Source organism: Anastrepha ludens, chromosome 5, assembly GCF_028408465.1.
Source record: "Anastrepha ludens isolate Willacy chromosome 5, idAnaLude1.1, whole genome shotgun sequence".
NCBI classification, from domain to species: domain Eukaryota; kingdom Metazoa; phylum Arthropoda; class Insecta; order Diptera; family Tephritidae; genus Anastrepha; species Anastrepha ludens.
Window position 1 is genome coordinate 111,249,031 of NC_071501.1, and position 120,541 is coordinate 111,369,571.

Below are 120,541 nucleotides of genomic sequence, written 5' to 3' on the forward strand. Positions count from 1 at the left end.
ATTCCACCAGAATGTAAACGAACCAACAAGGTAACTACGAAGCACAAGATCACTTTGGCATTCAAAGTACCAAAATTGAAAAAAAAAATCAGCTACTCAACCACACTCACCTTGTGTACATTTACCTTAATGAAAACTAGCTTGGATGTTAGGCAAATTCATATAAGGTGGTAGCAGTAGTACAAAAACAAAATTTACATGAATTTGCATGAAATATATTTTTGTTGTTTCGAATGTCAAAATCAGCCACGAATTTGAATCAGAATGGAAACAAAAGAGATCTCTTTGGCAGTTATGGTAGATCAACTGTCAATTTGGATGAAAGATGTAAGTTATATAGAAATTTTAATCCAAATATTACTTTTAAATCAATTCCTTTGTAGCCCTTACTACTACTTATCGCCTAGCCTTATGGAGATGCATCGTAGCGAATGTGTAATCGCTATTGGCTAATGGAGACAGCAAGTATGATAAATATATAATATTACTATATTTTGAACAGAAAAAAGCATTTATATAAAATTAAAGCAAGTGTCTTGCGAATGTTTTTAACTTACAAAAACCAAAATTTCCAGACAATACTTATCAAGATATTTAACATGCGGTCATGTGCTGCAACTCCTTTTCGCATGAAATTGTCACCGAAAACCAACTGTACACGAAACAAAGCCGTCACAAAAATGATGCCGTACGCAAATGTTGAGACAGCTTTGTATATACAATTTACATAGACTCTGGGAATATCCAAATGCCTAGTACCTCTCCAAACAACCGTTATCTGCACTAGTGCATACCGGTATACCAAATAAATCACCAAATTTTACCCGACATTGTGAAACAACAAAGCAGGTTATTATTTTATTTACATACATACAGATATACTTGAACTTGGTTAATATTTATATATCCACATACATACAACACATAGCATGTAAAGGGTGGTTAAATTTCAAGGCCCGATGTTAAATGTGAACCACCCCTAAACGTCAACGACATCGTTGGACTTCTTTCTTTGGGGTTATTTGAAAGAAAAGGTGTACGTCGATAACCCAGTAACAATTCGGAGCTGAAGGACGAGATAATTCGGCCCATTAACGGCATAAAACATCAATTATGCCTCAGAGTCATCGAAAATTTGGACCATCGAATGGAGGAGTGCCGCCGAGGCCGCGGCGATCATTTGGCCGATATTTTGTTCCATACGTAATTGAGCCCTACCAATATTATCATAATAAAGAGAAATAACAATAATTTCCTAAAAAAATTATATTTTATTCAAAATCAACACCGGCCCTTGAAACTTAACCACCCTTTAGATAAGGAACTATTTGCATTTGGAGGTGTGCAGCCGAGGCCGCGGCGGCCATTTGGCCGATATTTTGTTCCATACGTAATTGAGCCCTACCAGTATTATCATAATAAAGAGATATGAGAATAATTTCTTAAAAAAAATTGTATTTTATTCAAAACCAACACCGGCCCTTAAAACTTAACCACCCTTTACTTAGTACACTACTTATACTTATCCGAATACATGGCACCAACAAAATATCTTATCATCAACGCCACTTAAGTTGTATGCTTAGTTTTCAAATGCACCACACAACATTATTGATTATATGTATATCTTTAAACACTGGCTGGTCATCGTGACTATTTCAGTTTGTTTTGTAGAATCAACGGAAGATGAAGTGTTATTGTTATACGATGGCTGATCGTTCGAAATTGATCGTTGTCGCGTTAATGGCTTTAATTGCCATTACGACGAGTTTACAACCAGTGCATAGTGCCAATATATTGGGTGTTTTCCTCAGTCCGAGTCCCTCTCACTTAATTGTGCACATGTCATGAATCCAAATTTAATTTGGTCATATTGGGTTACTTTGTTCACAACTTTAAATTTATTGTACCGGCAAAACTGAATTGTCCGGTGATAATCAGTTGGACGGGTCCACCGATGGAGATGGATATGCAATGCGTTTACTTGTCGCGATCATGGATATCAGCTTGAATTCATATTATAAGTACGTCAAATATAGGTTGTCCCATTAAGATCGACTTGTTTGCAATTTGAAAGAAAGAGCTATAATGTTTTTATTGCAGCAAAAAAGTGTTACGAGTATTTGGTGCGCAATAGGCACATAATAATATTTTGTTTCTTTTTTTTCTATTGTACTCTTAAATATTTTTTATGACCTACTAAAGTCATTTCACATTCGACATTTTTATCATGAAGAAGTTCATGGACGAACAGCGTTTGGAAATACAAAGCCAGTGGTTGCATTTTCAAGTCGGTCCAAATAACCGATCCACCAGACAGGCTGTGCGAGCTATAGTGGACGACTGAATGCTCAAATCATGGGGAAAAGATTTTTAATAATCTATCATCCTTCTGCTCAAATGTGTCAGTGAGGCAACGAAAAGCTGACTAAATGCTCAGATGGGGTAGTAAGGCAACGCGAAGGTCAAAGCATTGAAAATATCACAGTTCAAAATGAGCCGAATCAGTGGATTTTACGCCGTTCATAGGAAATGAGAATTCGCAACAAAGTGAATTTTACGTACAAATCTTTCGCGAAGGTTGTGAGGTTGACAAGATCAACATAACGCAGGAAGTGAAGCCTCTTGATAATTTGAAGCACCTAACTTCACCGATTAGATTCTGAAAAAATTGAATAACACAACTTTTTTATTTTTCACTTGTTTTTTTATTTGCTTTTTTTTTTTTGTTTTAATTCAAAAACCTCTAAAAGATAAATGATCGTCTTGTGACGTCAGTTCGTTTGAAGAAAATTCGCTATGACATTTTTGCTCAATTTCATCAATAGCTAATGAAATGTCGCCTTTCAGCTCAATACTCGTTCTTCGTTTATTGGCATGCTATTCTCCTTCCATAAAACAAACCCACTCAGAGAAAGAAATCGACGGCGTCAAAGCGCTTAATTGCGGCCATATCGGCGCGACGTGCGATAACGACATTTTCGAATTTTACAATTTCTCTGCAAGTCTGGATGACTTTCCATTTATACCTACATAATATTATATGTATGCATGCATGTATTTATGTATTTACAGTACAACTTTCATCAAAATATAGAACATTGGCTGGAGGATGGTTCGATGTGTAGAAGTCCACGCAAGTGGGGAAAGTTACTGATCGCCATTCACTTGGGAGTGGCCAGGACGATTCTTCTACATATGGTTCAAGCAGCTCACAACGGCCGGGATTAGCCCACGTATCCTCTGGGTAGCTTCCGAACACCCGTTCGGGAGAGAGCTAATGTGAGAAGGCGAAGCATTCCAGGATATCTGGTTGTGCGCTGGATTTGGGGCCCGCCACTTAAAAATCCCCCCCAATGAAAAGAACTGCAAAGTCTCGGATGAGAACTGCCTTTACTGATAACGACCCCTGCAAACGAAATAAGGAATATGATTTGAGAGCATGCACCTGGAATGTCCGGTCCCTTAATGGGGAAGGTGCCTAGGCCGGGTGGTTGATGTCCTCGTGAGAGTAAAGGCTGACATCACTGCCATCCAAGAGATGCGATAGACGGGGCAAGGTAAGAAAACCATAGGACTTTGCGACGTCTACTACAGCTGCCATGTAAAGGAGCGCGAATTCGGTGTCGGATTTGTTGTAGGAGAGAGACTTCGTCGCCGAGTACTGTCGTTCACTCCGGTGGACGAGCGTCTCGCAATAATCCGCATCAAAGCGCGATTTTTTAACATCTCGCTAATTTGCGCCCACGCTCCGACGGAAGAGAAGGACGATGCGACCAAAGATTCCTTCTATGAGCGCTTGGAACGTTCCTATGAGCGCTGCCCCCGCCACGACATAAAAATCGTGCTTGGCGACTTCAACGCCAGGGTGGGCAAGGAGGGCATTTTTGGTCCCACAGTCGGAAAATTCAGCCTGCACAACGAAACATCCGGTAACGGACAGAGGCTTATCGACTTCGCCAGGGCCCGAAACATGGTAGTGTGCAGCACCAGATTCCAACATAAAAAGATACACCAAGCTACCTGGCTGTCTCCTGATCGAAAAACGCGAAACCAGATCGATCATGTTGTGATAGATGGAAGACACGCTTCTAGTGTATTAGATGTACGTACGATCCGAGGACCCAACATCGACCCAGAAGATTCGCCACTCGACTCTCACTCCTGCTCTCGGAGAGCACTGCCCAACAAACCGGCATGCGCGAGCATTGGAGCAACATTTCTCGTTCCCTACGTACCGCCGCCGAAGAAGAAATCGGATTCCGGCGAGCCCGAAAAAACAATTGGTGCGACGAGGAATGTCATGCTGCCGCAGAAAGAAAGGATGCCGCCTATAGAGTCACGCTGCGATCGGGCGCAACGCGAGCCATGTGGAATCGCTACAGAGAGCTGAAAAAGGAAGAGAGACGTATTATCCGACAGAAGAAACGAGAGGCCGAAATACGTGAGTGCGAGGAGCTTGAGATGCTGGCCAATAGGAACAACGCCCGAATTGAATTTGGTATAATTCTTGCTGTTTAAAAACTCAAATAAAATGAATGAAAACTCAAATAAAATGAACAGCAAATCCAATCTCTAGTAAGGCTACAGCAGAGTGACCGTTAATATCATGTATGCATGTATTTCCTTTAGTTTTTCATATCGAACGATTGGCATAAACTTTTTTGTTTCCTTATTCGCTCCGGCAGTTCCGCATGTTCCGAATACACGCATCTGTTCTGAATGCTTTGAATATCAGCAAGCTTTCTAATCTGCCTTGGTCGCGGAATACACGCTTTTCATTCAGTCCAGGTACGTTCATATGTGCACATACATGTTTTTGTACGAAAATAGTGACGCTACCTGATGGTATCGTTGCATAATACTAATTCCAGTGTCCAACGCTGAACTGTTGGATGGAAAGCTGCGATTGCGATTAGTTAAAACTTAACTTAAATTAAGAAGCTGTCGATTTTGGGTACTTGAATTTGTGAATTGAGAGAAGTAGACTTGCCGTATCTTCGATTTTATATTTAATTCTAAGAAGTAACATTTTATTGGGAGTCTACGCACAAGCATATGCGGACGATGTTGCTTGTTTGGTAACAGGCTCTTCGCTTATGAACATCTGCAGGAAAGTGCAGAAAACTCTAAATCGGATTGACACTTGGTGCTGTGCGAACGGGCTGTCGGCAAATCCCGCCAAGACTGGTATTGTCCTCTTTACCAGAAGGAGGAAGCTTGATGGACTCGTTCTGCCAAAGCTAAAAGGAGTCACAATCAAGCTATCCAAGGAAATTAAATATCTTGGAGTAATCCTCGATAGTAAGCAAGGCATCCAAAGCGCTGACAGCTTTCTGGCAGTGCAAAGGCGTCTTTGGGAAAACGTGGGGTCTCTCTCCTAGCAAGGTCCTATGGACCTACACGGCTATGATAAGACCCATTATCACCTATGCATCAGTGGTCTGGATGAGCAGACTTTCCCTAGTGGGAGTCAGGAGGACCTTATCGAGACTACAACGCACTGTGACCATCTGTTGCACCGGAGCTTTTCCGACTACTTTAGGCCCGGCACTAGATGCTCTGATTGGTTTACCACCACTTGATGCTTTGATCCGAGGAGAGGCCTTGAAGGCCATCTGCAGACTGAAACACAGTGGGAACTGGTACGGCCCTTGTCCGGCATTGGAACACAGAGAAGGCATGGACATCGATCCAACGATTCTCTCCATGCCCCTTGACTCCATGCCATCAAGGGTCGTACTTGAAAAGAGATACAGTGTAGTGCTACCAGAGGCTCAGTTGTGGGGAGACTCAGAATATGAGCCCGGCAAACACTGTTTTCGCATTTTTACGGATGGCTCCAGGACCGACCTTGGCTCCGGCTCTGGGGTCTACGTGGAATCCAGCGGGACAAAACTGCCCTTGCATCTGTGTTTCAAGCGGAGGTGTATGCAGTTCAAGAAGCGATGAACTTTGTTGTGGAAAAACGATGGAGAGGCAGATCTATATGTGTCTGCAGCGACAGCCAAGCAGCGCTTATGGCCTTAGACAGCCCTCAAACTACATCAGGGGTAGTGAAGTCCTGTAAATCCAGGCTGAACTATGTCGGCAGACATAATAGCCTGATGCTAACATGGATCCCGGGACACGTGGGTATCGCGGGTTACGAGACCTCTGACTCCTTAGCAAAGATGGGCTCTGAGGCCAACTTCTTTGGCCCAGAGCCCGCTTTGCCACTCCCCTCTGCGGCCATCACGGCCACGGTTAGCAAATGGGTAACTACTACCCACAAGCGAGCTTGGCAGGCTGAGAGAGGCTGCAGATGGACGAAACTGATGTTACCTGTCATGTCCGATCGACTGTCGCCAACCCTTCTGTCATTAAGCAGAGGGGAGTGCAGACGGCTGGTTGGACTGATGACGGGCCACTTTCTGTGGGCAAAGCACATGGAAAGGTTGGGCATCTCAGACAGTGTATTCTGCCCAGCTTGTGAAGAGGAGGATGAGACGGCGGACCACTTCTTGTGTGTCTGCCCCGCCTTCGCTCGAATCAGGTTTGAGGTCTTTGGCACTGATGTGTTAAGAAGCGACCATCTTGGCTCCTTGGCACCACAACATCTACTCAGATTTCTTCGGAGATCGAGTAGATTTAAAGAAAATTAAAAGGGAATCCAAGTGTAGTACAATGGACTCAATTAATGTCTGAGTGCTGCACTTGCTAGTTGTCCCGACAAAAAAAAAAAAAAAACATTTTATTGAGAAATTATTTTTGAAAATAATTAATTTTAGTTGGCATTATAAAAGGCGAACTGTTAAAAAGATACAAAAAAGTAGCATTCAAGTGTTGAGTAATCGTTGTCAATTTCTTAAGTCAAGTTAAGTCGTAACCAACCTAACCTAACCTAACCTAAGTCGTGACCATTGTACTGATCCATAACTCAAAACACTATCAGCTGGTCGTCAAAAAATACCCACAGCTGAGGTCACCTCATTCCGAAACGCTCTTTTAAGTAACATGGTTGCATACAAAATTATTAAATTTCATAAAAAATCGTATCAAAAAGTCTAAAAAATTACGTCAAAATTCAGATTTTATGAATAAAAAGCTAAGAAATAAAAAGAAAAAAAAATTATAGCTAAGAAATATATTAAAAATATTTGTTATTGTTAATTTTTAAAATGGAAGATATTATTTCCTTTTTCTGCTTTTCTCGATTTCTGTTGTGTTTAATGTTGCCGTAAAAATATTAATTTGGCGTAGCAATCTCTCCAATACGCTTAAGCAAAAAAACTAAGCACTCACACCATCATGAAAAGAATAATGAGATGGCGCCTATCGTTGTACCATAATTAAAATGTAATGCTTATAATTTTGGAAAATATACATTTTTTAAAAATTATTTCAATAACTCACTCAGTTTTATTTAGCTATACTTTTTTTAACATCAGGTCGCATCGCCCGCAATTGCTGTTATTGTTGATGTTCTTCGCCTTTTAGCAGTAAAATCTCTCTCTCGATACTGCAGTGTTGCCTAGCTTTAGATGTAAAAACGCACTAAAATGCCCATTTAAAGAAAATAAAATAGCAAATTTTTATTGAATTACTTAAAGTATTTTGTATGCGTGACAAAATGTCTTTAAAATGTGCGTGTTTTTAAATAAATGTGTTATGGTTATGTACAATTCTTTGCTAAGGAGGAACTGTTTTGTTAAGAGAACGCGTTTTTTGCTATATTTGAGGTTATGTCACAAGATAAGGTACTCTTTTTGTAAAAATGTCAGTATGGTCTCTTTAGTATTTTCTGGTATTTTGTTGCTTACAATGCTTTTACAATGAATACACCTCTTGATGCCCTATGTCCCACTAAGGATTGATGGCCGGAAGAAACGATTACACCACTATTGTTTTAATTCGCATTCAATAAATTCAAAGGTTTTTTAAAATGTGTGAAAAGGTTTTCAATCTTAAGAAGAGTTGAGAGAAGATTATTTAATATTCTTGCATAACCTTAAATGGAGCCAAAAATTAAATTTGCAGTTTCAAATTATCAAATTTTATAAGAGTAAAAATATTTTTATTAGCACTAAAATCTTCTCAGAGTGACCTTTTTTAAGCTTTTTTTGTTTAATAATATAGTTGGTTTTTTAACTTAAAGTTTCGGTAGCTTTAAATTTAAAAAAAAAACAAACACGAAACTTCAAAATTTTCGCATTTTGGGTATAAAAAAGAACTAAATTTATTGCGAAGAGCAAATGGTTGGCAATACTGCACAACTCAGCAAACGTGACGTCACGTACTCTCTGAAGGGCGCAATCTTCTTTCTATCATTCTTGCTTTTGTACCTATCGTTGGTAGTGCTGCAAAGTGCTCAACCTAATTCCTGAGCGCTCTCATATGAAATGAGTCATCTATGCCGCTATTTCGCTCTCAGTGAGTTTGACAGAATTGCAGGTGGAATTACTGTGTGTATGATAGCATTCGAGCAACAACAACATTTTTTATATTAGAACTGTCAAGGGAAAGAGAATAGAATAGAATGAATGACAAATAAAAGATAAAATTAGTTCTCTGCACATTTCTCTCATGTACATATGTATGTATGCATGCACATAACTTGTTTATAAAAATTCTGCCGAAATAAATAACACTAACAATTCTGTTCAGTTTTATTTTAACGAAATCATGTTCACATATTCTAAGCATAAATTTAAACGCAAGCTAAATCCAAGCAGCCGTTTATAAGTTTTCTAATTTGCGCCGTAGCCGAATGGTTTGGTGCGTGACTACCATTCGCAATTCACAGAGAGCACGTAGGTTCGAATCTCGGTGAAACACCAAAATTAAGAAAAACATTTTTCTAATAGCGGTCGCCCCTCGGCAGGCAACATCAAGACGCACACTACAAATAGGAGGAGGAGCTCGGCCAATTATATATATAATATATATACATATAATTTGCGCTTCCGTCAAAATTCCCCGGAGCTTTTCCTACATATTGCGTTTTTCCAACTCTACCTATGCTAAATTTCGTTCGAGCGCATTTTTCTCATAAAGATGACGTTGTTGTGCGTATTGCAACCGCTGCTGAAGTGTAAGGTTCGCTTGCCTTAATGTGTACACATGTGACTGCAAATACATACCTATATGTACATATGTACATGTATGTATGTATGCAATACCTTTACAAGTGGATGTAATAAAAATATTCACATGATTAATTGGAGCTCATTTAAAATATGTAAATATTTCAAGCTTACATTTGTATTTGCAACAAAGTTAATTGTACAGCTTCGCCGTTCACTTCGCCTTCAAAGCTATCAATTAAAATATATTCGCCATTGCTGGGATGCTGGTACGATAGTTTGACCGCAGAATCAATGGTAAATGAATAGGCGCTTGCTTTTGTTATGTCGTTCATTGTGGTCGGTATAGACGCGTTCGGTACTCTATTTGTCGCTTGATTTTACACGTGGGAGCGTATTTTCCCTTCAGCGTTTGTTATTGCTTCTGCACTTCTGGCGTCAATTTTTCGTTGATACACGGCACGTCACATGGCCGCAACAGATGTTTTCCATTTCAATTCAACCGGGCTATTCGGGACATGTTTTTCGAATTCGATATAACTCACCTTGTGCAAAATAAAAAAATGTCAACTACTTTTTTGCTATTGTTTGTACATGAAGTCGCTCATGCAAATAATGATGATCATTTTGAACTCAGAATCTTTAAAATCGGTTCATTTTTGACTAAGTTATGAGCAATTAATTCTTATAAAGGGTGGTTAAGTTTCAAGGGCCGGTGTTGATTTTAAATAAAATTCAATTTTTTTAGGAAATTGTTGTCATTTCTCTTTATCATGATAATACTGGTAGGGCTCAATTACGTATGGGATAAAATATCGGCCATGTGGAAGCCGAGGCCTCGGCGGCACACCTCCATCCGATGGTCCAAATTTTCGATGACGCTGAGACGTAATTGAGGTTCTATGCCGTTAATGAGCCGAATTATCTCATCCTTTAGCTCCTGAATTATTGCTGACTTATCGACGCACACCTTTTCTTTCAAATAATCTCAAAGAAAGAAGTCCAACGGTGTCGTAGAAGTTTAGGTGTGGTTCACATTCAACATCGAAAAACAAAATTGTCCATAAGTCTTGAAAAAATTCTTTTCGGGCGAACAAAAAAATACGTGTCTCATTATTTTGACCAAAGAGCAACATACAAATTAAAGTTACATCGAAATCGAAGAACATGTCCCGAATAGCCCGGTTGAATTGAAATGGAAAGCATCAACAGCCTTTTCGTTTTTAATCCTTAATAACATTTGAAAGCTAAAATTGCTACCCTTATCATCATTATCCATTTCAAAAACCAATCCTCCTACGATGTCTTCTGGTTTAAAATGTTCCATACAAATTCTCCATGTTTTTGGTTTTAAGGTAGCAGATCGCCAACAAAATTGCAACCACTTTTTTGCGTTCGTTCTTAGCTGTTGGAAAGAGAAAAAAACTAATATAAGGTGTTTTATAGCGGCTATCATTTATTTATCAATTCCACACAGCGCACATCATTCAATTTTATTACAATATTTATTTATAGCAATTTTCACTCACATAAATGCGTAAATTCAACGTAGAGCAAATTGGCTTGCTCCCAAATATTGGCACACTCACACCGCGTGACAAAAAAAAAACGCAAATGCAAATAACAATTCAATATTCAATACAATTATAAAGAGCTCGGAAAATCGGAATTTGTCACATTTTGACGGGACACTGAAATATCGCAGGTTTTAACAGAAATTGGCTATTTCAAATTGGTACCTGATTAGTATTTTATTGAGCATCCATTATTTTTTAAAACTGCTTCGCACGCGCGAGTTAAACTTTCTATTAACTTTTGGCATCTCTCCATAGGAATGGAGTTCCGCGCTTACGGTACTTCTTCAGTTCATTGGCATTTTTAAATGTATTTTGCCCAACCTTGACCTAAATGTATTCAATAAGGCCTTGGATTTGTGATGGCTTGGTTTTTTCATGATGAACAAAAGTTTTCACATCAGGACAAATCTTATTAGTTTTAGTTCCGTCCGGAAAAAGTATTTTTTCCCAGAAACGTATGTCTTTTATTTTAATGAATCTATGGGTATTTGCGAAAGACAATCGTGTCTTGATATTTTTTTCGACAGTAGCGGATTTTTCTGCTTACAAACAATAACGATTTTAGAAAACCATTATATTTGCAATTACAACAATTAAAAATGTATCAAAAAAATTAGCTTGAAAAATTACCTATGAATATTAGTTAATATAGGTATACAAATATAATTGGCGCGTACACCCTTTTTGGGTGTTTGGCCGAGGTCCTCCTCGTATTTGTGGTGTGCGCCAGTTTCAAGCCGACTCCGAACGGCAGATATTTTTATGAGGAGCTCTTTCATGGCAGAAATACACTCGGAGGTTTTGCCATTGCCTGCCGAGGGGCGACCGCTATTAGAAAAATGTTTTTCTTATTCTGCTGTTTTCACTGAGATTCGAACCGACGTTCTCTCTGTGAATTCCGAATGGTAGTCGCGCACCAACCCATTCGGCTACGGCGGTCGTAGTTAAACTTCTGAAAAATAACCATTCATATGGAGGGCACTATAAGTGCGCTATTTTTCTATCTATAGCTACAAGAGGGTCGTTTGAAAAGTCTGTGCAAAAATAAAACCACTTAATTGTTTGGCGTAAACTTTTTTAATTTCTCGACATAGTCTCCTTTTAGGCTTATATATCATACTTGGTCCTAAGCTATCTTATTTTGATCATTTTATTTCGATCGCTTCCGAATAATGGGTTTTGTCTAATTATGAAAGGGCTAGTTTCTGCAATCACCTTCGCGTTTGAATAAAATCTTTCTCTCGACAACCATTTCTTCACAATGGTGAACAAATAGTAGTCCGGGGGATCTTACGGAGCCAAGTCTAGAGAATAGGGGGGATGTGAAACGAGCTGGAACCCTATTTCCATTAAATTTGCTACCACAACTACTGAGACGTGAGTCGATGCGTTATCGTGATGGAAAAGAAATATTATATCACTCGACTTCCTCGATTGAAACGAGTACCAAACACAAATAAATATACTGATTTGACTGAAACCTTGTATGAGATTCTACTAAATAAAAATGACCTCGATACGCGCCAATAGTGCCATCTCTCTGAATTTGCAGGTACTTTTCAAACGAACCTCGTTTGTATGCATGAGATTCCCATTTACGATTTCCTCTGATAATATCGCCGCTCAAACATAAACGCACCCTAATACTTCTGCTCCATGCAGTATGCAAGTTAAGCAGTATGTACTTGTAAAGGGTGATCAAGTTAGAGGTATCAGATTTAAATTGAAATAAAACAATGAAAATTTAAACTGATTGGGCAATATTTATTATTTTTGTGTAGAAGCAATCATGACATTTACTTTTGAAGATAATCCCTTTCAAATATTGAACGCAACTGCGCCGTAATTCAGTCATCATAACACCAATTTTGAATTACTCGCTGGAGGACTTCGGTCGGTATCTCGAGAATAACTTTTGTAATGTACAAAGGTGTAATATCACACGATCTTGGGGGTCAATCAACTACTCCGAGAGGAGAGATTAATTGCTCACCGAAACGACAATGCACTAAATCCATTGTTTCACAGGCTGTATGGCAAAGGCTTGTTGGAACCAAATATTGTGCAGATCAAGGGCTTCAATTCCCGGCACCAAAAAGTCGTTTATCATTACGCGATAGCGTTCGCCATTCACTATTACATTGGCGCCATTGTAATGGATGTTCTTGAATGGCTGCTCTTCGGCCTAATTATGGCAATTTCGCTTATTGACATAGCCATTAAGCCAAAAATGGGCCGCATTGCTCATCATCATAAGTTGGCCTTAGCGCGCGAGAAACACTTTTTACAGAGCGTCGATTTTCGTAACGCAATTTTACGATTTGTAAACGTTGTTGAGGCGTAAGTAACCCTTTCCATGATGAAATGTCAATGGATACTGAAAAAACGTATGTATTTAGTACACGTGATCTGTCAAAAGAACCCTATTGGAAAAAGTACCTCCAATCTGATCACCCTCTATATACGTTGTCACGCGCAAAATCATCTATATTACTTTTATTTAATTTCTTTGTTAATAAATAAATGTAAAATATGTAAAATCAAACCAGACTGTATGTCAGCAAAAATTAAACAAAGTATGTCGGATGCATTTAGCAATAAGTTCAACGAGTTCAATAAATTACATTAGAAGCTTTATTTGCTACATTAGCAGTTAAAGTAAGTTTACTTATAAGTAAAATAAATTGTAAGGTTCAGTTCTATTTTGATAATAATGAAAGGAAGAGTTAAGCTTAGAGCTTATTTTTTTTAATAAAATTAAAATAATAATTTATTAACTTATACATACACACATACAGTATTGGCCAAAATTAAAGCACCCCCCTAATGGCATTTCAAATAATGTCAAATAACTCAATAAAACAACATCGCATATTACTTACTTTTACACCTTGTTTCTTCTTATTATCTTGGTGATTAATAAACATGACAAAAAATGTTCAACATTTCTTATATTAAAAATTAAATTAAAAAATATTAATATTATTCAAAACTTGTCTGGACAAAACTAAAGCACCCCCCATTAAAAGCGAAAATAATTGTTTTTATTCTTCAGCATTTTGTACTAAACCCATTATTTTTGATAACTCCAGAACATCTTTTTGGCATAGAAGATTTTGGTTTACTAATAATTTCCGGAGAAATGTTGTACCAGGCTTCTTTAACCGCTTCAAACAGGGCTTCCTTTGTGCTGCAATTTTCCCTATTAATTTTCGTATTTACAATCTCCCACAAATTCTCAATGGGATTGAGATCGGGAGATTGAGCTGGCCAGTCTAAAACATCTATAGCTGTAACCACGTTTTACAGTGCCTAGAGTTATGCTTCGGATCATTATCCTGATGGAACCTCCATCTCAGTGGCATTTCCTCCTCAGCGTCTGGTAGCATTACATCTTTAAGGATGTTTGTGTACATGAAGCGGTCCATAATTCCCTCTATTCGATAGGCCCGATACCCTGGCCGGAGAAATAACCCCAGACCAAAATGTTCCCCCCACCATACTTGGTAGTTCCGATACAATACTTCGGATTTAGTCGCTGTTGCTTTGGCCTTCTTACTCGCCTTATTCCATCTGAATGTTTCAAATTATATTTGGATTCATCAGAGAATAATACAGTTTTCCATTTTTGAACTGTTCAATTAATATGCAATTTCGCAAACTCGAGTCTCGCTTTTTTGTTTTTGGCGGAAATAAATAGCTTTCTAGCAGGTCGTCGACTGAAAAGTCCGGCCTCCACTGCTCGTCTTCTGATCGTTCTAGAACTTACCGGCAAACTTAAATCAATTTTTATTTGTTCAGAAGAGACTATGGGGTCACTCTGAATTTTTCTTTTAATCGAGGAGTCGTCTTGCGTGTAGTCTTTCGTGGCCTTCCTCCACTATGGATTGCAGAAATAGAACTCGTTTGTTCAAATTTTTTTATAAGTCGCGATATTACACTTCTATTTATTGAATATTTCTCATTAATTTTGTGCCGCGATAAACCACTTTGCCAATCACTTATTATTTTATTTTTAAATTTATTTGAATACGCATTTCTGGCCATATTTGCTGATTTCCCGTATGAAATGTTTTGTCCTACTAAATCCGCACGTGTTTTGCACAAATTATTCTAACGAACTTTGACTCAGCTTTAAATACCGTTAGGAAGAGAAATTAACTTAAAAACAACAAAACAAAGCCGTAGTTAAGAAAAAAAAAATGTGGGGTGCTTTAGTTTTGACCATTCAGTTTTTAAATAATATGAACATTTCAATTTTTTTTCAGTATAACCAAAAAGCTGTATATTTGGTATTATATTTTATAAATACTTAAGTAACAAGGAAACACATGACATATGTATATGCCATATTTCAAGATGTTTGATTGAGAGATTTAGCATTATTTGAAATGCCATTAGGGGGGTGCTTTAGTTTTGGCCAATACTATATGTACATATCACCGCCTACATTGAAAATTATCATTTTTTATTTATATTTCCACTATTGGTTTAAACTGTTTTAAAAAATGTATTCATAAATATAATTTCTATTTCTTTTTCTAAATACAAATAAAAATATAACTCACAAATTCATCATAATCTTCTTCCTTCAATACAAATGGTTTGTTACTCGTATCTTCACTGTTTGCTATCAAACTTTAACAGTTTACTCTCTGCGCTCTTTCAATATTTTGCAAAAGCAGCATTATTTTTTTTTGGGTGAGTTTTAGCCAGCTCTGCACTTGCATATCAGTGTTGTTCTCGAGCAAGAGTCTTGGTCTCAGTTGGCATATGCACAGGTATACGAAAATAAATCACCAAATTTTACTCGATATTGTGTGACTGCAAAGCAGTTTATTATCTTATTTACATACATACATACAGATATTCTTGAACTTGATTGATAAGTTAAGTTACTATCCGTATACCCACATACATACATAGCATGAACTTAGTACACTACTTATACTTATCCGAATACATGGCACCAACAAAATATCTTATCTTCAAGGCCACTTAAGTTTTATGCTTAGTTATGCTTAGCTTAAAACACTGGCTGGTCATCGTGACTATTTCAGTTAGTTTTGTAGAATCAACGGAAGATGAAGTGTTATTGTTATACGATGGGTGATCCTTCGAAATTGATCGTTATCGCATTAATGGCTTTAATTGCCATTACGACGAGTGTGCAACCAGTGCATAGTGCAAATATATTGGGTGTTTTCCTCAGTCCCAGTCCCTCTCACTTAATTGTGGACATGTCAATTATGAAAACATTGGCGGAGAAAGGCCACAATGTGACAGTTGTTTCCGTACAAAAGCCAAAAGTAACTCATGAAAAAATACACAATATAATTATTGAACCATCAGAGGAGCATCAACGCGAAATGGAACAGGAATTATCCGCTATGGGTGCGAAAAAACAAAATGTGGTTGTAATGCTGATGAAATCTCTAATGGCCAATGATGTTTTTACCCAAATACAATATGATGCACTCAGAAATGAACGTTTCCAGTCGATCTATGAATCCAAATTTGATTTGGTCATACTGGGTTACTTTGCTAACAACTTTAACTTTATTGTACCGGCTAAACTGAATTGTCCGGTGATAATCAGTTGGACGGGTGCACCGATGGAGACGGTTAATGGGTTCGTGGGCGTGCCGCACGAAATGACTTACGTACCGTCTACATTTACGCCTCACAAAAATGGCGAATTGTTGAGCTTTGGCTTGCGTATGTTTAATGCGATCATGAGCTATACACTACGTTTTTTTGACGCGATCATGGACATCAACTTTCATTCATATTATAAGTACGTCAAATACGGGGTGTCCCATTAAGAACGACTTGTTTGCAATTTGAAAGAGAGAACTATAATGTTTTTAATGCAGCAAAAAGGTTATATTTGGTGCGCAATAAGCACATAATAATATTTTGTTTCTTTTTTTCTATTGTACTCTTAAATATTTTTTATGACCTACCAAAGTCATTTCACATTCGACATTTTTATCATGACGAAGTTCATGGACAAACAGCGTTTGGAAATACAAAGCCGGTGGTAGCATTTTCAAGTTGGTCCAAGTAACCGATCCACCAGACAGGCTGCGCGAGCTATAGTGGACGACTGAATGCTCAAATCATGGTGAAAAGTTTTTTATTAATAATTTTAAAGTAACCTATCATCCTTCTGCTCAAATGTGTCAGTGAGGCAACGCCAAGGTTAAATTAGCCGAATCAGTGGATTTTACGCCATTCATGGGCAATGAGAATTCGCAACAAAGTGAATTTCACGTACAAATCTTTCGCGAACAACCTCACAAGATCAACATAACGCGGGAAGTGAAGCCTCTTGATAATTTGAAGCACCTAACTTCACCGATTTGATTCTGAAAAAATTGAACAACACAACTTTTTTATTTTTCACTTGTTTTTTTTATTTGTTTTTTAAAAGATAAATGATCGTCTTGTGATGTCAGTTCGTTTGAAGAAAATTTGCTATGACATTTTTGCTCAATTTCATCAATAGCTAATGAAATGTCGCCTTTCAGCTCAATACTCGTTCTTCGTTTATTGGCGTGCTATTCTCCTTCCATAAAACAAACCCACTCAGAGAAAAAAATCCATGGCGTCAAAATACTTAATTGCGGCCATATCGCCGCGACGCGCATTAACGACATTTTCGAATTTTACAATTTATCTGCAAGTCTACTTGACTAAACCTCAAAGTTCACACAAGGCGCGGTCTTAATGGGATGCACTTTCCATTTATACATAATATTATATGTATGCATGCATGTATTTATGTATTTATATAACAACTTTGATCAAAATATAGAACATTGGCTGAGGGCGACCCGACAATCCGTTCATATTCCCAGATGTTGGCAAATGTTTCGCTTGTATTTTGCAACAGTCATTTTAGTGAAGGACCTATACGGCCATTGGTACCAGGATTGGTAGAGATCGGTGGCATACAAATCAAGGAGAAGCCCGATCCTTTGCCAAAGGTAAGAAATATCACTTTCAATTCTTTATTCATTACCGATTACTTTATTTTCTAGACATGTTTTAATATGGCCACTTGCAATGTGTGCGCTGTATTTGTTTCAATTGTATTGAGTGATTTTTAGATAGTTCGCCCATTTGCGGTCAATCAGTCAATCGAATAGGAGTCTCTAATATTTTTATAAAAAATTTGCAAAATTGCGAAAAAGTCAAACGGAATGGGGTACGAAAGATCGATCGATAATCGTCGACACCGTTGGCTCAGATACCAATGACGAGGGTCGTAGCAAGGCAAGTTAGATTAGATTAGGTTTAGGTGGCTATACCAAGCAGTGATATGCCTAAAAACTAGTCCATCCCCTTACCACCGGTTTGGATAATAGAGAAAAAATATACTGAAGGTTGAAAGAAAATGAAACAAATGTGTGCAACTCCGCAAGAAGCTGATAACCTCTTCAGATAAAGGCCGAAAGAAAGCGAATTTTCCAGAATTCTTTCTGAGAAAACTTTTAAATTTATTGATCTAAAAATATGTACACATATTATCTTATCTTTTAACTGTATGTTGTGACTTAGTATTAGTAAAAATATTTATGTGGAAAGGAGATACAGCTGATCTCCGGGAGCTCCTCTCAAAAAAGATGTTTTGGGGTGACTACGATATCTCTGATCTGGATCCTCTAAAATTAAAAACCCAAACAGATTTCGTTAAAATAATGTTAAATCTAGTAATTAATCGAAGGAATAAGCAAAAAAAGTTTTTTTGACAAAATGACGGTTTCTAAAAAAAATCGATTTTTGACCAAATTTTCGGCCTTAAATTGTTTATAAAAAATATTTATCGATGAGAAAAAATTTGGGATGAATTACTGAAAGATATATTTAAGAAGCTCGTGTTAAAATTCGAGACTAATCGGCTAAGCCATTTTCGAGTAATGTTGGTCACCGACTTTGAAAACACCATTTTGAAAAAAACGCGATTAAAGTTTGAAAAGCACTTTACATAGGATACAATTTTTTTCTTTAACTTACATGGAGTTATCTATTTCAAGACCCTATAATACACCCTCCGCCGCTTCGGCAGCTTCTAATAACTCGAGCTGATGTTGTCTGACTTCTTCCTTTAAAGACAAAGATTATTGCATCTCTATTTTTATTTTAAATATCTAATTTTGGTTGACACTTATAAAAATTTCATAAAATGGAAATTTCAATTTAATACAAATTTCTTCTTTCCATCCGCAATTATTTTCCAGGAGCTTGAGAAGTTTTTGAACGCCTCCAACAAGAATGGCGCCATACTCTTCAGCTTGGGTTCGAATATGAAAAGTTCCAACATACAACCAGCCACGATTCAGATACTTTACAAAGTACTCTCCTCACTTGAACAAAATGTGATTTGGAAATGGCAAGATTTGGCAAAAACCCCAGGTAATGCCTCGAATATATTCTATCAAAAATGGTTGCCACAAGACGACATACTCCCCCATCCCAATCTCAAATTATTCATCACGCACGCCGGTAAGGGCGGCATGGTGGAGGCCACTTACCATGGTGTACCAATGGTTGCCATGCCAATATTTGCTGACCAACCCGTAAATGCGGCCAAAATAGTCTCTTCCGGTTATGGAACACAGGTGGATATTATGAATTTGAAAGAAGATGATTTTAAGGCTGCCATCTTGGAGGTGCTGAACAATCCAGTGTATCGGTATAATGTACGAAAATTTGCGAAACTTTACCGCGATCGCCCGTTGAGTGCTCGAGAGAGCGTTGTTTACTGGGTGGAGTACGTGCTGCGTCATCATGGTGCTGCTCACATGCAAAGTCCACTGGTGCGCATGAATTTTATACAATCCAGTGGTTTGGATGTCTTGTTTGCTTATTTTGCGATATTATATGCGCTTTGGCGATTGGCGAAGTTGGCGCTTGCGCATTTATGTGAATTAATTCGCAAAGTGAGGGGAATTTTTAAGTCAAAGCGGGAAAAATCGAAAAAGCAATAATTTACCCAAGGCTGCGCCTTGGAGTGAGTAAAAAAGAACTATTGTTTTTGAACTATATTCCGAATAAAATTCAACGTTTTTCGGGTTTTTTTTAATTTTTATATATGTACATATTTGTATTTTTATCAGAATTCCTTAAAATTTGAATATGTTTTCAGTTATAAAGCATATAGAAATGTTTTAATACACAATTTTTGTCTCATTTCTAGTTAACCATTAAAAAATGTTTATATATTAGAAAACAAAATGTATTTAATTAATGTAATAAAATTTTAAAACACTCGCTAGCTCCTCAAGCTTTCATGCACCTTATTGGACTTTTCCCTTATTTTCGTGTAAAATTCAATTTTGTAGAAATTTCAAATAAAACAATTGCTGGTCGGTTAGTAGTCGAAGAGGACAAAACGAAGTATCTGCTCTCATGAAACAGACATTTCAACGTGATTCTGATTAAAATTTTGACATTCAAAATTTCAAATTACAAAAACAAAACATATTTAAACATAGCTGTTGCTCTATTATATATTCGCCTTGAAACATTCGGTACGCTCGCGTTTTGTCTGTAATTTGTTGAAGTTGAAAGTTAAAATTGCAAGGGTAGAAGATTACAAGGTTTGCTATTTAGCTATGGAGAAAAAGAAAATTGTGAGAGGAACTTTGGCAGCCACGTCATTTGTGGATTCGCTAGCCGGAATCTGCACGACAATTTCACATATATTCACACACTCGTCCAATCAGTCTTCGTTCAGATGGCAACGAAGTGGCATCGGTTAATTTTTGACATGATAACGTCTTATAATTCGATTTAGCCGGCTGCACGCACGAAAAAATGTGTCGTTACCTTGCTCATTAATCGTTACCTTGCTCATGGTCGTTACCTTGAATGAACTGCAAGCGAAAGCGCGAAACAAACGGCAACGTTCGACATCTTGCTCTCTCCTACTTAAGTGTGCGTATATGTGTATGTATATGCGCATATGTACATATATAAATTCACATATTTGTAATTGCATATCCCTTCTTATTGATTATTATTAATTTGATTTACTTGAAGAGCTTAAAATAAAACCAAGTGTATCATCATCATCCTTACCGAATTTATAATTATTATTAATTTTATTATTATTAATTTTTTTATTATATATGAATGAAAAAAATGTATGGTAATATTTACCACATACCTTATAAGATATGTTTTATACTAATATATGTATATAAACATGCATATACATATACAATTTCGCGCAATTTTCAAAAAGATCAAATCTATATGTAAAGAGGCATACAAATCATATGGACATATCAAATGTACGAATCTATTCCGTACGCAAGCAAATGTAAGCTAATGTGCTTGAACTGCAAGCGAGAGCGCGGAACGAACGACAAAGAGCACAATCGGCCTCCGCGATCGGCAACGTTCGACATCTGGCTCTCTCCTACTTGAGTGAGCATATATATGTATGTATACGCGCATTTGTATATAAATTCACATACTTGTATTTGCATATGCCTTCTTCCTGTGTGCATGGTAATGAACCATTTCTCTGTTGAGAATAGGACGATGATAGAAAAAGTAGGAAATGAAAGAGAGTGTTTCGAGTGTAAAGTGTCTTGAAAAATGCAAATTCATGATTTTGCCTCTTAGTGTTGTTGACTTATTGACGTCTGATGCACAATCGAAATTGAACATATCTTTCATGAATTTGATAAATGTTTCGTAATTTTCCACGTTTGTGTTGAAAATTGTAACCATTACATCAGTATTGTTTTATGACGTTGTCACGTTAAACTATCGTCAGTAAACCGACTATACAGACAACCTCTTTTTATCGTATAACATTTTTCCTATATATTTTCGTACCAATCTTAGTTTTTCGTGAACAAACTGCTTCGTGACCACAAGTGACGTCAGCGCTTTAGCTGGTTCTGTCAAATTCGCTCAGAGCCGCAAACCGTCTGCTAAGTAGCTCAGCTTTGAAATCTTTCCACCATCATAATTTTTAAATGAGAGAAGAATTTGCCTATCTCGGAGCCATCCCTTAAAATGCAATGGAAAAGAGCACTTGCTAACAAGCTCATCTTTAAATACATATGCAATTGCACAACAAAGCCCGCTCTCGACCATGACAATATCGGGTCAGACGGCCCGTTGAGAGTTCGAAGTAAAAAAAGGGGTCTTTAAGGGTATTTTCTTGGTTTAAATTGTCATGTTATTATTCTTGTTGACAACAATGTTTAAAAAAAATTTAAATTTTGTTCAGTATACTGTGAAGGGAAAACCAAGGCAAATTTATACAAGGTGATGGCAATGGAACAACAACAAGATCACTTTGGCATTTAAAGTACCAAAATTCAAGAAAAAAACAAATCAGCTACTCAACCGAAGTCACCTTGTGTACGTTTGCCTTAATAATAACTAGCGTGGATATTAAGCAAATTCATATAAGGTGGTAGCAGTAGTACAAAAACAAAATTTACATGAATTTGCACGAAATATATTTTTGTTGTTTCGAATGTCAAAATCAGCCACGAATTTGAATCAGAATGTAAACAAAAGAGATCTCTTTGGCAGTTATGGTAGATCAGCTGTCAATTTGGATGAAAGATGTAAGTTATATAGAAATTTTAATCCAAATATTACTTTTAAATCAATTCCTTTGTAGCCCTTACTACTACTTATCGCCTAGCCTTATGGAGATGCATCGTAGCGAATGTGTAATCGCTATTGGCTAATGGAGACAGCAAGTATGATAAATATATAATATTACTATATTTTGAACAGAAAAAAGCATTTATATAAAATTAAAGCAAGTGTCTTGCGAATGTTTTTAACTTACAAAAACATTTTAAACAAGATGCCGCAAAACAAAATTTCCAGACAATACTTATCAAGATATTTAACATCTGGTCATATGTTGCAACTCCTTTTCGCATGAAATTGTCACCGAAAACCAACTGTAGGCGAAACAAAGCCGTCGCAAAAACAATGCCGTACGCAAATGTTGAGACAGCTTTGTATATACAATTTACATAGCCTCTGGGAATATCCAAATGCCTAGTACCTCTCCAAACAACCGTTAGCTACACTAGTGCGCACCGGTATACCAAATAAATCACCAAATTTTACTCGACATTGTGAAACAGCAAAGCAGTTTATTATCTTATTTACATACATATAGAGTTGGGTTTCGGGAATTTCCCGACGGGAATTCTCGGGAAATTCTCGATATTTTTCCATCCCGAATCTCGAGAATTGAAATTTTTAGCATTTCGGGAAATCCCGAATCTCGAGAATGTTTCAAGATTTCTCGAGAAATCCATTTTTTTTTTTTAATTTTTGTTGTCAAATATTAAGAGAAAAAACAATTCTTTCAAAAGTAAAAGAATACACATACATGTGATTAATACCTGGAAACACCAAACTGTAACGGCCATTATGTTACAAGGAATCGCACACTACATACTGTTTCGCAGAATCACATACAATTCACACCATAGTTTAAATTGCTATGCGAAAAGCCACAACAGTATAACTGTTCCATTTGTTTGTTTGTTTGTTTTTTTTTGTTTTAGGGTGACTACAGAGTAAATGCTAGATGCGATGCTATGCTATGTCGAGGGAAAGCACTGTAACATCAAGCTAATGAAGTTTAGTTGTATGTGTTTCTTATATGTAGCAGCAGTTAAGCAATTAGGAATGCTTTGAAAATAGTCAAGCACTTTCAATTTGTTCGCAGACTGCACAGACGACGTTTGTAAATTTATTTTTTGTAGTGAGCGGGTGCATTTCATTTTGTGGTACCTGATTAAGTATAAATTATACACCGTATAATAAAATATTTTGTGGTCCAAATATTACATATTTTTAAGTTTTGAATCGACGTATCGTTGACTGTGAGTACCGGTTAGTTACTTCCTTTAAAAAACAAAATTTAAAACAAATTTTGAATTTTTAGCATTAAAAATCATGAGTTCAGAATACGAATACGACCAAGTGTGGCAGCTTTTCAAGCGATTTGACGACGAAGCAACATGTTTGAAATGCAATAAAATCATTAAATGTAAGTCATCGTCAACATCTGGACTTCACCGTCACATGGAGAGGATACACAACATGAAGCGAAGGGAACCAGAGAACTGCAGCGGTGTACTGCTACTGCTTGCACACCGCTTCAATACTCTGTTTTTCTGTAACTGAAACGCAAAAATTCCACAAATAAAATTTCAAGACCACTACTCATACTCAAACGGCAAGTGATTTGAGCTGAAGCATTCATTTCCATGACGGTCAAATGCAAAAACTGCTCTCTTTTTGTTCGATCTTCACAGTACATTTTCAGAAAAACTTCACGCATTTGAGCGGAAAGCAAAAGAGCGGTGTGTGTGCTGATCAATACCGCTATTACCGCGATTGCTGAGTGTATGAATATCTCGTATACTCGGGTGTTGGATTTGAAAGCAATCGTATATTCAACTTCGGCTAAGCGGTGTGACGTGTGAACTCTGTCAAATGAGGAAAACACCGCAAACACCGCGTCGTCATCCCTTGCAAATAGTGAGATTGTCTGCAGTATAATTCATAGCAGCGCACGGAAAAAAAGGATTTTTATAAATACATATGTAGCAGTATTTTTAAATGAAAAGTTTTTTCTTTATTGAAGAAGTGATATTATTTTATTATATTATTGTATATTACTATTAATTATGACAGAAAATAAAATGAACTTTAAAATAAAAATTGAAAACCAAATTCATTCTTTTACAAATTACTTATCGTACAAAAACAAATAATAATTTTTCTTTTAACTTACTTCTAAAGATACTTATATATAAAGATATAAAGAAATTTGCTCAGCAATAAAATTTGAATTCTCCGCCATTATAAATCTTTTAAAAATAAACATATAATCACATGCACATTTATATATACATACATATCTGCAAGTAGAGTGATAATGCACTGCCGACGAAAACAAAGATAAAAAAACATAAATAAGAAAGTGGACTCTTTCGAGTGCTAATCATTTATGTATTGGGTGAACGCGCGATGGCATAGATATTTTTTAGCGGTACTCTTTTGCTTGTGTGTTATGATCTATTTGTGCAGGCGGTGTTTTCAGTACTTTTGTCATTCGGTAGCGGTCATATGCAGCACCGCATAGCCGAAGTGATCACACAAGCGGTAGTTATAAACGAAGCAAAGACTGAACAAAGAAAGACTCGGATGTACAAACGATATACATAGAACATTTACTCCTCTGTTGCGGTTCTGCTCAGCGCAAACACCGCTTAGTTTGCGTTGGTCGTACATATTGATACCGCTTTTTTTGTGAGTGGATCGCAAGTCAGAAAAATACCACCGCTTGCAGTTCTCTGAAGGGAACATGAGGCTCCAAAAGAACAGCCACCAGCCAAGAAGACCCGAACTCTTCACAACTTTTTCAATACTTCTTCCTCGCCTGAATCGCTTGAACAAATTGTTGCAAAATTGGCTGCAAAAAATGGAGTTCCAATAAACGCGATAACAAAAAGTGAGTTCATTCGTAATAGTATCAGCCGCTTAGGATTTCATCTTCCAAAGTGTCACAAAGCTGTTCTGGGTTTGGTTATGAAGTACTGCACGAAAATGAAAAGCGATTTGAAGATCAAAATTGAAAATTTTAAATCTGTACAGCGTAAGTTCAGCTTGAGCATCGACGAGTGGACAAGCGTGCGAAACCGACGTTACATGAACATCCATATATATTATGACGATGGACAATCTGACAACCTCGGCCTGGTTCGCATTCAGGAATCATGTCCCGCTGAAAAAGTATATGAGCTCGTAAATGCAAAGCTTTCAGCTGGCAACCAACAACGTCGATGAAGAATATATGGCGAAACAGCTTGAAAAATACGTTCAGCAATGCTCAAAACCGAAAGCAGACATTGCGCAACATGCGGCGAACCAGATGTTTTCGTCGCTTAGAAACGAGCTAAAACTATATGAAAAAACTGGAGAGAAAACACAAAATGTTGAAAGACTGATCGGGGCTTTTAACACTGTTAAGCCAACATCGACTCAAAATGAGAGGAATTTTTCTACAGCGGGTCCAAAAAGCGTACGCGATTGTCAGACGAAGCCATTGACAGTCTGTGTTTTTTAAAACACCATTTTGGGAAATAATGTTTACAATCACTTTTTCCCCCTATTTTAATAAGTATAATCTTGAATTATTTTTGTTTTGAATTTTTTTGTAATTATTTTTGTTTCACTTTTTTGTTTGCAATAATTGAAATAGTAATATTTTCAAATATTTTTTTATGTAGTTTATACTTTAATAAAAATAAATAAAAATAATATTTTATGAAATTCATTGCTCTTACACTGGTTTTAGATTTTTTTTTTTAATTTTTTGGAATTTTTCCCGAATTTTCGAGAATTCTCGAGAAATCTCAAAAATTATTTTCGGGAAATCCCGCATCTCGAGAATTGAAATTTTCGTTATTTCGGGAAATCCCGATTCTCGAGATTGGGATTTTCTCGGGAAATACCCAACTCTACATACATACAGATATTCTTGAACTTGGTTGATAAATTAAGTTATTATCTGTATATCCACATACATACAATACATAGCATGTAAAGGGTGGTTAAATGTCAAGGGCCGATGTTAAATGTGACAACACCTAAACGTCAACGACACCATTGGACTTCTTTCTTTGGGGTTATTGGAAAGAAAAGGTGTACGTCGATAAGCCAGCAACAATTCAGGAGCTAAAGGATGAGATAATTCGGCCCTAATTTCCTAAAAAAATTCTAATTTATTTAAAATCCACACCGGCCCATGAAACTTAACCACCCTTTAGATAAGGAACTATTTGCATTTGGTGGTCTTTGGAGGTGTGCCGCCGAGGCCGCGGCGGCCATTTGGCCGATATTTTGTTCCATACGTGATTGAGCCCTACCAGTATTATCATAATAAAGAGATGTGAGAATAATTTCTTAAAAAAATTGTACTTTATTCAAAATCAACACCGGTCCTTGAAACTTAACCACCCTTTACTTAGTACACTACTTATACTTATCCGAATACATTGCACCAACAAGATACCTTATCATCAACGCCACTTAAGTTGTGTGCTTAGTTTTCAAATGCACCACACAACATTATTGATTATACAGTGAGTCAATAAAGTTTAAGTACACACATCAGTCAGATAAAAAAATGCATATGTTTCATTCAATTTACATAAAAATTTATTAGAGCTTGTATATTTCACATTGTAAATAAAGTAAGGAACATAAAATCATTCTTTTCAATTCATTACATACTAGCCTTAAAAAATAATAAACAAAAAACTTTGCACTATCGTGATTTCACATAAAAAAAGTTTAAGTACACTTTATAAGTAATATGAAAAAAAGAACAAAAACAAAAAACGTGAAATAAATTAATATTTTGTTGGTCCTCCACCTGCATCGATAACAGCTTGTAAGCGTCTACGCATGCTTCTCACTAACCTTTTAGTGTCATTTTCTGCGATTTTGCCCCACTCCTCTGATAAGGCATTTTTAAGCGATCCCTTTGAGGTTATATTATGTTTCCGAATTCTTTTTTCTAACAAATCCCAGACATGTTCAATGGGATTTAGGTCCGGTGATTGTGGGGGAGTATGCAGTTGTTTGCAGTTGTAAAGGAGCCATTCCTTAACTAAATATGACGTGTGCTTGGGGTCGTTATCCTGCTGAAAAAGAAATGTATTTTCATCGAACCCCAATTGCGTTGCACTTTGCTTAAGGTTGCTGCGTAAAATGCTTAGATATGAATGCTTATCCATAGTAGTTTCAATAAAGACCATTTTACCCACACCAGCTGCCGCCATACACCCCCAAATCATTATGTTACCGCCACCGTGTTTGACAGTCGGTATTAAATTTTTCATCTGCATCTCCTCATTAGGCTTTCTCCATATTTTTGTCGCTCCATCCGGTCAATAAATATTATATTTAGATTCATCGCTAAATAATACGTTATCCCAAAACGAATCTGGCTTTTCTAAGTGCTCCTTTGCAAAATCCAAACGTTTTTTTTTATTAATAGGTGATATTAGAGGTTTTCTACGTGGAACTCTTCCATTGTAACCAGCTTTATGAAGTACATTTCTAATGGTCTGAGGATTGACGCTTGTTGCAGTTCCTTGTAGCAATTCACCACGTATTTTTGGAGCAGATTTTTTGGGATCAGCTTTGATGGCATTCAAAATATATCTCTCTTCCCGTTCGGAAATTTTTTTTGACGACCAGAACGTGGTTTCTTTTGCACATTTCCATTGCTGTTGTGAAAGTTAATAATATTTTGTACGCTAGAATGTGTTTTTCTAACAATTCTTCCAATTTCACGCAATGATTTTTTTTCCAAATACAATTTGATGATCAGTTTTCTTATTTCCATCGATATTTCTTTACCTTTTCCCATTTCGTCCACTTAGAACTAGCGCCTGTATACAAATGTACAAATTATCAATAATAAAATGCTTCAAACGCATTTCTACACTTGTTTGCTAAAACCCAAACAAATTTAAATCCATTATTTAAAAAAAAAAACAACAACGCAACAATACATATTTGCGTGTTGTACTTAAACTTTTTTTGCGTAATTTTAGCGCTCATTGAGGGTTATTTTACGTATGCATCTAAAATGTATAACGGGAACAACAAAAAAAACGGTTTTCATGACAACAATGTACTCTTTTAATGATACAAAGATATTGCATGAAGTTTTTTTTAACATAACTATGATAATTCTTAGTGTTTGTAAGAAATAACAAGGTGTACTTAAACTTTATTGACTCACTGTATGTATAGCTTTAAACACTGGCTGGTCATCGTGACTATTTCAGTTAGTTTTGTAGAATCAACGGAAGATGAAGTGTTATTGTTATACGATGGGTGATCCTTCGAAATTGATCGTTATCGCATTAATGGCTTTAATTGCCATTACGACGAGTGTGCAACCAGTGCATAGTGCAAATATATTGGGTGTTTTCCTCAGCCCCAGCCCCTCTCACTTAATTGTGCACATGTCAATTATGAAGACATTGGCGGAGCAAGGCCACAATGTGACAGTTGTTTCCGGACAAAAGCCAAAAGTAACTCATGAAAAAATACACAATATAATTATTGAACCATCAGAGGAGCATCAACGCGAAATGGAACAGGAATTATCCGCTATGGGTGTGAAAAAACAAAATGTGGTTGTAATGCTGATGAAATTTCTAATGGCAAATAATGTTTTAACCCAAATGCAATATGATGCACTCAGAAATGAACGTTTCCAGTCGATCTATGAATCCAAATTTGATTTGGTCATATTGGGTTACTTTGTTAACAACTTTAAATTTATTGTACCGGCTAAACTGAATTGTCCGGTGATAATCAGTTGGACGGGTCCACCGATGGAGATGGTTAATGGGTTCGTGGGCGTGCCGCCCGAAATGACTTACGTACCGTCTACATTTACGCCTCACAAAAATGGCGAATTGTTGAGCTTTGGCTTGCGTATGTTTAATACGTTCACAAGCTATGCAATGCGTTTACTTGTCGTGATCATGGATATCAGCTTGAATTCATATTATAAGTGCGTCAAATACGGGGTGTCCCATTAAGAACGACTTGTTTGCAATTTGAAAAAGAAAATTTGAAAATTATACAATAATATTTTTTTTGCAGCAAACAGGTTATATTTGGTGCGCGCTAGGCACATAATAATTTTTTTCTCTTTTTTTCTATTGTACTCTTAAATATTTTTTACGATCCAGCAAAGTCAATCCACATTCGACATTTTTATCATGAAGAAGTTCACAAAGTTCACAAAGCCGGTGGTAGCATTTTCAAGTCGGTCCAAATAACCGATCCACCAGACAGGCTGTGCGAGCTATAGTGGACGACGAATGCTCAAATCATGGGGAAAAGATTTTTGATAATCTATCATCATTCTGATCAAATGTGTCAGTAAGGCAACGCCAAGGTTAAATTACAGAACTATGGTATTTTCTGAATAAGCCAAAGCAGTGGATTTTACGCCATTCATAGGCAATGAGAATTCGCAACCAAGTGAATTTCACGTACAAATCTTTCGCGAACAACCTCACAAGATCAACATAACGCAGGAAGTGAAGCCTCTTGATAATTTGAAGCACCTAACTTCACCGATTAGATTAGATAAATGATCGTATTGTGATGTCAGTTCGTTTGAAGAAAATTCGCTATGACATTTTTGCTCAATTTCATCAATAGCTAATGAAATGTCGCCTTTCAGCTCAATACTCGTTCTTCGTTTATTGGCGTGCTATTCTCCTTCCATAAAACAAACCCACTCAGAGAAAGAAATCGACGGCGTCAAAGCGCTTAATTGCGGCCATATCGGCGCGACGCGCGATAACGACATTTTCGAATTTTACAATTTCTCTGCAAGTCTGCATGACTAAACCTCAAAGTTCACACAAGGCGCGGTCTTAATGGGATGCACTTTCCATTTATACATAATATTATATGTATGCATGCATGTATTTATGTATTTATATTACAACTTTCATCAAAATATAGAACATTGGCTGAGGGCGACCCGACAATCCGTTCATATTCCCAGATGTTGGCAAATGTTTCGCTTGTATTTTGCAACAGTCATTTTAGTGAAGGGCCTATACGGCCATTGGTACCAGGATTGGTAGAGATCGGTGGCATACAAATCAAGGAGAAGCCCGATCCTTTGCCAAAGGTAAGAAATATTACTTTCAATTCTTTATTCATTATCGATTTCTTTATTTTCTAGACATGTTTTAATATGGCCACTTGCAATGTGTGCGCTGTATTTGTTTCAATTGTATTGAGTGATTTTTAGATAGTTCGCCCATTTGCGGTCAAGCAGTCAATCGAATAGGAATCTCTAATATTTTTATAAAAAATTTGCAAAATTGCGAAAAAGTCTAACGGAATGGGGTACGAAAGATCGATCGATAATCGTCGACACCGTTGGCTCAAATACCAATGACGAGAGTCGTAGCAAGCCAAGTTAGATTAGATTAGGCTTAGGTGGTTATACGAAAAAGTGATATGCATAAAAACTAGTACATCCTCTTACAACCGGTTTGGATAATAGAGAGAAAGTATACTGAAGTTTGAAAGAAAATGAAACAAATTTGTGCAACTCCGCAAGAAGCTGATAACCTCCTCAGATAAATACTCAAGAGAGTTAGCATCATAGTCTCGCAAAAGAAGGGTAGCTAAGGAGGTAATTACTATAAATAATTCCACCTCATCTCCCTACAGATAGCTATCATGAAATGAATTTAAATTTTATTGAGTCTGTCCGCATCGACCACAGACTCACGGCAGTGATAACTAGCTTCTGGTCCATAGGAGAGCAGACAGCCAAAATGGGCATAAATAAATAAATAATTAGCGCATACACCCTTTTTGGGTCTTTCCTCCTTTTATTTGTGGTGTACGTCTTGATGTTGTTCTACAAATGGAGAGAGTTTTCAGCCGAGTCTTAACGGCAAATAGTCTTTATGAGGAGCTTTTTCATGGCCGAAATACACTCGGAGGTTTGCCATTGCCTGCGAGGGGCGAAAAAACGTTTTCTATTATTAGATGTACATGCAGGAGATTCGAACCTATGCACTTCCACATGGCAGTCGCGCAGCAATCCATTCAGCAACCGCGACCACATCTCTTACAAAATATACTGCGATAGTTGTAATCAACCGGAGAAAACAGAAACTATCTTCCACTTCCTCCGACTCTGTTCTATGGAAGGCAAGGATGTTAGGCTTTGGCAAACCGCTTTTTGAAATCCTCGAAGAGCTGGTCGGTATAGACGTAACCAACCTTATAAGGTTTCCCAAGCGCACAGACTGGATATATTCGTGATGAAACCAAAAAACCTGTCCGCATCGATTATCAGCAACCATTGTCTGGTCAAGGGTTGTGGTGTTGTTAGCCTAAGAAATTCCTTCAACCACCAACGATCTACCGCTACCTAAAAGGATCTTGCGACGTTAAATGTCCAGGTTATCACATTGCGCTTGGTGATACAACTTCCAGAATGCTCTAGATAGACAAAACAAACTTCCTATAACTTCTAGCACAAACTTGCATACAGCAAACCCAGTGGAAGTCTCATTCCCGCCAGAATAAACGCACCATCTGGGCAACTGACATTTGACCTTTGCAACGCTGAGGAGACTTTTTCCTTCCGCAGAAACCACCGAAGCGATGCTTTCAAATACTTTTAGTGCCGGTACATTTGTATCTTAGCCAGCGAACCCGCTGGATCTTTACTCACTGCATTGGGTCTATGCTGCTGAATAACACTTACAGCTGATCTTCTGCGTTATGCACCAACGCGTAAAGTTCATACATCTTCTATATAATCTTTCTCTCGCTCACTCCAAGGGCCATTTCGTTGGTCACCATAAAATATTTCCGGTGTACAAGAAGCCGGCGTACTTAGAAACTTGATAAGCGTGAAAGCGTTTATTGATCGATTTCCTACTCTCTCCAAATTGTACTTGCTGGCGAAAGAGATTCTATGATGATTTTCAAAGCTAACATTATTATTGGAGTTAATGCTGAACCCTCTTCTTTTTATTGGCGCGATACCCGCTTAAGCGATTTAGCCGAGTTTAACACACCGCGCCAGTCGTTTATTTCCTGCTACCACCAGCTGGTACCGCATCGATTACTCTCAGAGCCGGGGCGTTCGTATCCATTCGGACGACCTGGCCCAGTCAACGAAGCCGCGAATCTTTATTCACTGTGCTATGTCTACGACGTCGTAAAGCTCATACAGTTCATTGTTCCATCGCCTGCGATACACTCCGTCGCCAAAACGCCACCGAATATTTAAGCGATTATTGTGCCACTGTGCAATAAAGAATAAAGAACATGCGTGAGACGGGGAAACGGAAGCTTGCAATCATAAGGAGCAGTCCAGAATTTTCCTACTCGATTTTCAATCCTATTTATGAAATTTATACTAATGCTGAAAATAGTGAAGCCCATAAACGCAATTCCGACTCAGCTGTTTCGATCAAACTAATGAGAACCCCATGTAACCGAAAAGTTCCTTCCTTCCGTATCGTAGTACCGTAGATTTTATTTCACGATTATTAAAAAAATTCCGTAATTCCGACCCAGCTGATTGCTCTCTCACCACACAGTGTTGCCAAGCAGTACATTTCGAAATCATTTACAAAATAAACTTAGAAAAATGATAATTTTTGTTAAAATAGCTTAAAAATGCTGTTGAATAATGTTAATTATAGATAAGTTAACTATTTGCATTTGTTGCTTTTTGGCTTTGGTTTATTAAACAATGAAAAATTGTAACTGATAACGCGGATGTGTGAAAAAGTGTGTAAGCAAAAATATCAATGGCAACATTGTGTAGATACAACCAAACACATCCACACACAAACCGATGTATTGTGTAAATATGTAATTAAAAGAACGCAGCGGTGAGTTTTTGTGCACGGTAAGGCATGCGGTAAAGGATTCCGTGCGGTCTTCACTGTTTTCAGCATAATGAATAATTTTTGGAATGAAGAATAATAATACGAATGAAAAATACTACTTTAATATCGCAGCTGTCAGTAGTGACATGGAGTTCAAAGTCCGAATGCTCTCACTGTTTGTGTGATGATGGGAGGTACTTTATTTTGTTCCCTTTTATCTCCAAACCCATTCACTTAGTTTCTTTATCCAGTTTAAGAACAGCAGAACTAACGCAATGGTTGTTGAGACGAATAGAACCAAATTGCAATGAAACATTTTTGAAATTCATTACAAATTATTGCAATACTTTATTTTACTTTTTTTATTCTGAATAATTAGTAGATATTTGGGAACCATATCCTTATAAAAGCTCTTCTAAATTATATCTTACTTCTTCCTTTAAAAGGTTATATACAGTTAGAAGGCCGAAAGAAAGCGAATTTTCCAGAATTATTTCTTTTAAATTTATTGATCTAAAAATTTGTACACATATTATCTTATCTTTTAACTGTATTTTAAGACTTAGTATTAGTAAAAATATTTATTTGGAAAGGAGATACAGCTGATCTCCGGGAGCTCCTCTCAAAAAAGATGTTTTGGGGTGACTACTATATCTCTGATCTGGATCCTCTGAAATTAAAAACCAAACAGATTTCGTTAGAATAATGTTAAATCTAGTAATTAATCGAAGGAATAAGCAAAATACATTTTTTTGGCAAAATGGCGGTTTCTCAGAAAAAATCGATTTTTGACCAAAATTTCGGCCTTAAATTGTTTATAAAAAATATTTATCGGTGAGAAAAAATTTGCGATTAATTACTGAAAGATATATTTAAGAAGTTCGTTTTAAAATTTGAGATTAATCGGCTTAGCCGTTTTCGAGTAATGTTGGTCACCGACTTTGAAAACACCATTTTGAGAAAAACGCGGTTAAAGTTTGAAATGAACTTTCCATAGGATACAATTTTTTCGTTTAACTTACATGGAGTTATCTATTTCACTACCCTATAATACACCCTCTACCGCTTCGGCAGCTTCTAATAACTCGAGCTGATGTTGTCTGACTTCTTCCTTTAAAGACAAACATTATTACATCTCTATTTTGTATTTTAAATATCTAATTTTATGCTTGATATATTCGGGCGCCGAATACAGTGCGGCCGATTCCCAAAAAGCTGGCCAAAAGTCGAAAAAAAAAGTTTCTAGATAGAGTTTTTTTGTCTTTGGGTTGGCTACAGTAATGCCTTGAGTAGTGAAAACCGTTCATAGCAACGTCCTGTACCCTAAGTATCCTCTGTATTTTCAGTCGCAACGTGGCCTTCGTTTGAGCATCGTATTACTGTCGATAAATAGTGAAAGTTGTACACATTTGAAAGATTTTGTAATGGAGTAAATTAAACAAAACCAAATGGAATCATCTTCGGAAGGTTAGTAAAATACGAGAAATCTTTAGTACATATCAATACCTCGACACAAAATTTTTAGCTGCAGCAATACGTAGATACATTTTTTGCAATTTTTTTTATAAAATTTGAGTTTTCAAACTGTATAGTAATACAACGCCGTCTATGCTACTTTCAAACCTATTAAAGGTTACTCAAAAAAGTAATGGTTACTGAATAAAACAAGATTCAGCTGCTACCACTTGCTACCTTGCGACCCCGAAAACATATAAATTTACATGCATCTTGATTATGTTCTTGAATATACGCTATTTCAGGTGAGGGGGTGGCCAATAGGGGTGGAACGGGGTGGATTTTCAAAATTTTAAGATCAAATTCGTAATCAGCGACCCCGACAACCCCCGAGTAAGAAATTTTGAATCAATTACTTAATTTTTTGAGTTTTGGCCAGCTTTTCGGGAATCGGCCGCACTGTGCGCCGTTGCCGAATGGGTTGGTGCGTGACTACCATTCGGAATTCAGAGAGAGAACGTCGGTTCGAATCTCGGTGAAAGATGAAAAATTAAGAAAAAGTTGTTTCTAATAGCGTTCGCCCCTCGGCAGGCAATGGCAAACCTCCGAGTGCCTCTGCCATGAAAAAGCTCCTCATAAAAAGATATCTGCCGCTCGGAGTAGACTTGAAACTGTGGGTCCCTCCATTTGTAGAACAACTTCAAGACGCACATCACAAATAGGAGGAGGAGGTCGGCCAAACACCCAAAAACGGTGTACGCGCCAATTATATATTTATGCTTAACACTTATACTACATATTAATATAAATTTCTTCTTTCCATCCGCAATTATTTTCCAGAAACTTGAGAAGTTTTTGAACGCCTCCAACAAGAATGGCGCCATACTCTTCAGCTTGGGTTCAAATATGAAAGGTTCCAACATACAACCAGCCACGGTTCAGATACTTTTCAAAGTACTCTCCTCACTTGAACAAAATGTGATTTGGAAATGGGAAGATTTGGCAAAAACCCCAGGTAATGCCTCGAATATATTCTATCAAAAATGGTTGCCACAAGACGACATACTCGCCCATCCCAATCTCAAATTATTCATCACGCACGCCGGTAAGGGCGGCATGGTGGAGGCCACTTACCATGGTGTACCAATGGTTGCCATGCCAATATTTGCTGAACAACCCGTAAATGCGGCCAAAATAGTCTCTTCCGGTTATGGAACACAAGTGGATATTTTGAATTTGAAAGAAGATGATTTTAAGGCTGCCATCTTGGAGGTGCTGAACAATCCAGTGTATCGGGATAATGTACAAAAATTTGCGAAACTTTACCGCGATCGCCCGTTGAGTGCTCGAGAGAGCGTTGTTTACTGGGTGGAGTACGTGCTGCGTCATCATGGTGCTGCTCACATGCAAAGTCCACTGGTGCGCATGAATTTTATACAATCCAGTGGTTTGGATGTCTTGTTTGCTTATTTTGCGATATTATATGCGCTTTGGCGATTGGCGAAGTTGGCGCTTGCGCATTTATGTGAATTAATTCGCAAAGTGAGGGGAATTTTTAAGTCAAAGCGGGAAAAATCGAAAAAGGAATAATTTAACCAAGGCTGCGCCTTGGATTGAGTGAAAAAGAATTATTGTTGTTTAACTATATTCCATATAAAATTCAACGTTTTTCGGGTTTCTTTGAATTTTTATATACATATGTACATATTTGTATTTTTATCAGAATTCTTTAAAATTTAAATATGTTTTCAGTTATAAAGCATATAGAAATGTTTTAATACACAATTTTTGTCTCATTTCTTGTTAACCATTAAAAAATGTTTATATAATTATTAGAAAAAAAATGTATTTAATTAATTTAATAAAATTTTAAAACACTCGCTAGCTTCTCAAGCTTTTATGCACCTTATTTGTATTTTCCCTTATTTTCGTATAGGTAAAATTCAATTTTGTAGAAATTTCAAATAAAAAATACCAGTCTAACGGTTAGACGCGATAGAAGTGGAGCCTCCCGTAAAACAAACTGAGAGAGAATGAGACGAAAGCAGCATTAGGAGCGGGATAATTATAGGTTCATTATAATATTGCTATAAAGTTCATATTTTATTTTCTTCATTTTATTGTTATTCATCCTCAATGTTTTCAATTTCAACAAATGATACGAGTGGCTTATGATAGCTAAAATATGATACAAATGCTTTGGTTTCGATGTTGTCAACATATCTTTGAAATACCGCGTCAATTGTTGTTTTTGATCGTGTTGTCGATTCAGTTCGATTATTACACATTTTTAAATTGTATGTTGTATTGAGAAAATCAATTAAAGGAACCGCTGTGCTCAATGCAAAATTTACGTTAAAATCGCCACTTAAAATCATTGGAACTTTATCGTAAAATACGGACGAAATACAGCACACGCGGTGGCTATTATGAGCGTCGTAACGCGTATAATACACAGACGTACTAACATACACGCAAACATTCGTAGGACGCTTGGTTTGAATTTTTTATACATATGTATGTATGCTATACTATGGCCTAGCCTATGTACGTACATACATATTTGTGTTCTGAACTTCCAGCAAAACAATGCTTATTAATATACACATATGCATCTACATACAACCGCACACACAGGCCACACACTTTATTCCTGTAAATGCGTATGTCGTCCAAAGCTAAAATTCTATGCCTAGCGACTACAAGAACAAAATGCATTAATAGGCGCAGGCGTAGCGGCCATCATCCTAGTTGCCATAGCGCTGAACAGTCGCGGCGGCGCCGAACAGTTTCAACTATTGTACTGTGCAACAAAAACTCATCATCAAAAAATTGATTTATAAATTCGAGCTCATAGTTCTAAGAGCAAGTACTTTCATTCATAAAACGAGCCGCCCATTTGCTAATTTTCTCGACAATTCGAAAATAGTCAATATTGGAACATTTCGCGTAGAATTATTTGCCAATATTCAATTTTTGTCAAGTCGAGTGCCCGCGGCTCCGTAAATATGTTTGCACCCATATATGTGTGTAAATATATGTTTCTAAATGCTCGACAACCGCAGCTGCCTGTTCAAGGTTACTGTACATTAGGCCGGGTCGATTTGTGGGAAGGCAAAAAAATTGCCCATTGCTCTGTGAAAATCATATTCTAGGGATCAGAATAAGAAATTTTGCCGAAGGAACCATATCTCTAAAACGATTTCTGATGTCCCCCAATATGGGTCGAACTTTTTAGTTTCTTTTCTATAACTCACATTCATTCATTTACATATGTTCTGACTAAATAAATTTCTTAAGAGAAAAAATAGATAATATTATAAATAAACAAAAATAAAGAAAAAACAAAGCCATTGAGGTGATTTTTTCATGTAAAGGCCAAAAATGGTGATATTTTGAATTTGGGGGACATCAGAATTCGTTTTAGAGGTATGGTTCCTTCGGCAAAGTTTCTTATTTTGATCCCTAGAATACGATTTTCATAGAGCAATGAGCGATTTTTAAATCGACCCGCCCTACTGTACATGCAATGCTGTGCCTATGAATGTGCGCTGTGCCTATTGGCCTCTGGTGACGATACAGCATGCTTGACTGAGCTTTGTATGTGTTAGTGCAGTCGGGTGGCGTCGTGTCACACATACTTGTTGTCGGTAAAAATCAAAAATTTTAGATATTAGCGTCAAGCACTTGTTCTTGTCGAACAATGCTTGACCGTCACCAGAGGCCATATGAATGCGCGCTGGATTTCTTGAGAAATTTTACCGTATGTTTTGCTGTGGCGAGGCACATATGTACATACTCACAACATATATACATATATCCGCATATATACATACATATATAAATTCATAAATTTAAATTTGCTTATGCCATCCTTCTGTGTGCCTGGTAATGAAGCATTTTCTATACATACACATATATATACGTATATCTTTTTTCTTCTTCTTTTTGGTGTCGCTTTTTCGTTTCATCGAGTCTCAAATCACTCCCAACGATTCTAAAGAAGTTTTCACTTCAAAAAGTTGCTGGTCGGTTAGTAGTCGAAGAGGACAAAACGAAGTATCTGCTCTCATGAAACAGACATTTCAACGTGATTCAGATTAAAATTTTGACATTCAAAATACCAAATTACAAAAGCAAAATATATTTAAACGTTGATGTTGCTCTAGTATAGATTCGCCTTGAAATATTCGGTACGTTCGTGTTTTGTCTGTAATTTGTTGACAAAAGTTGAAAGTTAAAATTGCAAGGATAGAAGATTACAAGGTTTGCTATTTAGCTATGGAGAAAAAGAAAATTGTGAGAGGAACTTTGGCTGCCACGTTGCTTGTGGATTCGCTAGCCGGAATCTTTTTGACAACAATGGCCCTTATTAAGAGCAACATTCGATCTTCGACTATAGTCGAAAGTGCTGATCGAACCAATTTTCATTTGGTATTATGGTGCTCATTCGTTGAAGAATAGGACTATTGTGAATTTCGATCGCTCGACGCATTTACAATAGATAATTTTTTCTCAGCTGATACAGCAAATCAAAATAAAAGAAAAACCGATTGTGTTGAAATTGTTTGCTAACAACATTTTTAAAAGTTAAAAAAAGTATTTTTTGTGAAAATGAGTACAACAGAGTTGTGGTTCGACGATTCATCGGTCGATGAAAGATTAGTGGAACTAGCTAGAAGTAGAAAACAGCTGAAGGGCGCATCCAACCCCCTAGAAATGGCTTCCACTGAGTAAGTTTAGTATTTTCAAAATGTGTTGACGTACTTAATATTACAGAAATTTCCTTACAGTTTTTTAAAGAACTTTAGATTATTTAGATGAACCTACTGTCCAGTACAGAAAACCAGTTGCAGCAGTACACCCGAGCCAAGAGCTCTTCACTATTCTCCAAAAAAAGCAACACAAATTATTAATGTGTGTGCAGCTTTGCCCAACATTTGCTTGTTTTATAATGTTCAACTTCCGGATGAAGAGTTTTCCGATGAGACCTTCAACGATGATGCTGTAGTATGATTATAAGTCGGATATGCCTTAACATTAATATTCATAAACATTTATTGTTTTGTTTTGGTTTTTTAATTTATTGTCCACTTACGCATTCACTTTGCTGTGCCGTTTAAATAGTATCATATTTCTTAAAAGGTTCATTACACTTGAAACTAAATGCAAACATAGCTAACGTAATTCTTTTATGTGCGGCGCGTGAATGCTAGAATCATATTACATAAGTAAACACCGAAAAATTGTTATTGACTTGCATTGACTAAAATTCCTATAAAAACTCTTGTACGTAGTATGTAAGAGACGAGAAATGAAACAATTGCTTTAAAAGCTGGATGCCCAGCTTGAAGTAATAAATAAATAAATGAAATAAAAATTACTTAATAATACTTTCATTACATGGCGATCCTGCCAGCTTGGTGCTAAGATTTTTTGCACAAGTGGCGGAAAGCACAATACTAATAACAAAGTCCTGGTATTGATCAGCCAATAAGATCTACCAGTTGCGTGAAGTTCCTGGTCTGGCCAATAGACCAGAAGATAGATGACCACAGAAGGGCCGAAAGCTATCTCCATTGAGGAGTATAGGAGAAGAAGTCAACACTCAGCCACCACCACCTTGGAACAAGGCTTGCTCCATTTGGGAACGCATCTCAAAGTTGGAATTCCTGCTGCAACAGCGTAAGCAGATTAAATACAAAACAAAAAACGGTGCGTGCTTCACGCAGACAGTATAGGCTGACAAGCGTTAACCGCTCGCAGAAAAAAAAAACAAAAAATATAAATATAAATCCAATGTAAAAACAAAATTTTTCAAAATGTTTCTACACACATTGTCGTTAAAAAAAAAAAAAACAAAAAAAAATAAATAAATAAATTCAATGTAAAAACAAAATTTATAAATTATATATCCTTACATTATAAATTATTTGATTTACGGTATAAGGTCCCCAATAGCTAATTTTTCAGAAATGGGAAAAACTTTATCGAAAGTTGATAAACCCAATGCCAATGTAGTAAACGAAGTAGTCGTTAATACTGGCTTAAATTTAATCGAAATTTGTTTAATTATAATCACGGTAATAACCTTATTAATATTAGCATTATGCTATGCATAATAAAAAATTGAAGAAAAGATAATCACTTTGCGGACGCTTTGTCTCGCATTACAATCAATGACTTAAAAGGAATAAATGAAAAGAATCAAAATATATACAAAATAGTGACTAGATCAATGTCGAAAAATAACAGCAGTCCAACTACACAGCAGCACATTAAAACATATGATAAGCCCAAAATATATGTCCCAATTAATAACACTGACGTCGGGAAATACAACAAATTAAAGATTACACCCACACGATGTTACATCAAACGAGGAAAATCTATAATGGCATATATAAAAATTGATGACTTATTTGTTAATGGGAAAATTGACTTAGGACAATTCTTCTCTAGGCTCGACGAAGTGGCCGACAAATATGGCATTAATAATTTACAAGTGGCACCTAGCGAGAAAATTTTCGAATTTGTCTCGATTAATGATTTTAAAAATAAGGGCAATATGATATTAAATAAAGTAAAAGTAGCGCTACTGAATGAGGTGACCCACATTAATGATGCTAAAACTGTAATGGACATTCTAAAAAGACACCACGATGACCCTATAGAAGGCGGTCATTGCGGAATTTTCAGAACACTTATGAAAATTAAAAGACATTACTTCTGGAATAAAATGTCAAAAGATGTTGCTAAGTACGTAAAAACTTGCGAAAAATGCCAAAAAACCAAAATAACAAAGCATTTAAAAAGCCCAATGACTATAACACCAACACCTACAGGTACAGTTGATATAGTCTTTGTAGACGCAATAGGCCCACTACCTACAACAATTAATGGCAATACTTATGCAGGCACAATAATATGCGACATGACAAAATATTTAGTCACGATACCCATCCAAGACAAAAATGCCAAGACAGTTGCGAAAGCAATATTTGAAAAGTTTATTCTTATCTACGGTCCAATGAAGACGTTCATTTCGGACATGGATACAGAATACAAAAATTCAATACTAACAAAGCTATGTGAATTGCTAAAAATAGAGAAACTTAATTCAACTGCCTACCACCACCAAACACTAGGAGTAATAGAAAGATCACATAAAACTTTCAATCAATACGTAAGATCTTACATATCGATTGACAAAAACGACTGGGATGAGTGGCTACAATACTTCACATACTGTTTTAACACCACTCCTTCTACAGTACATGACTATTGTCCGTATGAATTAGTTTTTGGAAAAACACCAAACATGTTTCAGCAGTTCACAAATGTAGACCAAATTACTCCATTATATAACATAGATAACTACGCTAGAGAAGTAAGATTTAGGCTAGAAGTAGCACATAAAAGAGCTCGCAATATGATAGATATAGCTAAAATTAAGCAAAAAACATTTTATGATAAAAATAGTTTAGATCACAATTTTAGCATAGGCAATTTAGTTTTACTTAGGAATGAAGTGGCCCATAAACTGGAACCCCAATATTGTGGGCCTTATACCATTAAATCAATAGATAATAAAAATAATGTTACTATAGTCGATAAGTTATCTTTAAAAGAACAAATAGTTTGTAAAACCCTTAAGGTCGCCTATTGATGGAATGTATGTTAATGTAAGTGTAGGCATAGTATAAGATACACCCAATAATGTAAACGTAGAGTAATGCTAGAAGAGATGTAGTATTAAGTAAAATAAGGCAACCCTAAATGACAAATGGAAGAAAGAATAAAATGGAAGTCACTTCCGCTTGGATCGTAAAAATAGCCAGTCGTTTTATTTCTATCAGAATTTAATCGTGAGCCATCCGGCTTTAAAATATCTGGAAGTACCCTCGATTTACAACTCAGGTGTGGGGTTGTGCAAACGCAACCCAATAAACTACACATTTTAAAGATAACTTTAATATTTTGCGAGATAATGGCAAATATTCGCCAAGAACTAACTAACGTGCTGACTGAGGCTGGTGTGGAATTTCCAACTACAGCAACGACAACCCAATTGCGCCGATTGCTGCGGGATGTGGTAGGAGCCACTCGGAGCACGGAAATTTCAAGAAATGACGATAATTTAAATTCTGCCGCTACTGCTGGTACTGCCGCTGTTGATGCCACTGCTACTGCCGACGTTTTCACCTCTGCTGACGACACTGCCGGTACTGACACTAATGCTGCTATTAGTGCTACTGCCGCTATTGATACTACTGCCGCTATTGATATTATTGCCGCTTCTGATGTTTTTGACTCTGCCGCTACTGATGTACGTGCCGCTGCTGACGTACGTGCCGCTGCTGACGCTACCAATATTAGAAACTGTGGACGGACTAGTATGTTTATTGGTCTAGATGAAGAGATCGCAGCTTTGCAAAAGCGGGTAGAAATTCTCAAGCTGGCCAAACAAATCGAAGAACTCGAAGGCCGTCCGAAAAATCAGAGTATACGGCGTCTGGAATTTGGGGACCTTGAACATGCCATCCCCAAATTCAGTGGAGATGATGTCACTTTAACGGTGAACCAATTCCTAAAAGATTTTGAGGATCTAATGGAATCGACTGGAGCTGACGACCGATTTAAACTGCTTGCACTTCGTCGTTCGCTGACGGGCACGGCGAAAGTTTTCCTGACGACAACAGTAGCGTTGAACTATGGTGCGCTAAGGAAAGCGCTAAAAGACGAATTCGACATATCCGTCACACGGCATGAGATATATAAGATGTTGGCACAACGTCGCTGGAAGCGGAAAGATGAGTCGCTGCACTGTTATGTGCTGACAATGCAAGCCTTAGGAAAACGAGCCAATGTCAGCGATCTTGAGGTTATTGATTTTATTATTGATGGAATCGGGAATGTCCCAAACTCGCATATCCTTATGACGGCCCGAACCTTAGACGAATTCAAGACGCTGGTGATCCGTTTCCAAAACAAATATTTTGCAGTTGGCACGGCACAGACAGCAGCTCCCAAAACAACAAAACCAGCAGCCGAACAAAAAATAAAGTGCTACAATTGTTCGAAGGATGGCCACATCAAACCCAACTGCCCTTACCCTATGCGACCAAATGACGCCTGTTTCCGATGTTGGAAGATGGGGCACGATCACCGATCCTGCCCGAACCCACCAAAAGTTTTGAAGCCCCGAGAAGTTGCTGCCGTACAAGTGGATACAGACCATGACGTGGTTGGCGCATTTAATTATGTAAGTATAGTATTAAAAACCGATGACGTGACTTCCTGGGGTTGTTTAACATTAAATTATCAAAGGCACTGAAGAAATATAGTAAGCATAAGTTGTTTCAAATACGGTCCCTTATGGAGCCAAAAAGCTTAAATTTTGTAACCGACTCGAATGCATTTATCGCAGTTGCGGAACAGCATGAGTTAGGAAGAAACCATGCTAGTAAAATCATTCTAAATGATTCCTTGTCTTTGGGTGAGTTCACTGCCGTTGACGTACCTGACATTTTCCATATTGATTTTTCATCTGACGAATGTAATGTTGACGTGTGTCCTAACATGACTAAAATCTGTCGTGATAAATTAAAGCAGCTTATTAATGATAATTATTTAAAGTCAAAAATAAAGCCCGAACCATACAAATATGAGATGAAGATTCATTTGACAACTGACGTTCCTTTTCATTCCGCCCCCCGCCGATTGTCATATTTGGAGCGCAGCCAAGTGCAATCCATCATTGAGGAACTTCGTGAAGAGGGGATCATAAGACCGAGTGACTCGCCGTATGCCTCAGCCGTAGTATTAGTGAAAAAGAAGAGCGGTAAAATCCGTATGTGCATAGACTATAGGGCCCTTAACAAACTTACCATCAGGGATAATTACCCGTTACCTCTGATTGATGACTGTATCGAATATTTACAAAATAAAAGGCATTTTTCAGTATTAGACTTGAAAAGCGGTTTCCATCAGGTGCATATGGCCCCTGAATCCATACCATTGACTTCTTTTGTGACTCCAAATGGACAGTTTGAATTTCTGAAAATGCCATTCGGACTGAAGAATGCACCTGCGGTATTCCAACGATTTATCAATCATGTCTTTCGAGATATGGTTGATAATAGGAAAATTATTATTTATATGGACGATATTATTATCGCTACCGAAACATTTGACGAACATGTAGACCTGCTGAAGACCGTATTAACCAGACTTACCTTGCGCGCACTAAAACTCAATCTGGAAAAGTGTAAATTTGGATATGACGAAATCGAATATCTGGGGTACTCAGTAACCAGGACAGGAATACTGCCGAACAACTCCCATATTAAGAGTATACAAAATTTCCCTATACCTACTAACTCAAAACAACTGCAGTCATGCATAGGTCTGTTTTCTTATTTCCGCCGATTTGTACCTTCCTTTTCCCAGATAGCCAAACCTTTGCAGAACTTGCTTAAGAGAGACGCGCGATTCGAGTTTGATCAGGAGTGTATTGACGCATTTAACGAGTTAAAATTTAGGCTGACGCGGAGCCCAGTTTTGGCCATATATAGTCCCAAAAGGGAAACCGAATTGCATTGTGATGCAAGCAGCATAGGTTTTGGAGCAGTGCTATTGCAGCGGCAGGACGATGAAAGGTTTCACCCAATATCATATTTCTCCAAAACAGCAACAAGTGCAGAATCAAAATACCACAGTTTTGAGCTGGAGACGCTAGCAATCATATATGCATTGAGACGGTTTAGGACTTACTTAGAGGGTATTCCCTTCACAATAGTAACTGATTGCAACTCACTAACCTTAACTCTTGATAGGAGGCAGCTTAATCCCAGAATAGCTAGGTGGGCCCTTGAATTAGAGAACTTTAATTATAAAATAAGACATAAGCGAGGTGCTGCGATGGGCCACGTCGATGCATTAAGCAGGAGACAGATAGGTTTAATCATAGATGTGGATGATATCCAATTCCAAATACAAGTCGCACAAGAGCGAGATAACCATGTTAAGACTATACGAGACCGTTTGGAACGCGAAAATGTCACTGACTATGATCTAATGGACGGGGTTGTTTACAAAAGAAATCAAGACGGAAAGATGGCCCTATACGTACCTCATGAGATGGAGTCTAATGTCATACGCGTGATACATGAAAAAATGGGTCATTTAGCAACTGAAAAGACACATGAGAAGCTAAAATTGTACTACTGGTTTCCCAATATGAGATTAAAAGTGGAAAGGTTTGTAAGAAATTGTCTGAAGTGCATAATGTATGCCACACCCCCACAGAATAAGGAAAGAACTTTGTATCCCATCTCCAAAACTGCTTTGCCATTTGATACGATCCACTTGGATCATTTTGGACCATTACCATCGATTAGATCTAAACGTAAACACATTTTAGTTGTTGTTGATGGTTTCACAAAATTCGTAAAACTTTATCCGTGTAATACAACAAGCGCTAAGGAAGTTATTAATGCTCTTGACAAGTACTTTAGTTATTATAGTAGACCAAGGAGAATTGTGACTGACCGAGGAACCTGTTTCACCTCTTTAGAATTTAGTTCATTTTTAACGAAACGAAATGTAAGTCATATAAAAGTCGCGGTAGCTTCTCCACAGGCAAATGGTCAGGTAGAAAGAGTAAATAGAGTTCTAAAGACGATGCTGGGTAAACTGACGGATGAAATTAAGCATGACGACTGGGTTAGTAAATTACTTGAGGTGGAATATGCCATGAATAACTCAATTCACAGTACCTGTAGGGATACTCCCAGTCGACTCTTGTTTGGCGTGGAACAAAGGGGAGTAATAGTGGATGAGTTTACCGAATACTTTCAGGATATGTTGTGTCCTGATTACGAACGAGATCTTACCCAGATACGAGACAGGCATCTAAGGCTATTACAGCTAGGCAGGAGTATGACGTTAAGCGGGCTTCAAAGGGTAGCCCTAGTACCCAGTACATCCCAGGTGATTATGTGGTCATAAGGAATGTAGACACCACGGCTGGTAGTAACAAGAAATTTATACCCCGATATCGAGGTCCTTATGTCATTCACAAAAGTTTAGGAAACGACAGGTATGTTGTCCGCGACATTGGCGGTTGTCAGCTCACCCAGCTTCCGTATGATGGGGTTATCGAGGCTCACCGCATAAAAAGGTGGGTTCAGCAACCCGATGAATGCATAGAGTTGGAAAGTGATCCCCTAGGAGATTATTCTGAGTTTGATGAACCGCGAATGATCGAGGGCGATCACTTATCAGGTTTGGCCGAGTTGTAAAACCCTTAAGGTCGCCTATTGATGGAATGTATGTTAATGTAAGTGTAGGCATAGTATAAGATACACCCAATAATGTAAACGTAGAGTAATGCTAAGAAGAGATGTAGTATTAAGTAAAATAAGGCAACCCTAAATGACAAATGGAAGAAAGAATAAAATGGAAGTCACTTCCGCTTGGATCGTAAAAATAGCCAGTCGTTTTATTTCTATCAGAATTTAATCGTGAGCCATCCGGCTTTAAAATATCTGGAAGTACAAGTTCATAAAAATAGGCTTAAGATTTAGCAACAATAAGTAGTTTTAAAGACCGGTCTAAACTTAGAAAATTAATACAATATATACATATATATAAAATTAAGATTGCTCTTATGTACATATTTTTATTTTAACAATTCAATGTAAAAGAATGTTCATACACAAAAAAAGTTGTATGAGCATTCTTCTGAAGAAGGGAGGTGTAGTATGATTATAAATCGGATATGCCTTAACATTAATATTCATAAACATTTATTGTTTTGTTTTGGTTTTTTAATTTATTGTCCACTTATGCATTCACTTTGCTGTGCAGTTTAAATAGTATCATATTTCTTAAAAGGTTCATTACACTTGAAACTAAATGCAAACATAGCTAACGTAATTCTTTTATGTGCGGCGCGTGAATGCTAGAATCATATTACATAAGTAAACACCGAAAAATTGTTATTGACTTGCATTGACTAAAATTCCTATAAAAACGCTTGTACGTAGTATGTATGAGACGAGAAATGAAACAATTGCTTTACAAGCTGGATGCCCAGCTTGAAGTAATAAATAAATAAATGAAATAAAAATTACTTAATAATACTTTCATTACAATGCTGAAGATATTGAAGTGCAGCCAAATAACGGAGAAGCAGAAAACATAAGAAATGAAATTCTTAGAATATTATAATATAGAAAAATCGAAAAGTATTAAATAGAAACCTTTACGCCACAGTTTCTGTTTTATTTTTGTTATAAATTTTCTTTATTCAATTATTCGTCATTCGAAATAAATATGTATTTCAGTTCCTCTACGTATTTCAGCCCATACCTGCCAAGGGAAAATAAAAATGTATTTCTATAAACATCACAAAAAACAAAAACCATTGTTAACCTTAATCCATTTTGCTGCCGTTTTAACTGGTGGTCCCAAGCAATTCAGCTCCGTTGTAAATACGTCCCATTTTTTTGCTGCTTGTACTTTGGTGGAAATCCCTTTTGCGAATTGTGGATTCTCTTCCATTAATGCAACTAGCCTTTCTAATTGCTGTTTGGTACTCACGACTTTCGACCTGCATAATATTAACAAAATTAGTATATATTTATTATTTGGTTACTATAAAACAATAAATAATCGCAAACAACTTACATTTTAACAAGTTTTCCCACAATACGCTACACAATCGAAAGCAAAATTGCATTCGACTCTAAATTCGGTATACAACGAAAATTTCGACGGCGTTGCACCGCTCATAATACCAAATTGACATTCGATTTTCGATCTTCGACAACCAACGAATATCAAAGATCGAATGAAACTCATAATAGGGGCCAATGTTTATAAAAATTTTAAATTTTGTTGAGTGTACTGTGAAAGGAAAACCAAGGCGAATTTATACAAGGTGATGGCAATGGAACAAGAACATTTCCAATTTTTTCACAATTCAACCAGAATGTAAACGAACCAACAAGGTAACTACGAAGCACAAGATCACCTTGGGATTCAAAGTACCAAAATTCAATAAAAAAACAAATCAGCTACTCAACCAAACTCACCTTGTGTACATTTGCCTCAATAAAAACTAGCTTGGATATTAGACAAATTCATATAAGGTGGTAGCAGTAGTACAAAAACAAAATTTACATGAATTTGCATGAAATATATTTTTGTTGTTTCGAATGTCAAAATCAGCCACGAATTTGAATCAGAATGTAAACAAAAGAGATCTCTTTGACAGTTATGGTAGATCAGCTGTCAATTTGAATTAAAGATGTAAGTTATATAGAAATTTTAATCCAGATATTATTTTTAAATCAATTCTTTTGTAGCCCTTACTGCTACTTATCGCCTAACCTTATGGAGATGCATCGTAGCGAATGTGTAATCGCTATTGGCTAATGGAGACAGCAAGTATGATAAATATATAATATTACTATATTTTGAACAGAAAAAAGCATTTATACAAAATTAAAGCAAGTGTCTTGCAAAGGTTTTTACCTTACAAAAGAAATTTTAAACAAGATGCCACAAAACAAAATTTCCAGACAATACTTATCAAGATATTTAACATCTGGTCATATGTTGCAATTCCTTTTCGCATGAAATTGTCACCGAAAACCAACTATACACGAAACAAAGCCGTCACAAAAATGATGCCTCACGCAAATGTTGACACAGCTTTGTATATACAATTTACATAGACTTCGGGAATATCCAAAGGATTGAAGTGGTATCTTAGAAGTCGTTGCTCAAATTTCTCCCAACTTTTCAAGTTGTTTTGATGAATTAAATAAGCACAAAAAATAAAAATGCACAGTTTAACGTAAACTCTCCCTTACGAATTTAACTTCGAAACTCATTCAATTCGCGTGAATTTCATCACACCCCAAACTTATTGTAATTTGAATTTTCGGTATCAGAATGAAATCGCGTAAGTTCCAACACAAAAAGCACAATTGTTCTTTCCACCTTTAAAATATTAATAGACAAATCATCTTAAGCAATTTTTTCAGCAACCTTATAGGGCTTGGTGACAGTCCAGCATGCTTGACTGCGCTTTATATGTGTTAGTGCAGTCGGGTGGCGTCGTGACACACGTATTTGTTGTCGGCTACACCTACGATGCTTGATGAAAATCAAAAATTTTTGATATTTTCGTTTGACGCTTACTTTTTTGATCGTGTCGGAGTCTGATGGACAAAACAGCAGTGTTGTATTTAGCATTGAGCTTAGTATTTAGTGTGCGGTTGCCCAATAGTATATTACTCGTAAACATCTACATATACTAAAAATAAGCACAATCCGTATGAAATATGCACATAAATAAGCAAAAAATTTAAAAATTTATATGTAAATGAAATTATTTAAAACTGATATACATAAGTAATTTAATAATAATGAAGTTATGAGCCCGAAAAACATAAGTTATAATTAAAAACATGACTTATTGCGATTTTTTAAATATAACACAGAAAGTGGATAACAAAAAAATTCTCAAACAACTAACAGAATAAGTTAAAGCAGATTACCTTTAATTTTTGTAAAATATCCCAAACTCAAATTTAATTCCCTTACTTACGCTTTTCAGCCATAGAATAATTACGTATATACAAATTTACATAAATAAAAATTCATCATCCGATGACGACATATTTACTTCTAAATACAACTGTGGATTGATCGCTTTTTGTTTTGAACGTCACCGGGCAAACGACAAGCACCAGACACGCACACATATAAAGTGCTGGACTGGCACCAGGGGCTATTACAACTATTTCAGAGTCAAAAAAGAAGCCAAACAATGCTGTTCATAACTACCCAAAATAGCATTGCCACTTGTCAACAAATTTAATGATTAGCCACTAAATATGAGTGGGTTAGTATTTTAAAATTAAAGCTAAATATTTACTGCGAAAACTATTCATTAATTTACAGTGATTTAATGCACTGAAAAGCAATATCAAGAAAATATTTTTGGGTAACAATTTGAATACTTTTCGGTACAATAGTTCAACATTTACATTGGGCATTTACATGCAACTCTGTATTCAGCACATTTCAACAGAAAAGCGTTACGACGCTTACGAGATTTGCTCAGGCATTGCTATTTGTTTTCATTTTATATCAGGCGCCAATTAATAAGTGAAGTTTTATTAAAACACATTTTAAAACTTGGTAAGATTGTGAAAAAACAGTTTTGAAAACTGCAAAACTAATTTAAATTAATTAAAAGTGCATATTTGACGTAAATTGTAAACAAACTGCTAATTACCTATTACCTGGCCAGATTGCCTGTCGGCGCCAAAAACAATAATGTCATCTTCCAAGCGGAAATCCGTGCCAGGACAACAGAAACTAACCACGCCAGAGAAGCGTCGTCGCAGTGGTCAGACTGATGGTACAACGGCAACGAGTGCAGCTACAGGCAGAACGTATGCTGCGGCAGCGGCGGGTCCTGACAATGAACCGGAAGCGGCAGAGCATCACGCATTGGATGATGCTAATATATCGGACGACGACGAAGGCGGAACGCGAATTGGCGATATTTATATACCCCCACCTATACCACCCCATTGTTCAACTGAAAGTAAAGGGCCCCGTTTGATTATCAAAAAAATTGAAAACAAAAATTTCAAAAGCTACGCTGGTACAGTAGTACTGGGCCCTTTCCATCATGTTAGTAAATGTGCCAGTACAGTTATTTAAGTGCAATTTTCATATTAATATTCTTCAATTACATACTCTCTAGTGTTTTACGGCTATTATTGGACCAAACGGTAGTGGCAAGAGCAATGTCATCGATTCCATGTTGTTTGTGTTTGGCTATCGAGCCAATAAAATTCGTTGCAAAAAAATATCGACATTGCTGCATAATTCCGCTAGATATCCCAATATGTCAATGTGTTCGGTGGCGGTGCATTTCCGGCAAATATTGGATAAGGAAGATGGCACGTGCGAGGAAATCCCAGACAGTGATATTGTAGTTGAACGCACAGCATTTCGCGATAATTCCTCTTATTATACGATTAATGGACGGCGGGTACAGTTTAGAGAAGTAGCAAAACTGTTGAAGAAGCACAACGTCGATTTGGATCACAATCGTTTTTTGATATTGCAGGTATGAAAAAAGTTCGCATTGATTGTCTATTTAAGAGATGTTGATATGCTACTTATATGTTTAGGGAGAAGTGGAGTCGATTGCGATGATGAAGCCGAAGGGACTATCTGAAAACGAATGCGGCATGCTCGAATATATGGAAGATATCGTTGGTACAACACGCTATAAGGAACCGCTTGTCAAAATAAATGAGCGTGTGGAGCATTTAACGGAGGAGCGCACAGAGAAACATAATCGCTGTAAGCTGGCCGAACGTGAAATGAAAGATTTAGAACAGCCTTATAATGAAGCAGTCGATTATCTGCGGCGCGAGAACGAAAATACGCGTACTAAAAATTTGCGCATACAAAAATATCTCAGTGAAAAGAATAAAAAGCTGGAGGAATATAAGAAAGAGCAAGACACAATAATGGTAGAGTTGAAAGAGCACGATGATGCGGCTGAAAAGCTCAAACAGGAACGGGAAGAAAAGGAGAAACTGATTCGCGAAGAAATGGCGTAAGTGTAACGTTTTAGGATGTCAAATACTTTTGGCGAGTGTAATGAATATGTTAATATGTCTATTTATTTCAGCCAATTTGACGCTCTTCGCAAAAAGAAAGAATCAATTGAAAAACAATGGGAATCGGCGCACAAAAACTTTACGGAAGTACAGCAGACGATGGATATGACTAACAAGCGGCGTAAGCAGCATAAAACGCAAATGGAAAAACTTAAGGACGAACTTGTTGATCTACGTAAAGTACCTAGTAAAAACGAAAAAGAAATTACAGAATGCTTAAAAAAGGTGGAGAAATTAAATAAGGATAAATCTACTATGGAAGAAGAATTGCAAAAGAACTATGTGACGCTAGAGAAAACGACAAAACCATTGATTGAGAAGCGTGAAAAGCTTGAAACCGAGTTGGTCGAACTAAAGAAGCACGTTGATGACGCTAAAGCCGCTTTGGCACTTTCGGAATCGGAATTGAAAATTCTTAAGCACGATGAAACCACAGAAACACGCAAATATGAATCGTTGAAAACGTCATATGAGGAATCGAATAAGAGTTTGGAAGAAAAACAAAGTACCATACAAGAAATGAAAGATCGTTTACCTGAAATACAGAAAGAGATTGTTGTAAAAACGCAACAAGTGCAGAAATTACAAATGGAAGAGCAACAAAAGCGTGGTCAGCTTATGACGCTCACGGCTGAGGTGTGTTTTTGGGCGGGGGAATTGTTTAGAGGCCATTAGAAAACAATTCATAGTTATCTTTTTAAAATTTCGCCAACAGATAAATGAAAAAACTGTGAGTTTGCAAACCACGCGATCAAATAATAAAGTGTTGGACTTCTTAATGCGACAAAAGAACGAAGGCAAAATAGCGGGGATTTTGGGTAGATTGGTAAGTGAAATAAGAAATATAATGTAATAGTGAGATCATTAACTTTAGTTTAACCCTTAACGGCCGAGAGCTTTTTGTAATACCCGCTCATAAGACGACGGGAAATTAGGCGAAAAGCTAAAACGTTTATAAGTATGAAAACTTAAACTAAACATTTAAACTGATTTATTTAGATATGAATTCAATATATAGTTACTTGATTTATAATTTTATATGGTCAACAAACCAGGGATGTACAAAGTTGCAATATTTGTTAAAGAAAACTACAGCGATGATAAATAAATGAAATTAAAACTGAATTCTTTTCATGTCCCCGTATTGGGGCCTTTCGTTTTCTATTGCATAAATACTATGTCCCCGTGGCGGGGCTTTCGGTCGTTAAGGGTTAATATAAAACGTCGGACAAAATAAATGCTACTAAAATGCCATTAAATTTTTTTGCCATTTTAAAGCCCATTAGCCGCAAGAATTGCCTAATTAAAAAAAAAGCTATTATGTTTTAGGTTTTATTTTTTTTTTGTTTTCAGTTTTTGTTTGTTTTTTTATCTTTAAAAAAAATTTTGTTGTTGTGTTTTTACATATATTTAATTGTGTAGGTTTTAAAAAAAATTTTTTTTATGTTTTTTGCTTTTAGTTTAAAACAAATTTAGTTTTTTTTAATTTTTTTTTTAGATCAAAAATATATTTAATTCGCCTTTTAAACTACGTAAAACATAAAAATGTTGTCTTTTTAAAAGTTTTTTTGTTTTTCTTTTGTTTCTTTAAGTTTGTTTTTTCAAAAGGGGGTTTCTATTTTTTTTATTGTTGCTTTGTAGTTAAAAAACAGTGTTTTAGCCTTTTTAAAATATATATTTTTTTAGTTTTTAAAAAGGTTTTTGTTTTTTAACTTTGTTTTTCTTAATTAATTTTTTTTTAGTATATTTTGATATTTTTTTTTACGTTTCTTTTTAAATAACTACGTAGAAATAGCCACGAGCGTTTTTTTTCTCAATATTTTGATTAAAATTAGATATGCGGATTTGTGTAAGAAAGTTATTTTAGATACCATAAGAATTTTGCGTACAGAATAAAAAACTAGGCAAATATATTCTAATATAATTCACATTAAATAACAGGGTGATTTGGGCGCCATTGACTCCAAATATGATGTAGCCATTTCAACTGCCTGCGGACGTTTGGATGACATCATCGTAGATACAGTCAACACTGCGCAAGAGTGTATAGAACACCTTAAACGCTTTGACATTGGACGAGCCACATTTATTGCGCTAGAGAAAGTAAAACATTTAGAAAAACAATCGGGACCCATACAAACGTAAGTTACATAAAATTTATGATAGCTCACTCATTTCGCATTCTTATCATCACATTTTAGTCCCGAAAACGCACCGCGACTATACGATTTAGTACGCGTCGAGGATGAACGCATACTCCCCGCCTTTTATTTTGCGCTTCGCAATACGCTCGTTGCTACTGACCTTGAACAAGGCTCACGCATTGCTTACGGTGCCCGACGTTATCGAGTTGTAACGCTGAGTGGTGATGTTATTGAAACATCTGGTACCATGTCAGGCGGTGGTCGTACGCAAATTCGCGGCAAAATGGGCACCAAAGTACAAACAAAGACCAAGCAAACAGCCGACTCGTCCATGGTGTCCCAGAAAGCTTTGGAAGAAATGCAAGTACAGGCCGAGCAATTGCAATCGCAAATAAATTATAGCCAAGAGGAACAGGGACGTTTGGAACGCGAAATACATCAGCTCAGTATAAGCAGGCAAGAAAATGAGTCGGGAATACAAAAACTGGGTATCACCATCAAGAGTTTGGAGGAGCAATTGCCGCGCATTTTTAAGCAATTAGAGGCACAGAAGAAGCGCATGCAACAAACAACCACCGATGCAGCAAAGGTGAAAAATATGGAGGCTGAGATTGCAAAGAAACAAAAAAATCTGAGCTGCTCCGAGGACGAGGCAGACAAAGTAGCTAAGAAAATTGCCGAAGTTAAAAAAGAGATTGATAGTATACATGGCGATAAAGTGAAGTCGGTACAAACGAAAATCAACAATTTGGGCACACAGATTAAGAAGCTAAACAACAACATATCCAAGTTAAAAGTTGAAGTCACAACTTCCGAACGTAATGTGGCAAAAATGGAAAAACAAATCGAACAATTGAATGAGGATATATTAAAGGCGCAGGATGAGTTGGTGGAGATGAGTAAGAAACGGCAACATTATGACGATGAAACCGCGCGGCTAGTGAAGGAGATCGAAGAGGCACAAAAGGCCATAGAAAGTGCTAAGAGTGAATCGTCGGGAATGCAAAAGGAAATCGCAGCATTGCAAAAGCGTGAAGGTGAGTGAGTGGTAAAAAGTTTTTAAAGGGTTGAGCTTGTTTGAAAAATTAAGGAATTCATTATCAAATTATTTTTGTGCACATGATCGGGATATCGTCCACTGATTCTTGTCGTTTCTGCAACCAATTCCAGTCGACTCCAATGCACCTTCGCCTTGAATGCAGAGCTATTGTGCGGAGAAGGTTAAGACAGCTCGACCCAGCTCTATCTTGAGTTTAATAAGCGAACTGAGTCTGGATGAGGTACTGTGATGAGTAGAGGACCCAAAAGCCAATGAGGTTAAAGTGCAAACCTCGAGAGCAAAATTAAACAAAAAACAAAACACATTGTTAGTAAAAAATGTTCGGAGCAAGAGAATTTTTGGTTAGTTTTTATTTTCTATTTTGTTTACTTCTTAAGGAGCTTAAGGTTAAAGTCGATGACACATCAATACCGAGAGTAAACAACCCTAAAATTTTGTGAGTTATCTTCGATAGTTTGCTCTCATTCTCTGCGCACACAATCGCAATTGGTACTAAAGTCCAAAACCGCAACAAGGTCCTAAAATCGCTATCCGGCGGAACTTGGGGACAAAGACCAAGAAATGTTGCTAGTGACATTTAAAGCAATTGGCCGCCCGGCTATGCCAAAATACTACATTCAGGACAGCCAGGGGTTGCCTTCTTATGCCCCCTCGACAACACCCACACAATAAAATGCTCACCAAACAGTTTGTGCTTAGGTACTATCGAAGTTTTCAACCCTGTAGACACCTGCTAGAGCCTGAGCCGCCTCTCAGGCACGTTAGGAGGCATCTCTTTAGCTATTCGGATGTGATCCAGGACAAAACGATCCTACAATTTCTGAACCGGATAGTATTTGGACAGACGCTGCATGACATTCATTGGAGACACTTACGACCTTCCTGAACTTCAGACCTCTGAATGCTGTTATCACAGTCTAACGACCACCTATTGCATGTTTCCACGACAGTCGGTTCTACGTTACCGAAACGATCCGGATGTATATCCGGCCAAAAACTGTCACTCCAGCAGCATTCTGCGCATGAGAGTATGGGGAATGTGTATGCTGCTACAACAACAACCTCCTATTGCACATGCAGAGCTTCAGCTACCCCGAGAGACCCGCGTACGTTCTGGACACTGTAGCAGACTAAACTCCTACCTATCCAGGATTGACCCCGAAATACTTAACATATATCTAGCATGTGCAGGCAATCCTCAAGATATTTACCACCTTTTCATATGCCCAATAAAACCTACTTCACCTAACACCCCTCCCTCTGGACCTAACCTATCGAAACTGCACGTTTCCTGAGCCTACCGTTGGATGAGCTAGACGAAGATGACCCTTAACTACATTGCTCTGACAGGGTTTAGTGAGCTCATACAATAACAATGAGGAGCTTTTTCATGACAGAAATCCACTCGGAGGTTTGCTCTTGTCTACCGAGAGTCGACTGCGATTAGAAAATAACTTTTCAAATCATTTGGTGTTTCGTGCCCGCTAGCTGGATGGAAAGATCGAGCAGCACTTTCAGTATTCGCTACTGGGACCCTTTCATCCACCAACATCCGGTGCCATAATATAGTGCTTGTAGGTATCTGCTTTTCTTTGTTGATGTTGAGAAAACTACAACAAAGTGCAAGACATACCCAAGTTAAACTTTCATCTCCATCATATCTCCCGCCATTTTCCTTTAATCCCACCTTTATTATCCCTGGGTCGCTTTTATACGGACAAAAAACATTTTATTTACAGAAGTAACGTAGACAAGTAAAATAATTAAATTTTTATAAACGTATTCATTTTTATAATGTCCATTAATTTTCTTGCTTAAAAGCAAATGTTTAATTCTTCCATTTATTTATTGCGAATTTCACAGGCGAGAGCACGCTGAAGCGAGTGGAGATCGATCAAAAACTTCAAACCGTTACCGCCAAAATATCTGACGTGAAATCTCAAATTCCTCACTGGCGTGATCAACTGAAACCGTTGCGTCTGCACGAGATTCCTGGTGATTCCGAACCGCAACCACCGCTCAAAACATACACCGAAGAGGAACTGGCCGCACACACACTCCAAGACATCCAATACAAAGAGAGTGTGCAAGAGGAGTTGCTAAAGAAGAAACCCAACCTCTCGTGCATCGACGAATACATTGAGAAGCGAAATGTGTATTTGGAGCGCGTAAAAGTGTTGGAAGATATCACCTCCAAACGTAATGAAATGCGGCAGCTTTATGATGATCTACGCAAGAAGCGCTACAATGAGTTTATGCAGGGTTTTAAAATTATCACGCGCAAGCTAAAAGAGATGTATCAAATGATTACGCAAGGAGGAGATGCCGAGTTGGAACTGGTCGATTCAATGGATCCCTTCACAGAGGGTGTCAGCTTCAGTGTACGGCCGCCGAAGAAAACATGGAAGAATATATCGAATTTGTCTGGTGGTGAAAAGACCCTCTCCTCTTTGGCCCTGGTATTCGCGCTGCATTATTACAAACCGTCGCCTTTGTACTTTATGGACGAAATAGATGCTGCGCTTGATTTCAAAAATATCTCCATAGTCGCACATTACATAAAGGTTAGCTGATATTCACTTAATAAATGTTGTAAATTTCTATTAATTTTTACCTTACAGGAGCGAACCAAAAATGCCCAATTCATCATCATATCCCTGCGTTCCAATATGTTTGAATTGTCCGATTATATTGTGGGTATATATAAAGTAAAAGATTGCACAGATTCTGTGACGATTAAAAATGTTCCGCCACCCTTGCCGCTGTCACAAATGCAAACACAGTTGCCGACGCAACCGACGAATGATACAAATTCGTTGTTTGACCAACTTAAGAAAAAGATTCCAGCTTCACAGGGTATACCATTAACGCCTTTGGAAGAGGACTCAGAGAATGCGCCTCCTTCACAGGATCGTGAAACCTTATTTATGCCGCTTTCGCAAGGTCGCGAAACAACCTTTGCCCCGCCCTGCGAGAGTACCGTGCTATCACAAATGGTACAAGGGGACCTCGCTAACGAGACAGGTCGTTCAACAATTTCGACTGTAGGCGCTGGTACTCACAGCAGTATTAATGATACATTCTTTAAGAAACCCCTGCCGCCTGCCCAAAAAGCGACATCCTGAGTTATTAAGCGCAGATGCACTTGGTTTAAGGTTATTATTTTTTACGCCTCCTAGCATGTTAAGGATCCCAGGCCTTCGAAGAGCGTCAAACGATGTTTCGTTGGGTCATTGAAACACCCATCTGCTTGTATTATTGAAACCAAACGTAATCTCTAACATTTCTAATGCAAACTCGACAAATAATATCAGAAGACGGGTGCTTCAATTTTGTTAACTTTTTTGCTTGCACGACTTAATATTATTTTTTATATATATCATCACCGTTGTTATTGACGCAAAATTATTACGATTGTCCACACTTATAAATATTGAACTGCTTATAAGAATTTGTAACCGTGACTTATCTACGTATGCATGTATTTTGTTCATTTTGGTTGAAAAGCAAAAATAAACAATGTAATAAATTTTATAAGGAAGTGTTGAAACGATGTATGTACACAAAGTTTTTAATCCATTAAATTCATATATGGAGTCATATCTCCATAATAACGGCATTCGACTTAAACTTTCTACATTTTCTGATTCGCTCTAAGAAGTTTTGATGCATCTACATATGTTTGAAACGAAATAAATCAAAATATTTTCCACCTCATAATAACACAGCTCAAGCACTTTCCAGACCTTCTGAAATTTTCTTGCAAATGCCCGCTAATGCCTCAATTGTTGAATTCTTCATGCTAGTTATGTCTTCACCGGTATCGCAAGCTTTCGTCACTTCTGGATCCAGTGGCAGTGCACCTAAGTACGGCACTTCCATTTCGGCACACATCGCTGCGGCTCCACCAGTCTTTGCCGGAAATATTTCTGAAGTTTGACCACAATGTCCACATCGGAATGCACTCATATTCTCGACTACGCCCAATATTGGTATACGCTGTTTCTTGCAGAAATTGATTTCCTTTCGCACATCTAACAGTGAAACTTCTTGCGGCGTTGTTACAATTAAAGCATGCAGCGTATCCTTGTCACTGTCATCACGCAAATAGGATACAACCGATAAGTGTTCATCTGAAGTACCTGGCGGCGTGTCCAATAGAAGTAAATCCAGTTGTCCCCAGTCGACTTCACTCAAGAATTGTCTAATCATGCCGTTCTTCTTGGGACCACGCCAGATGATGGCATTATCAGGAGAATCGAGCAAAAATCCAATGGACATCAAGCATAAATTATCGTCCACGCCAACCGGTGACCAACCAGATCCGGATTGATGCACGTTTTCACCTTCAACACCAAGCAAACGTGGTTGCGAAGGCCCACAAATATCAACGTCCAATACACCAAAATTGCGATCGGGATAGGTGCGTGCCAAATAACGTGACAATAGAGTAGTAACCGTACTCTTACCTACACCACCTTTGCCGGAAAGTACGAGGAGCTTTTGTTTGACTTCGCGCATTGATTCGGCAACGAGTGCTTTGCCGGGATCTTCCATTTTTGTGTTGGGATCACTGCATAGCCGTTGGTTGGGACAGCCAGCGCAAGCGCTGGCTTTACCGGCGTTTTCTGTGCCCACACCGGGACAGTTCTCAGGCTCAGCTTGCATAGTTTGCCTAGTTGACTGTTGTGAAATTCAACTCTGATGTTACAAAAATTGGGGAAATGCCGCGAAGCACCACAAACATTTAACTATTGCTCTTTTGCAGTTTAATAGGTAAACAAAATATATTGCCGTCAAATATTTTTGAATTCTAGAAACTAATAATAATAAGTTAAACAATCGACGTTATCTTCCAATGTTATATCTGCGCACCTTAATATGTTAATTTCTGATAAAAAGCAGTTCACAATAATTCTTATATGAAAATTGTAGTTCGTTTAGCGGTTCTTGGCTGAGTACAAGGTGACACTGAATTTGTAAAATTGTCAATAGACAAATCAAATGGTTTCAAAAATCTAAGGATGTTCACTTATAAAACGTTCACATGTGCATTAATCACCTATAAGTCGACGAAAATAATATACTATCTAATTAGCTGCAAAATTGACTATCAGCTGTCAATACTGCTTTGGTAGGTTTTTCTTCATAGAAATTATTTTGGTGGAATATTTCGGTGTTTTTGGTTTCATTAATTATTACTAACGATAAGAAGAAAATGCAAGGAGAAAGAATAGCTAATTTAATTGCGCAATTGACTGCTAATAACAGTTGGAGGAAATCCGTAAGCGATGTTTACTGAGGTTGTAAAAAATTATGGCAGTAATACGCATCGGAAATTCTATACTACATTTTATAATAAGTAATAAGAGGACAAAATGTTTATGGACACAAGCTTTTTTCTGTAAAATGAATCCATAATTAATAATATTTAACAAACATTTTATCAAAGTTATGTTTACATACCTGTTTTCTTTGCAGGCATCCATTTCATTTAGTTTTTATTTTGATGTTTCTCCTTACATTCGTAATAATAATTAATGTTAACACAGGGTTGTATGTCAAAAAGTATAGTTATTATCTGGAATTATTTTATAATCTCAGATTTTGGGAGAGAAATTTTGTATGGTAAATCGCGTTTTTTAATAACGGAGTTTGAGTTAAGTGCGAAAAAGTAGATCTCCTATATACTTATATGTGAACGTATTATAACCTAGTTTTTGCTATAGAGGCCCACTGAAATCAAAAATCTCATTGCGCATATAAAGAAAACGCCTCTTAGCCAAGTTTTGTTTAGAATCTATATTCTTTGTTTTACTAAATTGTTAAATTTATTAACAAAAAGAGATAAAACAGAAAATCGGTTACCTAATTCATAATTTACTTATAGCTTGCGCCCAACGACAACCCAACGTTATGGAAAAAAAGGTGGAAGGAAGGAAATCGAACGGGTATCTCAATAAAATCTTTTGCTTTAATAAAATATCTCACTATTTAAGCGACCACACTTATTTCACAGAATATAACTGTAATACTAAACATTTCAGACTTACAAAAGGTCTGTTCACGTAAAAATGATTCAGTAACTTGCTAGTAACTTAATTTCCGCGAATTCATTCTCAGCAAGAAAAATATCAATAAAAAAAATACATGAACGCAAAACCAATAGCAACTTGCAAGTTTAACGAACAGCTGATTAAATTATTGGCGGGGAAAATCTCAAAAAGTAAAAAAAATCAGTAGAGCTACCTCGTATTACATACAAAATAAAAACAAAGCAAATAAAATACAAAATAACGAGCTTAGCGTCTTCTTCTTCTTGATTGGCGCGATATGATTTTTTAGCATCATATGATTTTATTTTGTCCACAATAATTTGTACTATTTCATCGTCGCTGTCATATGAAGAACATTCCAATGGTACATTTCATTGCGGCATATTGGAAAGTGCAAAAACGGTGACTGGAGGCTGTGGTTCAGAAGCGCATACCTCTATATGTAAAGGGTGTTTTTTTTAGAGGTTAAGTTTTCAAGTTGGCACTACTTTTTTCGTAGATGGTCTTTTTGACAGCTGCCACCTGATTTATGCTCAGTTTGGTTTGCCATTTCATAATGAATAGACTTACTCCTGAACAACGTTTGCAAATCGTGCAAATTTATTACGAAAATAATGGTTCGGTTCGCGCGACGCATCGTACGCTGCGTCCAATATTCGGTCGACATAATCGTCCATCAGAGTCACTAATTCGATTAACCATGGATCGGTTTCGCACCACGTTTGCTCTAGTGGATAATACGCATCCTCAGAGACGTCGTACAGTGCGCACCGAAGACGCTATTGCTGCTGTGGAGCAGATTATCGAAGAAGACCCGAATGAGTCCATCCGCCATCGCGCGCAGCAATTGGAGATGTGCCCATCTACTTTATGGAAGATTTTGTGGAGGGATCTTGGTTTGCGGGCTTACAAAATCCAATTCGTGCAAGAATTGAATCCGAACGACCATCAAGCGCGTCGCACGTTCGGTGAATGGGCCCAAAACGAGATGGCCACCGATCCCGATTTTCACAAGAAAATTTTGTTCAGCGATGAAGCTCACTTTTGGTTGAATGGGTATGTCAATAAGCAAAATTGTAGCATTTGGAGTGAACATAATCCACAAGCCATTGCTGAGACGCCGTTACATCCTCAAAAAGTCACTGTTTGGTGTGCTCTATGGGCAGAGGGAATCATTTGTCCATATTTCTTTAAAAATGAAGCCGGCCATAATGTTACAGTCAATGGAGAGCGCTATAGAGCCATGATTAATGACTTTTTCGTGTCTGAATTGGACGATGTTGATGTGGACGACCTTTGGTTCCAACAAGACGGCGCTACGTGCCAAACAGCCAACGCAACAATCGATTTATTGAAGGAAACTTTTGGTGAGCGCATTATCTCGCGCCGTGGACCTGTGGCGTGGCCTCCAAGATCGTGCGATATAACACCGCTGGACTATTTCTTGTGGGGCTATGTGAAGTCGCTTGTCTACGCAGATAAGCCCGATACGATTGACGTCTTGGAAGAGAATATTCGGCGCGTTATTGCTGACATACGGCCCCAATTGCTGCAAAAAGTGGTCGAAAATTGGGCCTCTCGGCTGGAATTTATTCGAGCCAGCCACGGCGGCCACTTGCCCGAAATCATTTTTAACCCTTAACTGGTATCGTAAATTTGACTAACGAAACTAGAATCGTGGGGGCCGCGCGGCCCCCTATTAAAATTAGATTCTAGGATACAAATGTCTACAATTTTTTTCAAGAATTATTTTGATGGAACAAATAACAAGCTTGTTTTATGAAATTAATAAGTTTTTATTCATATACTTCTTTTAACTTATTTACTACAAGAGACCACAAAATTTGGACAATTTTTTGGTATTTTTTTCTTACCACTATAAAAATAAAAAAAAATATTATTTCGAAAGTCTTTAGCTAACATATGTATGTTTTCTTATTTCTTATAAAATCAACTTTGAAAAAATAAACTAAAACATAAGTATTTCAACGTATAGTGGGCTCAGCACGGCCCCCGCAACGTACGTAGCTCCGCTCTGGTAAAACCTTCAGCGCCGAAAGTCCGACACCCGCCGCGTGTCGCGACGTAATGAGATTACCCAAAATGGCAGCCGCGTACTATGCGTAGTTTTTAAGAAATTCAAAAAAATAAAACGCGTGGGGTCTGCGCGGCCCCCACGATACCAGTTAAGGGTTAAAACATAATGACAAACCCTTATCTTTATAATAAAGCTAAATTCTTGGCGATGGCATTAAATTATATACGTTTTATTTCATCTTGAAAACCTAACCTAAAAAAACACCCTTTATTATTGGCCCATTTCTATTTAATTTGTGAATTCAAGTAAATTTTATCTAAAATATATTTCCTTACATTCTCAGTTTTATTTAGCATTTTTATTTAAATTTAGAATTTTGACTCAATTCGCAAATTTTAATTCGTATTTATTTTTACTTTGCGATCTGCTGTTTTTCTCACTTGCAAATTCTTACAAGCAAAGATTTGTCCAGTAAGAACTTGCATCTTCCCCTCAAAATGAAATGTCATGTTGCTCTCGCACTTCCCCTACTTGCAAGTTTTTTTGATGCATGAACACCAAAACTTGATAGTTTGTGACAATTGTTAGAAGTTGTTTGCTTCATGTACAGACCTAAAGTGAAGTCGCCCCCAAAGCTCCATTACTAAAAAAAAAATGTTGTAAACTTGCAAAACGATAAGGAAACAAAACGTTATTCATTATTTACCTCCGATAAACTTTATTAAGAAGTTAATTGCCAGCTATCCAGTAACTAGTTACTGAGAAATCACTTCCATTACCGATTACGTTCTGATTAAGCATTTAACTAGACATTGGGAAAATGTCTCCCTAAAGTTTAATGGAAGGCTGACTATTCTTGTTACACAAATATTTAAGTAATAATATACTATACAAGATTGATGTAATACTAACCACTAACATCTAATCAACAATGGTTGGCCAGCAATATTACGTTTAACGGTATTAAACACCTTTCGAATCACAGATTAATTTTAATGTACTTTTTATACTTATACGCACATATGTTGATGTAATTGGGTATGCATTTGGATAAGTTAGCCGACTTTTTAATAAAACTCGTACTGCGCATCTTCGTTACGACGCGTCATAGCGATACCGTCGTACACCTCTTCCTCAACCAAACGTTGATGTTTGTTACCTCGCCGCTTTAGCTTGACATAGGCAATTTTCGTCCTTTTTAATGGCTTCAAAAGTTTTATCACATAAATAATAGCCAAAACTGCTATGACGGCCAGTAGTATCATCAAAATTGCACAAACTAAAAGTTCCGTCTTTACAGGTGAACGAATATAAAGCATTACTTTTGACTCTCCATCGACGGTGTCGCTGACGTTTTTAAACTGGCAATAGGGTAAAAATGCATGTTCCAAATTTGGCAGCGATGCTGGTATTACGTTATGTTGGAAATTTGGTAGACAAATGCATTTGAACGTATTATTAAAAAGTTCGCACTGCGAATTGGCGGGACACGCCTCCACTAATGTGTTGGAAATTGATGAATTGCTGCAATTTCGCACTGAAATAAATCATGAAATTTAATGTAGTAAAAATGCGTAAATAACTTTTTAATTAATTATTACACTCACAATTCGCATCCATTGCGGCACTACTAAGGGCACACAAAAACAAAATGAAAACTTTATACTGACCGCACATTCGCACCTGTCGCACTCTAAGCTTGATCGTTGGATCGTTGAGTTTGCTTAGGTCCAAACTAAATAGTAGAGAATAGAGCAATGGGGCACTTAGTGGCACATCCAGCAATATCATTATACGCCTTCATACATTTGTTTATACATATGTGCATATTTACACTAGTATTGTGCTCTTTGTGAAACAAAAAACAAGAAAAAAAAAACAATTGCAAACAAGTTTTGCTTAAAGCTCTCTCATGATCTCAGCCACTTTGTTTGTTTGTCACTTGTGACTCCCTCTCAGTATACCTGGTCGTTGTTTTTGTTATCTTATCAAGAGTAGCTCGCTTTATGGCTAAATAAATATACGTATGCATACATATGTATATATGGCTCAAATGTAAGTACTTGGCTCATATGTGTATATACGAGTGTACCAAATCAATTTGATGTGTAGTGCTAATTGTATCAATAGACTAATGGTTGTTCACAGTTTGAAAGGCTGCCTCCATTTAGCGCAATAAAAGGAGTGCTAATTTTCAATTGTACTGCGTAAATATGAACATTTGTCGGTATAAACTTCGAAATTTGTCACTACCTGTGGTATTATCATCTATCAGGTCAAGTTTATCACTTATGTCAACATACAAGAATCCAATGGTTAGGTTGGATGGCTGCCACTCATTGTTTATGTAGTAGATATGGAGGTTTACTTAGGCTAAGTAGTGCAATAGTCCCAACTCTTGGGAAAGTTGTTGGCTCTTTTATTTACCTTAAAAAATTGAAGCGCGAACAATTCTGAATACTTGTAAAATATATGTACTACGAGTATATTTACATACACACTTACATATGTATTTAGGAATGATAAGCAGGCGAAACGGATTTATTAAATATCGTTGCCGCATTTTAGCCAGAGTGGAATAGTGCACAAGACTGCTTACGTCCTTTTCGTCTTTCCAGCCGCAAGAGATATCACTGGATAGAAAGTCCAACCTATTACTGTGTATATGTTGTTGTTGTTGTAGCAACATAAGTATCCTCAATACATGTACGGGTAACGCTGCTGGGGTGACTGTCCTTGGCCGGATATAAGTCCGTTTATGCCGACTACCACATTAATGAAGGAATGAATAATCTGTATTCCTGGCTTGAAATTTTTGTCACAGAATTTAAGCAAAATTTGTTCTGATATCTGTTATTTGACTCTTTGATGGAAATCGAACCGAGTGGGGTTTCTATCTTTGAGCAGAGTTTACCATGAATAATTGAATGAACTTAAGCGGGCGTGTGAATAGGTGGATAGTATCGAGCGGGGTACCTTCTCATGTCGGACATATGTATGATGAGTACCTCAATATCCTGAATGCTATTGTGCGAAGATAACGCGCAGCTCACGAAGCAGCTGAAGCTCATCATCTGACGAATAATTCTGTCTCTTTCCTCACTTATATGTACGTACTCGGACGAGATCAACGAATGTGCTTGCACCCATACTTGCGGAGCTCATTCAGGACTCTCCTTAGTTCGATGACTATCTCCGATGTCTTGTTTGTTTCGATTTAACAGCAGCTAGGTTGCCGAAGTTAATCGTAATAGGTCGCTTGGTAGAGTTAGCGGTTGTGAGCCAAAGGTTTGACTCTTTGCTGATGTCAATTCAGCCTGAATGACGTATCAATGGTCAGGGCAACGAAGGCTTAAATTTAGTGAGAGATCATAGGAGTGAATTCCACACTTTATTTCATCGTTCAGCTTAAAGTCATCTGTATATGTAGCCGTGCATACTGGGCCCAGCACCGTCTTCGTTTCTCTTTGTTGTAGAGGAGTAGTATACCAGTTATAATAGTGGCAAATTTGTCGTAACGGCATAAAGGACAACTCCATTATATTTAAAGAACTGTTGGTCAAGAGACTTTACACATTAATAAAAATAAAAAGTCTAAGTGTTGTGAATAAAAGGGTCTGGGTTGTAACGCAATCTTAATAATTGTGTATGTAGTGATATCCTCCCAATGAAGAAATTTGGTGGTCTCTAATGAGCTATTATTATATTATTAAGGAAACTGTTATCTCAACAGGTATATCTTGGAAGCGGGCTGTTTACCGAACATATTTTAGGACGTCTTTATCAGTTCCCTTTCATTAGCCGCCGCCGTAGCCGAATGGGTTGGTGCGTGACTAATACTCGGAATTCAGAGAGAACAAAGGTTCGAATCTCGGTGAAGGACCAAAGTGAAGGAAATGTTTTTTTCTATTAGTGGTCACCCCTCGGTGGTAGTGGTCTGCCATGAAAAATCTCCTCAGTGTGTATAATCATTGAATAACCGACAAGCTCTGAACAACATGAACACATTTAACATTCATACAAACTCCCGAAATATATACATCGCTTTTACAAATTCTTGTCTTGACCATGATGCAAACTCTTAAATGCCTTAATCCCCAAACATTTTGAATCTATTGAGGCTAAAATCTAAATCTAAATCTGGATATGAAAATACGCGTGAACGAAACGAGAAGAAACAGGGTAAATTTTCTCGAACGACAGCAAAGCAGGTATATCCGCCAGCTAATACAGTGTTTTTCGTAGGACGTTAAAGGAATAGGTACAATATGAGCTGATATCGTCTGGTCAAACTATTGACTCTGATCTCGACTGTCAACAACTAAAGAAACATCCAGAATTCATCAACATTCAACAGAAAATGCGTCGTGAGCGTGGCTGGAGTACATATGTTTATATTATATATCCATCTTATAGGCCTGATCCATTCCTCATACCTTACCTGACCCTCAGACTATTAGCTCTCAATTGGACCTGTGATAAACTCTCTTACTACGCCACAAATTAACTTTTTCTATTATATAGGAAAATTTTGATCTACACTCGAAACTACTGACTACTATATTAAGAATATTGCATACTCATTTTTTTTTATTTTCTCATCAATTTAATTGTTTAAAGATTGTATATATTTTATAGCATAAATTGCTTATATCTCTGAAATAATAATTGCTTATATCTCAACTATTTTTTAACGTTTTTATAAAAGAGCGAGAAAAACGAAGTGGAAAGTGAATAAAATGTTGCTTAGATGGGTGGATATATTAAAAAATTTAAGAAAAACTGCTCAATTTTTTAAATTTTTTATTTTTTAACCAATACCGCTTAATCCCGTTGGAGTACTTCCAGCGGTGCCAAGTGTCAACGTAATGGTTAACAAATTATTTGAAAATTCACTAAATATCATGTGGCAACTCTTGAAAATTCCAACTGCCAGCTGACGGTCTTTTTGCGTCAATACGAAATTTTTTACCTTGGCAGTTTTTTAGATTTTGCAATAAACGTCAATAAGCGTTGTGGTAGAGTGTGGATTATTGGAGAGCAGCTGCCGCCGTCGCATCTAAATTGCTTCATACATTCAATTAAATATAAAAAATTCCCGAAATGAATTCGGCCAACAACAGTGCAGCTTCAGTTAAAATGAATGGTACAAGCACGACGAATGGAATTGCAGAAGCGACAACAAAAACAAGTGAGTGTACAAATCATGAATAGAAGCACCAATCAGGTGAGGTGTCAATGAGCACTTATTGAATTTTATTATATATCCGGAAGGGACACGGAATACATTCCATATGCATTTGCACAAAAAGGTTTGCATTACAAGCAAGTCTTCATCAAATACACAGAAAGTGTAGGTGAGGTTGTCAATCGGTCGCACAAGTCAAATAGCTGTGAATTTAATTACCAAAACATGCGTCAAACGAACGTTGGCATTATCTATCGCAAATATATGCATCGCATCTACATATGTAGTAACGTACATACAAACACATCCAATATATAAACTTTGAAATCGAGCAGTTTTCCGCATTTGTTCATGCAGTTAGCAAACAGCATTTGCTGTAGTGGTATAATCGTAGACTAATTACAATAAGACTTAACTTAAGCTTTCGCAACGTCATTGCGGAATGTTTGTTTTTATTACCATATTTTAATGTGCACCACTTACTCTTTCAGATGGCAACGGCTGTTTTAGGGACGACGATTCGTGGAAAGAAATCTCCATTGATGTTCCTTGGGGTGTTGTAGCTGGTATGTTTTCGAGCTTTAAAACTATACAAATAAGTATGTACGTATGTATGTGTTGTGGGGTTTTAAATATGGTAATTCAATCTATGGACTTTTGGTACTATAAAAAATCGTTTAATCTAATTGATGGAATTCAACTTTAATCTTTAAGTGAGTTCTAAAAAGCCTTGAAGCAAAAAATAATAGTTTACCGGCATAGTTCAGCAAAATTACCCTAACATTTATAGGGAATGTTTCTGAAGTTTTAACAACAACAACATAGTTTACCTAGCAAATCTCTGCTGTTGCATTAACTTAAGACATTCCCACATATTTTGAAGAAAGCTGCTAAATTGAGAGCTTTTGGCCGGCTATAGTTATCTTGATCGCTCCGGTAACGCAGAATCGACTGCCGGAGGAAATGCCAAGCGAATCTCTTAGTTTTTGCAGTGTCATCAGTGATGTATGCAGGGCACTAACCACCTTTTCACATGCCCTTTAAAACCTACTCATCTAACACCCCTCTCCCTCTGGACCCAACCTGTCGAAACAGCATGTTTCCTAGGCCTACAGTTAGATGAGCCAGACGAAGATGACCGGTGATATACCCTACACTGACGGGACTTGTATTTCTGCTACAACAACTGCAACATGTATGCAGTTTGGCGTTGTGTTGATGAAAAACTATGTGTTTTTTGTTGACCAACTTATGTGAATGCCGACCTTCCTCAATTTCCCCATAATTTTTATAGATTTTTACAATAAATTGTTGACTAGGTAAAGAGACTATAATTCAAAGCGGTGTTCATCTTTTTCAAAATTTCATCACAAAAAAAAATTAGTCAGTCATCGTTCACGAAGTCGCATTTCACTAGGGTCTGCTGTTTAAAATATCAATAAAAATCTTTATGTTCATACTCAAATTTTTGTAATATTGATAAGAGTAAAAATAAGCAAGAGTAGATTAGTTGGATTAGTCATTTGTCTATATGGATATTGTTTTTGTAGAAGCTTTTGTCACGCGTCGATATTTGTTGATTAAATGGAATGCGCAATAAAAAAGCATTGACATAAGATTTTTGCTTTTTGTAGTTTTAGTTCAAGTGAATAGAAGAAGCAGCTAATGCAAAGAGACAAAACATGTTTCGTACATCATAACTGCAATTGCCTCTTCTGCGTTTTAAAGCTGACATAGCAACTTATTTTATTGAAATTTCATTAGTTTTAAATTGCAATTAGTGGTGCCGTACCGTAGCCATAACCGTAACCATAGCAAGCAGGTGTTCTGATCAAACATATGAGCATCACTGTAAACGATTGTAGGTGCCGCACCATAACGCCATAACCAAACTTTGGGAAAAAACTGTGTCTGTCAACAGCTGCATCTTTTCGCCGAAGATTCCCGCTGGACTAATCGACAAAGTTCAGCGACTTTTAACTCAGCTGCCAGTGAAGTTTAATACATATGATTATCCGCACGCACTTTACTTTTATTTTTAAATTTAGCCGTCGCACGATGAACCCAACACATCAGTCTTAAAAGCTTATAGTTTGAGCACCTTACGAATTCAATGTTTCGTTCTTTCTCAGTAAGTGTCAGGAGGAACTTTCTAAATTTGCATCTTCCATATCCACAGGTATAGAAGGCCATTAATTGTTCGGATACTTTAGTAACTGTGGGCCAGTTATCCAACGCGAACAAACTGTTCGCTGTTAGTCAGGTTACATAAACTGCACCGTCCTGTTGAAATCACATATCGTCCACATCCATATCTTCCAATTCGGGCCATAAAAAGTTCGTTATCATCTCACGATAGCGAACACTATTCACAGTAACTGCCTGACCGCCCTCATTTTGGAAAAAATACGGCCCAATGATGACCCCGACCCATAAACCGCACTAAACAGTCACTCTTTGTGGGTGCATTGGTTTTTCGGCAATCACTCTTGGATTATCATTTGCCCAAATGCGGCAATTCTGCTTATTGACGAATCCACTGAGGTGAAAATGTGCCTCATTTTGATTTGAACGCCCGTTTTCATAATCAGCCGGAATAACTTTAACGCGTTGCCCGATTGTGTATCTTTCCATGGTTCAAATTCAGTTAGTCTGAAATTGAAAAATGTCAAATGAAATGCAGAAAAAAACTTGACGTTTAGATGTGGTTCACATTCAACATCGGCCCTTGAAATTTAACCACCCTTTATATTGTATATATATATATATGTGTATATATTATCTCTTGCGGCTTCACGTCGTGGCTATAAACAATGCCCTTCTTTAGTCTAACACAATGAACGACGAAAAATTGATTGACTTAGTGGAAAAGTATCGGTGTTTTTATGACAAAATGCAAATGCTGTCATTAACTCTACTTTAATATCAGCTGTTTATGGTTACGGTATGACTAATCGACAAATGCTGTAATGCTGCGGCTACGGTTATGGCTACGGCACCACTAATTGCAGCTTAAAGTTAATCTGATTTTTAAATTTATGGTGATCTATCGATTTTTGATAATTTATTTTTTGTCGAGTCATTTGTAATGCCGAAAGTGGTGATAAAAAACGGAATAGTTTGATTTTTAGAATTTTTTTTTTATCGATTTCAAATGAACTTTTCATAATCATAATATTTATATATATTTGCCACTTCAGTCTCAAACGTTCGCCGTATGTTCCCGAAGATACTTTTTTAGGCGAAGTTTTTGAAAGGAAGAGTCTATAATTAATTTTATAATTTGAAGTGGCAATTTATGAGTTCGAATCTTCGTGCATGAACTTCAAACAGTGGGAAAAGTTTTTTTTTCTAAAAGCGGCAGGCAATGACAAGCCTCCGAGAGTATTTCTGCCATGAAAAAGCTCCTCATAAGAATCTGCCTCTGCCGTGCGGAGTCGGCTTAAAACTGTAGGTCCCTCCATTTCTGGTACAACATCAAGACGCACACAACAAATAGGAGGAGGAAGCACCCAATAAGGGTGTAAGCGCCAATTATTTCCTTCAATTTATGATGTGCGTCTTGATATTGTTTTTCATGACTGTCGAGGACCGAGAGCTTCTTGAGACAATTAGTTCTTACCATTTTATGTTTTATATTCACAGTACGCAGCTACCGACTAGCATGAAATGAAAAAGGTGAAGATTTCGACCTTACGATCTTTTGCACCTTTGGCAACTACCATTCTATGTCTAAAATTGTGTTTTGTTCATTGCAAAGTGCAGAAACAATAAATGAATCCAAATAACGAGCATAATTCGTTTCTATATCGAGTAGATATTTCGATCTGATTAGTGGAAAACGATTTCGAGATTATGTACGTAATTCTGAGCCACCGAATTTCGAATTAAAAGCATTTGAGGTTATAATTTGTGGTACATACGAGGGACATCTGATTAGCTCGCAATCATTTCGTTATTAATAATACTAACTGCTTGGCTCATTATTAGTTAAAAAAAAAAACTTTTGTTTATTATTTGGCTCATTAACAGTTAACACTGGAACAAGCAACAGCGCCATGCCAACTCAATGCGAAACCACCGTTCTGTTATCAAATGTAATCAGTTCTTAAGGACTACATCTTCATATAAAAATGGTAAAAAATGGGATTGATTATTTCAACAAAAAAGAGAGTCCTACAAAGCCGACCATAATAACGAGCCGTCCAGTGATGAAAACGACCAAAGAACATGTTCAAAGAGTGGAAAATATAGTATCGGTCGATCGAAGACTTAAATAGAGGTAGATAGTAGAAGAATTTGGTAGTAGTACAAGCAAGAGGCCTGGTAACACAATGGACCCAAGAGGTCTAGGTGAGATTTTTTTTTACAGATCAGCCAGCACTACCTAACCTAACAAGCAAGAAACGATGGCAGTGGATAGAAAGAGGAGAAAGGCCACGAAAGAAATTCATGCCTACCACTTTCTAGTATAGCAAAGAATTTCATTGATTAATGACAGGTGCGAGAGGTAGTTGAACAGAATAAATGAGGTTGGTTGTCGGACAGAGTACTGGTTTTGCAAAATAACGCGCTCATTCACAACGCTAGGATGTTGTTGTTGTTGTAGCAGCATGAACATTCCTTATATATGTATATATATACGGAGAATGCTACTGAAATGACAGTCCTTGGCCGGATATAAATATGGGTCGTTCCGGTTGCGTAAATTCGACTGCCGAGGGAACAACGCTATGATTGCGAGGAATGCCTTAAAAGCTTTGTTACAGGTTTTGATCACCTACCCGACAACCCGGGTTTGGCACGTAGTGGCCTTCCTCTTTCAAATTTAGAAAAGCAGTTGCGGCGATTAAGGTTTTCGAGCCATAGTTAGATGAAGGGGACCGCAGAAAACCATTTTGAAAAGAAACTAAAGAATATGTTTTCAGTGGCATTAAAATATTCACGATTTGTAATTCAGTTGATGGGGACTACATTGAAAAATAAAAAAAACTTAAAATCATATTTTTCGTTCATTAAGTGTCTTGGGCCGCGAGCTTGTCAGCCAACCCTTGTAGATAGTTGATAAGTCACCTGTGTATTAAAAATAAATAAATGATTAACGCGTACAATTCTGTTAGGTGTTTTCCTCCTATTTGTGGCGTGCGTCTTGATGTTGGTCCTCAAATAGAGGGACCTATGTACAGTTTTTAAACCGATTTCGAACTGCAGATAGTTTTTATGAGGAACTTTTTCACGGCAGAAATACAGTCGGAGATTTGTCATTGTCTGCCGAGGGGCGATTGCTAATAGAAAACACTTTTCTATCATTTTGGTGTTTCATGCACGGATATTCGAACTCACGTACCCGGAATGGTAGTCACGTACTAACTTCTGTGGCTACGTCGGCCGCTGTGTATTGGTAAACAATAATTTTAGCTATTTCCTAAGTTACTTTGGTAGGTGAGGCTCAACACTGAACGCAATTCACATTTTATATTTAATACTAGCTTTAACCCGCGGCCCCGCTCGCGTAGGAGTAGTTTTGAGGGATTTATGATATGTATATAAAAGAATTACAAACAATAATTTTATAGAAAAGAATTTTTTATTAATAACCATAATATTACAATATTATTTGGTTGACACGAATGCTTTTTTCAGGTATTATTTTATTTTATTTATTTTTAGTACGCCAAGTCTGAAATAGTAAATAATTCACCTTCCTGTCTCTGAAATTGAATTTCGAATGTAATTTTAAATGCTTTTACCCGGCATCCGTTGCTATGCCTCGTTGAATAAAATCAAAACAACCAATCAGAAAAATATCAAGCAAAATTATTTTTATTAATTTTCTATCTCAAACCGTTTTTGAACTTTGCATTTAAAGTCTAGAGTGTGCTATAAATAGTGGGAAATAGGAAAAACTAAGATTTTTTAGATTAAATTTAAGCAAATATTCGATTATTAGTGACGAATGAGAGTGGTAGCGCGGCCTGGGGGCTGTGGGAAGGTGTTCCATCATAAAAACATGCCTATAACCTTCATTGGGTGAAAATATGAATGTATAAAATTTTTTACGTCATTTGGTGTTGTCGTTTCATAGAGATGCGCGGACAACGTACAGACATTCACCTTTATAGTATAGATAGAAAGATTTGCTTAATACTCATTTATTTAATCTTGCAATTAAACTCACTTTTTTATTATTATTATTTTTATTCGGCTGCAGTGCTTCACAACCCATATTTACTTATTGTCTTGCATTGTAAATTTTCTTTTTGCTCGCATAAGTATTTTAAAACTTTTCCGCTTTTCCAGGCAAGTGGTGGGGCCCACTCAATCGCCAGCCCATCCTCGCTCTCCATGGTTGGCAAGACAACGCCGGCACATTCGACCGATTATGCCCGCTATTGCCCGCGCACATTCCAATTCTTTGCATTGATCTGCCCGGTCATGGCAAGTCTTCACACTACCCAATGGGCATGCAGTATTTTATCTTCTGGGATGGCATATGTCTTATTCGGCGTATCGTGCGCCGCTACGGATGGGAAAATGTGACACTACTGGGCCACTCCTTGGGCGGCGCATTGACATTCATGTATGCCGCCAGTTATCCAAACGAAGTGGAGAAACTCATCAACATCGACATTGCTGGTCCCACAGTACGCAGTATTGAACGCTCTGCAGAAACGACTGGCTGGGCTTTAGATAAATTATTGGATTATGAAAACTTACCACAAGATAAGAGGCCCTGCTATAACTACGAAGAAATGATTAAATTAGTTGTAGATGCTTACGACGGTTCGGTGGATGAGGACGCAGCTAAGGTATTAATGAGACGTGGCATGGCACCGATAGCGATAGAAAAAGAGGATGGCTTTAATTTTGCACGTGATTTGCGTTTGAAAGTCAGTTTGCTGGGCATGTTCACAGGTGAACAAGTCTTGACTTACGCTAAGCGTATACGCTGTAAAGTACTCAATATACGCGCTGAACCTGGCATGACGTTCCAGAATCCACAAATCTACATCGATGTCATTGAGACGCTAAGAAAGAACGCAGAATTGGTGATATTTGAGAAAGTACCTGGTACGCACCACTTGCATTTGGTCACGCCGGAGCGAGTGGCGCCCATCATCACTGATTTTATATTGAAATCGTAAATCAGTTGGTGGGACATTGTGGAGGCTTCAATCTAATACATATGTACAGTTATAATATACACACAAACACACATATATTTATAAGAAATGAAAAAATAGTAAGTTCTTCATACAAATAAGACATGTGCGAGGTTTAAATCTAACTGACAGAAGCATGGGAAAGAATCAAGTATTAAATATTTGTACTTCAAAATGTGTATATATGCACAATACTTTTAACCAAGGAGCATTCATTAAAGGTGGTGGCAAATGTTTTGTACGTTTGATTGTCACGGCAAAGTATTGGAGAAGTAGAAAACAAAGAATGAATTTGCCTTGTATCATTCGGTGCTGACAGCCACATGGACACGGCGAAAGAAAAAAAAAGCAAGTCACCTGATTTACCTATACTACCTTTAATAGATTCACCTTCCTTTTAACCAATTTCGGAAGATTTCAAATACATTCTGAAATGAAATTTAGCTAGACAATTTTTCCGCCAAGAACTGCAAATCTACTTAAATTTTTAATAAATAGGGGGCTTTATATGTATGTGCATACGTAATTGATACTAATATTAAAAAAAAAATAATTAGGTAAAAAATTTGGGCAATTGGTACTTCAAATTTTCTTCTATTAAATTTGTAAAATAATATATGTACAATATAAATATTGGTTATATTACACAGTCAAATAAGATGCTGAACAAACAAACTAAAAATGCCTACAATGAGATGCTGAAATAATTAAAAATAAATAAATAAAAAGCATCGCGAAAATAAGCATTTATTTTATATATTTATTTTATATTTTATATATTATATCCGCCAAACACACTTACATATATACCCACCTTGACTTGTTCAAGTCCCGGCTCTTGTCTAAAATTGCAAAGTTAACTACAGTATCGGACAAAACATTTACAACTGCAATGCAGCCTTCAATTTATTTTTTGTCATAATGTCATTCTTCACTCAATTGCAATTCAATTTCACGCTATGGATACTAAATAGAGCATCTGTGTTTTTTGTAAAGTTGAGTTAAATGAAGTAATGGCTCGAAATAAGTTCGGTGAAGTATTACGCGCGCGTGTTGTAGATGAATATAACAAAGGAATGACCCAGAAAGATATATCCATAAAATATAATATTCATAAGTCATCAATTTCTCGAATTATTGCGAACTTTATAAAAAACAAAACTATCGCGGTGGTGCATCGAGGAGGCCGAAAAAGAAAAACGGATGAAAGAACTGACAAACTGATAGCGAGAGAGGTAAAAAAATATCCATTTAGAAGTGCTCCCCAATTGGTAAAGGAGCTTGGGTTACCAATCAGCTCAAAAACTGCCAGTCGTCGCCTGGCTGAAGCTGATTTACGGACGTACCGACTAGCAAAGAAGCCGCTTATTAGTAAGCGTAACCAACAAAAACGATTGCAGTTCGCAAGGGATCACATAGATTGGCCATTAAGCAAGTGGAAAGCTGTTCTTTTCAGCGACGAATCCAAATTTAATTTGGTCGGAAGTGATGGCGTATCCTACGTTCGACGCCCACGTAACAAGCGTCTTCAAAAATCATACTGTGTAAAGACTGTTAAGCATAGTGCTTACATTATGGTCTGGGGATGCTTTTCTGCTGCTGGTTTGGGACCACTCCATCGTATTATGGGCATAATGGGCCAGTACGTTTACAGGGACATTATGGAATCGGTAATGCTGCCACATGCTGAGTGGGAAATGCCCTTGAAGTGGGTCATCCAACAGGATAATGACCCGAAGCATACGGCGAAGATCCTGAAATCATGGTTCTAGAGGAATAAAGTGGACGTAATGGAGTGGCCTCCACAATCCCCAGATCTTAACCCCATAGAAAACCTATGGGAAATAGTAAAAAAGAGAATTGATCGGACTAATGGGACAAATACTGACCAATTTTTCCAAAGAGTCCTGGAGGCATGGAGAAATATACCACAAACGATAGTTGACAATTTGATAGCTTCAATTCCGAGACGATGCAGAGCTGTTATTCAGAGCAATGGTTTTGCTAAGTTTAATAAAAATAGTTTACTGATTTCCTTTAGTTGCAATTGTTTTGTCTTATTAGATACAGGTGTTGGACACATTTGATTTTTAAATTTAAGATATGAACTGTTGAATTTGAATAAATTTGTTTTATTTACGTAAATCAACATCTTTTATTACAAATAAAGTGAAATTAACAGGTTCCAAACAAATAACGGCTGAGCAATCGAAAGTTTTCATTGCCCACATTTTAGTTGCAAATGTTTCGTCCGATACTGTATGTACAAGACCCTTATCCGACCAATCTTAACGTATTGATGTGAGGTACGAACTCTTAAAGTTGCTGACTGCGCGCGGATTGCTAGCATGGAAAGAAAAATTTTAAGAAAGATTTTTGGCTCAATACGAATGGTCGGTAAGTGCAGTGCATAAGATGGCTAGGTCATGTTGCGCGTATGCTTGCTGACTGTGCCATGAAGAAAGCCATGACAGGAAAGCTAATGGGCCAAAAAAACCAAAGGCAAACCGAGCAACCGATAATAGACGCAGTGGAAAATGATCTCAAGGATTTGAGAAAAGGTAACTACGAAGCAAAAGCTTAAGATTGACTGCTTTGGAGGAGCATTGTGGAGGAAGCTTTGACGCACCCCGCGTTGTAATGCTGTGAAAGAAGAAGCACACTTATAGCATGCGCATACATATCGATGAAAGAAAGGCTGACGTTTCTGCAATTACGTGTCGGAATTTTAAGCCAATCAGAGCAAAGCAGAGCGAGTTATTGCACTTTTACTGAAAGGTTATATGTCAAAGTTTCAGGCCAATCAGAGCAAAATTGAGGGAGTTACAGCACTTTTTCCGAAAAGATTTGACAGTTTTGTTGTTTGACAACCGATTTTCATGATTTCACATCATTTATTTAACGATTTCCTTGTGCCGCGCGGAAAAATTTAAAGCCTTTTTATTATTGATATTTCGCTTTTTTTACGAATGACACACTGCTTCCTTGAGCGATGAAACAAAAATAAATTTATTTGGAAATGAAGCTGGGTAAAATGTCAGACAAGAGTTCTCACAGCGAGTCACAAAAGCAAATAAAATACAGTCAAGGCGTCAACATTAATTTTTGGGTATACTTCTCTTGGTATGGAGTAGGAGGACCTATTCACGGCATATCCAATAAAATGGACAAATTTTTTTACAAGGATGTACTTCAAGAAGTGATTGTTGTTGTAGCAGTTTACTAAACCCTGTCAGTGCAATGTAGTTACTGGTCGTCTTCGTATAGCTCAACCAACGGTAGGCCCAGGAAACGTGCTGTTTCGACAGGTTGGACCCAGAGGGAAAGGAGTGTTAGGTGAGTAGTTTTGATGGGGCATATGAAAAGGTGGTTAGTATCGTGCGTGGTGCCTTCACATGCTATACATATGTTTAGTATGTCGGGGTCAATTCTGGATAGGTAGAAGATTAGTCTACAAGTGATGCCACCATTTGCTGAGGAGAATATGCCACCTCGGTGGCTTTTTATGCGAAATAATGACCCAAATCACACCTATAACAATGTCAGCCTAGAAATCCAATCTACATTCTCTCTTGCCAACAAGTGCTACTTTGGACTAAGTAGGCAAATGAGTAGTAAAGTCCTCTCTCGACGAACAAAACTGACACTCCACAGGCTCTCATCACGCCCGTCTTAACGTATGGCGCAGAAGCTTGGGCGTTGACAACATCCGATGATGCGACGCTTAGGGTGTTTGAGAGAAAGATTCTGCGACGAATATCGCAGGTGTTGGAATGATGAGCTGTATGAGCTTTACGACGACATAGACATACCGCAGCGAATAAAGATCTAGCGGCTACGTTGGCTGGGTCATGTCGTCCGAATGGATACAAACGCTCTGGCTCTGAAAGTATTCGATGCGTTACCAGTTGGTGGTAACAGAGAAAGAGGAAGGCCTCCTTTGCGTTGGAAAGACCAGGTGGAGAAGGACTTGGCTTCACTTGGTGTGTCCAACTGGCGCCGGTTAGCACGAGAAAGAAACGACTAGCGCGCTTTGTTAAACTCGGCCAAAATCGCATAAGCGGTTATCGCACCAATTAGGAAGAAGAATGACGCAAATTACTTTGCAATGTTAGTATGTAAATGGGTTTTAGAAAATAATGTTGGAGTTATGGATCGGCCCAGCCAGTCACCCGACCTAAACTCCATAGAAAGCCTTTAGGGAGATTTAAAGAAGCGAATCGGGAAGGATTTATTCAAAAAATAAGAAGGATTTATGACAAAAAAATCAAAGAACTAGAGTATTCAACTCTGACGAAAACCTCCCATAAGATTATCAATTCTATGCCAAATCGATTACAAAAAGTCATTCACAATAATGGTGAACACAGTGGTTATTGACTAAACTTCGATCATTTAAACATAAAATTCTAAAAAAATAATAAAAGCACAAAGTTATTTTTGCATCGTAAATATTTCTATTTCGTACCTATTTTAATGAATTTTAATGATCACATGAATATTTGCTTTTTGTTCCTCTGGTCACTAGTTTAAGTTTAAAATATTCCTGAATTCTTATTTATTTTTGTTAAATTAAGCAATGAAATAAAACCACATACAATTGAATATCTGTTATTATTAACTTCAAAAACTTACATTTTCCGCATGAACGTGGGGGTACCTTTTTTAATGACCATACCTGTATGTGTATGTTTTATACTGTTACAATAGCAACATGTCGCGTGTTTGTGTGTTGGCTTGACAACCTAATGTTTTGTGTAAATGTTCGTTAATCACAGGACTATTTTTTCACTTTACTTCCATTCGGTTTATCAACCAGTGTAGCAGTGAATTTTCACTCGTTTTCTATTTATTAAGTTACAAAAATTAACATAAGTGGCCGATTTGTACTTCTATACTTACCTCTCTACATAAATATACGCCAGACGTAGTCTTGGAAATGGATGTAATCAGCGAAATCAATGAAAAATATTCCGCATTGGAGGCAGAAATCGACAGAAGGTTGGACAAAATGTGAGTAACTTGTCTAAAGTATAATAATGGTAAGGGTCTGATGAAATGTAAAATGCTTGTCATAATACATACATATCTACGTGCATATAATAGGCTTAGAAAATGAATAAATAATTGGCGCGTACACTTCTGTTAGGTGTTTGAACGAGCCTATTTATGGGGTGCCGTCTAAATTTGCCATACCATTTGCCGGCGGTTTGTTTACTTTTATTCCTGTTCGTTATTTAGTTGCTAAATATTATGAAAAACTCCACAAAATAAAATAAAAAACTAACTCCCATTGAAAAGTTTTAAACAATGGTACTAAATGAAGAAAGTTTGTCTTTTCGGCAAATAGCTCTGAAAATCAGATGCAGTTATTCACTTAAAAAAAGGCGAATGCTGATCCATTAGAATGCAACAAAGACGCGGATGGCTTACTGCGACGGAATAATCATAAGCGATCACTTCAAAAGGTCACTTAGCATAAGAGTAGAAATGTAAAGTTTTCACCATGTGGACTTGAGGGTTGAAATAATATGCCGGCAACTAAGAGATGTGCATTTATAATGGATACTAAAAGCCGTTATTGACAAACAAAATGAAGTCTGCATGAATTCACAGGTGCTGGTGTTTATTTATCCAAAAAACTTGCAAAGTAGGGATGAGTGAGAGAGCAAAATGACAATTCATTTTGAGGGGAAGTTGCAAGTTTTTACTGGATAAATTTTTTCTTGTATGAATTTGCAAGTGAGAAAAACAGCTGATGGCAAAGTAAAAATAGACACGAAAAATTCTAAATTTAAACAAAAATGGTGATTAAAATCGAAAATGCAAGTAAATATATTTTAGATAAAATTTATAAAATGTATTTGAAGTCGTATATTAAATAGGAATCGGCCAATGATATAGAGATACATATGTACTTCTGAACCCTAGCCACCAGTCACTGTTGCTGCAGTTTCCGAAATACATCGGAAGCATTGAAGGTATCTTTCGTGTTTATGCTTGTTCTTCTTGGTTATTAACTAATTTGGCATATATACACCTAAATACATATACGGAGGCAGGGAAAATATGATATGGAGAGAGCTGTGATTGGAAAGTTCTTCATCCGACAGCGTTGATGAAATGGAATAAATTAGTGTGGGCAAAATAAAAACAGGTGATGCTAAGTTCATTATTTTGCATTTTATTTGCTTTATTATTTTTCAATTTAATACAAGGTAGCCCAACTGGAAAACATTTTTAATTTTGGAGATTTGTTCCGCCAACAATTTAATCAGCTGTTCGCAAAACTTGATACTTTTCTCTTTCAGAGTGAGTTCTCGGAAATTAAGTTACCGGATATTTTTTTTACATGAGAACAGACCTATAATCCTACTTATGTATGTGCCAAAACTCTACTCGGAATTAACTGACAATATGAACGATAATGAAGAGATTTTAGTATTTTAAGCTTACAAAGTGCGTCGTTTAGGTGGTGAGTGGCTCCGGAGAAAAATTTTGGCGTTGATTTTCATAAGAGTGTTATGCCATTTTCGAACGGCGTATGGACTTTTAGCTGCTTTCATGGCATAATTACACTCGGACGAGAAGTACACACACTTGTAAGGTCGCGAAATCTTTCCGGCTATGAGTGGATCGGAGGCGCGTTAACAAAACCTCAGGTCTCGAATTTCGTGGGTGCCCTTGTAGGACATTAGTCGCGGCGTATACATGCAATGACACTTGACAGTACTTCGAGTTGTTGTTGTTCTTGTAGCAGTATAAACATTCCCCATAGATACATGGGGAATGCTGCTGAAGTGACAGTCCTTGGCCGGATATAAATCCCGGAACATAACGTAGAACCGACTGTCGTGGGCAGTCAGTTGCATGGAGGATGAGGTGGAATCATCTCCGCACTTTCTCCTTAACTGCCCTCCTTTCGCGTGGCTGAGATTTAAGCATCTTGGTTCCCATCTCTTTGCCACGCCTGCTAATATGTTGATTGATTGGGATTGATTTTAAAAACCTGATGAATTTCATTAGTAGTACGAAGTGGTTAATACCACCATAAACCAGTCATTATTCGGTTGCCTTCATCAAATACACCTCCCTCGTCTTCCACCTTCCTTTCTCCCAGCCTTTTTAATTCCTTCACAGAGGACGAATTTTTGATGTTCGTCCAAGTGTTCTCCTTCTATGGGCAATCATTTCAACCTAACCTAACACTCGGAGGCCTGCCATTGTATGTCATCAAAAAACTTCGACTTCACAATGAACACTAATCTCAGGATCTAATGCCATGACCACCATGAACACAAATTTAAATTAAAAAAAAACTTCTAAAAATCTTTTAGTAAAGGCATACGCATCTATTTGCTTGTAATATATATATAATATATATAATTGGCCCGTACACACTTTTTGGGTGTTTGACCGAGCTCCTCCTCCTATTTGTGGCGTGCGTCTTGATGTTGTTCCATAAATGGAGGGATCTAGCCTCCTACGACTTCGAACGGCAGATATTTTTATGAGGAGCTTTTTCATGGCAGAAATATAATGTTGAAAAAATCCACGCATAGCTTGTGATGATACATTTTGGCTTTTTAATTTAATTTTAACAAATTTTCAATAAAATTATAGTTCATTCTTTAACAAAAGCCATACGAATCAAAATTGTGAATTTTCACGTAATTCAAACAAAAAATCCATTGAATTTTCTTTAAAATCAGAATTTTACCACCGTAGCCGAATGGCGACATGAAACTCTCTATTTGTTGAATAACATCAGACACACACCATAAATAGGAGGAACAGCTTGGCAAACATCCAATAAAGGAGTGAAAGTTTGTAATTCCTCAAAAACAATTACAACAATTTGTGAATTTTTGCATTGAGAATTTTGTGTCCATATGAAACCCATTTTTTCTTTGGAGGAAAGGTTCAACACTGCAAGCAAAAAAAATTTCCAAAGTCAACATTATTACACTAAAATTGAATGGGCATACTCGAAAGATTTCTAAAAATTTTGATTCAAAAGTCGGAAATTGGAATAATTTTTCCGAATTTCTTGCAAAGCTCCAAAATTATTAATTCACATGGTTTTTGTTAAAGAATTATCTTAATTTTTAGTTTAGAAATTAGTTAAAATTAACCCTATGCGGTCGTATGTCTACTCTCAACCACCAAAGCAAGGAACCATACTAATTTTATACTGTATTTATTTGTAAAATTAATAATCTTATATATACTTCATAATCTTACATGCATGTGATGTATCACTGTTCTTTCAACAGAAATTAATTCCGACCAGTACGAGAACGCGACGCATGACTGGCGCGCTTTTTTAAACTCGGCCAAAATCGCGTAAGCGGTTATCGCGCCAATTAAGACAAAGAGAGAGAGAGTAATGACACCTGTGTCCAAATTTAATACGACCGCAAAAGGTTAAATTAAAAAAAAAAAAAATATTGCAATGTATAATCCCGAAGAGTGCTGGTTTTTTCGACGGGTGCATTAATTGGCAGTGTATTGATTAGCAGCCAAAAGGTATGCTTTAAAAACCGTGTTAACTGAGAATGCACTTAATAAGAGGGCTGCCAGCTACTTTAAATTATTGTAAATATTATTGTCTTTTGTCGCGAAAGGAAAAGATGCTACTAACTAACAGGACAAAGCTATTACCGGCCACAACGCGAGCCGTAAGAGAAGATGGAGGAGTAAGAAAAGTGTGAGATCCTTTTTTTTTGTTTTTTTGATTGGCGCTATAACCGCTTCAGCGGTGTTTGAGATACTGGTAAAGCAAAAAATCAGTCTACCATTAAGTAGAGCTACCTACAGAAGGTTTCAAGGCCAGCGCGATTTCTTGGAAGAACAAAGACGCCAATCAAGTAAACAATTTTTCATTGTATGCTTAATTTAAATAGTCAAATTATGTAAATTATAGCGATATACACGGTCCGGCACTCGAAGTGTAACCAATTAAAAAGGCTATACAACTAGTTTGGAAAATTACTTTTATTCAATTCAAAGTAAAAAATGTGTGAAAATAATACAAAATTAAGAATCAATTTACTTTTGCTCTATATGCTCACCTTTTGCCTTGACTATGGCCTTGAGACGGTCCAGAAACGAATCGCAAGCTGTCCGAATGTGACTTGCAGGTATTTTGGGCCACTCGCGGACAATGGCGTTTTTCAGCGCCTCGAGACTGGTGAATCTTGTAGTTTGGACTTCGCTTTCCAAAATGGCCCAAAAAGAATAATCCATCGCATTCGCGTCTGGTGAATTTGAGAGCCATTGTGTGGACGTTATGAAGTTCGGAACGTTGCTTTTTAGCCATTCTTGGTTCATTTGAGCTTTGTGAAACGGGGCGGAGTCCTGTTGAAATGTCCATTGTCTGCCACCGAAATGCTTGTCTGCCCATGGCTTCAAAGCAACCTCCAGAATACTTTCCCGATAATATTTCGCATTTGCCTTGACGCTAGGCTCGATTCGAGGGCGTCCATCTGCGGTTACAGCGGCCCAAACCATTACCTGTGGCGGGTGCTGCATCTTGGTGGCCAATCTATGACTCCAATTCTCGTATGAACTGTCGGTCAAATAAACTCCATCGTGTTGGGTGTTTACGAATTGCTCAATTTGAAAAATTTTCTCATCAGAAAACGCAATGTTCGGAAATTTACCACTTTTGGCCAAGCGAAGCAACTCCTTCGCTCTCTCAAGTCTGACTTGTTGCTGCTTTGGTGTGAGCTCATGCGTCCTTTGGATCTTGTAAGGCTTGACTTTGAGATAATTTCTCAGTATGTGGCGGATGCTGCGGTCAGATATTTTTAGTTCTTTCGCCTTTTGATTGGTACTTCCTCGGGGATTTCGCTCAAATTTCTTCTTCACTTTTTGAATCATTTCACGTGACGTTGCAGTCTTTTGATGACCACCTCCATGACGTTTCGCGATGCCACTTTTATCTTTGTAACGAGTAATGGCGTGATAAGCAAAACCTTTATTTACTTTAAGGTGCTCGACCTCACGAACAATTGCTGGTTGTGAGTTTCCAGCCAAATATAATGAAATCTCACTATTACGTTTGAAATACATAATACATACGCGAGTGGCCTGAAGTCGGTTACACTCCGAGTGCCGGACCCTGTATGCACATATGTACATATAAATGTGCAGGTATCAAATATAGTACGCATTCATAAAGCTTTATCGGCTTGGGTATTTATTTTTCCATAATCTAGCATTTTGAACTTTTACGGGTCTATTCTGTACCCTGGTAGCTTTTGCACCTCTTTCCCATTTCTCATGCAATGGTAACCATAGAATTTAGTTTCCGCCATTTTATGGTATAGCATTCAAAGATAACATAACAACGGCATAACAACTGATGTTTGTTTACGTTTTAGAAACAAAGCAAATACATTTGTCCTTTACGCGAACCGAAATGCTTATGACAGCGGCCATAGCAAATTTCAAATATACCATAAAACTTCAAACCTTTCATAGCTTTTTTGGTAAAAATTGCATACCAAAAGTGCTATGCAAATATGCAACGACAGCATTTCGAATTGCACTGGTTAGGGCCAGTTTTTCAATGCTAGCTGAACTGTTTTTCTAGTTAAACTAAGTTTAAACGCCCATTTCTGCACGTTTAAGCCGTTTAAGAATTCACCACAGTTGAACTACCACTGAAAAACTAGAAATATTGTTGGAATGCATTTTTTTTGTTATAATCTGATAGATAATTTCATGGCAACTCGGCCAAAATCGCGTAAGCGGTTATCGCACCAATCAACAAGAAGAAGAAGATATTCGCCATTTATCTGCCGCGGCTACGAGTTACTTGTTCCATTCGATCAATCCAGTTTTTGACTACTTTTTGCTAAAAATCCGGCCGTATGACGTCAATGGTGGCTTGAATATTGCAATAAATCGATTGTTAAACGCGCTGCATGGCAAGTTGGGCCGTCTTGTTGGAACCAAATGTTGTCGAGGGTTAGCTGATTAATTTTTGGAAACAAAATTCCGTCAGCATGGCTTGAAAGCGCTCGTCATTCACCGTAATGGCAACTTCTTCTTCATTTCGAAGGAAATAAGGGCCGGTGACGCCGCCAGTTCTCTATGAATTTCGCAAACAGATTTATTTTTTTTTTCGAAGTAAATTTCCACAAAAACGTTCCTAGGACCAGGGAAGCCATAGAGAGACTAGCTGCAGACAAACGGTTACACATCTATTGGGTACCCTGACATAAGGGCATTGCAGGAAACAAAATTGTAGATGAGATTGTTAAAAACGCTGTTTACATACAATTCAAACAAAAAAACGACATACTGAAACCTTTAAATACGGTATACAATGACATTGCTGCGGACATGAAAACACGGATAGACAGGAGATGGAATAATCTAGCCACTTGTAAGCCCGATAAAATCATGTGTACACAGAGTGCAGAAACATATGTCAGATCCGTACTAGCCCTGTTTAGAAAAGGAAAGCGGAGCTATCGTAGGTATACTGACAGGCCACAATTTGTTAGCGGCACACGCATACAAGATAGGAATTGCAAACAATGATATCTGAAGATTTTGCAATTAACTAGAAGAGAGGAAAACTTTTGAACACCTTCTATGTTCGTGCCCTGCATTAGCTAGAACACGAATGAAATGTTTAGGAGCTCTACATTATGAGAAGCTGGAATGTCTCGCGGGGTTAAAGCTTCAGAGCTTACTTAGATTCGCAAAAGACGCAGGCTTATTACAAGAAGCCTACTAAGGGCCAAACTCCATCTGGTACCACTAAGGACCAATAGGTCTATGTGATGGCTTTCAGCCAGCCAGGTCAACCTAACCTAATCTAAAGTTCCACAATTTGCAAGCGTTGTTCTGAAGTTAAACGATTCATGAAATGTTAACAAAGTTTGCCATTTTCAGCTGCCGAACCATGGCTATCGATATCGATAGTTCTCATGCAGTTAAAAAACACCCGTTAGCACGAAGTAATATTTTCACCACTCTCTATGGTGTATTTCACGTGGAGCGTTACCAGTGCGTTTGAGTTGCTATTACAAGAAATCGTGACAACTTTAGGCAATAAAATTTGCCGGTTCAAAATTGCTGGTAATGCATAGAATAAACCAGTTAGCCTAACAATTCATAAATGTGCCTATGAATATACATATGTACGCATGTAAATATATTATGTATTTGTAACAACTTCGTTTTTTTTTTTGCAGCAAAATAGAAGAAAAGAAATTGGAGAAGTTGCAAGAGCAAAGAGCGAGCAAAACATCAGCACAAACTACTAAAGTTCTCTCGTATGAGGAGTCACTTGCGAGAAATACAAATTTGCTTAAGGTAATCGTATGTGAACAGAGAAAATGCAGCATTCAGCTTTGTAATAATTAAAATAGAAATATTTGTTATTCCCATTATTATTCCTTTTTTGTTTTATATTCTTGCAGTCATTGGAGATAGCCAAAGCGCGGTTACGTTCACGTTCGACTTTCTCGCCAGTTGAGCAAATACTGGAAAAGGCAATAGCAAACTATAAGAGGGACTTGGAAACGTCACAGCAATTATCGTCACGTTTCAAGCAAGTGCAAATTTATGAAGCGTCACCTATGCGAGGCACTGCCAGAGAAGATGGAGTACAACTGAAATGAGTGCAAGTGATGCACATACACACATATACATACACATTTTTAAGTACTTATTTAATAATAATAATAAATGTAATAAATGTATAAACTTGTACGCAAATGATATCATATTTCATAAAACTGCTGAATAAAACTGTTAAATAAACAAATAAAGAACAAAGCAGTAGGTACAGAAAGGCGAATTGTTTGTTTGAAGAAAACATTTATAGGATCCCCCAAGAGGGATGTGACGATCTTGACAAGCCATAGCTGTCATGTTGTGTGCGTGACGTCCGTCACTATGTTTAGTTAGTTAAATTTCTCGGAAGATCACACACCAAGTTTCAGTCAGATCGGTTTATTTCTTTATGTTTGGCATTTGGTTGAATCGGGCAAGCCGAGTGATTTTCCTAACGACAACGCAACAGCACACGCCTCAGCAGTAGTGGTCGAAAAATTAAGGGATTGCATACGTCCAGAATTTTCAAAATATCGATTTCTTTTTTTACAGATTATTTTATAATTTTAAGCGTATTTCTGTGGAAGTCGATTGTAAAAATTCCCCATAGATACAAAGTTATGGTAGAAAATGTAACTGCCCGACGAGTGTTTGATGCGCACAAGTAGCTTGCACTCGAAAGTTTAAACTCGTTTTTCGCAAAACTACTTTTTCCGGCATGGCCATCATACAGTTTTTAACATTTTAAAAAATTTTTTTTTTAATATTCAAAATCGTTTTCTCTATAGTCTGTCGAGCCGGATTTTTGATATTTTTATTAAACAATTTTATAAACATAATTAAAGTGTAACATTTATGACGTAAAACGCTTACTTTTATTAAAATGCCGTAAATTACAAAATTAACAGACTTTTTTTTTACAAGAATTTTTTTACTTTTGACGGAGCAACTTTTTTTCATTGTTCTTTGGGTCACGTGATTTTTTATATACTAATTTTTGTAAAGAAAAATTAAAACAGATTTTTATATAAAGTTTAAGTTCTAATAAGCAATGTATACATTTTTTTTTTTTTAATTTATGTTTATTGTTATTCCTTCCAAGAACAGCTCTTCTTTTAATGCATTTTTTGCGCTGCTGGTCGTATGTAACCCCTTAATGGAAATACGGTTTCAACTCGTTTCACATCCCCCTATTCTCCAGACTTGGCTTTCTCGGATACCTTGGACTACGATTTGTTCTCAATTTGAAGAAAAGGCTGACGAGAAAAAATATTTTGTTCAAGCGAGGAGGGGATTGCAGAAACGAATGGCTATTTACAAGACTTAAGCAAATCGTATTATTCGGAAGGGATCAACAAACTAGAACAGCGTTGGACGAAGTGTATATGCTTAAAAGTAGACTCTGTTAAAAAATAAAAAAGATTTACCCCAAACAATTAAGTAGAGTTTATTTTTGCAACGGACTTTTCAAACGACCCTTGCACTAAAAGGTCAGGACCGAAACCCTTAAAGCCAACATAACCAGACCATTGCAAAAATCAGTCGCATCTATGCAGTGAATGATTCAAGATTGGATCACTCGGAATCGTGCCACTGTGAGAAGTCTTGGAAGTAAAGGCACACTTGGGTATTTTGAATAAAAAAATTTTCTTCGATATTCTTTGTGTGAGTTGGTTTTCTTTTTAGATTCCCGCGATTTCTCGAAGCTCTTCAAATATTGTCTCAACGATTATCTCTTCATTTGACCAATCAAGTCCCTTATCGCCGAACGATTTATTTATATTTTATATTGTCAACAGAACATAGCCCAGACACCTAAATCTACATAATATTAGTTGTGTTCGATAACTAAATTGGCCATTGCCAGCCATCAATCCGGAAAAAGAGCGTAGGAGAAAAAAACTCTCTCCTAAAGAGCAGAAAAAGCAAAAAATATTAACATGAATGCAAAATTCACAATCCCTTTGCAAAAGGAGGTAGAAGAAGACATTTCAGCTGAGATTGTTTAAACATGTTTGGTGCTTGGTCTTTGTGCATGAGCGCATTGAACCTTAAACAAATTGAAAAATATTCAAAATAATATCTTTGGCTTGGAAAATTTACAATAACAAATATTTTTAATATATTTCTTAGCTATAATAATGCTTTTTATCAAGAGATACTTATATGAATGTGTTTATGTGATTTATAATTTTTGTTGACTCAACTTAAGCCCAAAATGGTTGTTTTGAATACAACAAATTGTCGCTTCGCCTTGTAAATTTTTATGTGATTGATAGTTTTTTGTTGTTAACGAACGCCAATTTGAAAAAAAACTAGGTATCACTATTAAATATTTTTGTATTATCGAACGCAACTATTGACGGCTATTGATGAAAGAGCTATTCGTAAGTTAATTCATGCATTGTTGTCATTGCGACAGCCTGACTAACGCGTCGGCGAAATGTTCTGGTAGAAGAGAGTATTTTTCTGAAGCTACAAAACCATTTCAGCAGACCGTTATTCGGATCTCAGCGAATTTCACAGAAACAACTAATGGGTTGGCGTTACTTGGGATGTGTTTACAAAAAACCTGAGATTGTGTTGGTGGCAAGGTAGATTTAATAAGGTGACAGCATTCACCCAGCTGAATTTTTCGCCGTAGGTATGGCTTACGTCAAAATGATATGCTTTGTTTGTATGTATTGGTATGTTTACATTCGTATGTTTACATTTGCTTGCTGATTTTGACATGATGCTTGCACCAAACGCAACAACAAATACATGTAGGGTTTTACTTATATGTGTTTGCTGTCACCTGTAATACATTCCCCTTGGTTGGTGGTATACGAAAAAAAATAACCAATGACAATTCGTTGCCGTCGGAATAACGACTGATTGGACACATGTGAAATGATCGTGCAGAATTCGGTTGCCGAATGCCCCATGTAATGTGGCAGCCAAAATCCCCTCACAATTTTTTTCACCATAGCTGAATAGTGAACCTGGTAATCTATCATCCTTGCGCATTCGAAAAAATGTCTCCACTGCGCCCTCTTCTGCTTCGATTCACCACGAGAACTACATTTGCTTCTACGACGGCTTATTAATCAACACATTCGAGAATTGTAAGGAAATGAAGAAATGCTCAAACACTTTTTTGAAGTTGTTAAGTGATTGCATTTCTTAACGATTGTGAGCAAATGAGGCACGGATTTTGTCGATAGTTTCTTTACGTCCAAAAAATAAGGTGATAAGCCCGTACTTTTCTCACACTCGCGCATCTTCACCTGCATCTTCCGATAGCATAGGGTGAATATTATCAACATTTTTTGGCGTGACGACCTCAAATGGGTAATCAGTAACGTTTGATGCCCTTGTGCTGGTATGACTGCACCGAAATATTCAATATTCGCTTTAAGGGCCAGAAACTATTATATGATGGGCATGCTTTTCGGAAACAAAAGAATTTCAAAGTACATATTTTCAATTTCAGCTTAGAAAAGACGGTATTGTGAGAACATGAGTTCATGAGTTCACTGCATGTATGTATCGTGTATGTTTGCGTGAAATATTTATTATTGCTAACCGTAAAACAAAAAATCGTGATTGTAAGAAATTAGAAATTGTTGTGAAACTACCCAACGGACAATTTTCATTCAGAGTAGTTTTTAAAGACAAGAACATCCGCTGCACACTCCGGTGTATCCCAAAGTGGAATGTACCAGAGTGGCGCCTTTAAATCTCTGCTGTATCTCAATAATCGAGAGAAAGTATTAATCTCATCGCATCTCTCACTATTGGCCCAGAGTGCACTAATGTGAAGATGTATTCAATGTAGCGGTGCAACTGTAATTGCTTGTTAAGAAGTTTAGCTACGAACAAAAAAATTTGCCCCACATATGTTAGGATGGCTCTCTTGACCTGGCTGAAGCACCAATTGTTTAATTATCGTTCTTATTAATCCCTAAATCCCAGCATGAGATCACTTATACCAACAAGTGTTATCTGCATTCAATAGGAAATTAAAGAGTAAAGCTCTCTTTCCACTCTCTCTAAAAAAATGCCGTTTATAAGTCTCTCTCACGACTATATTGTTGTAAGTGCAGGCATTCGATGAACAAGCTTTTGTTTATACACGGTTATACGGCAGTTAAGTAGAAGAAGAGGTAAAACATTGTCCATGCACAAGTAATTTAGCGAAATAATAACTTCGTTCCAATGAATAAAAATCGAGTCGAACAATTGAACGATTAACACTTACTTTGGACCAGTTGGGTCTTACCCTGATCGTACTTGTATATACATATATATATGCACTACAAAGATACTTTTTCGGAATCATGCGCGCATGATATATACATATTTATGTGTGTGCTTGGCATACAAACATATACATACATATATATACATATGTATGTGTATACAAGTAAGTAGTATTCTTAAAAAAAAAAAACATTTTCGAAAACATGTCTGAGTAAAATTCAAATCGAAAATATTTTATGTGTACAATTTTAATAAGGAAAAACAAATTGTAGCGGCAGTTTACACAGTTTGCTATTAAATAAATAATCGTGAGTGAAAATAAATACAAAACATTTTTTTAAATGTTCTTGGTAAGAGGCGGTGACGACAGTATGTTCGATTTTTATGAGCTTTTAGCTAAAATATGAATTTAAGTTTTTAACATTTAAGAAGCACATTCGGTAGTTTTATATAACATGGCTTGGCATAACGGTTGCTTGTACCAAAATGTGTCGTATGCCGAGAAAGATCAGCTAAATCAGCTATCAACGCTTCTATTTGTCCCATTAATGTATGCCTTGAAGTGGCTATGGGTCTTAATGCATTTTACAAAATGGACCTCAGTACATTCACTCATAAGTTAACGGCCTCAATGCTTCGTAAATGATGTATTTGTGTTGTACTTGTAATCACTTATTACCATAATTACAATGTGCAAAAATGAGAGCCTACTTCGGTTCTCATATTCTAATTAGGGAAAATGTGCCGCAGCACAGAAAAATACCAACAAGTCGGTTATCGTTTCTCCTACATGTTATGGAGAGACTCGTGGAATACTCGTACGCATTGTACATGCATATGCATACATACATACATCATTAAAATTATGACTTTCAATATGATAATTTTAAGTATAAAAGTAAGCGTAAGGATGAATTTTTATTTTTATTCTGAGGTCATCGTGGCTACAAGCTTTCTATACCTAAACAAAACAGCCTGTTTAGCCCGCCTTTTTACTGGAGAGTGCTCGTAGGCCCTCTCTACCTTAACTAACGGACTCTGCCCGCGTTTTTGAATTTGTTGAATCCAAAAACGTTTCGATTTACTACAGGGCATGCACACCTACGTTATTCACACATATCAATAAATATCTTTGAAGGATGCAAATGTTTCTACATGGCTTTTTTAAGTAAACATGTAGATAATTAATAAAATGGAAAACACTAGTTGAAATTTCGTTAGAATACGTAAAACATATTTTGTAGCATTTTAAATGTGCCAAGTATGACAAAAAGATAAAAGAGGTACTTGCGTATGAGAAAAGGTATAGGAAAACACAGGCATGCACACAACTCTGACTGAGGGAAAGAAATTCAATAAGAGATATGATGCTATTTTTGAGTCCTTCAAACTATTATTAAAGCATACATTAACTAAAAATAAATTGTACAATATTTAAACTATTTTAGTAACACATCTCATTTTACTTGAAGCCAAGGTATGCATAATTAAGAGTGATTTTTAAAATGGTTTCGAAAGCTGGTGAGACGATCCTCCACAGAGGCAACCAAAAGTACTGATCCTTCCTCTTATAAAGATTTTCAAAGATTTCGGAATGTTCGAGATGCACAGTGGCTTTAGTGAATCCTTCTTTGTGTTTAGTTAAAGGTTACTTTGCTTTACACCTGTCCAAACTTTGTAGCTGGTACAACTAAAGGATGGTCATAGTTTAGCTGAGAGTCCTTGGCAGTGAGCTTTTACCTTTTAGCGCTAAGGTTCAGCTATGGATGTTCTAAAAAATATTCTTCTGTGGTTGATAGCTTGAGTGGTCTTTTGTTGCTCGCAAGCCACTAATTTACTATCCGGGTGATTGATTATACCAGCAGAACTACTCTTTTTACCACCTTTGCGTGTGTGTGTAAGTTATTCGAACTTCCAGTGAGAGCTAAGAGATGAGCTCATTTGGCTTTTAAACAAAGATGACAGATTACTAGGTTTGACCATCTGAAGCAAAATTATGAGCGTAACTTCTCGTTACCCGCGATACCTACGTGTCCCGGGACCCATGCAAGCATCAGGCTATTATGTCTACCAATCTAGTTCAGCCTAACATTACAGGACTCGACTTCTCTTGAAGTGGTTGGGGGGATGTCTAAGGCCATGAGCGCAGCTTGGCTATCGCTGCCAACACATATAGATCTGCCTCTCCATCTGTTTTCCACAACAAGGTTCATCGCTTCTTGAACAGCATACACCTCCGCTTGAAACACAGATGAATGCATTCCAAGTGCAAAGTGCAATTTTGTGGCGCTGGATTCCACGTAAACCCCAGAGCTAGAGCCGTGCTCAGTCCTGGAGCCATCCGTGAAAATGCAGAAACAGTGTTTGCCGGGCCTTGCTTGAATCCATGGAACGTAGACTTCAACCTATAATTGACAACAAATGATACCCAACAAAGTACTAAATACCTTAAAATTTAAAAAATTTGAAATAAATAGTTGTCATTTTTTAACTGAATCATTAAGCTGCGGCGTGAGTTCTCGGTATGATTTTGTTGTTTTTTGCATTACAATGAAATGAGTGGGCACTTATTGTATTTTATGTTCAGAAATGAAATAAAAGAAAATAAATAAAATATCGGCAAACTCTGTTTTTTCCATTTTCGAAAAATATTGTGAAACATAGAACACTTTACAAAAAACCCTATCTGTATGTGTCCATGATTATGAAAGTTTGGTGACATTCGGTTCAGTGGAAGCGAAGTTATTGCGTCTAAAGTCATCGGCACAAAAATGAGTTTCGAACAAAGAGCTAAAATGAAATTTTGTTTTAAAATCGGTGAAACGTTTACCGAAACATTTGAATTGATGAAAAAGTTTAAGGCGATGGTTGTCTATCTCTTGCCAGAGCTCATGAGTGGTTTACACGTTTCAGAGATGGTTGTGAGGACATAAATGACAATGAACTTACGGGCCGCCCAAAATCAGTAATCACCGAAAACTCCATCGAAATTGTTCGTAAATTTATCGAGAAAGAACCGAAATCACCGTTGAAATTCATGGAATCGGAGTTGAATATTCTCAAATAATCGATTTACTGCCTTTTAACTTATCATTTGGGCTTACGAAAGGTCTGTGCACACACAATTCACACAAGTTAACTGAGGACCAAAAATTGCTCAGAATTCAACATTCAAAATACCTCTTTAAAGAGGCGAGAAAAGATGAGAACTTCATTTACAACAATGTAACGGGCGATGAGACGAGGTGTGTCCAACATGAACCTGAAACTAAGCGTCAAAGTCCCGAATGGAGGGCCCCAGACGAGCCACCACCCAAAAAATCGCGTTTGGAGAAGTCAAACATCAAGTCGGCGCTCATTTATTTGTACGATTTCAAGGGAATTGTCCATAAGGAGTTCGTGCTAATGGACCAAACAGTCAAAGCAATTTTCTATCTTGGCGTTTTGAAGCGTTTGTTGCATCGCATACGTCGAATTCGCCGTGAATACCGCGAAGGAGGATGTTGGCGTTTATTGCATGATAATGCACCATCTTATCCACTCTTGTGACTGATTTTTTGACTAGAAATTGCATTTTAACCATCAATCACTCACCGTATTCGCCTGATATGGCTTCCTGCGACTTAATCGGAAAATTGCATTTGGTCATTGAAGGAAAACGTTTTGCGTCCGTAAAGGCCATCCAAAAGACCGACATCCCGAAGAACATTCCGGTCAATGACCTGAAACACTCTTTCGAAAAGCTTTTAGATCGCGCAAGGCCTAGTGCATCGAGACCAGAGGGGACTATTTTGAATAAATAAAGTCGAAGTTATCAGAGTTCCTGTCGTTTCTACTTAAGCTCAGCCTTGTTTATTTTGTATATTAAAAAATATTTTTACTTTATGTAACCTTTCTAACCTGTATTCGAGCGTATGTATGTGAAAGTAATAGCAGCTTCTTGCCAAAATATCGTGTCCGTCATGTTACATACATATGTAGGATATGTATATATGTACACTCATCAGCAAAACTGTGCGTCCAAGGCACACTGAAAAGATAATCCATTCTAAACAGAAACATTGTACAAAAACAGCAACAAAACTAAAAATACTTCAAGGATATTGAGCGCAAAAGTCTGCGTACAAATCAAGGCATGTACAATACTAAGCACTTATAACTACAATTAGTAAGACGTTGGATAATCTTTCCTTCTGATAACCTCTACTAAACGTTTTGGCATAGATTCCACTAACTTCAACGTTTATCATCTATCTTTCATATCTATCATTAAATTTTTGAGCATTTCTTTGGAAGTAATGGTATGCTGGCGAATCCTTCTTCTTGGCCGAGTTTAACAAAGCGCGTCAGTCGTTTCTTTCTCGTGCTAACCGGCGCCAATTGGACACACCAAGTGAAGTCAAGCCCTTCTCCACCTGATCTTTCCAACGCAAAGGAGGCTCTCCTCTTCCTCTGCTTCTACCAGCTGGTAACGCATCGAATACTTTCAGAGCCGGAGCGTTTGTATCCATTCGGATGGCATGATCCGGCCAACGTAGCCGCTAGATATTTATTCGCTGCGCTATGTCTATGTCGTCGTAAAGCTGATACAGCTCATCGTTCCATCGGCTACGATATTCGCCATTGCTAACGTGCAAAGGTCAAAAAATCTTCCGCAGAATATTTCTCTCTAACACCCCAAGCGTCCCTTCATCGGATGTTGTCATCGTCCACGCTTCTGCGCCATACGTTAGGTCGGGCATGATGAGAGTCTTGTAGAGTGTTAGTTTTGTTCGTCGAGAGAGGAATTTACTACTCAATTGCCTACTTAGTCCAAAGTAGCACTTGTTGGCAGGAGGATGGTACAGGAGGTACTTCGTTTTGTCCTTGTTCACCACCAGCTCGTTCGTTTAAATCAGTTGACTGTGGAGGACGTTGTATAACATCCAAAGCTTCCTAACAAGAGCAGTGTGCTTATGGTCATTGTCTTGTTGAAATAAATAATCGGACCCCAATCCTAATTTATTCGCCCTTGGCTTCAAATTGTCTGGCCTAGGTACATTTTGTGATCCATAGTTGCCGCTATAAATTCTAAGTTTCCCACTTATTTTTCCCACATGCAACCTCAAACTATGCGCTTCCGCCATGTGTCACAATAGCTTTCAAATTTGAAACATCAAGGCCGGTTCCTAGTTTCTCCACATAAGTTGTCTAGATTTAATGCCAAAAATGCAGAACTTACTCTCATCTGTGAAAAGCACCTTGTTCCAGAACTCTTTGGGCTTATTTACATATTCTTTGGTAAAGGCGAGTCGCTTGTGTCGGTGTGCTAGGGATACCACTAGCTTTTTCGTGCAACACGTCTATAAAATCCACAGTTCTTCGCACAGCATCTTTGCTAACGGATTTGTAAATTGATGTTTTCTGCAATTTTTCTAGGGTTATATTGTGCTACACGATATATTGTTCCTACCGATTTGGCTGTAGTTGAGGTCGGCCAGTTCGTGGTCGGGATACGTAATCTTCACTGTCTTTAAAGTTTTTAATGACTCTTTGGACTGAGGAGTTCGTTCTTCCGACGGTTGCTCCGATTTCACAAAAAGTTCTTCCCTCCTTCCGCAACCTTATAATCATTTTTTTTTCACCAATTTCAATTTATTCTCTTTTGGCCTCCATTATCTTTTACGCTTTTGAAATCTCATTATTTGGGTAAATGCATACTAATTACCAATGACGCACCCGGGAAAGTACCAAATTATTGTTTGTACGCACACGTTATACGCAAGCGTTATAGATATTTATCGATAGCTTAGAGGCAAAAGCAGTAGTTAAGATTATTCTTGGTGGAATATTTTAAGTTAGGATTGAGATAAATTCGAAAAAGTATTTTGAAAAATTTTGATCATTTTTCTGACATATATGAGAATAAATGCTAAGGAAAATATTTTTTAGGCGCAGTTTTGCTGCTGAGTGTATGTAAAGGGTGGTTAAATTCTAAGGGCCGATGTTGAATGTGAACCACACCTAAACGTCAAGTTTTTTTCTGCATTTGATTTGACATTTTTCAATTTCAAACTAACACAATTTGAACCATGGAAAGATACATAATCGAGCAACGCGTTAAAGTTATTCAGGCTTAATATGAAAACGGGCGTTCAAATCCAAATGCATATCGCGCACTTCGTGATTTTTTCGGTCAATTTAATCGTCCAAATGTGCGTACAATCGGAAAAATTGTGCAAAAGTTTAAGCAAACCGGGTCTGTAGGAGATGTGAAAACACCAGTGCATGCTCGTACAGCTCGTACTGCAGAAAATATTGCTGTTGTTCGCGATAGTGTGGTTGAAGAGCCGTCCACCTCAACTCGTCGTCGCGCCTAACAATTGCACTTCTCACGCTCGTCGTTGATGAACATTATGCATAAAGACTTGCATTTAAACGCTTACAAGGTGCAATTTACTCAAGAACTAAAGCCTCTTGACCATTTCAAGCGTCGTCAATGGTCAGAATGGTGGCAGGAAATGGCAACGGTGAATGACCAATTTTCGAAGAAAATCATCTTCAGTGATGAGGCACATTTTCACCTCAATGGATTCGTCAATAAGCAGAATTGCCGCATTTGGGCGAATGATAATCCAAGAGTGATTGCTGAAAAACCAATGCAGCCACAAAGAGTGACTGTTTGGTGCGGTTTATGGACTAGCGGCATCATTGGGCCGTATTTTTTCCAAAATGAGGCCGGTCAGGCAGTTACTGTGAATAGTGTTCGCTATCGTGAGATGATAACGAACTTTTTATGGCCCGAATTGGAAGTTATGGTTGTGGACGATATGTGGTTTCAACAGGATGGATTGTCACACAGCTAACGAAACAATGGCTCTTTTGCGTGAAAAATTTGATGGCCGAATAATCTCACGTCGCGGCGATGTCATTTGGCCACCAAAATCATGTGATTTTATACCGTTGGACTTCTTTCTTTGGGCTTATTTGAAAGAAAAGGTGTACGTCGATAAGCCAGCAACAATTCAAGAGCTAAAGGATAAGATAATTCGGCACATCAACGGCATAAAACCTCAATTATGCCTCAGCGTCATCGAAAATTTGGAGCATCGGTTGGACGTGTGCCGCCGATGCCGCGGAGGCCATTCGGCCGATATTTTGTTCTATACGTAATTGAGCCATACCAATATTATCATAATAAAGAGAAATGGTAATAATTTCCTAAAAAAATTGTATTTTATTCAAAACCAACACCGGCCCTTGAAACTTAACCACCCTTTACATATGTATATATATACGCAAACATTTTGAGGGTGGCTTCTGGCACTAACTGACACTGATCGCTTTGCATCATCAATAATTGTTTGATCGAAACAATAATTGTTTGCTCGTCTGCTATTCGATGATGTTACAAGTATATTACGGAGATAAATACATACAAACACACTCATTTAGTTGTCCGTGCGAGTGTGAATTTCGGTCTACGCATTGATGAATTACCGCATACAAAAGGCGGCTTGACATTTTTCCATATTAACTAATTTGACATGTCGATTTGTTAAATTTTTTCTCAAACATTTGATATCACAGTTGAGTTTGCTTTCACAATAGCGCGTTTTCGTAAAAGTGTGGCATAAACTTAATGCAGATAAATTAATATTTAGAGTAGAATGGGGTAAGATAGGTATGGGGGCACAATAGGTAGGTGGGGTTTTCGTCGCACTGTTTTTGCAGAGGTCACTCGTCTTAAGTGAATTGAATACGTGGTGGGGAACAACGTTCCCGACTGTCATTTCGGCCGTCACCATTGAATACTTATCCTAGTTCTGGCGCCGTTTAGTTTTTTGTGAGCTTTTCTCCGACATAGCATTTTTTTTATTCTACGGTGCAGTGCACTTAATGTATGTAAATATTTGTCAGGTGAGTTTTATTTTACGTAGAAAATAATGCTGAGCACGAATAATGTGTTAGTTTTTTGATATTTTTGTTTTTAAAAAAAATATCGACACTAACATAAAACATGTGCTTGGGGGCACTATAGGTCAGCCGTCTGGGGGCATTATAGGTCACTACTTTTAATTGAATAAAATAAATTTTAATTGTTTTTGCAGCAAAATGGTGCGTAATTATGAGCGAAAAACGCCGAAACGAAGTGAAGAGGACGTAAAAAACGCAATCGCGGCAGTCCGAGATGGCGCTAGTGTTCGATCAGCCTCTAAACAATTTAAAATTCCGTTCGAAACATTACTTGCTCGCGTGATGAATTAAAGAAAAATTCCTAACTTTTATAACATGTGCAGTGTTCATACTCTATAAATAAAAGTTAAAACGTTACTTTCCAAGCCATGTACATTGTTCTTTTCCCCTCACATATAGTGACCTATCGTGCCCCCCGATTTTAAAAATATCGAAAAAAAGTACCTTTGTCTTATTGAATGCAGCTTCCAAAATATTTAGCCAAACATAAGTCAGTATAACCAAAATGTTAGCAGATAAATAACCTTTCAAAATCTTGCTTATTTTTCAAAATCAATGCAAAAACACCGTAGCAAGAGCTCTCCAAAAAAAAAAAATGACCTATCTTACCCCATTCTACTCTACCCTCGAAATATGTACCTTCACTACATTTTGCTCTTATACCCAGTGCATTTCGTGAGACAATATGATTTTTGGTGTCAAATTTCTATAAGGCCTCAACTGAGTAGCAGCGAAGCAGCAGATAGGTATTTACCATCAATTGCTGAGTCAACTGAATGTTGCAAGCGAATACAGGGTCCGGCTCTCGAAGTGTAACGAATTAAAAAGGCCAACTTTAGTTTGGAAAATTACTTTTATTCAACTCAAAGTAAAAAATCTGCGAAAATAATACACAATTAAGAACCAATTTACTTTTGCTCGATATGACCACCTTTTGCCTTGACTATGGCCTTGAAACAGTCCAGAAACGAATCGCAAGCTGCCCGAATGGGACTTGCAGGCACTTGCGGACAATGGCCTTTTTCAGCCCCTCCGTCCATCTTTTGGGGCAAGCAACTCCTTCGCTCTCACAAGTCTGACTCGTTGCTGCTTTGGTGTGAGATCATGCGCCGTTTGGATATTGTAAGGTTTGACTTTGAGATCATTTTTCAGTATGTGGCCGATGCTACAGTCAGATATTTTCAGTTCTTTCGCCATTTGATTGGCACTTCGTCGGGGGTTTCGCTTAAGTCGTTTCTTCACTTTTTGAACCATTTCACGTGACGGTGTAGTCTTTTGATGACCACCTCCATGACGTTTCGTGATGCCTCCAGTATTGTTGTAGCAAGTATTTACTTTAAAGTGCTGGAACTCACGAACAATCGCTGGTTGTGATTTTCCAGCCAAATATAATGATATTTCACTATTGCGTTTGAAATCCATTACTGATTTTCTTTTTTCGCGTATACTCCCAGCAAACTGATTGGGTATTCTTTTTTATTTTTGTGTAGTAACATTCATACCATTTATTTTTTTTAAAGATAATCCCTTTCAAATGTTGACCGCAGCTCCGCCGTAGTTCGGCCATCCGTAAATACCAATATTGAATGACTTGCTGGATCTCATCGGTCGGTATCTCGTGAATTACTTTAGTAATGTTGGTTTACAATACCTCAATCGAAGCTGGTTTATCCATGAAGAATTTAGACTTTACTTACCCCCATAAATAAAAGTACAAAGTCTAATCCACTGGTCCGAAACAAGAGCTATACTGCTCACCGAAATGACGACGCAGTAAATCCATTGTCTCACGGGGTGTATGGCAAGTAGCGCCGTCTTGTTGGGCCCAAATGTTGTGGATATCCCGAGCTTAAATTTCCGGCATGACGGCATCAAAAAGTCGTTTATCAAGGCGCGATAGCATTCGCCATTCATTGATAATTATATTGGCGCCGGCCTCGTCTTTGAAAAAAAATGGGCCTATGCCCATAGGCTGTACCAAACGGTTGTTTTCCATTGATGTAATGACTGTTCTTGAATGGCTTCGGATTGCTTTTCAGCCCAAATACGGCCGTTTTGCTTATTGATGTAGCCATTAAGCCAAAAATGGGTCTCTTCGCTGAACACAATAAGTTGGCCTGATGAACACTTCTCACAGAGCATCGATTTTCGTAATACAATTTTAGATTTCTAAGCGTAAGTCTTTCCATGAAGAGATGTCAATGTATACAGAAAAAAATTATATATTTAGTTTGACATTAATCACGCATGATCTGTCAAAAAAACGCTATTGGAAAAAGTACCTCCAATCTGATCACCCTTTATTTTGCTCATAATCAAATTCGTTGCCGTAACGGACCCATTGTGACAGGCCTATTGCTCATTTCGTACTGAAGCAGTGAATGGCTGCGATGTTTTCGGAACTTCGACCGGTGCGTTGTCTAACTGGGACATGAATTTATCCACAACAGCATTTCCTATGTCACCCGACTGATGAGACGAAAATCAAAGTTAGCGCTAGTAAAGTTGCGACCATAGACTTTGAAGATCGGTAGTCATTTTTCTAAACGTTCGTTTAATTGTGGATTTCATCGTGATAAAGTTGGGTAAATTTTTCAGTACAAATTTAACGCTGCTTTGCAGTTACATTAAGTTTGAACGCTTAAAACTTACCCAAGCTCTGAATAATGTTTTGCCATTCCTGTTCTTCTTCTTCTTAGTACTTTATTAGAAGTTTGCTTCTGTTTTTTTATACAATTTACAGATAAAGATGTCACAAATAGAAATTTTTTATCCCAAAAAGAAAAATTTGAGGATATTTTAATATGAAATTCTTATGTTAAAAACTGTACTGCCAAACGGAATAGCATTTTTTCCTAATCTTTATATGTATCTTCTTACTTTAAACTGTAGAGCCGTCCTTAAACTGCATAGATATAAAAATTTCAAAATTGTTTCCCTAAACATGCGCTGGGTATATAAATTTCATTTCATCTGATCTGTCGCATTCCGTATTTCTTTTCATTTGAGTTATGTGCATCGATTCGAAGAAAAAATTAGATTACTTTGTTACCAATTGTGCATTTACAAAAAAAGAATACTTGTTCAAATAATGAATGTACGAGTATGTTTGCATGTGTGTATGTATGTATGACCAATTAATCGACTTTTCAGCAAGACGAAACACTGCAAGACTCACGGATAAGTTGAATTATTGCCCAGAAGTGGTGTTGTTATCGGCAGATGTTTGTTGTTTGATTGTTGTTGTTGTTATGCAGTTCAAGTACTTCTGTGGTAATTGGCATTTTTGTTTGTTTTCCCCCCTTTGCTACCAGCCGGTGCACTCTTAATGCAGCACAACATAGCCGGTGTCTCAACAGGTCGCTCCCCACACATTCACACATGGCCAGCTTCGTACAATTTCCAACGTGTCGAACGACCTGTGCGTTACTTTGCCAGAAGATAACCAAATATATCTACACATGCAAGTATGCGTGTACATGTACGTGTATATGAATATATGTACCGGCATTTTACTGATAACGGCTTTTGAGACAATTGACAAGTTGAAATATTGCCTCTTCGACACTCACCTGAATTTATTCCGAACCGCCAATACAAACACTATTTTTTATATGGTGACGAACCCCCAATACTGAATTCGTGGCATATGAGTTTATATATGTATATATATATATATATATATGTATATATATGCATTTGTATGTATATACACTCGTATATATATGCATAGGTGCATGTAACTTGGTATATAAGTATGTACATAAAGACGTTGTATCGCTAACTCCACCAGTACCTGCACCTGTACCTAACTTTAGCTTTTTTCTTCCTTTCCCCTCCCTACTCGTATATTTCCCCAGTTATTTTGTGTTGTTATTTGACGTGAGAGTTAGAAGAGATATGGTGTACAAATACTAGGTTTGTAGATAGGGTACAGTAATGAGCACCCAGTTTTGTGGTTGTCGTCTATTGTATCTCTAACATTCGAAAGCAAAAGAAAAAAAAAAACAAAACGGTAATGATCTACTTGTCGCTCAATACTGCAATATTTCATATGAATTTTAAAATTTCAACCAATACACCCTGACGTACTTGACTATTAACCCGTGCCAATAGATATGCTCAAACACCTACCTACACACATGCATATTTAGTACACATACATAATGTGTGTGGTTGCGTGCTTTTATGTATGAGATGTCGTGTTGGCCACATTTGAATGTGGCATTTTAAAGTATACCAAAATTTTTAAGCATTCAGTTTCGATTTGATACGCGACAGGTGAATATTGTCGAACGGTGATAAGGTGACAATTCTCTCCTCCCGCGTTCTTCGGCGCAAAACGATCAGCGTGGCGTTGAGTGCAGTAGGTGTAGAATGGCGAACAGTGCCCACAGGCGGCATAGCAGTGTGGGTGATTGAATGCTATGTCAGTAGCAGTAAATGTGTTGCTTTAAAAGGGGGAACAATTAAAAGTGTTTCGTGACTTTTGGATCGTGTCTGCACCTAAGTTGCAAATTACTTGAGCCAAGTGAATATAAACTGTTAAACATTTTTATACAAAAGTTTGTTCGTTTGGCTTAAGTTATTTTCAAACTTAAGTGGCAACGACATTGTCGAGAAGAATATTTAATAAAAAAAATACCATGTTGAAGATATGATTTTCAGTAATCTATGCATGGATTGGGACAGCTTTTTCATGCTAAGGACTTCTACCAAATCGGAAGAGCTTGGAGAGGGATTTAATTGAACAAAAAAAATAATTATAAAATAAATAAATAAATAAATACTAATACATATATACGTAACATATTTATATATATATAATATATCAAATATTTTTGTTCAAAATAGAAAATTTGCGCCTACAAGCAAAAACCACCTGAGTTGAAAATCATGACTTTAAGAAAAATTATTATACTTCATAGACATGTGCAAACATATACATATGCATAATATCAGAGTCCAATATATTATTATAAATAATTTTTAACCCGCCGTTGGACACCATTTTGAAAACCTTCGGTTAAGCATCCGGGTCCTGCCTTTTTTTTCGTCCTGTTCGAAGATCCTTTTTAAAAGGTCATATGCATAAATCGATAAAAAATAGTATTTTAGAAAGCGACTTGAAAGCTCAAGTTGTAAGCTGTAATAGAAATATGTTAAATTCACGTCCAAAGTTGAAAAAGTCTGGCCAGACCCGATGTCCAACGGGGGGCTAAAAATCTTTTTAAAGAGGAAGGGACTTAATGTAAATATAGAGTTTTGTTGGTAGGATACGATAGTCGACTGAGCTGACTGAGGTGGCTTTTGCTTTAAATCACAAGTACCTCATATACAGGGTAATTCAAGCTCGAGTTAATTAAAAAAAATTGAATTAAACAAATATTTTGAATGGGACTTCATTATTTGTTTATTGACAGTAGTGGTGCAGTAGATAAATATTTTCCAAATAACTGCCACGTGCACGCTTATAGTAGATGTAGATTACGAGTATTTAAGCGAAAATTTACGCATGGGCAACTCTTGTGCAAGATGTTGTCACGGTTGAAAGAGAGGGAGCTTAAGAGGCAATTTCGACCTATTCGGCTTAAGGGGTCCCACTTTTTTCTACCATAAGGTGAAAGCGGGCGTCTGTGTTGTGGCAAACCACGTATCTGAATGTGCTCATAAAAAAAAAAACACAGTACAGGATCTCGTTGTGCACTGGGCTTAGAAACTGCCAAGTAAAATAGAAGCCTTCTTATGCAAAGTAGAAAAAAGCCACAGATGAGACACTATTTTCTTTGTTATCATGACGACAAACCAGGACTTTAGATCTTGCACCTCAAATATTCAGGAGAAATTTATAGAGAAAGGATCTCAGCCTGCCGAGCTAATACCTTAGTAAGAGTAAGCGCTGACATTACTGACACCTTAGTGATGTAATTAACGGAGCGAAGCAAGAAGATCATTACACCTTTCGATCTTCAGTGCTGCTATCAAGGGAAGGAGCGTAAATTAAATGTATGAGTAAAGAGCGCTAGGGACTTACTTATGAGCGCTGCGACCACAACGACCTAAAACTGATGCTGACTTTAATGCTAGGATGAGCAAAGAAGGGATCTTTGCTTGAGAAACATCCGCAAACGGCCTCAGGCTGGCCGATTTCGCCTGGACTCGAAGTATTGTGTAAATTCCCTTTGTCCCGAATGGAACATAGGACCTCCTATGTGCTCATTTCATAGTCCTCAACAGAAAAAGCGAAACCAAATCGATCATGTTGCGATAGATGGAAGCTACAAATCTATTTTTTGAGATATACGCACGACGCGGGGACTTAACATTGGCTTAATCACTTGCTCTGCTTTAACGAGTCCGACTCATGATGAAAATGTTGGTCCAAACATGAATATGGCGAGATAGGCTCGTGAATAGATCGTCGGGCCAAACGAGCCTGGGTCGTAATTGAATGTTAGTTTCTATCTGTACGCCACCCGAGTTATTCACGAGTCTCATAATTGCTGTTACAAAGTAGTTTGTATTATTCTGATCTGTTTGACGCATAATACTTGGGACCGAATTTCGTCGAGGTAAATGGCATGACAAGGGGTTAAACCATTGACCATGCAGTCAAGATCCGCATACGTCACACACTCAATAAACTGGCGCGTGTAAGCAAAAGTATCCATTACTCCTGCCTGCCGAATGAAGGAAAATTTTACGCTCATTGCATAGCGTAGTGGAAGCATAAATTGAATTTCAGAGACCCCATAAAGCAATCTGTACGACAAGAAATGTTACGCAAAAACCGTTTCATCGCTAAAGGGACTTAAAAAATAAGAGAGTAGCCGAATAGGTTAGTGCATGATTTCCATTCGGGAGTGCGTAGGTTCGAGTCTCCGTGCATAAAACATGTGTTTTTCTAATAGCAGTCACCCCTGGATAGGCAATGGTAGGCCTCAGAGTGTATTTCCGCCACGAAAAAGCTCCTCATAAAAGGTATCTGCCATTCGGAGTCGGCTTAAAATTGGAGGTCCCCCCATTTGTGGAACAACGCACGCCATAAATAGGAAGAAGATCTCGGCCAAACATCTAACAGAAGTTTAGGCACCAATTATTTGTTTTTTTTGTTTTTTTTTTTTTATTCGAAGAAAGCGGAGAATCAGTGAAGTAGTTCAGGAAGCTGAGCGTCTTAAAAAGGCTTTCCAGCTTATGGCGATTTGCGGTAGGATTATGACCTGGTGAATGATGCACAGAGCATGCTTAAGTTGTAGAGGGAACGGATCTCCCCCTGTCGAATAGTGCCACATATCCAATTTCCAATACTAATAGTTATTGCATGGCTAAAGAACAAAGGTCGTGCGACAGTCAGATATAAGCTCCCAGAATGATTCTGACTTAAATCTAGCCAAGTATAGTCACTCCAGTACATTACATCAAATAATGCTTAAACTTGTATTTTTAAGAACCAAATAGGCAAACTCTTTTTCTTGGTTGCATTCACAAAAGCGGGAAGACGAAAATGAAAGAAAAAGTTTTGATAATAGCGGTCGCCCCTTGGCAGGCAATACCAAACCTCTGGCAAAGACCTCCTCATAAAATATATTTGCCATCCAGATTCGGTTTAAAATTGTAGATCGCTCCCCCTATTTTTGGAACAACATCGAAACACACACCACAAATAGGAGGAAGAGCAAAGAGAATAAAAAGCTTTATTTGCCTAATAAGTGATAAGGCCAGTTAGAATACCTTTTGAGTGCTTATAGGACAACAGCTTTCAAAGCTTCACATTTCTACGACCATAAGTTAAGGTATCTTAAGTCAATTGAATCAATAAAGGTGCTAAATCAGGAGCCAACAAGGGCCAACATTTTCCTCTTATTATTTGTAATCCTCAGCTTAAGGGGGGCCTCTTATCAGTGGCTTCAAAAAGGTGTCTTTTCTCAATTTTTTTTTTCGAGGCGAAAAAAGCGACACACAGGAATAATCTTTTGCATTTATTTGAAGGCATGATAGAAGAGTAATAAACAATTTTTTAACATAAATAAAAAAATAAAATGGCGGACATATGAGAGATCTCGCATAGTTTCTCGTTGCGCGCTAGTAAAACGGCTTGTAAGATTGCAGTCGTAGTTTTCACCTGAAACACAAAAGAAAAATAATGTCTTCTTCAGAAGGCGTTCCCGCATATATTAGACTACTTTTGTATAAAAATATGAAAAAATGAACACACAATTAATTATTGAAAAAAAAGTTATTTTTTTCGCTGTTTTTCAAAAAAGGTGTTAAACAACATTAAAAAATGAATTTTTTTGTATTTTGTTAGTTAATTAGTTGCGCATATTAATTATCTTTATATAGATTATCGGTTTGAAGCGATAGCTTTCGTCGTTTTTTTTAATCTTATACGCAATTTTCAAAAGCATGGTTTTGAGAAAACGTGTTTCAAAGTTTTCTGAAAGTAGACAGTATACTCACACGAGGGACGGTACACAGGCCTATAACTTCGAAATCACTTTGAATTCCGCTATAAAATGTTGAGGGCATACTGGGTTTGATTGAAAAGTAATGAGCATTCCCGCGCGGAGCGTCGTCCGGGTTCGGCCCGACCTCGTCAACAATTGGACCCTTCATCACGACAATGCGCCGGCGCACACCGCCTTCTTCTGCACCTCTGCATTGGCCAAGATGGGGGTTCCGGTGCTTCCCCACCCTCTCTATAGCCCAGACCTGTCCCCTCCGGACTTCTTCTTGTTCCCGCGCCTGAAAAGAAAGCTGAAGGGGAGGCGTTTCAACTCCATCGAGGCGATCCGAAAAACTGTGACAGCCGAATTGAACGCGATTCCGGCGGATGAGTTTAAAAAATGTTACCTGCAGTATAAGGGCCGCTACCAGCGGTGTATTGACGCTCAAGGGTCCTATTTTGAAGAATATTAGTTGTCTAAGCCAAAAGGTTTAATAAAACTGCTTAAAAAAATAAGGTTCATTACTTTTCAATCAAACCCTGTATTCTTAATATATCTATCGATTGCAGAAAAAAAAAAATCGATTTTTTGAAGCCGACTGATAAGAGGCCCCCTTAAGGCTTGAAATAGCTTTATAAATTATATCTAATTTTTTTAGATACGTTTTCCCCTCTCTTAAATTCACATCCCTTAAGTTAACTGGCTAAAACTTTCTCTTCATTATTTCAACATTTTTAATCAACAACCTAAAACGGATAACTAATCGATTTCATGCAATGATGATAGATACCAGGTTTGCTCGTTAGGTATGGTGAAAAAAAATTTTGGAGGGGAACTTAGGGGAACACTAAGCTAAAACTAAATTTTGTGAAACACAAAACGAATGACGTCGGCATATCTGTCAAATCTGCTCCGAGTCGAATAATGGTCCGCTAAGCAGTACACCTCTTTGCACCATGGATTTCATGGATTTTTCATTGGAATTAGTTAAGTTCATTTTCTCCTTCTAAGCTAACGACCTACAATTTTTCTCTCAGCATTCCTTAACCTGAGCATTTTTAGTCGCCAAAGGTTACCAAGGCGAATTTCTTACTTAGATTTCATGAGAAATGATTTCATACAGATCGGCATTTTTACTAAATAATTTATTTTTCTCCTTCTAAGCTAACGACCTACAGTTTTCTCTCAGCGTTCCCTTACCTCGCCATTATATAATTTATAATTTTTTAGATAAGTTCTTTTTCCGCTTTTAAATTAACATTCCTCAAGCTAACGCCCTAAAGTTTTCCCCTCATTTCCTTAGCATTTTTAATTTTTAATTAATAACCCAAGGCAATGCACTAATCGATATCTTGAAAAGTGATTTCTTAGAAAAGCTTGCCAATAAGCTTCTGCTAGCTAAACGCAATCAAAATGCGGAGTTATAAAAAATTAACTAAGTAAAAATGACACACGAAATATTTATTAAACTCGATCAATATTTGGCACCGTATCTTATCTATGTGATTTGATGAAATAAGAACTATTGACGTGGAGCCTCATTTCCTAATCTCTTCATGGTTCAAATTCAAATGTGATCATTACTGATCGTTTAATGCATACAGTATGCCAAGAAAGTGTTTATACAAGAGGAAAAAAATAATTTTTAATAAATAAAAAAACAAAAACAAATTATTTTTAATTTATCGAATTGCATATTTCGAATTACATGAGACACGAAAAAAAAAACAATGTTTTAACACTTGGAATTGCATTGCGATTTTTCATTGCTTTTAAGGAACGCCTTAATCGAAAACTGAGAAAAAAAATGATTTTCTTTAATATGCTAATCTTAGCGGCGTGACTACCATTCGGAGCTCGTAGGTTCTAATCTCCGTGAAACACCAAAATAAAGAAAAGGTTTTTACTAATAGCGGTCACCCCTAGGCAAGCATCTCCGAGTGTATTTCTGCCATGAAAAAGCTCCTCATAAAAACATCTACCGTTCGGAGCCGACTTCAAATTGTAAGTCCCTCCATTTGTGGACCAACATCAAGACGCACACTACAAACCGGAGGAGGCGCTCGGTCAAACACACACACAAGGGTGTAAACGACAATTAAATAAATAAAAAATAAATTCTTAATTGGAATTTATAAAAAAATTATAAACCAAAAATTTATTTACTAAAGCACTATTTTTATTTTATTACTGTTCCCATTTATCGTGCAATAGCTGTCAGAATCCGTATGAAATTCTTGGCTCTGAAATATGCCTTACATTTCTCAATATTATTTCACAATAAAAAATAAACTCACAATTTCACGATGAAAAAACAATTTCACGACAAAGTTGTACCAGAGAACATTGATTTCATCAATTATACTATTATCACGCATGTTCTGAAAATCGCGCGATTTCAATTCGGATCCGAAATTGCAATTCGTACGATTTTGTTTTGGGTGTTCTGTAATTCGTCCGATTTCATTTAAATTCGAGTTTAAGTTCGAAACAGCGTAAGGTAGTGAAGATAATAAATGTTTGTTGCGCACTAAACAGAAAGCGTATTAGAAAGCAATCCAATTGGTGAGGAAATTGCTGAAAATGAGGAAAACAGTAGTTTATATAGTGTTGGCAGATATATAAGAGACTCTATTGCTAGAAATTTAATATTATGAAACATAAAATTTATTCATATTAAAAGTAAATATATACATAACAGTTCAATAAGATTCCTTTACAATATATTTATTTTTTAGTCTCTTTCTCAAGCATTTTAATTTTAATTTTAACTGTTTCATGTTGCAACTGCTCCATTTTGAGGTAATGTCTTTGCTTTTGCTCTATACTTTGAGTCTTCAAGCGATTTTGCTCTGCCAGCAATTCATTTTGTTTCTCAACAGCACGACAAAGTCGTCGAATCTCTTCCCTTTCGCAAATGTTATCTAAAGTATTTTCTTCAGTAGATTGCGTTGCCATACACGTCTGAAGGCTGTCCTGCGTTGACACTCGTGGCCTTTTTACAGCTCTCGGGGTAGCCACCGCTTCCCTACTTGTTTGGGGACGTTCTTCCTCAGATTCGATAGCGCTATTATTTTCTTCTGTCCCAAAGCTTCTAGAATGGTTTATGCTCTCAACGGCTGCAAAAATTCCACAAGTTCTTGCAACACATTCTTCGTTGCTCGTCAGTACACGCTTATTAAAGGGTCCACCTCCTGTTGCCCTCGATTCTAGATTGTTATGGGCAACTTTTTTCCGAATGCACCCCTTCCAGTCAGACCATATCTTGAAAAAAGGCAACTCAAAAATATTTATTTTAATATTTGACTAAATACTTACTTTTTTCCATCCATTAACATCTTTTTGGGGCGGCCCTTCTGCATTTAGCAGCGTCGTTAGCTCTTTCCACTTTTCCTCAACAGCAACTCTGTCGCCCTTCAAAAAATTCTTCGCCAAATCTGGATGAGATTCCATAAACTCGACTAAAATTAGCTCTTGCTTGGAGTTCTTGTGTTTTCCCCTAAAAGTTTTAAATATTTTAAATAAACACTTTTATTTACCTAATATACATAAATATATGCAGTTATTTTGAGTAAATACTCACATTTTGATAAATTTATTTTAACAAACAGTTTATAAGAATGCCACAAATCGCTAACGTTTACGTTGCCGAAAATTTAACTGGAGAATTTTTACGATTTCGATTTCCAGAACAGGGTGACGAAACGATTTGCTGATGTTCGAAAAAAAAAAAAACGAAAACGGAACGATTTACAGGACATGTCAAACGATTTGAAAACGGAAAATGCGAAAATATTGCCCGAAAACGATTTGCAGAACATGCCTGTATAAAAGCTATTATAAAAAGCTCGCAATATGTTGCCAACATGAGGCTGGCAACATTTTGACACCTAAACAGCGGTTGCATTCGCTATATGAAATTCCATGGAAGCTGACAGTTTAAAAATTGTGTTGAAATTGAAATTCATCAAAAAGTTTGAATGATTGTAAAGTAAGCTTGCTTAAAATATGCTAAACTTTTTATTTCATTACCACAATTCGCTGTTTTTGTAGTGGAATGCATAAATAATAGAAATACCCAAAATTTATTAAAGATGAAGATGAAAGTGATTTTCATCGCTTCAATCAACAAAGCCACTATTTCTGTTTCTTCCAACAACGGTTTTTTTTAATATTATTTTTTTCATTTTTTTATCAGAATTCTATATTTACAGCTAATTGGTGGAATACACGCACCCGGGTCCAAAGACCAACGGTTGCACTCTGTTGTTATTAGCTGCCGTTGTTTGCCATCATCTAGCCATTAAGTTTACTATCACGTATGATCGATGCTGCTTTTATGAGAGCTGCTTTCTGCATCTGCGTGAAGATTTTAGGATCTATATATCGCTATATCTTTTTTCTCTCTCGCGGAACGAAAATGACCAAAACGTTGCATGGCTCTGAAATTTTACCCTCCATTCTCGCTCGTCCATCACTTCAAAAAATGTCCCCTTGTTAAGAAACTTTCTTGACAAACTGTAGATATTGTTATGTTTGCGGACATGTGCGCTTTTTAAACAAATTTATAGCTTTAGAGTGAATATATGATTTAGCACGTAACGGTAACAGTAGCAGCAGAATTCTATATCTCAAAAAGATAATAATTGATAAGTAGTGGCTATGGTATTTTGCTTTTAAAGCTCTCAAATTATTTATATAGTAAATGCGTGTATGTGTAATCGAGTGTTTCTGCCTTTATGTGCGATTATTAAAGGTTTATTGTATAGTCCATTAGATTGAGTTAATGCTATTAACTTTGATTTTTTGTCAGCGTATCGATATTTTGATAAAACACAAAATCAATAAAAATAAATACGAATCCGTCAATGAATGTTTTTTTATTTTTAATTGAGTCATGAATGTGATAAGTTGGCGATGTGGCGCTTTAGTCGCTTAGAAAGAAAATTTGGTGTGTGAAAAAGAGAGAGGAAGAGAGGAATATAGGAAGTGAGAAATGCAAGCAAATATTCATTGAATTTGCCTCTGCTGCTAGCGCTGCTTTTGCTTCAGTTTATCTAATAATTTTATTACCATGTAAGCTTTTTAAAGCAAAAAATATATAAATAATAAATTTGAAATTTGTTATCGGGGTTTTTGTTTTATCAATAAATCTGAAAGTGGTCTTTGTATTTGCTAAAATAAAAGCGAACCCAGAAAAATTGTTGTATTCTAGAGAAATTATACGCACGTTTGTGATTTCCTAGATTGTTATGAAGTTCGGTTGTCTGGTTTTAGAGCTAACTTCTTCTTCTTGATTGGCGCGATAACAGCTTACGCGATTTTGAGCTAACTATTTATTTTACTACTCGTTGACGGATGCCCGATGGAATTCGTTGAAAGCTTCTGCTACATCATCACGGCAGATGGTGGAGCAGATGAAGATGTCAACTAAAGGTTAAACAAAGCAAGGGCGGCATTCGGGCGAATGCATACAGTGTGGGGGAGTTCGCAAATCTCCAGGCGCACTAAACTACGAATATTCGGCTTATGCGTAAAGTCAGCTACCTATGTTGCGCGGAAGCGAAAAATGGCTGGTCTCTAACACCATCACACAGAGGCTACAATTCTTCATCACCAAATGCTTCCGCATCATCTGCAGAATATTCTGGCCAAACACCAGCAGTAACGACGCACTGTGGAGATTAACAAACGAGGAACCTATCCTTAGGCAAATCAAACGCAGAAAGTGACGATGGATAGGTCACACATTGAGAAAACCACCAGATAGCATCACGAGATGGCACCCGAGGACTGGAACCCGCAAGGGAGCAGAGGTCGCGGTCGACCAAAAAAACACTTGGAGAAAGTCGATGCTGCGCGAATTAGCAGATGCCGACATCTAATGGGACGGTGCAAAAACAACAGTGCAGAACCGTGTACGATGGAAAAGTCTTGTCGAGGCCCTATGCTGCCGAGAGGAGTGAACAAAGAAAAAAACAAAATTGTAAACTCTTTTTATTATACTACTTTATTTTTATTATATACTCTTAAAATTAATAAATTTTGTGTTTTAAATAAAATTTTATATTTTATTACAGTGAATTTAGGTACAAGCATTTAAGTTTGTTTTCAAACTCGCCCCCTCTTTCGGATGTCCTACTATGTTATAAATTTCGCGAAATATGTTTTACAGCTCTGTTATTTAACAGATATGAGAGCTGGAGAATAACTCGAGCGCAGAGCAGCTGGAAGTTGTGATAATCCATTATCTAACTGTTGACATGGCGGCGACTCGAAAAAATTGTCGTTATATTGAGCCATGGCGAAGTGAAGTAACCACCAAAACATGCGATTTGATGCCGTTGGGATTATTTGCATAAAAAGCAGGCTATATGACAACAACCCCACGACAGTCGGTTACAACAACAACAGTAATCCAATAATATTTCATGAACTGAGAAAAGTTTTCCAATGCTCTATTCAACTAGGTAGTGAAGTTGCCTGCAATATAAAAAGTGTGATCGAAAACTTCACAAACGCCGAAATAACCTCCGTTACGCGATTCCAATTTATCGGATTCAGTTTTCCCGGCTTAATTTGACCCGGTTAATTGGCTTACCGTATTCCATAATGTTACCAGGTTAGTTGCAGAAATCATTACTTAAAAAATAATCCAGCATTGCCACACGGGCATATTTCGCAGCGTTTGTGATAAACAGTGGTTGGCATCTCTGCTAAGCAATTTAAATTTTAAAATAAAGGGTCTTTGATAAGTGTACAATTTTTGCAATATAGAAATAGGCGTTAAGGGGTTATATACAGTTAAAAGGCCGAAAAAAGCGAATTTTCCAGAATTTTTTCTGAGAAAACTTTTAAATTTATTGATCTAAAAGTTTGTACATATATAGCGTTTTTCAATAGGTGCGCTTCAACTTTTTTCCGATAGGGAGGGCGAACGATGCAATATTTTTTATTTTTCGCTTGTCATTTGTAAACTTCATTAGTATACATTTCATCATGGAACGTTACACACTTGAGCAACGATTGCAAATCGTGCAAATTTTTTATGAAAATAATCGTTCTGTTGCTGCTACTTTAAGAGCATTTTTTCCAAAAAATCATCTTCAGTGATGAAGCTCACTTTTGGCTCAATGGCTTTGTCAACAAGCAAAATATGCGTTACTGGGCAGAAAGCAATCCACACGTGATTCATGAGGCACCGTTGCATCCCGAAAAAATCACTGTTTGGTGCGGTTTACATGTCGGCGGCGTAATTGGCCCATATTTTTTCGTTGATGAGAACGATCGCCACGTTACTGTGAATAGAAATCGATACCGCGACATGATAAACGATTATTTTTGGCCGCAATTGAATGGTATGGACTTAGACGACATGTGGTTTCAACAGGGCGGGGCCACAAGCCACACAGCACACGCTACAATTGATTTGATGAAGAGTAAGTTCGATGAGAGCATTATTTCCAGAAAAGGACCAGTCGAATGGCCGCCGCGCTCGTGTGATTTGACGCCTCTAGACTATTTTCTTTGGGGTTATGTGAAGTCATTGGTCTACAGTAACAAGCCGGCGAAAATTGGGTTCAACGATTGGACTTCGTAAAACGTGCACGCGGTGGTCATGCAAAAGAAATCGAATTTCATACTTAAATGTATATGTTCAAACTCGATAATAAAAAAAAAATTTGTTGAAAATTGAAACCGTTTGTGTTTTATTCAAAAAAAAAGTTGAAGCGGTCTTACTGAAAAACGCTTTATTATGTTATCTTTTAACTGTATTTTAAGACTTAGTATTAGTAAAAATATGTATTTGGAATTGAGATACAGCTGATCTCCGCGAACTCCTCTTAAAAAGGCATTTTTGCTTGTACCGGCCTTGTACTTCAAGCACTCTGAAACGCCTTTTCAAATTTGCGTGTAACTTCGAAAATATTCACCGGAACGATATTAAATTTTCTCTGTGTATTCTTAAATATATGTACATTAAGAAAAAAATAAAAAAAATCGATTTGTTGAAAATTCTAACCCCTTAAAATTATTGGAATTCATTATGAAAATTGTCAAGCTTTAAGACCAACATATGCAAATTCGTAACTTTTTAAATTTAAATAATCGTCCGGAAGAGTCAACAATTCAAAGGTTGGTGAAAAATTTCAAGAAATTGGTTCTGTCGAGGATAAAGAAAGGATTGATAAACCAAAAACTGGACGTTCTGTTGAAAATATTGCTGTTGCAGCGCAGTGTTGCTGAACGACCTTCAACATCGATATTCTCGAACATCGACGTTCTCAACAATTAGGCATTCATGAATCGACTATTTAGCGTATTTTACCTGTACCCTGATCGAATGGACAATGCGACTCGCAGCCGCGGCGGACATATGCCGGATATCAAATTTAAAAAATTAATGGCATGAAATAATCTACCAAACTAATAACAATACCAAGCTTATAATAAAAAAAATTATTCCAACAGTATTCATATTTGCATTATCAGTTTAAGCTCCCAAGTTTTTAAAAACACCCGATATTTGCTGCTACATCAACAACAACTAGATCTCATGAAGAGCTCCTCGATACTTCAATGGAAAGCTTCTTTGAAAGATATATTGATATTTGAAATTGGAAGAGGTCGAACCAAGGAGCACCAAGAGATTTGGTGGCTTATAAAACACTCAGGCTAAAAAGCGCATTGTATTTAGAGCTCTGGAAAGGGGGTAGATAGTCAAGGAGGGAAGGAGAGAAGCATCAGAGAGAATTTTCCAGATTCTTTGGCAAATCTGTGAATATCTTCCAGTTTTAGAGAACGAATATTTCTCATTCTCACGGCATCGGATCCCAAAACTAGCCGTGCTCTAGCAAAGGCAGGACACTCACAGAGAAAGTGATCAGTGCTATCCGCCTCCTCCAAGCAAGACAGGCACATTGCGTCCTCAATGATTTCAATGGTGGTTATATGCTGACCCCATGGGTTGTGTGTTATCATACCAACCATCAACCGAACGTCTTTCCTTCCAAGTTTTAGTAGAAAGTTTGACAGTTTTCTGTTCGGGCTTGTCACAAAACACTTTGCAGTTCTGCAGCGTTCTAGACCGTATACATAATTATAATCGCTGATCCAATTCATGATTCCTGCGGAACTGATTCCGATTATTGGCTCTGGCCCTTGTGGGAGAACCGCTGATCCACGGTTGACCAAATCATCGGCAATTTCGTTTCCTTGCACACCGGAGTGTCCTGGAACCCATATATGTAAGTGCAAGCCTGTTCTGTCTTGCGACAGAATTAAACTTCTTCTTACATTCTTGAACAATCTTTAAGGTTTGCTTCGCGTGCTCCAGTGCCTTCAGTGCAGCCTGACTGTCACTGAAACCATCGATCTGTTTCCCGCTCCATCTCCTCTCGATTATCCATGCGGCTACTTTCAGGATGGCAGAAATTTCCGTTTGGAAAACAATTGCCATTTGCCCCATAGCAGATATATAGGTTACCCATGAAAGATATATAGTTCTTTACTTATCTGGTATCGCGATATATATGTATAAATACATACATAAATATATATATATGTATGTATATGTCCATGCAATCCACTAATATCCAGCGTTATTATAACTCAATTAGCTTCAGCACTTGAAACAATCATTAAAAACAAGTTTTTCCGCAAACAGGGTCGTTTTCCCGCTGTCGTCTTTTCTTTCTGCTTTCTTGACATTGAATGCTGCCTTCGTTAGAGCAAATAAATTGCACGCTACAATTCCGCCGCATTGCTGTTTGGCACATTGTTGATTTAAAAAATTTTACACGCTGATAACTGATTTCAAAAATTTATAATTTCATATACACACATACATTCATGATACTCACGTACGTGCATATATTTGTAGTTAGTCTCGTATGCCACTGAATTTCTTTTTATACTGCATCACTATTCCATATACTCGTCTATATGTAAGTATATAAATGTCTGCACATGTGCACATACGTACACACGTCGGCACGTGTGCGAGAATATATGTAAATCTTAGAGAACAAAACTCGGAAAAAAACTTATCAATTTGAGTGACAACCGGAAATTAAAGTCAAAATAACACGATTGTTAAATTTGTAATTACTTAGTTGTTATGTCATATCACACCTATGTTTGTGAATACAAATGTGCATTTGTAAGTTACATTATATGCAACTGTGTGTATGTGTAGAATTTCGCAGAATTTCTCATACGGCTGTTGTGGGGGCTTGGCTACTTGGTGAATTGGATATTACCTCCAGTGACGTTTCTAGGAAAAAATTTGATAGCGCCTGTGATAGAGTAGAGAGCACAAATCGATGTAATTCCTAAATGTATGATTAGAGTACAAAACATTTTAGGTGTGATTAGGTGGCACTATTGACATCACCGCAGCATGTAGAACTTGCCCCAGTGCCGCCATGAATGTCGTTTTGCACTTACCTATGATCAGAATGGGATGTTTAAATAAAACAAAACAGAGTTAAATTGCAGGCAAATTTAATTTATCTCTTTCAAAATATGACCCGTCTAAAGCAAAACACATGTGCCAACGTTTAATCCAATCTTCCATGCACCCCTTCAGCTCTTTCGTCGCATTCTCTGCCAACTGAAATCTCCTTCCACGAAGTAGTAACTTCAACTTGGGAAAGAAAAAGAAGTCGCACGGGGCCGTATCAGGTGAATACGGGGCTTGCACGATGGTATTTACTTGGGGTTTGGTCAAATAATCCAGCACGATTTGGGTTCGATGCGATAGCGCATTATCATCATGCAAAATCCAAGAATTATTTGCCCACATTTCCGCAGCATCTCTCAAACGCTTCAAAACGGATAAATAATATTCTTCAACCCGGTACTTTTTGATCATGGGTATTTCCCATCGACTTTTACGTTATTTCCATCGCTGCTCAAATGGCAATCAGGTTAAAGGAAGTTGGCCTCTGGAGCTAATTTTTAAGAGTCATAGTAGCATTTTTAGGAGTTACCACCGTACTACGCTGAACTTCGGATACAGATAACTTTATCCGCAAACTGGAGTTTAAGATTGGTGCTAGGGCATTCTTTTCAAGTAGGGAGGATTAAATGAGATGAAAATCTGCACCGAAGCTGGCACCTCTGTCTTCACTGACGGCTCTAAGATGGAACCGGGAGCCGGAGCAGGGGTTTTCTCTAAATCAGCCAATTTATCTATTTCTTTAAACTTGCCGAATACTGCTAGTGTTTTTCAGGCAGAACTCTTTGCGATCCTGCAGGCAAGCAAAATGCTTAGGGAACGTGGGAGCGAAGGAGATATTAACATTTTCTCCGATAGTCAAGTCGTGATCAAGGCTTTGTCGA

The 120,541-nt window shown here is 37.3% G+C and overlaps 7 protein-coding genes across 8 annotated transcripts; 5 read left to right on the plus strand and 2 right to left on the minus strand.

Moving 5' to 3' along the window:
• The first annotated feature begins 15,594 nt into the window (after positions 1-15,594).
• Positions 15,595-19,873, plus strand: LOC128863694 (UDP-glycosyltransferase UGT5-like). Its single transcript, XM_054102975.1, has 3 exons — positions 15,595-16,439; positions 17,463-17,634; positions 18,889-19,873. Exons 1-3 carry the CDS (start codon positions 15,727-15,729, stop codon positions 19,636-19,638), a joined length of 1,635 nt encoding a protein of 544 aa, XP_053958950.1. The 5' UTR covers positions 15,595-15,726; the 3' UTR covers positions 19,639-19,873.
• Positions 19,874-28,506: 8,633 nt separating this feature from the next.
• Positions 28,507-36,422, plus strand: LOC128863771 (UDP-glycosyltransferase UGT5-like). Its single transcript, XM_054103109.1, has 3 exons — positions 28,507-29,258; positions 30,227-30,398; positions 35,434-36,422. Exons 1-3 carry the CDS (start codon positions 28,546-28,548, stop codon positions 36,181-36,183), a joined length of 1,635 nt encoding a protein of 544 aa, XP_053959084.1. The 5' UTR covers positions 28,507-28,545; the 3' UTR covers positions 36,184-36,422.
• A 14,282-nt stretch (positions 36,423-50,704) lies between these two features.
• Positions 50,705-59,076, plus strand: LOC128865426 (structural maintenance of chromosomes protein 4). Of its 2 annotated transcripts, none has more exons than XM_054105795.1 (10): positions 50,705-50,814; positions 50,927-51,315; positions 51,389-51,757; positions 51,822-52,255; positions 52,331-52,955; positions 53,035-53,145; positions 54,261-54,460; positions 54,521-55,500; positions 57,387-58,087; positions 58,145-59,076. In XM_054105795.1, the coding sequence occupies exons 2-10, from the start codon at positions 50,953-50,955 to the stop codon at positions 58,646-58,648; spliced, it is 4,287 nt and encodes a 1,428-aa protein (XP_053961770.1). In that variant the 5' UTR covers positions 50,705-50,814; positions 50,927-50,952; the 3' UTR covers positions 58,649-59,076. The 2 variants fall into 2 exon arrangements, with proteins under 2 accessions (XP_053961770.1, XP_053961771.1); XM_054105796.1 differs by having other exon boundaries at positions 50,717-50,814; positions 50,873-51,315.
• A 2-nt stretch (positions 59,077-59,078) lies between these two features.
• LOC128865427 (cytosolic Fe-S cluster assembly factor NUBP1 homolog) lies at positions 59,079-60,437 on the minus strand. Its single transcript, XM_054105797.1, has one exon. The coding sequence runs from the start codon at positions 60,189-60,191 to the stop codon at positions 59,253-59,255; it is 939 nt and encodes a 312-aa protein (XP_053961772.1). The 5' UTR covers positions 60,192-60,437; the 3' UTR covers positions 59,079-59,252.
• A 3,878-nt stretch (positions 60,438-64,315) lies between these two features.
• On the minus strand, positions 64,316-65,390 carry LOC128863111 (uncharacterized). Its single transcript, XM_054102060.1, has 2 exons — positions 65,225-65,390; positions 64,316-65,154 (listed from the first exon to the last, which is right to left on the minus strand). The coding sequence occupies exons 1-2, from the start codon at positions 65,292-65,294 to the stop codon at positions 64,685-64,687; spliced, it is 540 nt and encodes a 179-aa protein (XP_053958035.1). The 5' UTR covers positions 65,295-65,390; the 3' UTR covers positions 64,316-64,684.
• A 3,174-nt stretch (positions 65,391-68,564) lies between these two features.
• Positions 68,565-76,711, plus strand: LOC128863437 (probable serine hydrolase). The gene is made up of 3 exons (XM_054102596.1): positions 68,565-68,808; positions 69,297-69,371; positions 75,106-76,711. Exons 1-3 carry the CDS (start codon positions 68,721-68,723, stop codon positions 75,948-75,950), a joined length of 1,008 nt encoding a protein of 335 aa, XP_053958571.1. The 5' UTR covers positions 68,565-68,720; the 3' UTR covers positions 75,951-76,711.
• A 3,966-nt stretch (positions 76,712-80,677) lies between these two features.
• On the plus strand, positions 80,678-88,768 carry LOC128863886 (uncharacterized). Its single transcript, XM_054103290.1, has 3 exons — positions 80,678-80,981; positions 88,184-88,304; positions 88,412-88,768. The coding sequence occupies exons 1-3, from the start codon at positions 80,908-80,910 to the stop codon at positions 88,610-88,612; spliced, it is 396 nt and encodes a 131-aa protein (XP_053959265.1). The 5' UTR covers positions 80,678-80,907; the 3' UTR covers positions 88,613-88,768.
• The last annotated feature ends 31,773 nt before the right edge of the window (positions 88,769-120,541 follow it).

Excerpts from the sequence above, each read along its gene's own strand:
- LOC128863694 (XM_054102975.1), top strand. The coding sequence starts at position 15,727 with ATGAAGTGTTATTGTTATACGATGGGTGATCCTTCGAAATTGATCGTT. Across the intron at positions 16,440-17,462 it reads AACTTTCATTCATATTATAA|AACATTGGCTGAGGGCGACC; the intron begins GTACGTCAAATA and ends ATCAAAATATAG. Across the intron at positions 17,635-18,888 it reads AGCCCGATCCTTTGCCAAAG|GAGCTTGAGAAGTTTTTGAA; the intron begins GTAAGAAATATC and ends ATTATTTTCCAG.
- LOC128863771 (XM_054103109.1), top strand. The coding sequence starts at position 28,546 with ATGAAGTGTTATTGTTATACGATGGGTGATCCTTCGAAATTGATCGTT. Across the intron at positions 29,259-30,226 it reads AGCTTGAATTCATATTATAA|AACATTGGCTGAGGGCGACC; the intron begins GTGCGTCAAATA and ends ATCAAAATATAG. Across the intron at positions 30,399-35,433 it reads AGCCCGATCCTTTGCCAAAG|AAACTTGAGAAGTTTTTGAA; the intron begins GTAAGAAATATT and ends ATTATTTTCCAG.
- LOC128865426 (XM_054105795.1), top strand. The coding sequence starts at position 50,953 with ATGTCATCTTCCAAGCGGAAATCCGTGCCAGGACAACAGAAACTAACC. Across the intron at positions 51,758-51,821 it reads ATCGTTTTTTGATATTGCAG|GGAGAAGTGGAGTCGATTGC; the intron begins GTATGAAAAAAG and ends TTATATGTTTAG. Across the intron at positions 58,088-58,144 it reads TAGTCGCACATTACATAAAG|GAGCGAACCAAAAATGCCCA; the intron begins GTTAGCTGATAT and ends TTTACCTTACAG.
- LOC128865427 (XM_054105797.1), bottom strand. The coding sequence starts at position 60,191 with ATGCAAGCTGAGCCTGAGAACTGTCCCGGTGTGGGCACAGAAAACGCC.
- LOC128863111 (XM_054102060.1), bottom strand. The coding sequence starts at position 65,294 with ATGTGCGGTCAGTATAAAGTTTTCATTTTGTTTTTGTGTGCCCTTAGT. Across the intron at positions 65,155-65,224 it reads TGCCGCAATGGATGCGAATT|TGCGAAATTGCAGCAATTCA; the intron begins GTGAGTGTAATA and ends GATTTATTTCAG.
- LOC128863437 (XM_054102596.1), top strand. The coding sequence starts at position 68,721 with ATGAATTCGGCCAACAACAGTGCAGCTTCAGTTAAAATGAATGGTACA. Across the intron at positions 68,809-69,296 it reads AGAAGCGACAACAAAAACAA|ATGGCAACGGCTGTTTTAGG; the intron begins GTGAGTGTACAA and ends TTACTCTTTCAG. Across the intron at positions 69,372-75,105 it reads TCCTTGGGGTGTTGTAGCTG|GCAAGTGGTGGGGCCCACTC; the intron begins GTATGTTTTCGA and ends CCGCTTTTCCAG.
- LOC128863886 (XM_054103290.1), top strand. The coding sequence starts at position 80,908 with ATGGATGTAATCAGCGAAATCAATGAAAAATATTCCGCATTGGAGGCA. Across the intron at positions 80,982-88,183 it reads GACAGAAGGTTGGACAAAAT|CAAAATAGAAGAAAAGAAAT; the intron begins GTGAGTAACTTG and ends TTTTTTTTGCAG. Across the intron at positions 88,305-88,411 it reads GAAATACAAATTTGCTTAAG|TCATTGGAGATAGCCAAAGC; the intron begins GTAATCGTATGT and ends ATATTCTTGCAG.